Source organism: Carassius carassius, chromosome 49, assembly GCF_963082965.1.
Source record: "Carassius carassius chromosome 49, fCarCar2.1, whole genome shotgun sequence".
NCBI classification, from domain to species: domain Eukaryota; kingdom Metazoa; phylum Chordata; class Actinopteri; order Cypriniformes; family Cyprinidae; genus Carassius; species Carassius carassius.
Genome location: NC_081803.1, coordinates 5,569,889 through 5,714,067, shown reverse-complemented (window position 1 = coordinate 5,714,067; position 144,179 = coordinate 5,569,889). Strand labels below are relative to the sequence as shown.

Sequence of the window (144,179 nt, the reverse complement as noted above, 5' to 3'; positions counted from 1 at the left end):
GACCAAAATCTCTGAGGAATGTTTCCAACACCTTGTTGAATCTATGCCACAAAGAATTAAGACAGTTCTGAAGGCAAAAGGTGGTCCAACCGATACTAGCAAGGTGTACCTAATAAAGTGGCCAGTGAGTGTATATCTTAGCATCTAAAGCATGTTTAGGATTTTATGTTTGAGCAGTTTTAGAAATGTAGACATATATATGTAGACATAACCTGGCCTGGCGGCATGTGATGAGGCACACCTGACACAAATAGAGCCTCATCTCGAGAGACCGGTCTTCCCCGTGCATGCACACTGGTGTCCTCATGGGTCCAGGAAAGGTACATAGAGGTACTCCCGCGCCTCCTGAGACGTGAACTCTTGAACCTGCGGTCCGGATGAGAACTGCACCCGTTACACGTCCATCGGGCCAGGATGCCGGGCCATCTAGTCCCTTCAAGCGCTGCGGCCAACAAAATGGATGCAGCCGCTGGAAGAAGCCGCCGTCCCTCCCCCCTTTTTTCTGTTAATTAAAGCCTCTCCAAGGCCTGACAAAACCCCCATTGTGTCTGTCGTTTTCTCCTCCCGCCACACTTATGTAAATATACTGTGGCTTTAAACTTAAGTGATAGTGTGTAGTGTGTGGACGTGTGATTTCATGAGGCCTCAGCTTTTAAGACCTATTAGCAGACTGAGGATTACAAGGTTGCAACTTTCAGAAACGTACTAATAGAAATCTATAAACACAAAGGTAAATATGGGGAGGTTTTAGAGTTGGCTACTTTGTGATATGCGTTGCATGTCACTCTGTATGTTATTTTTATTGCCTCGCGCTCACACATAAGACTTGTGAAGTGTTGACAGTAAGTGTGCAAATATACACAGATGAGCAGGTGGTCACAGAGAAAATCATTTATGAAAGCAAATAATAGAGTGAAAAATAAAAAGTTTCCTAGTGCATTTACTGTATGTTTCATAAGCATCAATTTGGTCACAGATGATTCTCCCAGAATTCCTTATGAGAAATTAAAATGGAACCAAATAAGATGAAGAATTTGTTGTTTTATGATTTCATATTCATATTGATGAAAAGTTTTCACAGTAATATCATCTCAGAAACTTTGGAGATGTTTTCCTAGGTTCATCCTTTGGAGGCAGTGTTTTCCTCATTAATCTGATAGTCCACGATGTGGAAATAAACTCATTAAAGCCTGTGTTAATTCTATCCATGCCCTGTGGCACATAGCAAACACTTGCCAGAAAACTTCCCTTCTTATCAGACAATCATTTGCTTGCTAGTTGTAGTTGCAGTTTTTTTTTTTTCATTTTAGGAGCAATCATTCAGTATAACATGTTCCAAAAGTGTTTGCAGTGTTGATTGGGACTAATTTTGTATTGGGTCTTTTAGTCCATGCAGAAGCATGTGGTTAATTATAATGATTTATTATGCAGTAATCAGCAAAGGTTTTATGAGCTAGCTGCAGCTTTATCTCTATTTTTATTATTATTATACATTATATTCAAACCATCCTTTGCAACATTATCATTTGTTTGGTTGCTCTATGTTTGTATTATCTTCAATTAGACAACTAGTATCAATTATCTTCAACCACAAATGTGAATGTTCACTCCTTAAAGGCCTACAAAAAAAACGCTTCAATATACATACAACAAAAACTAACCCCCCGGAGCCTAAATTAATCCCTCCATTTGAAATGGAGAGGCTATTAGCAGCTTGAGGGGATTTAAATTGTGAGACGACTTAATGGTTGATTTATTTGTTGTACGCCTCAAACATCCCACCAGGGTTGTCATCCATTTTCAAAGACCCACCCTACCTCGCCATCCCATTCTGTGGGACCTTGCATTATATGACAAGCAGAAAAGTGTTACACTATCTGATTCTCATTAATTTAAGATGTTCCACCGGACAATCCCCTCCCTCCTCTCTCCTCTCGTCAAAGACCCATACTGCTTGCTAAATATAACAGAATTGAGTTTGTTCCGCTGTGGGAACCAACCATCAAATCCCCTTCTCACCATCCACACGGCGGAACTATCGGACAATAGCACTCTATTCAAGGGAGCTTGGGTAAATTAACACAAAAATGGTACCATTGCCATCATATTGATTCAACAAACCCAGAAAGCTGTTAAGATGGCAGACAGTGTTGAGGTGTTTGGGAAAGAAGATGCAGTTGAGGAAAGTTGTGGCCACTTTTCTGCTAAGAACGATGAGAGTGAGTAAGAGAGAGCATTAGTTAGCTGGGTTTTTCATAAAGCCCTTTTAATGAGTGGCATTATTAGCCATCATGTGGCAGCCCCCTTTGCTGCCACTCCAAGCGTCCATGCTAGCCGGTCACGCAGACGGAGAGTGGGCGGCTAATAACAAGAGGTGACAGAGAGGCTATGTGAAGTGCCTGCTAAAGCTGCGCCATTTACATTTTCAACGCTAACCACCCAATCCGCAGTGCTAACTTTGGAAAAACCTCCACCACCACATGGAATCTTACTAATAATTTGCTTCAGCCTACAAACTGAATGTGATGATAATTGCAGGAAAATGTTTGCTTTGAATGGTGCGATTTATGGGGGAGTCTGTGGAGGACCTGACCCCTAATTAACTCTTGAACTATCCTGAAGGAAGTTTTTTGTTTTTCTCATAAAAATAGGCACTTGTATATACATGTATATATTTCAAAGGTTTGTGATAAATGTGTTTTCATCTGTGGCTAATTAAACAGTAGCAAACAGTCATATGTACCTAAGGTAACTATAGCAACTAAAAAGTGCTGTTGTTCATTATAAAATAAGAAATATATTGAAAAAAAAAAACTTTTAAGATAATAGACAGGGGAATCTCAACAGATTGTAAATGTTGCAAATATTTACAAGTATGTAGCCTTTGTATTAATGTTTGTTAATATAGTTTTGAAAAACTTTTATACCATTTTAAATGGAAAAGTTTATCTTTGATTACATAAGAAAAAAAATTTATTTAAAAGGTAATATTTTCCTAACACCTTAAATAGTGTGCATTGTGCACATATTCAAAAATAATTTTTAACCTGTTTCTCAATTTTTTTTCTCAAATGTCAGCAATAAAAATGAATAATAGTACATTTTTAGTGAGTTGATCTATATAGTATTGTAAACCATGAATTAATCTAACAACCTGAATCAAATATTTTTAATATTAATAAGCAGTGAATGAGTTTTGTTAAAATCTTTTTCCCAAAGTATTTTTTACTCTCTCTCTCTCTCTCTCATCTTCAAGAACTTCTTCTGTTTAGCTCCTCAACTTCATGCACAGAAAAACTTGGATGAAGAGCTTCCTATAAGCAGCAAATGATAAGCCAGGCTTTATCTGCAAGTCTGTCCAACTCTGGCACAGAAAGGCTTAAGAGAGAAGATGTAGTCTCTGACTGCGTAACAAGATCAGGACAGAGTTTATGATCCTGTGGGACTACCCTCATTCCTGTCAATGCCGCGGAACGCTTGATCCCGTGGCATTAGATCTCCCTGTTTGAGTTAATACCCTGGGTAAAGCTGTTTTATTCTGGCCTTAGAGTATAATACTTCCACCAGTGTGTGTGTTTGAGTCATATAGGCCTGGGACTGCAGCTGGTCATCGAATCCGCCCTTTGTATCTGTTTTTTCATCAAATATATATCTATCAGTGTTTGTGAATCAGAATCAAAAGTACATCAAAAACAGTCATGGTTTTTAACGTATCATACACAGAGGGGTCCATCTGGCCTCTGGTTTGAATGGCAGGTGATCCCTGCATGCTAATGCCACAGATTTCCCCTCCCATATGGATGCGGTTGTAGCTCTTTGAGAGAGTTCACGTGAGGCTTTGGCTCTGTGACTTTGCTTTGGAGAGATCGGCACCTCTCGAGAACTCAGCTTGACAAGGTTGTTTTGTTTGCCATCAGAGAGAGCATTAATGAGATGGATGCCACAGAAAGGCTTGAGGCCAGATGAATTTTGTGGGTGGGAATTTACAGTATCACCCAAATGGATTGGGAATGTGTGCAATCCACGCTTGCTTTTGAATGAGAGAGAGCATTTGTGTGTGTGTGTGTGTGTGTGTGTGTGTGTGTGTGTGTGTGTGTGTGTGTGTGTGTGTGTGTGTGTGTGTGTGTGTGTGTTCAGTCTTAAAGGCCGGCCCATGAAGGCCTTTTTGCAGAGTCAGACCCCAGTCAATTCACCTCCAATTACTGACAGTCTTTGCAAGGAAATGTCACAGTATTGATTCAACATTGTTTCTCCCTTGTGGGTTGCACTTCTTTAATGGTCCCTCTCCCCTTTTAAAAGATACATAACATTTATTAAAGTTATGAAAGATAGATTAGCATGGGTATTCCAAATGGATATTTTTTATTTTTTATTTTTATTTTTTTTATAATACGCTTCCTGCGGTAACCGGTTACGATGCACAGAGCCCCACTGGTCATTAATAATAGTGTTATTTGGTCACAGCTGATGTGTGCATTGCTTAATGTAAGAGGACGTTCTAACACTACAACTGTATTAAAAAAAAATAGATTATTAAATTATCGTGATGCACATTCACTAGTATAAACCATTTTGCAAAATAAAAAATTCTACAGGGACGCAGCTTCATGTCTGACCCACACTATGTACTGTACTGTTGTTTCCATTGTCTCATTTCCCTCCCACTCCTTTCTCTCTCATAAAGAAATAGTTGATTTGACACTTTTGAGAGCCCCTTGAAAAAGATCACTGACAAAATAGTCCCGAAGCAAAATTAAATCTTTATTTTGGCAAAAATACGCTTCTTGTGTCAATGTCCATTAATAGAGAAAGATTATTTTTTAAATTAACCATGATTAATTTTGTGATTTTGAGCCTGGAGGTTTACAGAAGGCAAAAAAATATATATATTTTGGAAAAAAGGTAAATTTTAAAAGTAAAAATATGGCAAAAAAAATATCATAATTATGTAGTTAATTTATTGTTTCCTGTATATTTTTGAAGGTTTTCTTTTGTTTGTTTATTTGTTTGTGTAGCACTTTGAAAAAAAAAACCTCATGTTGACCAAAGTGCTTTCCAATAGAAAAACATATAAAGCAGAATAACCTGAACTAAGACAGCAAAAACATAAAAGCAACATGACAAACACTAAAATACACCACTAGCTCACACCAAATGCCCGGGCAAGTATACAAGTGCCCTCTTAAAAGTGCTTTAAAATGACCTATTGATTTACAACATCTCATTTCCAATGACAGGTTATTCCAGAGGTGGGGTGCCCTCAACCAAAAAGGCACGGTCTCCTTTGGACATTAAGCAGGATTTCTGAGATGATCTCAATGACCGTGTCATAGAATAAAACTAGATCATGTCCAAAATACATTCAGGTGCTAGACCATGCAAGGCTTTAAAAACATACAATAAAACCATAAATTGAACTCTAAAATTAACAGGCAGCCAATGCAGGCTAGCGCTGGGGAAACACTGACCTGTTTCTTGGACCTAGGTCAGCAGTCTGGTTGCTGCATTTTGTAATAGTTGAAGATGATTCAACAGAACAGCAGGAATCCCCAGATACAATGAATTACAATAATCAAATCTTGACATAAAAAAGCATACATAACATGCCTCAAGTCACCAAGTCACCAAACAACAAAAATAAAAAATAAATATTTTTGCGATATTTCTGAAATTATCCCGCCTTTACCACAAAATCTGCTTGCTTATCAAATTTAAGCTCAGAATGGAGGACCACTCACAGGTTTCTTACTTGCTTATGCAGATTTAATGCAGTAGGACCTAGACAGTCTAACATATGTGAAGATAGTGTAATAGAGACAAATATTAGCCATTCTATTTTAGCCTCATTTAATTGTAAAAAAATAAAAAAAGGCTATAGACTATTCTTATGATAAAAAGACATAAGATCACCTTATTAATTACCTGCTTTTAGTGGAAGATAAAGTTGTGCATCGAATGGAAGCATATATAAAGAAAATAAGATTGGCCCCGAAATTTATCCCTGGGAAACCCCACAAAAAGAAGCTGCAGAATCAGAAAAGTAATTGGCCAACTGAACTACAGAACTTCTGTCCTTTAAGTAAGAATAGAACCATTTAAGAGACCAGAATGCCAACCCATCGACTTTTGGGTTGAATTTGTTAAAAAAGTTGTTCAGTGTTGAGAGTGCTCATCTATTATTTTGAGGACTGCTTAAAATACATATATGGATATAATTATATGGAAAAAAAAAATGTACATAAAAAATGACATCACTATCACCCTTAGATGACATTTTTAAAGTAGTGGTTGTAAATTAATTGGCAGAGCACGTACAGTACACCAGCCCTCGGAAAATTTGTTGCCAGTTCTTTACCACTGTAAAGACTTTACCACTGTATAGTGTTTCACAGATAAGTGTACTGGTTTTGTGGTTTTTGGTACTGTCTGGCACCGTGTTTACACCGGACATAAACGGGACAATGTGATACAACTACAGACAACAAACAGAAGCCGGAATAATCTGTGATTCTGTCTACACTAGAAGGGGCATGAAGCAATGCGACACAACAAATCCCCAAAACTAAACAAATGCCTCATTCTATTTCTGACATACTTCAAACACCAGCACTACTTCTAACATAAAGGACAAATAGACTTCCATGGTTGCTTTGTTGCATCAAGTATCTTGAGTCAATTTCATTGTTTTACCAAGAAAATAATGGGTTGTCTCAACTGTAACTTTGAAAAGCTCCTGAAAAACCAAGGCAGAGCACCGTCTAACACCAGTTACCACACTTTTACTTTGTTTGGAATGCTCAAATTGAGATACGTCATTCTGACTTTGTTTAGCCGCGTGTCAATATGACGTTACGGTGCCGGTTCGGAGTTAAACAGTCTTCTGCCTTTGTTTTACTGTCCATTAAAGTCTGCCTCATTTTAATTACAGTGTAGACAAATGAATTAGATAGATCACGATCTACTAAACAGCTCCATATAACAAAGCACTGTAAAGAATAGATACATTGGCAGCAATATGTAATCTTAAATAACCTTTAAAGATTTTTTTTTTTTTCTTTTTGTAATGCAAATTATAGACTATAGACTATGTCCAGCATTTTTTTACGCTACCGAGCATAGCAAATAAATTGGTATCCACGGTATCCACTCATGTTTAACTACTAGTCTGCTTGTTATGGTCCCAAAAAAATGTATATAGTCACATTATTATATGCTATGGCTTATATGAAACAGCCCATGATCACTAGATTTTATACAGGTGTTACATTAACGATCTTGTAAATGGTGATCAGCAACCATATATTGATAATGTGGAAGTTACTGCCTTTTGCCTTGGTGTGACTCGTTTGAGCTCACATTTTTTAATGTAGATAATTTTCATTACTAAAACATCTAACTGTTAAATTTCCATTGTCCTACCTTTAATAAATTTGGCTGGACAAGTAAAAAAGTTTTCCACAGTTTCACACTCTAGCGAGTTAAGGTCTTTTGCCTTTGTAGGGCAGTGTTATAATGTGATCCGACACTACAGTCACATCCTTGTAGACACAGTGTGTCACTACAGGATGTGGACTTGTATCGTAGCACATTTAAAAATTAGACCGACTGACCTGAAGTTCTACCCAAAGTTGCAAAAGTTCACCAATCAATTGCACTTGTTCATCTTCACCCCAAGAATATTTATGACATTGGCTGCTTTCTCAGCTTATCACACTTTGTAGATTTTACTTGGCAACCGTCTAGAGTGATTATGTTTGCATGTTTGCACTGGAGCCAAACAAAACATTCTCCCTCATGATTCAGAGCTGTAAAAGTGTACAATTTACAAAAAATGCTTTACGCCACTTTGATCTTGTTAACATGCACCACCTATTTAGTCCAGTCACGGTACCAGCCTGATTAATTTGTCACTCTAAAAGGAGGGAGGGGCAATGTTGAGGGGTGGTGGGTGCAGAGGGGTTATCTTGCTGAAGATGTAACCCAAAATGAGGAGACAGTTCACCATTGCGCTAGTGATAGGTACGGTTAGCTTGGACAAATTGGGACGGACAGAGGAAGGTTGTCCTTCTGAAGATTCCTAAAAGACATGCTTTTAGTTACATAAATAGTATTCTTATATTTGAAGTAAACAGTAAAAACAGTTACTTTGAGTCATATACACTGAGTCTATTTTTATTTAGATATAAAGATAAAATGTATGTAATGTACGCGTGCGTGTGTGTATGTGTTTGTGTATATATATATATATATATATATATATATTTCATCAGCCTTTACTCCAGTCTTCAATGTCACATAATCCTTAAAAAATCATTCCAATATGTTGATTTACTATCAATGCTCAAAATGTCACAGGTTCCAAAAAAATATTAAGCAGCAAAACTGTTTCCAGCACTGGTAATAGAACAATATATTAGAATTATATTTTGAAGGATCTTAACTCTGGAGTAAAACTGGAGTAACAGCTGATGAAAATTCTGATTTCCATCAAGAAATAAATTATATTTTAAAGTATGTATTATATATGTATAAATAACCTCTGACACAGAGAAGAGAGAAAACTCCTACACGACCGCTAAGTTACCAAACATCTGAACTTAACGAACCAAATGCACATTGACGGATCTTCTTCTGTCTGCTCGCAGAAGTATATTTCTGCAAGCGTAAATATTGTGGAAATATCATAATTAATTGTGTCTAGGCATAGGGGGGTTGTCATGTGACATACAGCAGCCACAACAGCATATTGGCAAATTATTATTAAGCATTATTTATTTTTTTTTATTTTTTTCATTTTTATTAATAACATTCCCAGACGCATGAACTATATAATGAAATATCTTGATTTTCACATTTCATAGATTGTTAATAATGATAATATGCGATAGTCAAAGTAGCATAATTATGTAATTTATTATAAAAACCTGTCTGTTTACTTAAGTAACAGATATAGATGTCATGCTATAACATATTTTTAATACGACTGACTTTCTATTAAATGTGAATAACACTGAATGTTAATGTGATATAAAAACTGCTACTAATCTTTCATTGTTCAGAAAGAGAGCAAATAACATTTACATTATCAAAGATCATTTTCACTGACAGTCTAGAGTTCAATCATTCTCTGAAACTCCAATTAAAATCACTGAACCTGTTAACACTGTGAAATCAATATCTTACAGATTCTTACACACATCTGCACTTTTTTTGTTTCTGACGAGAGAATTCGCCAGAGAGAGGTATTCAGTCGGTCAGCGAGCAAGTGAAGGAAGCACCGGCATTTAGCGATGACTCATCTGAATGCCTCTGATTGGCCATTGCATTCATAAGCTCAACAGAATCGTCTGTGATTGGTTATAATGCGCAAAAACGCTGTAAAAACGCATCTGTCTCTGGTTTAGCACCAGCCAGCGAACGCAGATCTGAATTTAGCAGCTGATGATATGACTAGCTGAACATACTCACGCCGATGTGATTGTATTAAAAATTAATAAAATATTAATCGTCTATTTTTTGTCTTTTGGAAGCTGTATTCAACTTGGTTCCCCTCTGTTATAAGTTACACGTACAGTACAACAAACTAATGTCACAGTGGTATGGTGTACTGTAATCGAGTGTAGCCCAAGTTGAACCATAGACAGCGCACGTGGTGTTCATCCAATAAAGATCTTCATCGCTAGCAAATAATAGCCTTTGCAGATTTGCTTTCAATTCAGTGCAGTTCCATAGCCACGTTTTCAATGCTGCTGATGTTCTTAAACGTTATGACTCAGTGCGCGTGGCGGGAACTGAACGAATCATTCAAACTGATTCATGATCCAATTCACTCATTTGCCAACTGTTTTGATCAAGCCTTTGAACAGAATTGATTCAAAAGAATGAATCATTCGCGAATGGGCATCGCTCATTGCCCAGAGAAAAGTAGACGGCGCGTTTGGATCAAACTGAAGCATTTATAACATTTATTGCATTAAGAAAAAAGTAACTAGAGGAGCGTCGCCCACAGTAACGAAGTAAAAGTACAGATTTTTCCCAAAAAAATTACTAAAGTAAGAGTAAAAGTTCCCATCTTGAAATATACTCCAAAAATATTAGTTACCCAAAAAATGTACTCAAGTAAATGTAACAAAGTAAATGTAACTTGTTACTACCCACCTCTGACACGGACACATTGTTTTTGTTCAAATCAACGCGCAAACAACGTATAAAACGCGTGACGCTGCTGAAACAGAATAGAATACGCTGTTTATGTGGCTTTACAGTGGATCATCTCCAAAATGGCACCATTGTGATGCAGAGGAGACAAATTGTTAAATAAAGTCGTTGTTTTAGTTTTCTTTGCATATAAAAAGTATTATTGTAGCTTCGTTAAATTATGGTTGAACCTCTGATTAGAGGTCTTCATGGCTCCAAAAATTCATGCCCGAACTGACCCGGATCCGTCTAATATTTCAAAAGCTGGACCCGGACCCGTGTAGATCCGAGAAATGCCTACCCGGACCAGACCCGGACCCGTCTATTATTTGAAAGCTGGACCCGAACCCGTCGGGAAGACACAGACCCGACTGGACCCGATTGTCACATATTCCACCTTAAATTGCTATTACAAGTCAATAAACCTGTTGCGAAAAATACAGCTTTTTGTCTTACCTATTTTAAGGAGCCGTAGTCTCTCTACCTGACTGCCTGTGATTACAATCCTCCGACAAGAAAGTTATCCATGTTATTCCACTCGTTATTCCAAGTCCAAGCTGAATCCACTCATTATTTCAGCTTCAAAAGTCCTATTGATGTCACGGTGACAGATGACAAATGCAACTGTGCACATGTACATTCTGACTCGAGTTAACTCGCATAATAACCTCAACTGTTTGCCCTTTTGAACTATAATAACGATAGCTCGTGCAATGCCATGGCCGCTGACGTTATTTATTTGCTAACATCTCTGTGCTCTTTGCTCTGCGTCGAGTCTGAATCTGACCAATAAAACTTTAAGATTAAACGGTTCATTTATATTATTATAAAAATGGAAGAAAATGTAAAGCGCGGTGTGGCGGTCAAAGTGTCCCTCACTGGTTGCCATAGAAACAGGAAACGTGCTCGAGACTGCACATGCGTGCTAGCTGTATCAACCTAAAATATGCTTTAAAGCAATATGAGCATCATAGAAAACATTCATGTGACAGTTCACCTTAGATTGTGTTGCTGATTTGAAATATATTAAATATTAGTGTGTCAAGTCTGCAAGCATTATCACCATGCGTGCACTTGCATTAACTCTGAGTCTGCGCGCTCTGATTCTAAGGGCAGAGAGAAAGAGAGAGAGAGAGAGAGATTTTTTTTTGGCTCACTATTTTCTTTTCCTAATTTTACAAGTTGCAAGTTACAAAAAACACAAGCAGTGTTTGATCACGGCCGGGCGAGTCCGATGACTCCGATCGCACGGGTATTACACACAATGTTAAACAGACCCGGGACCCAAGGTAATAGACTCGAACCCGACCCGGACCCGGCTGATCATTTAAAATATAGACCCGAACCCATACGGGTCCCAGGTTGGGTCCCGGGTCGACGGGTCTCGGGTGCACTGTGAAGACCTCTACCCCTGATGTCACATGGATTATTTTACAGATCTCCTTGCCACGTTTCTGAACCTTGATCATTACATTGCTGTCTATGGGAGGGTCGGAGAGGTCTCAGAATTTATCGAAAATATCTTAATTTGTGTTCCGAAGATGAACAGAGGTCTTATGGGCTTAATACGACATGGTTATCGAGGTGATAAATTAATATCAGAATTTTTATTTTTGGGTGAACTAACCCTTTAATTACCACTCTTTTTGTCTTTTTCTGTCTTATGAAGTGTCCCGTTAATATTTCAGTGTGAGAAACCACTGCAAACTATTCAGTATGTCAGTAAATCCAAACTAATCAAAGTGAATTGTAAATAATTGCAAAACCTTTGGCAAACCATGATTAGTTCAAAAGAATTTGGCATTTCTGGTTCTAACTGGAAATTTCCACAGTCAGGCAACAATTTAACTATAATATTCTACTGGGGCATGCTAATATTTGAAATATTTAATATGAAAATATTTGTATATGTTATAGCTGATGTTTTTCCAATGATGGCATTCTTTTAGGGTTCTTGAAAGCAAAAATAGTAGAATTCAAATTATGTATTTTCTTACAACCACAGAAGGACAAAGAAGAAAGATGAGAAGACATTGTATATCCCGCATAACACTAACTCTAACCCTAACCCTGTTTTTTTCTGAATCCTGACATGGACTGTTAGGCTCTAGAAAGGAGAAAAAAAATAACTCTTCTATTTGAAGTATACTTTGAGGTCATCTATATGCTGCATGCTCCTAAACATTTTGCCTTTGACAGCTGAGGATAGTTGCTAGTGCAGGTTTTATGCATTGTTGTGTCATGTTCCTGTGGCTCAGTGGAAGAGCATTACGTTGGCAGTGCAAAAGGTGGGTCTGATTCCCAGTGAACACACATACTGATAATAAATAAATAATATATATATATATATATATATATATATATATATATATATATATATATATATATATATATATATATATATTAAATAAATAATATATATTAAATAAATAATATATATTTAATTTATATATATATGAATGCACTGTAAGTCGCTTTGGATAAAAAAATCTGCTAAATGCATAAATGTAAATGTCATCATCAGCCAATCAGCATTGTCATGACATCATCCTGCAGCTCTAAAATGATCAGTCAGTCGCATGGCATTTACAGGTGATTGGCTCAAATAAAATAGAATCTAGAATGAAATTCACTTGAGCAAAGTTGGTAGAATTCAGATTGCGTACTTCCTGATCTTCTTAGTAGCAGAACAAACTCGAGAAGGACAAGACAGCAAAGGACAGTTGTCCCACTGAATCCCGACAGACTTATGTTGCTAGCTTCTAGTTCTATGTAAAGTATACAGGTTTTTCGAGGTCGTGGCCTAACAGACAATGATTAATGACCCGGTGCGGTGTTCGTGAGAGGATTTTCAGTCAGTTCTACTCCTCTCTGTCTCTCTTGTGGCTCTCTTTCCATCAATCTGTCTGAGCTCTTTGGATGCACAGTCCGACTAAAACTTAGCTAAAGGTCTGAAAGAACAACACAGTGGCCTCGGTAACAGATCACACAGGTGACAGTTCCATAAAGATCATTTCCCACAATGCCTTTCTCGCCTCAATAAATGCAAGAGTGCTTAAAGTCAAAAAACATGTTTGTCTGCATAATCATTTGTCTGCATAATCATTTGTCATAATATAATTTGTAATTTCTAACAGCATTGGGGGGGGGGAGTACATATTTTTGAATACATGCATAAGAACAAAGAGTGTCAGCAAATTAGCATCTAAGCAATCTAACCATTTCCCATTTCACCATCAAAAAAGTACATCTTTTTTTACACACAAGTTCATATTGAATTTTAATAACTCACAAATCCTTCTTTGATGGACAGTTCTCACCACCTCCCGACAGTTTATAAAAGTGAGAGAAGGAAACTTCGCTCTTTTATGGGGTAAGTGGGAGTGATAACCTGAGCCTCAGCAGCTAACAGCGTCTCAGATGATCGTGAGGTGATATCTTACTCTTCGCATAGCACTCTTCTCTAGCACAAACAGCGCCTCAGAGATGATGTAGCCGAGTGATATAATCATAAAAAGGCCCTTCTGATAGCAATACTCAGTCCCACTAGATGCTGTGAGTCAGTCACAGTAGAATAAACTGTGCCAAGAGTGGACGAAACAGAACATATATTATAAGTATGTGATTGCTTATTTTATTCAAGAATATCAGAAACTCATTATAATCAACCCAATCTCCAAAGGTTTTTTTTTCTGTGTAACACAAAAAGAGGAACTATTATCAAGATGTTAAAGCTGCTCTTCTCCACAAAATGAAACTTTAAAATCCATCCAGTTTTTCTTAGTTTTTGTTTTCAAAGTGGGTAATATTTATTCTGAACTAGCAGTAAACTTGGACTACTGACACCTAGTGATGTGGATGCAGCAGCAAAAGTTTTCAGTTACTGATGCGTTTTGTTTTTAAATGTGCTTATTTTTTTTACATTGTCTTGTATCCTTTATCTCGCATAGGAAACTAAGGTCTGATTTCACAGACAGGGCTTAGGTTAAACCAGGATTAGGCCATAGTTCAATTAGGACATTTAAGTATCTTTTGTAAGTGTGCCTTATAAAAGAGCATTACTCGTGTACATCTTGAGACAAAATAATGGCATTGACATATATTTTAAAATCAGTCATTGCAAGTTTCTTTCAGTTAAAATGCATTTTTCAAACATGCATTTTATTCTGGGTTTAAGCCTTGTCTGTGAAACCGGGGGAAAGTGTGCCTCTGGTGCTCCTTCAAAAAACACTATAAAACACAATAATGGCTAATTTAAAAGAGCAAGGATTGCTTTTGTGGACCCGATAACTTTCTCTACACAAAAAAAAAAAAAATTAAACAAAAACCATAAAAGACATTCATTCACATTCACGCAGCAATCAGAAATGCAGAGAATGATAAGGAATTTCTGTTAAACCTGTTATTAAGGTCACAAAAAGTCTGCTTTGTATTTTGCCAGTGTGAGTGACTCATGTTTGCGAGGCGCCTTAAACGGGAAAATAAATAGCGCACCGTGAGAACACAGAGAAGTGAGCATGTATTTATTTCTTTTGGCTTATTGGTTTAGTCTGAAGAGGAAGAGCTCATCTTTCAATCATCCTTTTGAATTATAATGAAATGCGGTGGATTGGAGCGTGCAACCAATCGCCAAGAACTACTAAATGAGGGCAATCACTGAGTGATCGTGATCAAAGTAATACATTTAACCAGACGAGCACTTCTCGTTCTCCCTCACCCTTAATTCACCCAGCCAATACACTCACGTAAATGTATTTTCAGTACATGACTTCAATGAATGCTCTGCCATTTTGTCCCAAATCTTATCTGTATGCATAATAGGCCACAGTGTGCATGTAGTATGTAAAGAATCCTGCATTCATGGATACTCTCCCAGCAGTTTAGCGATTCAGCCCAGCTCCTGTGGGAATGGGTTAGCCTACAGCTTGCTATGCAAAAGACCGCTGCATCAGGCAGTAGGATCCCTTCACTAAGCACAAAGGATCTTTTATACGGATATACAATTTAGTGTAATCTGGTTTGAACAGATTCCGCTGCTCTGTTGACGTTTAGGTGCAATTTAACCTCTAGGTTCACATATGCATTCAATGTGGTGCCTGTTTTGTTTCATAAACTGATCTGAGCTGGATTGTTTCATTCATTGTGATAGCTAAGGCAAGCAATTCTATTCCAATTGTGCATACTTAGGCATTTGAACACGTCCCTGATTCTAAGTATTAAATTTTAATATGTAACTTGACCCATGGCAGATATGGCAGATGATATGCATGATGCAAAACCCTAATGGCAGTAAGTTTGGTGCCATTTAAAGGGATAGCTTACCCAAAAAATCATGTTGTTCCAAACCTGTATGACTTTTTTTTACGTATGGAACATAAAATAATATAATTTGAAGACTGTTGAAGTGTTCCACAAAGGAAAGAGAGTAAATGGTTCAATGTTCAATGTTTTGTTTTACATTTTCTCCTGAAAATGTTCCAGTGACGCTTCTCTCTCACTTGGCCCCATATGCATTTAATATTCTAACCTTTATTTTACCAGGAAAAGAAGCACACTGAGATTAAAATTCTCTTTTACAAGAGCGTCCTGGCCAAGATTGACAGCAACACAGCTCACGTGGGATTAAGATGCTGAACTTTGAAACTAGTGCCATGATTTGTTAGATGTTTAATTTCCATCAAGTAAATTTTGTAGCTTAATTAATCTCCCTTCCTCACACCCTGACACTTCCTCCTCCAACCAAACACAAATGTCTATTCGTTAAATCAATTATTCCTGCGAGGGAAATGAGGCATTTCACATACACATACAGTCAAGAAAGAGAAAAGGGACATGTTGTATGCAGGGCACTCAATTTAATGTGTTTATTTAGTTAATGGAACAGAACTCAGAGTTCTCAGTGTGTTTTTATCTTAAAGTGTCATACAAAAAAAATTTATAATAATAATATTAACTGGTGCTCATTGCGAGGGGTTTAAAAAAGTCACTGTTTAAATAAACAGTATAACATATAAAAAGCAGTATTTTTACTTTTAAAGCCACTTTATATCTATTTACTTCTCTTCCATAATAATGTTAAATTTGAGGCCTTTTCACTGCAAATATTGATATATAACTGCAAATAATTTCACTAAAATTGAGTAATAGTGTTAGTTATATGTCATGAGCAATGGGAGGCTTATTAAAGATCACGTTTTTCATGTTTTTTTGAAGCTTTTGATTGTTTCGCAGTATTTTTCACACAATTCACTTATCTGTATACCGCTGTTTTCACTGTCATAAAAACGGGCTGATGTCTTCCTTGCTCTATGAAGTCCCTCTTTCAGAAATACGTAGCGAGTTCTGATTGTGCCAGCGGTTCCTGTGTTGGGATTCGACAGCAGCTTAGCGCACGCGGCCCTCCTGGAAACGTGATTGGGCTAGTTTTTGACTAGTTTTGAGAAGCAAGTGGGCAGCATTTGTTTTGAAAACCTGGCACTCCTGATCTGAACGCACGTGCTGGAGATGTACTTCTATTCACAGAACACCTTTACCGACGAGATGCGCATGAAAATCACATTCGATTTTTTGCACAGCCCTACCATCTAGTTAACCAAGATAAACAGCGTTGCCCTTTGTGTAATAAGTTACAGAAACTGTTAAACGCACCAACTTAAATAATAAAATACACTTACCGGTTGTGGTCCATAAACAACGCCTTCTCCAGACAACGAGGGAACTGCTCCATCTTTCAAGAATAATCTTTGTGCGAATCCGGCGTTAAACTGATTGAGATTGAGGAAGCTAGCTGTCCTCAGCAAAATGTGCTGCACATAGTTTTACATGTGGATTATAATTTTCGGGAAGTTAAACATCAATTGTAATCATTAATCTCCCAGTACAGCGTCCCTGGGAAGCCCAAACAAAGATGATTGGACTCAGAGATAAAAATAAGAGCGTTTCTACGACATGTCATCTTGGCCTCTTCAAACGCAACTCTTCCTCTTCTCCGTGCGAGCGCAACAAGGCCACGCCCCCTTTTTGTGTATTCCCGTGGGCGGAGGTTAGTCAAAAAACGGTTTAAGTGACGTCATTACTGCAGGAAGTAGAGGGATGTAGTCCAAATGGGTCATTTTTTGTAGGCGAAACAGAGCCTCAGGCCCCCCAGGAGACCCTATCATCATAGAAGGAGGCACTAGGAGAAAGAAAGAAGTGAGGAGCAAAAGGTCCACCAATCGAGTCGAATCGAATCGAGGTTCAAGCAGAATAGTATCAGTAAACTCAACAACAAATTACTGAAAGAAATGTCCTGTTTCGTTTTTTTTTTTTTTTTTTTGTTATTGGTTTGGTTTTTACATTCTGTCAATGATAAAGACCAAGCAAAAAAATTTGTACCATGAGGATAATTACATTTAATCAGAACATAATGTTCATGAAAATATTTTGTGAATTTTTTTTAAGTATAAAAAAATTGCACTAACAATGCTTTTAGAAAAGAAAAGTGTAAAATTAATTAATTCAAATAATCCATTCATACTGTAGTACTGACCCACTTGAACTCAAAACCATAATAAATGTAGCTGCGCAAAATACTTAAAAACAAAAAATATAATCAATCTTACAAACCCCAAACTTTTAAACCGTTTGTGTGTGTGTGTGTGTGTGTGTGTGTGTGTGTGTGTGTGTGTGTGTGTGTGTGTGTGTGTGTGTGTGTGAGTGATTTTTTTAGATTTTTTTAGATTTTTTTAGTTATAATTGTTTAAATAATAATTGTATTATGATATAAATAATAAAATATTAATATTTCATTTAAAAGACAAAAGCTAGATCTAAAATACAGTATAAACAAGAAGGTAATTCTATAGAATTACTCTGATGGTGATTCTATAAAATCTAAATGTGCCCGATAGTGTACAAAATTAGCAGAATGTGTCCTATATGTGATCTGTGTGTCTGTGTGTGTGTGTGTGTGTGTGTGTGTGTTAGTGTAATTGTATGGGCAGGTCTTTTCTGTCCTAGCTGGCATTTTTAGACAGTCGTCCCTGGTGACCATGTTTCAGTGACACTTTTAATCATTAATTTATTCTTCTCCACACACTGTCATTTACACAGAGAACCTAATGAATGGCTCAGTTAAAAATTTGAAGACTTAATGAAAATGTATTTTTTGCATTTTTCTTATTTAATTTTTGCCCTGAAAACACATGATATGATAATGTTTCCCAGGCCCTGGGAACCAAATTTGATGATACTTGATGGCAGAGCATGTTTTCTGACCGGTGAATTGAAATATCAAAGCTCTTTTCATGAGTGCTAAGTGTGCGTTCTTGTTGTCTGTTGTTTTTTGTACTTATTAGAGAGTGTATTCAAACATCTAACAGCTTGTCAAACATGGAAAGCAATTTTCATTTACTTTATCTAAATATTATGCAGAATCAAGTACGGGATGTACTGTACACTCTGAAGTGGTGAAATAGACCAATTCTAGGCTCATTTGAGGTAGAGGAAGGCAAGCCTGGCTGGTTCGGTTTAAATCACTTTGCTCTATCTTCTCATGGGACACATTTCATTAAGCAGACCAGCTGGGGCAACGGCATGCGATGCATCCGCTGATCCGTCACACAAATACATTGCTCTTTTTCGCTCACTCGCTCGCTCTATTTCTCCCACTGACAGAGTGTGAGTGATCGGTGTCGATTCGTCTGATGAGATGACTGACTGCTAGGACATATTTATTTCCCTCTCACCCTCCTACTCGCACCCTGCACCTTCCTCAGCTCTGTTTATTTGTCAATCAGACTCACATGTTGCCATTTGAGAGCATAAGTCAAGCAAAGAAACACTGTCTTTTTTATTATTATTATTAACAGTGTTTTCTAAGGCAAACATCACAATTCTTACACTTGGCTTAGGTTTTTTGGAAAAAAACAAAAAACATTAACCTTATGATGCATAATATGATACTATTACTTTTCGAAGTGATTGGATATACTATTTTATTTTGCAAGACAATACAGATTACCATGGTCCAGCATTCCCAACTTGATGTCCATGTAGGACAGGTTCCTTCAATCCAGTTCCTGCTATTTTTCAGTAGTTTATCTATGAACATTTGTCAGACTGGTGTATTTGGTGTTTGCCGTGTCTTGCTGTTTATTTTTATCTTTCTCTGTTTAAGACACTGTGTCAAGTTCAAAGACAGTTCAACTGTGAACAGAGTGTCTCGAGCCCCCTGCATTCTGTTCCATTCGACTGCGCTCCATCTAACGGTTTCAGATGCAAGAGAGAGTCCTGTGAAAATGGCGGTTTAATAGATCAAAAAGCTATGGCTAAATACCAGACACATTACAGCTCATGTCACAAAGAAAGTCATTCTAGAGGCCAGAATATCAGGTGTGCGACATTCAGAATTTAATTGAAAAATGCCTTTAAAAATTTCAAATCAGTTACTGAATTTGAATTGAGGTGTAGCTAACAGAATTGCAGTTCAAATTTGAATGTAAGGAAATAGAATTCAAATAAATCTGTAAGAACGTTAGAAATTAAAAGGACTAACTTTAACCACAAAAGCAAAGTTTGTCCAAACAAATCTGGATAAGGTGGCTTAACAATGCCATTTTAAAAAGCCTCGAATTTTATGGTTTATAGGCCTTAAGAAGATTACAGATAGATGGAGGATGAATTTTAAGGCGATAGCTAAGAAAGGTTGCAAAGGGTGAGCTGACTGGTATGGGTATGAAAGTTTTATGGAGAGTAATTACAGGAGAAGTTCTGAAGCAAATTTTATCATGAGGCACTTCTTTCATCTAGCTTCATTGAGCAAATACACAACGAGGCCTTCCATTTAAAAAAGAATAAGCAATGATTTCCCTTAAGGAACCACCCCCTGTGCACATCCTTATGGAGAATGATATGCTAGGAGACATATGGGAGGGGGATGTAAACAGAGGAGAGAGAAAATATGAGTCGCTAGCTCACTAGAAGAGAATTCTGTCAGAAGGAGGGAAAGGGGAAATGTGAGAGGAGAGGTGAGGTGACATGAGGAGAAAATGAAATTGCAAGTAAATCCCTTGCCGGACTGACATGTCACAGGGCAACGGAAGAGGAAGGATGGGTGGGACAAAAATGTAGGGTGGGAGGGACGGATAGAAAGAGGAGGGGTGTGATTGAGAGATGGTGGCGAGTCTGTTCCCTGAGCCAGCTGCGGAGTTAATCCGTTTAGGGGCCAAGAGATCAGGGGAATTGCGTAGAGGTGTGTCTGGGTCAGAGAAAGGATTCTACGGCAGTCCAGCAGGTCTCTGGCATGCTCTGGTCTGACATCAACACTCTTGCAAATTGATGCCACATTGCCCGGACTCCAATCCGATCTGAAGACCTGGCAAACAGAGGTCTGTGTGTGTGTGCACTGCCCCTGACCCTCTTTAGTGGAGTATAATCCAGAAGCCTCAGTGGGTCGGCTCCTCGACAGCACCAGATGTGAGCCTGAAACCCGGCTGATACTCAACAGCCCACTAAACACTCATGTGTTAACTGACTCTTAGAGGACATTGAATCAAATGGCAACATCTATGTTGATTCTGCCTGTAGAGTATCTGTCAAAATAAGCTAGCTGCATCAGTGAGTCAGTGTTATGTGAAGTCCAAGTACACAGGCTGGTATTGACGCATTAAATGGATAGTTCACCCAAAAATGAATATTCCTTCATTGTTTACTTACCCTTACTGTATGTCTTTCCAAACCCATGTGACTTTCTTCTGCGAAACACAAAAGAAGATACTTCAAAGATTTTTATTTGTTTGGTTTTTACAACACAATAAAAGCTAATGTGGTCCACAAACCCCACCCCCCCCCCCCCCCCTCATTGACTTTTGATTGTAGGGACTCAACAATTGTTCAGTGGGTAGCACTGTCATCATGCAGAAAGAAGGAACCTCATTTAGGTCCAAGCTGAGCCAGAATGCCTTTCTGTGTCAAGTTTGCGAGTTGGCATGGGATTTCTTTCAGGTTCTCTGGTTTTCCCTGCCATCCAAATACAAAGCCTATGGCCTGAGACACAAGAACAGGCTCCAATATCCCATGCAGAGGCCCCCAAAACATAGGACAAATGGTTTGGAGGATAGATGGATGGATATACTGTATGTTAAATATACCAGACTACAGAAGTAAAATGGGTTACGAATAGCATTTCACATTGACTTTAGGAAAGCTCAGCCCTTACTGGTCTGGTGCTGTGGGGTTACGTTAAAATTTACAGCCTGAAATGTATTTACCATCGAACAGACAATCTTGGCCGCAGAGGACGTATGCTTAACATAAGAACTGGGGATGAAGCAAACACTTGGGGTAATTGAGAAAACATCTAAGGCCAGTGGTGCTTAATAGACATAGGCATGAAGACTAGCCTTGCTGATTTGCAAAATCTCTCTCTCTTCTCTGGTTTGCTGTTTACCCCCCAGGTGACACATCGCTCCCAACCTGGTTGTCTTAGTCTAGGGTAAACCCTATTAAAGGCATTCAGTGCCAGAGGGAATGCAGAGCTCCCTGTGCGCTAACACACAAACTCAAACACAGACACAGCCAGACAGCAGGCTAAATTTCTCGAACACCTCTGCACACCAGCCGGGCTGTAGCAACACAGCATCCTATTCAGTTGTTTTGACACACTGTCAACATATGTTAGTCCCCCTGTGAAACTTTGACAGTAAATATCATTGCGTGGGTAGCAGAGAGGTCCCGAAACCCATTCCCTATAATTAACATGTGCTTTGTATTGGTTAGCAACAGTAGTCCACAAAGAGTAGATTGTGTTAAAGGAACCAGTCAACACATATCACATATAAACTGCACAGAACTGCAGGGAGTGATGAAAGAATTATTCAGTAGGTGTGCTATTATACTGATAAAATTTGCTAAAAACAGCAGCAATAATAAATGATTACACAGGGGGTTTGGAGGTCTTTATTCCCAATGGGTTAAAGTAGGGCACCATAATAGACAAAAGGTTTGGACAATTCCGAGGGTCATGATCAGAGAGTGGGCCCTGTGGAGGCCCCCTGGAATAAGATTTTGAAAGGGGGTTGAACAATGAAGTGTTCAGGGGGCCCAGAAACCATAGCAATTTCCCTGGGCTAAAGAGAGATTTTTTCCCAAAAATAAAAATTTTCATAATTTAAAACTTTCATAATTTACTCACCCTTGTGTCACCCTTTCGTTCTTCTGTTTAACATAAGAGAAGATATTTTGATGAACGTTTTTAAAGAACCGTTTTTATACATGCAACAAAAGTCAAGGAAGTCCAATGCTGTTTTAAACCTTGCTCAAAAACCTGGGACACATCTGTTTCATTGTATGAAATAGAGCAGCATTAACATTTGGTGAAACCTCTTAAGCCGCTTGAGCTGAGTTCTTTCACACGTAAGAGGGACGAACTACAAATTTCAGTCTTTTTCTCAAAGGAAAATGGCTTGTGTGATTGGAAAGAAAACTCATCTCGGCTTGCCAACAGCCCTATGGTGGAAGGTTAGATCTCAGGCAAAGCAATCCCAAAGACTGCTTTTGGCTCATCATCTCGAAACACAATCCTCAAATAAGCAAGGTTCCACTGCCATTGCGGTTCATCTCAGCAATGACTAAAGTCATCATGATGGGGGGCAAGGGGAAAAAATTATTTACGAATCCAGTTACTCAAAGAATACTTTCTTTCAAGAGATGAGGGGTTGCAAAAGTGGCTTGTGGCAGAATTAAAGTGGACGATATTCATTCCAAGAGCAAATTGCAATTTCAAGTCAATAGATCTGTGCCAAAGACTGCTGTTTGCTAGGGTGAGCAATCATTTGGCATGCTTGTCCTGTGACTGATAGCTATAAATCATTGTCTTCAGCCTTTGGATTGTCAGTGCATTTGTCACACATAATGTCCACACCTAATTAGCCTGGGCTGCTATGCAACAACATAAGTCATAGCAAATGTATCTACAACCATTGAAAATATACAGTTTGCTTTAAAAACAGGTCTCTGCCTTATAGGGCTTTGTTACATAAAATTGCTAAATAGGGAAAAGTACATTATTAAAAAGGTTCACAAGGTACCTGGACTTTCTTTGTGTTTTGAATGACTGATAGCTCACAAAAGAGCTCTCTGACAGAAATAACAGCAAGTAGAGCACTTTCTTTCCTTCTCTTAATTCTATACTTTGACTCGCCTTTGAAGTCAGAGTATTTCGATGTGCTTTGAGGCATGATCAGGTGCTGCCTGTAACCTCTGTGATTGCCTGGATACAGTCGTGATTGGCATGTTAAGGACAACATGCCTCCTGTTGTTAGCTACATAGATCAGGTCTGGTTAACTTTGACAGGTTGCCAATTTTCAATATAAGTCTTAGGACTTCTTTAAATTAGCAGTCAGACAAACCAATTTCAGACTGAGCAGTAATCCTTTTATCTTGGTTGTTAAAGTCTAAGGGGTCTTGTTGCTGTTGTATGTATTATATGTGCAAGTTTAAAAATAACCAAATTAAAATTATATGAAATAAAGGTATTTATGAAAAGCACTCAGGATCCCTTAAAGAAGCTTTTTTAGGTTCGTGTCACTCTAAATGTGTTCTAAAAATTATTCTGATTGGTTTCAAATGTTAGTGATCTGCCAGAAGGCCACACATTTTAGAACATCGCATGCACTCCTGATATAAAATCTAAAATCTGGCATCTTGAGTGTTGCTGAATTTGAAGATGGCATCATTTAGAAGCTCCTGGCAACATGCAACAAGGGATAATATGAACTTCATGAGCAGTTGTCATATGTCATATATATTTCTTTATGTACTAGCAAACCATTTTCTTTGGAAAACTTACAGGTCCTCTGGCAAGGCCTCTGTTTTGGTCTTTAGCAAGCCTTGTGAAGCTCCTTTAGGAGACTCTTAATTGAGCAACAGCTCTGCTGTAGCAGTTTTCATTTAGATCACTTAGGGCCTGTTTCCTCCCTTGGCCCTTGAGTACCGCACAGCATAGCTCATCTCTCACTGTCTCCTGCCGCCTGACCTGACTGCCAAACTTTTGTAAATAGTAGGAAGCAGATCATATTTTTCTTCATTTGTCACATTCCTGCAGTAATGAGAACACCACTCCCAGAGAAGGGCTGGTCAGGCCTATCTAATGTGAGTAATTCAGTTCTACTGTAGCTACTCTACTGGTTCATATGTTCTGTTTTGTGAAATGGTTCACATCCAAAGAGCCAAGCACATTTGGAGGCCCCAGAAAACATAAAAGGGGCCACAAGATGACTTAAAATAAGTTTTTCTTTTTCTTTTTTAAACAATCTAGCTCAATACAAATGGGAAATGGCTCTTTCAGACCATTTAAATAATTTTCACAGCAGCATAAAGGTCTGTGCAAAAGGTCACTGTGTTTTTGACTGCTGTGAGCCTCAATTCAACACCTGCCCATTCCTACAAAGTGGTAGACATGGTCCCTGTTCACACTGAACCTGCTTATTTTCTCTGTCTTTCTTTTTATTTTTTTATTTATATATTTTTTATTTATATTTGGATAAACCAAACAAATTGTTAAGTGTACGCTAAGACTTTTCTTCTTTTCAATATAAAGTCAATATAAGGCTGGCACTGGGGCAGTACTATATTTATCCCTAAAGGGTGCACATTAGTATCTTAAATGTATGTATTAGTACTTAAATGGTACATCTTAGTATCTAAATGTTGCAATGTAGTACCTTTTGAAAGGGGTACCAACCCAGTGACACCATTTCTACCTTTTTTCTGAGCGTGTAGGTTCTTACAGTAATCTGTATTGGAAACTATACATTGATTTTAGTTTCCAAGCATCATTTTTAAAATGATGTGAGGCTAAATGTCTGGTCCCTTTAAAAAACATCAGGGGAAAAAAAATTGGAACACCTACAGTGTACAAAGTATGTCATTACAGAAGCCTCTTTCAAGTATTGTTGAAAGCCATTTTAAGGGGTTGCGCCCACTCATTGAAAATGAATTGTGTCCTAGACCCGCGGATAACTTGTTCTGAGCAGCTCCTTGTGCTATACTGTACCTCTCCTCTCACTTCTCCAGCTGTCTGTCTGCCCATGAGAAAAGTCTTCTCACCTGCTAGAAGTCAGAAGTGAAGGAGGAATGAATGTTAACGTGAATGTTAATGTGTAGAAGTGTACAGTAGTGGTCAGGTTAAATTGCAGAATAAAAACCAACCAATCGAGTTTATTTGTTGAAATAAAGTTATAAACACTAAATTAAATTAAGATTTTATTTAAATAATCATTTGTTAAATTGGTTTATATATTATTGTGTGTATGTGTGTGTGTGTGTGTGTGTGTGTGTGTGTGTGTGTGTGTGTGTGTGTGTGTGTGTGTGTCTAAAATTATAATTTAAAATTAAGAAAGTCATTTATATTCATTTGGATTTAATTGGATTTGGCAAAAAGAGTGATTTTTGTATACAGTATATCTTTTTTTATTTATTTACTTAAAGACTAGACCAACTAAATGCTGTTTTATTATATTAGAACATAATTTAAATGAGACCTCTGTATTTTTCTTTGAAATGAAGTGATCATTAATTGTAAATTACCGCATGGGAGTAGGGATGTTGGGCATATCTGACCTTGAGAGACTCTTAACCCCATATTGTTCATGCCCATATTACTTATGTGTGAAACGGTTTAAGAAGTCTTGTTTTTTAGCAGACCGTTGCTAATGAGTCACTGAAATGAGATACTGATCTAATGTGCTTAAAGAAACATGACCAGCACAGACGAACAGAACAGAATTCAATGCCAACATGCAGGAAAGACAAAAGCGCTTATACAGAATGACAGAATGATTGAAGCCTTTTTACAGAAAGAATAAAAATCGTAGTCACAACCAATTTCTTCTGTATACTTCTCTGCACTCAGCATTTTCAGTTTCAATATGAGTGCGGGAGACTCACAGCCCCTCCTGAGGTTCACCTGGACCTTTAGTCAGAAACTCTCGGCCGCGGTTTCATTCACAGCCCTTGAACACAACTCTCAGTTAGCACTCAATGGCAGTAACTCAACAGACACGAGGGAAGTGCCTTTAGAAAGAGCTTTCACTCTTTCCTCAGGAATATGGAAAGAACATCTGTTGCTTCTTGACTTTACCTTCACTTACCCTCAAGTTCACTGAGTGTCTCGGCATCCATTGTAAACACCAGACTCACAGCAGAAGCTGCCCTGTGTGCACAAATCCAAGTATCATACATTTACCAAAGTCCGATTAGCACATTTCTCACTTCATCAGCAGCCCATATGTTCTTATGTAAATGAATTTATCTATATTATCAGTCCAATAATGTTATAATGAAAATTTGCAAGTGGAGGTTTATACACAGGAAGCAGCTGGAAAACAACCCCTGAATGGTTCCTATCGGATTTTAAGCTCCCAATAAACACCCCTCTCATTTCTCAAGCCATTAAACGCGTCATCGTATAAAACCAACAGTTTCACTAATATCATTTAAAAATCAAGATGAAATTCTTGCTCCCTATGGTTCTGAGATTCGTTTTGAGATCGTCTCATTACCTGTTCATTTAAACCTGTAAAAAAACAAATTGTTTGAAAGCAAAAAAAGAAAGATATACCTCATAGGATGAAGCAGAGTCTGGAAGATGTCAGGCAATATTGCAAAAAAAACAAAAAAAAATGGTCTTCACTTGAGCGCTATTTGCTGAGGCGACTTACAGTACACATATTACAAGGATCATTCCCTTCAGAGCAGCTTCAGTGATTCATAGATCAACAGTTGCCGCATCTGATCCTGCAGCTCTTCTGTTAGATCATTAACCACTACGCTTTGCTAATTTCTTTGACTTTTCACTTGTTGGCATCCCTGCACTGCTAATATTGCACAAAAGGAGACCAGTCACGGTGATGTAAGATTGCCCTTCAAACAAAAGTGATCAAACAGCTGCCAAAGTTTACATAAAGAGAGAGTGCGCAAAATGAGCTGTGGTTTCCCAGAGTGCTCCGCTAACACGGTAAGGGCAAATTTCAAATGGCATTTCTTTTTGCATGCTTGAAAGCACTGTGCTTTTCAAACTCAAAGAGCAAACAATGGGAGCATTTCACAGAGGGCCCTTCGACAAGGCAGTATGGACATATTTGTTTTAAAGACTAGCTGAAAAGAGCAGTTGTCTTTCCTAAGTTGACATATTTTTAAAACAGTAAGTTGGGGCGGGACTTGTTGAAAGCTGTGTCACTTTTTTTTTTTTAAAAAAACAGTAGATTGATCATAACAGTGAATGTATTTTGCTACTTCTTTTCAGTTATTAGTAATAAAGGCGATATTAGTGGGAGGGGCATCATCACAGAAATCATTTAATTGGACAAAAATGTAAACACGCCCACAAGTGCAGCGTAACTAATCAATATTTTTTATCTGTTTTCAGGAAAAGAGAGACATTTTAAATGGCATAAAAAGTGCACGTCTCATCTTTAGGAAACAATCAGTCTAGATGACACAGCACAGCTGTGACCAAGGGAGACATGGGATTTTGTTTTACCATTTCATCAGGCTCAAATGTACCATGAATGGCTCCAGAAATCTTTAATGCCAAATTAATTAGGTTAAAGAAAACTGCTTTAACCAGCATCTTTTCAGACACTTTCAGTGTGTCAAGTTCATATGGTATGTAACTCACTTGGGAAAATGCCAGGCATCTGTTTGTAATGGCTTATTATTTTAATCCAATATATTATGAAATCTGATTCCAAGCATAAACTGTTCATCTGAGATACTAATCAGGCTTAAATACAACATAAGCTAAGCTGTGTTAAATTGAAAACGGCTAGCTGTAGCTTCCAAGACGGCAATAATGTCACATTCTTCAGGTTCTATCACATAGTGCTTATAATATCACAGCCGTGAACATCTAAATTCAGCTCATGATGTTTCTGTGAAGCACATCTGTGCTGAACCACAAAGATTTGATCCACGGGGAGCTGCAATCAATCAACTCATCCATCAGATATTTTCTCTAAAAATAAACTGTGTAACAGTTTTCCTCTTGTGAGACACTGTTTTGTACGCCCAGTTCTACAAGCCAGAAAAGAAACATAAACAAGCATATTTAAGTGTTGATTAAGATCGTGTAATTTAAAAGCAGTTGAAAGGCTACTGCAGTGCAGATTGAAATGGTGTCTGTACACTTGGGCATTGTCAGTGCTTTGCTGCCATCATGTGGTTCCACAGTGATTTGTTGGTTGTGAATAAATGTTTTCGGTTCATGCAATGAAGGTGTTGATGCCCCTTTGTTTAGATTTCTTTCTCAAAGTATCTGAGCACCGGTAACCTTCAAAACACAGAGACATTAAACTTAATGAAATTATCCCAAATCTGAGGATTTGCATGTGAACTGACACCCACTTAACACTAGCTGTCGCTATGATGCAAATAATAATGGTCTTTTTCTAAAGAGTATGGGTGCCCAATCCTGTTCCTAGAGATCTACCTACCTGCAAACCTGATCCAACACACCTGTCTGTAATTAACAAGCGCTCCTGAAGATCTTAATTAGCTGCTTCAGCTGTATTTGATCAGGGTGAAGCCTGTGTTATACTTTCCGCGTCCGCTAGGGACCGCTATGGTAGATTTTCCTAATTCCTTGAGTTCTCACACTATTGTTTTTCAGTTGTTTTTCTATATAGTTAGCATGACACTTGCTGTATGAGCAAATATCTAATTAGTTTTTCCCCTGAAAAAAGACAATAAAATAAACAAATTGTTAAATCCTGTTCCTCCCCTGCAGAATGTCTTGAGCACATGGTTTTCCATTTGTGCACCAAAATGAAATGTTCTTTCTCGTGTAGCCATGAATCTGGTTTGGTGCAAATGAGGCATGTATAAACAAAAATGCTGTATTACAAATTCTGATTCATTGATTAGTTTGGAAAATTAATCATTTTTGGGCATGGCACACACTGACTAAGTGGGCTGTGTTTATTTCTGAAAATCAATTTTGCAGCAATCAATCTTTTTGGACATTTTGAGGGCACACAACTCATTTTGTTGTGTGGCCTGAACTTTACCTATATTTAATTGAGACATTTTAAATTTACTATAGTTTTTTTTTTCTCCAGTGCACTCAGACCCTGGTAACTGTTATTGTGTTACTAATCAAAAAATGTTTACATAATCTGACCTACACCGCCTTCTTAGACAACCTGTTCTACATAATCATCCACATTCCAAATTCAGGCGTGATAAACCAAGAACTAGTTATTCAGTTATATAAATTAAGCTGCATAACAAGTCTTGTTGTACTGACATAGGCCTACCTTCGAAAAAGTTTACAAAAAGTAGTTTCAGATGAAGATTTTGCAGTGCAGGACATTATGGCACAATAATAATGTGACACTAATATATCTCTTATTTCAGTGGCTGAACAAGAACACAAGGAAAAGCATCAACCTTCCCATGTTCTTTCTCCAGTCTAACTGGGAGACTGAAACCGATCAAAGTGTGCACAAAGGTCCAGCATCTGCACAGATCAATGCTGAGATTAGTAGCGCAGTTGGACAGCAGAGATGGTGACATTTGCTTTGCCTGTGCTGCCTTTCCAATAAATGAGAATTCCCAGATAACAGTCTACCTGTTGAGGAGAATTGATCACCTGAGTTTGCTAAAGCAATCCTTATTGATTTTGTTCAATAAGTGTGCATGCAGTGCTTTTACAGACTAAGATGATAGATTCAGTGAAGTCCTAACAGCCAATTACCACTTCAATTTGATGTGTGTGTGTGTGTGTGTGTGTGTGTGTGTGTGTGTGTGTGTGTGTGTGTGTGTGTGTGTGTGTGTGTGTGTGTGTGCTATATTATTGTTAGAGAGAGCTGCAGGAAGCTTAAGGTACATACTGTATAGATGCCGACCTGTTATTAACTGATTTTCTGTAGTGGTGTGGATTACTTGTGGAATATTGTGATGTTTTTATTAACTGTTTGGACTCTCAATCTGACGCCACCTATTCACTGCAAAGGAAGTACTAGTGAGCAAGTGATGGAATCCTTAACTTTTTCAAATCTTAAAAAAAAAAAAAAAAATTCTACATCTTTGCCTTAGGGTTTTAGCAAATTTTCTTTTTGTGGTGTAGTGTACTATTAATTTAAACCAAACTTGTATTAACCACAATGTATTAAAGTCATGGAGCACAAAATATTAAACCAAGTACAGTGTAAAAAATTGCAAGTGGTTTCAACAAATTATTATTAAATAACAAGTTCCACAGAAATTTTACATTCAGTCAATTTCTGACTTCAAAGTGTTATCTGAATTGATGTTTTTTAGTTGACTCAACCTTTAGTGAACTAGTTTTATAGTCCATTAAACTAAAATGTTTTAATTGGTCAAACATTAAGAAGACTACAGCAATTTATGTCAATTAAAATTTAACCGTTTGCTGTGTGTTTTACATGTTACCTCAACGAAGATTTATTATTTGGGCATCATAAGAAATTGCTGGGGAACTACATAAACATATATTTTTATAGTTTAAAAAAATTATTATTAACTGGTGTTCATAAATCACTAAAAACAAACACTTTACAACACATAATGCACTTTATTTAATAACAACCTCCATTTATAAAAATTTTCATACAAACTAAACATACAGGAAATTAAGAAAAAAATGCACCTACATCTTGAATGGCCTAAGGGTCAGTAAATTAACAGCAACTTTTCATTTGTGGGCAAACTATCCCTATAAAGTTCCAGTTGACAAACATTACATCTGTAAAACAACTGCAAAATTCAGTTTAAACTTTGTTTAATGAACTAAGAAAAAACGAAAAAAGCTAAACAGATGTTAACAAAAAACATTTACAGATATTATTACTATTCACAATTACATCTTTAAAATGGTCATTTTTTCCCAGCTTAAGTTAGTCCATTGGTGATTCAGTGTTGACATCATCCAGTTTACTGTAGCTCTCTTCCAATTATGTTTAGTGCAATAAGCCAAGTGTCCGCAAATAAGCAAGCCAAAGGTGACAGCAGCAAGAACCCAAAACTATTGAGCAACTAGGCACAGTGGAGGGCAGTTCTCTTCTGGCCAGAAAACAGCATGGTGTGGTTTCATTCTAGGCTGCAACACAGGTCAGATTGAGCAGAGGACTTGTCTGGTTCTCGTGGTCTTGTCCCGATGGCCAGTGAGAGAGGATCTGTCTCTAGGGCTCATCTAGCTGACATGGTCTCCACTGACATTCAGGGCTGTCGAGGTCATATCTAGGTGCTGATCCACCATCAGGTCTGTACAGACTGGATCTGGATGGCTACATTCATCTCAGATTAAGAATGAAGCAGACTAATATTAGTGTAAGATGCCACTGATCCATATGGCAACATAATGTCAGTTGGAAATTTAAATTAAGCTGCATTCCAAAAGGGTTACAAAATGTCATTCCTCTGTGTGTAAAATGTGAAGGCTAATAAGATCATCTGGACAGAAATCATAAGGTGTGACTGAAACTTGTTGGATGAGACTTTGGAGCTCTTGGTTGCACAACCATATGCTTCACCTTCTTGTGATGCTATAAAACAAGAATGTACACATCCCTACTTAAGTTGCTGCTTTTGTTTTGTTGTGAAGGCTTGTCTCAAGACAAGTAATGTCAAACTGCTTTCAGATATTTTTATTAATTTAAAATCATGCAGTTGTGCATTTTAGTTGTGCAAACTATTTCTCCAACAGTTGTCAGTTTTGGATCTTAGATGTTCCTTATTTTTACAGGACCAGTTTCACATAAGATACCCCTTTGAAACCTTTACTACTAAAATAATTATTAATCTGTGTCAGGAAGAAAAGAAAATCGTAGGAATGAAGCATGAATTATTTGTCGAATTTTGTTTTTATATGTGACAGTGCATCTTGTTTCTGTCCTCTATTAATGCCACTCTTTTTGAATAAAAAGGTTTTGAATAAAATTCGGCAAGGATGCAATTGATCAGAAGTGACAGTAAAGTAAAGTTTAAATTTCATCTTCATCGACAATCCTGAGAAAAACAGTTTCCACAAAAATCTGTTCTTCAAAAAAAAAAAAAAAACTTTTCAGTTTTAATACTAAAAATTTATGCATGAATGCTTTTTGTAGAGGATATAGTTATGTTACAAAGGCAATTTCTCTTTTTAAACATAATATGGAAGTCTCTTTCTATGGAAGTGTTATTTTTTGTACTATATTTCAAAAGACAAATAATATTGTCTCTTCATTTTAACTGGATTGTAATTCAGTCATGTCTGACAACTTGACAAATGTTTTCTGAATTTAGGATATACAGTACATCTCACCCCTAAACCATCTCGATTGGGTTCAGGTCCGGTGACTGTGGAGGTCAGGTCATCTGGCGCAGCACCCCGTCACTCTCCTTCTTGGTCAAATAGCCCTTGATGCCTTCAGTGTGAATCTACAATTTTCATAGTCATGAAAATAAAGAAAACTCTTTGAATGAGAAGGTGTGTCCAAACTTTTGGTCTGTACTGTATATATATGAAGGTATTTTGGAGATCACAGATTTTTTTGAAAACTGATTAGATGATGGTTTAATACTTTATGAACTTTATGAAACTTTAAATGAAACTTTAAATTAATAAAACTTTATGAAACTATAATGAATGTTATGCATAGTTGATCTATTGAACCATTTACACAGATTTTCAACTATGTGATCTAAAAGAATTTGTTGTCTTGTGCCTTTCTCTGGTGGAAAACATAACTATAATGGCCTTCATCTCTCATTTCCATTGTTATAAATGACTGACATATTATAAATTGCTGCTAGCACCCAGAGCATCAGAAAGGTTTGCATGTTGGAGAAGGCAGAAATATGTAGGCTATTTGGACATATTAAAATATAGGTAACATTTAATGATATTTAAGTGTTTTGGAGATTAAATATTCTTTAAAAACTGATAAAGTCATTATTCTGAACCATTTACACTTATTTCAATTTATAAGCATTCAAGTGTCATTCAAATGGATATTAACAGTTGACCCCTTAGAAATTGCTGAAATGCTCAAAAAATTATTTGATACCTTCTAGTAGTATTGTCTATGTGAACCACAAGCATTAATTAATAAATTTAAATGTAAAGTCAAGGAAGACAAAAATATACCAAAGGATATGAAGCACAGTTTTGTTTTTTTATTTTTACCTCTGTAAAAAATATTTATGTGTTATTCAGACTGATGGAAACTGATAGAAAAATATATTTCTTATCCTGTGGTTCCCTCTAGTGGACAACATTAGTACAACGTGTTGTAGCCCGTTGGCCATTTTGAGTTGGCAAAACTTATTTTTCGATTTCCTCTTAAACCACTTGACTGATTCATCTCTTTTGCATGTATCATCTATAGACACTAATAAAGAAGTTAGCAAAATTATTTTAATTAGTAAAAACTGTTATGCACACTGAAGTTACTGTTCAAAGGTGCAAAAAAACGTTTAGAAAATTTTAAGTAAATAAATATTCTAAATGTGTATATAGCAGTGAAATAATTATTTCGCTTAATTTAAAACAATGACTGCTCTTGACTTTTCAGATACAAGATAGGCATGCAGTTTTACACAGTTCATGATTGCATAGCATTACATAATTTGGATTAGCACAAACTAAACAATTACTAAACATTAGATAGATCTCATTTTGATTAGATAATGAAATTCTGCTGTATGAGCTACTTTTGAGGTCACTGAGGTCACATTGAGATAAGCAGTTATTTGTGTTTTATAACATCAGTGTTGCCCTTTAAGAAAAACAGCAAGCCACTTGAGGTCCAAAGTAATGTGCTATCATTATCTAAGGAATGCTAAATTAATGCTATACTGTAGATCACAAGCTATATAAGACCTGTTAAATATCTCGAGTTTGGAATGAGATCATTTCAGTTTATACAATACATAGGCCTAGTTGAGGATGATTTGTGTCATGAAGTTACCTGCACAAGTAATATCCTAAAGTAGACACTAAATCTCCAAAAGCTCTAGAAAAAACCTCACCCATATAGACTATGAATGTAGTCTGATAGTCTAAACATTAATTACATTGACATTTTTCAGACGTCATTGCTAACAATTATATAATAATTGCTTTTTAATTTACATTTCATTGTACATTACAATTTACATTTCAAACATAAATTACCAGATACAATCAAACAACTGGCCCAGCTTGACTAAAATGTTATCACAGCCAGCATGTGAATTGTTATTGCAGAAGTGATTGACAAAAGCTCCACAGAAACATGATTAATGTAGGTGTTACTTCATATTTGTTAATATTATTACGGCATACATGAACTAAGTGAAATCATCTTGTGACATTTTATCAGTGAAATGGGAAAGGAAATCTGACACATTTCTTCAGTTGAATTGGGTGTGCTTGATAGTGAATGCAGAGAGACTGTATAAAACGTCCAGTGTTAAGGGTCCCAGACAACATCATATAGTGTTGGGCCAGATCCGGCCCACATCTGGCCCGCATCTATTCCACACAGGCCAGATGTGGGCCGGATCTGGGACAACACCATGATGCTGTCTGGGGTAGTACAGAACCCTAGTTGTAAAATCACTTTTTGTAGAACCCTCTTCTGATCTACGACTGTTTTCACAGAAGGCTTTTTGAATCAACATATTGTCCTTGCCACTGTCACAGGGGGGATGAATAAACTTATAAACCTGTTTGGAAAGAATATATTTATTGTGAAAATTGCTATAATTTGTATTTTTTTTAGGTTTCCACACTTCCATTTAAAAGTGTGGAGTCGGTCAGATTTTCTTATGTTGACCAACCAAGGCAGCATTTATTTGATTAAGAAACCCACAAATACTATTACAATTTAGATGTGATTACATTTTCTTTCTCTCTTTGAGGTCAAAGCTGTTTTCAGCTTCAGTTTTCAGTGTCACATGATTCTTCAGAAATCATTATTATGCTGATTTCATGCTCACGAAGCATTTATTATTAGGGGTCCAAGAAGTTGAACCCTACGGAAGTTCTAAGCGGCTATGTATTATAATTTTTTTCCTTTTTGTTTTCTCGTTATAACGACTTAATATTCTCGTTATCTCAACATAACGAAAGTCGTTTTCTCATTATAACGACTTAATTTTCTCTAAGAAGTTACAAAACTGCGCCAGCAGGTGGCACTATAGACCTGAATATAACTGATGGGGTGTTGTACACTATCCACTTTACTGTACGCGGAGCGGAGTCTTGTTCAAATAGCCCTTGATGCCTTCAGTGTGACTCTAAAATTTTCATAGTCATGAAAATAAAGAAAACTCTTTGAATGAGAAGGTGTGTCCAAACTTTTGGTCTGTGCTGTATAAATATGAAGGTATTTTGGAGATCACAGATTTTTTTGAAAACTGATTAGAGGATGGTTTAATACTTTATTAAACTTTATGAAACTATAATGAATGTTATGCATAGTTGATCTATTGAACCATTTACACAGATTTTCAACTATGTGATCTAAAAGAATTTGTTGTCTTGTGCCTTTCTCTGGTGGAAAACATAACTATAATGGCCTTCATCTCTCATTTCCATTGTTATAAATGACATATGACATATTATAAATTATTATAAATATTATAAATAAACACCCAGAGCATCAGAAAGGTTTGCATGTTGGAGAAGGCAGAAATATGTAGGCTACTGCAATTAAAAGATGTCATGTCATGCAACTTGACAACTGTTTTTTAATATAATTTGGACATATTAAAATATAGGTAACATTTAATGATATTTAAGTGTTTTGGAGATTAAATATTCTTTACAAACTGATAAAGTCATTATTCTGAACCATTTACACTTATTTCAATTTATAAGCATTCATGTGTCATTCACATGGATATTAACAGTTGACCCCTTAGAAATTGCTGAAATGCTCAAAAAATCTGCATACAATGTCAGTTATTTGATACCTTCTAGTAGTATTGTCTATGTGAACCACGAGCATTAATTAATAAATTTAAATGTAAAGTCAAGGAAGACAAAAATATACCAAAGGATATGAAGCACAGTTTTGTTTTTTGATTTTTACCACTGTAAAAAATATTTATGTGTTATTCAGACTGATGGAAACTGATAGAAAATATATTTCTTATCCTGTGGTTCCCTCTAGTGGACAACATTAGTACAACGTGTTGTAGCCCGTTGGCCATTTTGAGTTGAAAAAAAATTATTTTTCGATTTCCTCTTAAACCACTTGACTGATTCATCTCTTTTGCATGTATCATCTATAGACACTAATAAAGAAGTAAGCAAAATTATTTTAATTAGTAAAAACTGTTATGCACACTGAAGTTGCTGTTCAAAGGTGCAAAAAACGTATAGAAAATTTTAAGTAAATAAATATTCTAAATGTGTATATAGCAGTGAAATAATTATTTCGCTTAATTTAAAACAATGACTGCTCTTGACTTTTCAGATACAAGATAGGCATGCAGTTTTACACAGTTCATGATTGCATAGCATTACATAATTTGGATTAGCACAAACTAAACAATTACTAAACATTAGATAGATCTCATTTTGATTAGATAATGAAATTCTGCTGTATGAGCTACTTTTGAGGTCACTGAGGTCACATTGAGATAAGCAGTTATTTGTGTTTTATAACATCAGTGTTGCCCTTTAAGAAAAACAGCAAGCCACTTGAGGTCCAAAGTAATGTGCTATCATTATCTAAGGAATGCTAAATTAATGCTATACTGTAGATCACAAGCTATATAAGACCTGTTAAATATCTGGAGTTTGGAATGAGATCATTTCAGTTTATACAATACATAGGCCTAGTTGAGGATGATTTGTGTCATGAAGTTACCTGCACAAGTAATATCCTAAAGTAGACACTAAATCTCCAAAAGCTCTAGAAAAAACCTCACCCATATAGACTATGAATGTAGTCTGATAGTCTAAACATTAATTACATTGACATTTTTCAGACGTCATTGCTAACAATTACATAATAATTGCTTTTTAATTTACATTTCATTGTACATTACAATTTACATTTCAAACATAAATTACCAGATACAATCAAACAACTGGCCCAGCTTGACTAAAATGTTATCACAGCCAGCATGTGAATTGTTATTGCAGAAGTGATTGACAAAAGCTCCACAGAAACATGATTAATGTAGGTGTTACTTCATATTTGTTAATATTATTACGGCATACATGAACTAAGTGAAATCATCTTGTGACATTTTATCAGTGAAATGGGAAAGGAAATCTGACACATTTCTTCAGTTGAATTGGGTGTGCTTGATAGTGAATGCAGAGAGACTGTATAAAACGTCCAGTGTTAAGGGTCCCAGACAACATCATATAGTGTTGGGCCAGATCCGGCCCACATCTGGCCCGCATCTATTCCACACAGGCCAGATGTGGGCCGGATCTGGGACAACACTATGATGCTGTCTGGGGTAGTACAGAACCCTAGTTGTAAAATCACTTTTTGTAGAACCCTCTTCTGATCTACAATTTTGAATCAACATATTGTCCTTGCCACTGTCACAGGGGGGATGAATAAACTTATAAAACTGTTCGGAAAGAATATATTTATTGTGAAAATTGCTTAGGTTTCCACTTTAGGTTTCCACACTTCCATTTAAAATCTGGAGTCGGTCAGATTTTCTTATGTTGACCAACCAAGGCAGCATTTATTTGATTAAGAAACCCACAAATACTATTACAATTTAGATGTGATTACATTTTCTTTCTCTCTTTGAGGTCAAAGCTGTTTTCAGCTTCAGTTTTCAGTGTCACATGATTCTTCAGAAATCATTATTATGCTGATTTCATGCTCATGAAGCATTTATTATTAGGGGTCCAAGAAGTTGAACCCTACGGAAGTTCTAAGCGGCTATGTATTATAATTTTTTTCCTTTTTGTTTTCTCGTTATAACGACTTAGTTTTCTCGTTATCTCGACATAACGAAAGTCGTTTTCTCGTTATAACGACTTAATTTTCTCGTTATCTCGACATAACGAAAGTCGATTTTCTCGTTATAACGACTTAATTTTCTCTAAGAAGTTACAAAACTGTGCCAGCAGGTGGCACTATAGACCTGAATATAACTGATGGGGTGTTGTACACCGGAGCGTGTTGTATACGCAGAGCGGAGTCTTGTTCATTACTGACATTTAATTAATTCATGAATGTTAAATGCTTGAATCAGTATGATTATTTTGTGTATTAAGTTCTTGCTAGATGCATGAGTTTCACCAACGCGTTCTGGGTCATAAAATAACTGCTTATCAAAACCAAGGTTGACGTCACAGTATTCTGTTTGCACCAATATCTTTAATTGTGCTTTTTTTAGGCACATGATAAGGTAGTTAATAAGCGGAGATGTTCTGTTTATTAACCATATTGATGAGAAATGTGATGTATATGTAAAATGCATAGGCTAATTTAATTCAGTTTTGTTCTATAATGTTGTAATCATTTTTTGTCTACACACACATACACTACCGGTACACATGAATGCTCTTTTCAAACAGAAGCTTGTAACGCACATGATATCTGCCACAGCATAAAATGACTACAAAAAAAAATTAAAATTTATATATAATTTTATTTCAAATAAAGGGAAAATTAAAAGTGAGTTTTAATCCAAGCAGCTCTAAAAGATCTTAGACTAGTTCTGCATCCTTCTGAAGTGTTCGCTGTGTTGCCATTTAAACATGTTAATTACAAAAATAAAACGTTTGGTGTAACGTTACTGTCTCTGGAAAAAATCAACAGTGATTGATCAGCTTTTATTTATGTACAGTATTGTAGACGTTATTACCTAGGCGAAGCAAAATTTGCTGAGATATAGGCTACAGTAAGAGCGCCTGGATGGTTGTCCATCAGATGCCTGTCAAAGTTTTGTTTGTTTCTATAGCAACAGTAAAACGAGAAAACGACTTTCGTTATGTCGAGATAACGAGAAAATTAAGTCGTTATAACAAAAAAACCAAGAAGGAAAAAAATTATAATGCATGGCCGCTTAGAACTTCTGCAGGAATCCAGAACCCTATTTGTACTGATTTTCTTCGAATTATTATTCTGTCCTAAAAGTGTGTGAACAGCCAAAACCATAAAGCCTTGAAATACCAAATTTGGTGGTGCTATAATGACTTTTACGTTTTTCCTTAAAAGTCAAGCTAAACAAAATGTATATCTAGGATTTTTTTTTCTTTTTTTCTTTTTGTGCCATGCATAAAATTATTAAAACAATTCTTACATGTTCAAACTCCTTCTAGACCATTTGTCCAATTAACACTAGATTTTGTATTATCATCTAGAGACCATGATGACAAAAAGTTATGAAAAGAATTTGGATTCATCAAATGATTTAGAAAATAGCCTATAGTTCAATAAGTGCATGGAGAGTCATGGCTATCTGTTTTGTTTTATTTCTTATTCCCTGTTACACACTAAATGAAAAACGATCAGTCAGAACTAACGAATGAATTCATGTGATCGAGAAATATGCAGTACTTTCGTTGAGACTAACAATGGGCTGATCAATCAATAAAAGGACAGCTGTCCCTCGACAGTTGTGACGTCTGAAATAAGCCACGCCCCCTTGAGAGCGCTTTAAAGCCTCTAAGAATCAGCGCTGCACTATAACAACAACAGCACCCGCTTGAGAGAAGGTCAGCCGATGGCAAACAGTGATGTTTACTTCTCATAACTACTTCTGTTGTGCGTTATTTCTTTGACACTGACTGCTATTCTGCATTTAAAGTTCAAGGAAAATCTATTTCAGCGCATCTTTTTATTGACAGAGGTGAGTGAAGGACTTTTAATAATTCTGCATGTTTTAACATGATTTTTTTATGTACAGCACTTTTGTCTAAAAAAGTTGTTTTAAATGTGCTTTATAAATAAATGCAACATTGAATATTAACAATATTACTGCTAAACATCTGTCATTTGCAAACAGTTTGCTGACCTAACGCTTCTAGTGAATAGTTTTCAGTAAATATATTATCACAGATCTTAAGAATTTCTCTGACGCCATTTACTTAAACCCTTTTTTTCCCTTCATTTGTAGATATTTCTCCATCAACCATTATCTTCAGCTGACGTTCATCTCTCTAATCACAAATGAGCTGCACAAAGTAAGTTGAATAGCTTTCTGCACAAAATAATGCATGTGATATTACAGAAAGCTAACTTGCTGCTTTTAATGAAGTCACAGTGCGAGTTAAAATGTATTTTGGGATATTTGATTACAAAAAACTGTCACATTGCTCCACATTGTTTGAGACCACTAGTGAAAAATGATTTATTTTACATTGTATCATTGAAATTTTAAGGTTACTTTATTATTATTATTATAAATGCTATATTATTGCTTTTAGTGAAATTCAGAAATTAAATGGCATCCACTTGAAAAAAATGTTTTTCAAGATTATAAATTAGATTTTGAGTATATTTTTGGTGTGATCTGTCTTTTGGAGCCAAGCATGTCTCTATACTTTCCAAATCGTCTAATATAGCTTTTCCTCTGTGTTTTCACAGAACATTGGGATTCAGCAGTTACTCTTTACCTGATCGGGTGATGCCGGCGGATCTGGCCATGTATGCGCTGATTAGCATGCCTGCTATCAGGTGCTCCCCACCCATTGGGTCTTCACCAGAGCTTCAACGAGCCAGGCTTTCACCCCCTTCACCTACATCTTCACTATCTTCATCCAGCTCTGCCAGCTCCCTGTCCTCGTACTCTCCTAGCACTGGAATGCTACGCAAGAGGAAGCGAGTTGTGTTCGCTGATGCCAAAGGTCTCGCGCTCGCCTCCGTGCGCATCTTCACTGCTGACCCTTCGGAGTTGGAAACAGAAGATGCCCCGCAGCCCGAGGAGCATGTAAAGCCTAGAGCGCCCATGCAGAGCATGAGACTGCGACTTAAGTTTGGTTTTCCACAGCCTGTTCTAGACCGTCTAAGAATTAAGGAAACATTGGTGCAGTTGGAGAGCTGTAGCCTGAGCGAAAGGGTGTTGAGCGGGACTGTACGTGTCTGCAACGTTAAATTAGACAAGACTGTCTTCATCCGCATAACTTTTGACTCATGGCGAAGCCATAAAGACATTGCATGCACTTACGTGAGGGAACCAAATGCAACTTTAGAGACTGACTTGTTTTCTTTTAATGTGTCGCTACCGTCCGATCTGGACCCGAAGGAGCGCCTGGAGTTCGTAGTGGTGTTCCGACCCGGCAATAGCAAACTGCATTTCGTGGACAACAACAAAGGTAAAAACTACCACATTCTTGTGGAAAATGCGGTACCGGAACCTCAGCTGGTGACGACAAGCAGGAGAACCATCATTACACCAAGTCCTCAACATACTTTTGTTTGGCCTGGGGTCAAAGGTCATGAAATGCATAGAATGAGACACCTGGCATGCGAAGTCCCAGCCCACAAGGACCGTCTGATAAACAGGACCTGGGGAAGAATGCCAAATGTTACTCCGTTGTGCTAAGATGGGACTGAGACACTGGCGCGGTCCACATTTCTACTTGATTAAGTGCGAATTCAAAGAAGTACAGAAATGCACCCCCGTGAGGGGCATTATACTTGAATGGACACAGTGCTTGCTGGTTTGCACAAGCTGCTGAAGCAGTAAAATGTGAATTTTTACTATTATTGTACATCTAAATATATTTGAATTGGATTTAATTTGCACATTATACATTGCTTATACAGTTAAAATGTTTTATGGGAAACTGGCTTGCTTTCCCGATCATCTGCATTTGCTGTGCCTGAAAAGGTAAACTGATATGTAAAAGTGGTGTAAATGAACCCTCTGTATGTATGTATGTATGTATGTATGTATGATAATGTATTTATTTTGAGCTCTTTTATTAAAAGAACGTGCTTTCCATGAACGTTTTGTCTTCCTGTCAAGTGCTATTGAGCAACATTGTAGCAATAACAAGCAGTGGGTACAAGGTAGTACGTGCCTGAGGCTTTTTCATGCCTGAACTGGTCTCATAACTTAATGTATTATATCAAGACACTCTTCAAGTCTGTTATCTAACTGAAGCCACACCTAGCAACCAACAAAACAATTAGTGTGAAAGAATGTTCCAGATGTTCTCATAGAAAAGAACATTTCTTGCCTACAGTTCTAAAGCTTATGAGAATGTCAGCAACACACATTCCACCACAACATTTACACTTGACTTTATTTCCCTAATATGACAGCTAAACAATCTAAATTTTGTAATAATGCATTATTAAAACTAGTATATGTGAAAAATCATTACAATTTACAATAACAGTTTTCTATAAACGTACTTTATTGTATATTAGAAGCCATTAAGATGCGTAAAGATTGTAACACTGATTCAGACAGAGTGGCTTGTGGGTCTTTTGACAAATTGAATGCGGTTTAATAAAACACATTGCTGGAACAACATCTGTGTTGTATCAACAATTCTGACCACATGTGAATATTAAGTGATATGATGTTAATAAAAACATAAACATAAAAACACATAATAAAGTGGTGAAATGGAAGGCCGTATGTCCCTTCAATCCAGTATTACCCACCTAAACAAAAAATTGCATATTACTAATATACAACCCAACAATAATGTGATAAACATTAATAAAACACTAAACAATTAAAATAACAAAGCACCAAAATGTGAAAAACCCATAAATCAATTTAATTGCAAAAATAATTATACAAATGCATTAGAAATACTTAATTTAATGACATACTTTTTACTTACAAAACAAAAAACATATTTTACTGTAAAAGTACACATTCGTACTGTATTGTTTTGAATAATATATTACAGTTTTTACAAAACACAGCCTGCTCATGAGGCATCTTCTTCTTGCTCTACAGTGGATCCATAGACTGTATAAAAAACATTGCATCATGACATCCATGACATCACACATTGGTTTCCGAAGAGCGTTTTTGAAGCCAGATGTGGGTGGAAGCCATTGGCATCTTGGCAGCACGTCACCGAGCGTCATTATCGGTCCCGGATAACCGAAAATGGGCAAAAAGGCGGGAGCTTGTTGCTGAAACCACGCCCATCCAGGTCGACGGTGGTGACAGCAACGTCAATCCACCTGTCACTCAAGTGGCTGAGCCCTTAATTATGCAGAACCTTAAGGCTTAATATAATTTAAACGGATGAGTTATAAAAAAGTTTACCCCCCTTACAGTTGTCACTAAGGGCAAAATTTGCTATATAGACCAAAATAATTTGGGCAGTTTAACATGGGATTGACTCCCTTTTTATACAATCTCAATTAGGAGTGACAATGGTCCACTTGAGAGACAGATGCTGGTATTGCACTTATAAGTCGGAGGCGATCATACAGTTCAGTCAAAAAAAAAAAAAAAAAAAAAAAAACTTGTAATGTAAATACTGTTCATTTTTATGCACAGACCAATTGTTTTGTGTCTTTACACATCAATGTATCGTCATCAACTGCAGGGTTTAATTTGTGTATGTTTGTTTTTGTTTTTTTTATGTTTTAGCTGTGATTCCCATCCACTTGCATTACATGACTAACAGACTGCAACATTTTTTTTAAATCTCTGTTCAACTGAATAGACAAAGTCACCTACATCCTGGATGCCCTGTAGGTAAGCAGATAAACATCAAATTTACATTTTTGGGTGAACTATCCCTTTAAACTCTCAGTCATGCACATCTCCTTGCCATGAGTCACTTCTCTAAGGTTAGCATGAGCCTACATGTGGTCCTCTTAAGCAATGGATGCCCTGAGAATCAGTGTTGGGGAAAGATACTTTTAAAAGTTATAGGGTGGTGTAAGCGCAGTGGATAAGACGCATGCCTGTGGTGTGGGAGACCCGGGTTCGAATCCACTGTGAAACGCCAGTGTGTCCCTGAGCAAGACACTTAACCCCTAGTTGCTCCAGAGGCATGCGACCTCTGACATATATAGCAATTGTAAGTCGCTTTGGATAAAAGCGTCAGCTAAATGAATAAATGTAAAAGTAATGCATTACAATATTGTGTTTCTCCCTAAAAAAGTAACTGATTACGTTACTTAAGGAAAGTAATGCGTAACATTACTTTTGCATTACTTTCATGTTACTTTTTTAATATGAGCAGGGCTTGATTGTTTTTAATATAAGAAGTTCTATTTATACTGTAGCAAATATAAAAGTCCTTTCACACCAAAAAGTGTAATGAATAAACCTCAGGCTGAAGAAAAAGTCAATTGACGTCTGTAGAGTAGAATGCAGGAGAGGAAGGTTCAACACTCTTTAGCAATAAAATAACAATGAAGCACAATTCAAAAGTAATCTTTGCTTATTATTATGGTTGAACTGGATCATCAAAGGTCAGCAGCAAAGGCATTGGTTAATAAAATGGGATTAGATACATTTGTGTTATTTTACATTTTTAATTATTGCAGGTTTGTGTCATATTCTGAGTTTGCATTTCACTGTTTTATAAAATTTTCAGTTTGAGTTTGCGAGTGGGATGAATTAATGCACATTCAGATTTATTCTAGAACTAAAGTAACATCATGTTCACACAGCGCACACAACGCCTCTGTACTTCTGATTTCTCCCAATATGGGGACAGGAAACTTGTCAGTCAATAAATGTCAAAACAACGTAACTGGCACTAATTTTTTGAAAAAGTAACTCAGATATTTTCCTGTAAATTAAAAAGTAATGCATTACTTTACTAGTTACTTGATAAAAGTAATCTGATTATGTAACTCGCATTAATTGTAATGCGTTACCCCCAACACTGCTGAGAATACCTCTGCCATGAGTCTTCCCTCATTCACATGCCTTCCTCTCCTACATGTTCTGTGCTTAGGCAATGCTGAGAATCTAAATACCACAGGCACTGGAATTAGTTTCATGCACTGACCGACACGAGTGTAAGGAGGTGAACACCCCTCTCTGTTCTCCACCTGCTCCAGCCTTGATTTCGTGAGACTGTTTTTTTTTTTTTTTTGTCCAGCCCAGAGGAGTGAGATGAACACACTGGAACGCTGTAGGCGTTGCACATAAACCCAACCTGTACCTTTAGCTCAAAGTGTCTCTTATGAAAACCGGTTCACATTTTTAATGATGTAAGAAGCAAACTTGTTCTATCTGTGAATAACCTCATTTCACCCCTGAACACAAGTAGTAGACTCTTATACTGACAGCATAGATAATGGAGAGAAAGAAGGGAATATTTCAAGGCACTCATGAGTCTCTTGAAGGGAACAGTGTAATGAAAATGATAAATCTAATGAAATCCCTGCAAAAAGGGCCTGTCTTCAAGCCTTTTAGCACAGTGCACAGACACGGCCACTGATGAGGGGGGCAACTCAAGTTATATGATTTAATATTAACTTGGCATGATGTTATAATATTTAATATTTGATTTGTGTATGATTATTATTAATAATATTTATTTCAAATTAATATTATTAATTTCATTTAATTTCATTTCATATTATTAGTTTAATGTAAATTATAAATAAATACATATAATCTGATTCCAAAGCTAATTTAAAGATAGAAAGAAACATTAAAAAATAATAATAATAATAATTCAGCTCTTTTTAAAATAAAAAAAAGAGATTGTGCATAGTAATCGCTTATAAATCATTATATGATGTGACTAATTTTTTGAGAAATTATAGGTTTTACTCAGCTCCCGCTGCACTTCATGACCGGTGGCACAACTAGAATTTCTACCTACAACCAGTCACCTCTCATTAGACAACAGGCAGTGTACTGGGATTGTGTTTCAGCATGGGAGAAAATAAATGTTGGTCACCGTAGTTGCTCATTTATTTACCCACATATAGTGGAGAAACTGAAGATCCAATAGATCTAAATACAAAAAAGTGACTTATTGCACTTTATAAGAAAAAGGATAAAAAAAAAGGATACAGAAAATAAAAAACACCATCATGTCATTGTAAGCATGCATGTTATATGTGCTTCATGTAACAACGATCTGTAAAATATCTGCAGTATCCATATGGACCATCCAAGCAGAAACCAGCTGAAAATGGCTTTCACATGAGTCTTCTCTCTTTCCTGTCCTGCATGCTTAAATCACATGTGTAACAGACTGCAACGGTTTGTTTTAAAAAAATCTCTGTTTGTGTTCTACTGAAGAAACAAGGTCACCTACATCTCAGATGCCCTGGGGGTAAGCAGATAAACATCAAATTTTCATATTTGGATGAATCTTCCCTTTAAACTGTAAGTCATGCACATCTCCTTGCATATATCTGCCATGAGTCACTTCTGTAAGGGCAGCATGAGTCTGCATGTGGTCCTCTTAAGCAATGGATGTCCTGAGAATACCTCTGCCATGAGTCTTCCCTCATTCACATGCCTTCCTCTCCTACATGTTCTACAATGTTGAGAATCTCCTCTCTGTTCTCCACCTCAGCTCCAGCCTTGATTTCGTTGAGATTTAGTTATTTTTAGATTTGTCCTGCCCAGAGGAGTGAGACGAACACACTGGAACGCTGTAGGCGTGAGAGTCCGTCACACAAACCCAACCTGTCCCTTTAGCTCAGATTGTCTCTTATGAAAACCAGTTCACACCTTTAATGATGTAAGAAGCAAACTTGTTCTATCTGTGAATAACCTCATTTCCAGTGGTGTCAAAAGTATTGGCATTCATTACTCAAGTAGTAGTATAGATACTAGGGTTTAAAAAGACTTTTGTAGAAGTTGAAGTATCAACTCAAGCTTTTTACTCAAGTAAAAGTGTAAAAGTACTGGTTTAAAAAACTACTTAAAGTATAAAAGTAAAAGTAATGTAAGGGAAAAAAATGCCATTAAGAACAAAAGCTTAGGCCTCACCACAGGGGCCTATTGTGCACTACCCCACCTCCATAATGACTATAATGTTATATTAAAATGTTCATGTTGAAAAATTTGGGATGCACTAGGCTACCTGTTTCAGCCGCATATATGCCCATTGAAAATGAACACACTATAGTACAATGCAAATAGACTAGAGATATGATGACTAGTTGCCTATAAGTATTGTTATGGTGCAAAAAGTCAAACTTTAGAGGCATGTCATCAATAACCTTTAATGGAATGTAAATGTACATCCAAGCTTAGCTGTAGGAATCTGCAATGCAATAGTCAAGAAGATTGGTGTACCCAGGGCAGGCTTAGTAACAATAAGCCTTCTATCGTTGTCTATTTACAATAAACATTAGTGCTGTCAAAATGAATGATTAATCCAAGTGATTAATCAAAAATATTTAAATTAATAATAACTCATAATCCTGATACCTTCTCGATTGATAGCTTCCTGTATTCGGTACATACGTCTGCTATGTTCTGTGTTCGGGGGGTAAGGAGTTACAAAGTTGCTATAGCCTACTTATCACAACATTGTCAATCGTGTCATCAATCGCAAATGATCATTTATTAAAACGTCTCCCTACTGAACTACCTACAGTAGCTTAATTTGTGGAAGACGAAGAGAAAGCATCCATTTGGTAAATGAGCCAGTGAGAAATAATAACTTTTAAGTAGGGTCCAGTGCCTTTTCGATACTTTTAAAATGGTACCGGCGCCTAAACAGTGCCTGAACTGATACTTAAAAAAAAAAAAGAACCACAAAAAAACCTATGGATAACATTAAAGAACATTACAAATATTTAAAATAAATCCATAGCTTTCATCTTGATGCTTTCATTTCCCAAGTTGTGCTTCCCTTAATCTAAGGCTAATAAATGTATTTCACAATCTGGGTCATTATTTAATACAAAACCACACATAATGTTTCTACTGTATCTCTGTCAATCTCTCTGATATTTAGTTAAGATGAGTGCTGTCTGTCACTGTCTTTAATCAGTTCTATGAATTACTGTATGCTCATTCTTTATAAAGTAGTAACAATGTCGTTTTTTACTGTGCAAAAGTCTTAGGCACATTAGTATTTTAACCCCAAAAAAGGTTTTTAATCCAGTTATTTATATCTTTTGCTGTAGTGTGTCAGAAGGAAATATCAGTTTGCCATTAATTTGAATAATAATCTAGTGCGATTTTGAATGCACAAGCAGTCTGACAACGGCAAAATGAATGTTTGGAAATGTAAATTGATATTTTATACTGACACACTACAGCAAAATATATAAATAACTGGCCGAACACCATTCTTTTAAGTGAAAATACTAACGTGACTAAGACTTTTGCACAGTAGTGTATGTATAAAGTACTTATGGTTAAATTAAGCTTAAATAAGTGTAATTAAAGTATGTGTTCGTTCATATGTGTTAAGGGCTCGATTTACGCTGAGAAACCAACCAAGATGAGAAACCAACTGCTCCCTCGTGACCTTTTGTAAACTGTATTTATGACAAAGAACTGCACAGATACGATATTCTAACAATCTATCGATAAACACATACCTTGTGTCCTCTGTGTTTAAGTGCGCATGCGCTGCTCCGCTCGCGGTCTGCGGGTTGAAGAGCGCGCTGAAAGACGGAGAGGAGACCGGTCTGACGCCAGTTTCATATGAAACTTAAGGGGACTGACTCTGAGGCGTTCGGATACCGGTTCCATACCCAACCCTACTTTTAAGAAATATATTTTTTCATAAACGAACCCAAAACTGTCTATGTCCTTGCTGGAGTGTGATGTGATTTGTGTCATGTGCAGGTGCGATGGATCGCCTACAAACCAAATAGGATGTCGGAATGGTATATGTTTATACTTCTCATCCAACCACAATCAATCCGGATGGTGCGAATTATCTGGATAGGTTTTTTTTTTTAATGATGACAAGCCGGAATGAAAACAAGCCGAAAATGAAATGGCAGTAACGAAGCTATTTTTAAAATGTAAGGAGTAGAAAGTACAGATACTTGCGTGAAAATGTAAGGAGTAGAAGTAAAAAGTCGGCTGAAAAATAATTACTCAAGTAAAGTATAGATACCCCAAATTTCTACTTAAGTAAGGTAACGAAGTATTTGTACTTCGTTACTTGACACCTCTGCTCATTTCACCCCTGAACACAAGTAGTAGACTCTTATACTGACAGCATAGAAAATGGAGAGAAAGGAGGGAATATTTCTAGGCACTCATGAGTCTCTTGAAGGGAACAGTGTAATGAAAATGCTATATTTCCATTATAATTCATCATTATTTTCAAATCCTTAAGCTTAGAGTTACAATAACTTAGGAAATTAACTAAGTGACCTCCAAGGAATTGCCACTGAGGACCTTGTGATGACAAATTGCAAAATATGAGGACAGGGAGCTTTTTTGTAATAATGGCTTTTATCCGTTCACAAGTTGCCCTGAAATATTAATTTCACATTTTAATATTTCCAAAATTGATATGGGTGTGCTCTAACTCCCGCAGGCCCAATAAGAAGACTAACTATAGAGAACATATTATTAAAGTTTACTGTAAACAATAAATAAATACATCAAATCTGATTCAAATCTAATTTAATACTAGAAAGAAACAACATTTAAACATATTTGAAAAAAAATTTTTTGCACTATTAAAAATTAGGAGTGCATAGTAATCTCAATTGTAAATCATTATATGATGTGACTCATTCTTAGAGAAATTATAGGTTTTACTCAGCTCCCACTGTAATTCATGACCGGTGGCACAACTAGAATTTCTACCTACAACCAGTCACCTCTCATTATACGGTAGACAGTTCTTAGATCGGACAACACGCAATGTACTGGGATTGTGTTTCAGCATAGGAGAAAATAAATGTTGGTCACCATAGTTACCCATTTATTTACCCAAATATAATGGAGAAGAAACTGGAGATAAATATATATAATATATATTTTAAAAATCCCAAACGTTTATGTGACTTTTGCACTTTATAAGAAAAATAATCAAAATGTTTTTCATGACTTGTAAGCATGCATGTTATATGTGCTTCATGTAACTATCTGTAGAAACCAGAAAGCTGGAGATGGCTTTCGCATGAGTCTTCTCTCTTTCCTGTCCTGCATGCTTGAAAACAGGCTCAGAGGAATCATTGTGAGGGTGAACCCACCCGACTGAAGCTGTATTGCGTAAAATGATACCGCTGGCATTCGAGTGAAAAGTTTCATGCTTGAAAGGGGCGAATCAAGTTCCAGCGAGTATACGGCAGGGAACGCCTCTATCTTCTCCACCTCCCATGACTCTGTGTGATTGGTGAACACAATGGAATGTCCTTGTACAAATGACAGTTTGTCATTCATACCTCTCCCTTGTCATCTGAATTGACTGATGTATTTCTGAGGTGTCTCCCCCTTAATCAGTTTATGTTTGTAATGATGTCAGAAACGAGCCTGTTCTCCTCCCAAACCACCTGTACTGTATATACAACCGTCTCATTCTGCTCCCAAACTAAAGCATTTACATGGGTGTCTTCAGTAATGGGCACAAACACATTTTTTTTTTTTTTTTTTACCTCTATCCAGAAAAGGATGCATTCGCTTTTAAATAAATGCTGTTCTATTCTATTCATCAAAGAATCCTGAACATGTTTCTTGAACAGCAGATCAGTATATTATAATGCTTTCTGAAGGATCATGTGACACTGAGGACTGGAGTAATGATGCTGAAAATTCAGCTTTGCATCACAGGAATAAATTACATTTTAAGTAAAAAAACTGTTATTTGAAATTGTAATAATATTTCACAATATTATTATTTTTACTGTATTTTTGATCAAATTAATGCAGACTTGGCAATCATAAGAGACATTATATAACTTTACAGACTAATAGTAAGACTGCTAATCACTGAACAGTGAAATACTGAGATTTGTGGATTTTGGCGAGAATTTTAAACACCATCTGTTATTTCTCTCTGTGACGTCATGCTCTTTTGTTAAGTCTTTGAGTATGATATGATTCACATAATGATGTGTGAGCAGCAGCTGGCTTCATGACATCTCATCTGCTCTCGTCGTGTGTAACTGAGATCTTTGACAGGCGTCAGCCATCATCAGGCCTCATGATGAAATCATGATGACGTTTTCATGTTTTCCCACACCAGGGACTGCTGTATGGTGAAATGAAGCAAACAGATGAACTGTAGGAATGGGAAATATGTGTATACTATCTGTAAGAAAGGATCGCAAGGTACAACAGGCATGTCAGGGAAAGCCTCTCTCCATTCTCTGCCTTTTTGTGTTTTGGTGATTTATTCAGCATGCAGACTGGAATGTCCTTGTGTGAGAGTTTGTCATACAAACTGTTCCTCTCCCTTCTCATCTGAAGTGATTTATGTAATTCAAAGGTGACACCCCTCCAAAGCAGCTTGCATTTTTAATGTTCGGTCTGGGAGTAGACTGAATTAATTGCCTTGCTGATTATTATATGACTCATGATCATATGACTGTCTTTGCACCAGCTGCATGGTGCAGATTCTTACCTACAAACGTCTTGTCTCCTATATTTATGTGTAATTCCGTTCTTAGACAGTGTTTCGTTCTGACAGATTGATGTGTTACGTTATGTCTTCTAGAGAGATGACTCTGATCACGGGTACATGCTGGATGTTGATGTTCCCTAGGTTTAGCTGAACTCCCCAAAGGCTTCTGGGCCAGCGCCAGAGCTTTTGTTTGTGGCATACGTGATTCCCTGAATGAGGCCTCTCTGTGCTTTAGGAATTGCTATGAAAGAGACGCTCTCACGTTTTTGGTGCAGTAACTTGATAGCGCAGGGGAATTTGGGGCTTTGTTGTCATGGACGCAAACAGGAAAGAGAGGGGAAGGGGAAAGGAACAGTCAAAGCAAGTGGTTTTTGTTAGTATGTCCTGTATGCTGTATCCTGTACACGTTCTTTAATGCAGGAGTTAATGTATAATATGACCCTATAAAATAAAATGTGTCATGTTGAAAGAGCTAGAAGTTGAGGAATTATTGAAACGCCAATGACTGAACCAAGCAAACATTCAGGTAACAATGCATGCCAAAAATTATCAATGCGTTGCTTAAACACACCCTGCAATCTAACAAACAAATATATAATTTATTAGAAATTATAAATAATAATTATTTATTTTTTCAGTCTCCATATGATTAGCAATTTATTCAAGATTGTAAATTATTAATATATAAATTAAAATGATTTTAAATAAAAATTATGAAAAGTGTGATAGTATAATAATTTTTACCATATATGTAGTATTTTACACATAAAAATACTCATTTTAGAAGAACATTTAAAAAGGCACTTATATGTATATTTGTATATATATATATATATATATATATATATATATGCACACACACACAATTACTATTTTAACTATATATATATATATATATATATATATATATATATATATATATATATATATATATATATATATATGCATAGAGAGAAAGCAAGATAAAGATTAATCAAATTTGCAATATAATTACAATGTAGTAATTATAATTTATTATAATTTTTAATATTTAAGTATATGTACAGTGTATACATAAATACATTAACTTTCATAATTTTATTAAAATATATTTCATAATTTTAAATTATGAAATCAAAATGACAAAAAACATAATATTTTTTAAGTGTGTGTGTGTGTGTGTGTGTTTTTGTAGACTAATTACTATAGCTTTTTAGAAGAGAGAGAGAGAGATGGACAGATATGAATAAAAAAGCAATACAGTTACTATACATATATTGTAACTATCATTTTTTAGAACTTAAAAAAAATATGCATTAATGCATATGTACGCAGTGTATATATACATCTATTTTAGACAGAGAGATCAAAATTACTTAAAACATAATTTATAATACATTATTTTAAGGAATTATTGGAAATTAATTAATAATTTTATTCTGCTAGGATGCATTCAATTAGTCGATACATATCATATCATATATAAAAAGCAAGTACTTTGTCATACTTGCCCATGGCCAAACTCAACGAGAGTCACATGAGTCAGAGACAGTTGCTAGGGAACGCATTTTTCCTCTCTGATACAGTATATTTGCCTCACCTTCTCCTTTTGATATGGGATGGTATCAATTCTACTTTCTGTCTGTTCAACCTGCTTTGGAATGCCACTGAGGCAGTTAGAAAGGTCATTCATAAATTCTAATTCTTTTTAAGGTCAGGATATTTAATTCTGGACAGTATGCTAATGCACGCTTAATGGCATAAAACCGGGTTGACGTTAATATGCAAGCTTGCATATAATCAAACAAAGTTGAATATACCAACAGTATAATACAGTAAGACTCGTAATAATTATTTTCAAACTGAGAGGTTAAAGTATACATATTACTTTTTTTTTTAAGTGATCCTAACCTAATATCGATGTTTTTGCACCATCTTGCAATATTAAAAAAAGTATTAATTTCGTTTTTTTTTTGTTTTTTTTACTGTATGGTAATCAACTATAGCAATCATAAATCCTCAAACAAAAACATACCACAGTCTGTCTGCTCATTTAGAGATTTATGATTTTCCCCCTCCGGACAGAAGAATTCATATTGCTTTTCTAAGCGGATGTCTTATGGGAGAATAACTCCAAAGAAAGTTTAAATGAGTTCATGACATGTTACTGTCAACATGAACTCAAGCATACTCCAAATTCTCAAGAGTCTTCCCTCAATTACAAAAACAGCCTCAGCTGTATTTTCAATAATAATCAGAAATCAGACTGATAAACTGCTGCATTCTTCCACACAATTCAAATGTAAACATATTAGAATTAGTTTAGAATTGTGTTTAGTTTAAAAGTATATACAGTATATTTCTCATTTTTGTTTTTGCAAGTATAAACAATTAAATCAGACCTTTTTTCTTCAGTATAGGCCTAAATATTGCATCAGATTATAAACCATACCAAAGTCCTTTTATAAATTGTCTCTGACCTACTTAAAACATATGGATAAAGTTGTTTATAGCGTCTCCTAGTGGTGAACTTTTAAATTAGAATATTTATGAAGGAACCTGGTTAACCTTGTTCACAAAATAACTCAAAGTACACTAAATATATCTGAAGAAATTCCTTTAAAGACCGCTAAAAAGGTTTCTCCACTGACCTACTAACTTGATTTTAACTATTTAAAAAAAAATACCAACTTTAAATGACTCACAAAAGTCTATATGCAAGTACATTATGTCCTTGGCCAACACTTTTAGTTCTGCAAATTCAGCATTGTAAGAACCATAATTTAAAATGTCTAGAAACAAAAGGTTTGAAATTTCAGAAATACAAATATTCCTGCTGATCTTTGATATCTGCAGTTGCTGTTTTCTCTCTCTCTCTCTCTCTCTCTCTCTCTCTCTCTCTCTCTCTCTCTCTCTCTCTCTCTCTCTCTCTCTCTCTCTCTCTCTCTCTCTCTCGGGCCATTCAAGACAACACCTGCATGCCTTTGTTGCCTTAGAATGTGTCACAATAATGTGTGCAGATTAGCCGTTAACCCTCAAGCAGTCTGTATTGAATAATTAGGGCTGCAGTTTGTCTTTTGTCTTCAGTTCTTAGAAAATATAGGACAAGGACATTCAGGTTATTCTGTGCAGTGTTAAAGTTGACGGGAGGAAGCCTGGTGCACTGGTCCCAAAAATGCTGTTTATATATATAAACTATATATAGTGGTGAGGAACAATATTTTTGAACAATATTTGAAATATCCCAAAAGGAAGATTCATCATATAATTAAAGTGGAAGCATTCAACTAACAGATCGAATGTGGCATAGATTTTTTTATCTATTTTGAGCACAAAGTATTGATTGCTTGTCAAAGAAACATTTAACAGCATATGAATCAAAAATACATTATTTAGTGACACACTATCAGTCAAAAGTTTGGATACATTTGACTAAATGTATAAGGTATTTCTCATTATTTTAACAACGCTTGTATGCTTGAAGCTAAATATATGTTTTGGAGACAAATATTCTAGTATATATTTTGCAGCATACCCAAGATTTAAATTGCTTAATGTATTTCTTTATTGATTTATTGTATTAAATATTTAGTAACACAAGAATCATTACATATGAGCAATACATTTGTTAACAGACCTGATCTAACATGAACTAGCACTTAACAGTTGCACTTTTATTAACTTTCGTTGACAAAGATGAATAAATATTTAAAAATATTAATAGGTACAACTTTTGATTTTAATATCTAATGTTGATGTAAATATTTAAATTCAATTAACATGAATAAATGCATCAAATGTGTATTTCATTGTTGATTTAAATAATGTTAACAAATAGAAACTTACCAAATGTTTCATTTCATGTATTTATTTATTGTATTATTTATTTATTTGAATGTCTTACAAGATATACATTGTTGTTGTTTTTTTGTTGTTGTTGCTTTTTTTTGGGGGGGGGGGGGTTATCAGTCTATTTATTGACAACATGCAATTTATTATTAGTATTATAATTATTATTGCTATTAATATTATTATTAAGCCACTAACTCTTTTCAGTAATTAAGACATCAAACACAACTTAGAATGAATAATGAAACATTCACATGGCCCGGCTGAATGTTTTGCATTGGCACCATTGATCATAAAACCATCAGCCTGTTTTTTAAACTGTAATCTTCATTTCTGAAATACACCTGTATTGTAGACAGACCTGTCTTTACTGCACAATTTGCGTCATCAGTGACCTAAATTTTTTTTATTTCATATCCATCTCCTGTGCTAATACTCCAGAACACGTTATGGTTGTAATTTTCTTAAGCCTTCATAAGACGTGCAATTACTACTACTGAGTAATAACATAAATTGTTCAAATTTTTCCTGTAATCTAACAACGTGATATTAGAAGTAGGGCAAGACACGTTGGACCTACTGCACTTTCCTGGCTATTTCCTGTCCTGTATGTGTTGGACATGTTGTTCGGGTGGTCTTGGATCGACTAACATTTATGCGTTTCATAACAGTGATGAACTTGACAGATCAGCTCATCTGATGTAAACAATGAGTCCATGACATCCATTATATACCACACTATATAATTAATCAAGGGCCTGCACATAATATCCTGACGATTTCAAAATATCAAGATGTTTTTCCAATATTTTTTTGAAGGTCCCGAAATGTTACATATGCTGCTTACCCAGAATGTCCAAGGAACAAAACTAAAACTGGGTGAATCATTTATTCAGTGATATTTGATTTCAAAGAACATAACAGAGATTAATAGTTACATCAAGAGTTACATCAAGTCGTTTGCAATATTTATTTTGTTCTGCTCTCATGAAAATGCAGATGATTACAAATAAATTAAATAAAAACAATGGATTAAAATTATGAACTTTTTTCATGGAATTGAAAGGGTGGAATCAGTTTCTTGTGTAAAACAAAGTTTTTTAAACCCTGCAGTTTTTATATATTTGGCACAAAACAAAAAAATATCATTATGCTTAAATATCATTATGCTACCTAATAATATATTAATATTTATCTACACACACATTTAATAATTTAAACTAAATTAAACAAAGCTCTATTTACACTCATTTCTCACATTCAACAACACATCTCTTCCTACTATGTGTTTAAAAGTGTACCAACCTCAAAAAGAGTATATATGTGCTTAACTGTCCTGTAAATCTAAGCTATTTCTAGGTTTCTGATTATTATACCAAATAAAGTGGGATTCCCCTCTAAAGTGCATCTCTGTACCCTATTTACAGTAATACTTACTATATAAACCAGCCAGGCTAGACACTATATAAACCAGCCAAGCTAGACATGAGGTCATGTAAGTTGTGCTGAAATGGTCATGTTTCTCAGATTGGCTTGTACAGCAGGGTTGTGACATATTTCTTCTTATACCGATGTGTGCCACTCAGAACCATTACCCCATCCTGTCAGAGAGCCAGAGGAGACACAGTCATCCGAACAGACTTGAAAATCAATAGCAGTTGATCTCACAGAGCTCTTTAAGTTGGTTTCTTACCTTAATGGACAGAGCGTACAGGTGATTAAGCAGGACGTGATTGGGCTCAGGGAGCAAAGCTGGATCACACTGTTAGGAAACAAGAGCATCTCTCCATTAGCCTGAACTCATTTCGATTGACAGAGTCTATTTTGGGCCTTACAATGTAATTATGCAAAGTAATAGATTGTAAAAAAAACTTAAACTTAAAACAATTATTCTATTTAGATTCGGGCTCCCAATCTTGGTGGCTCTGCCCCCAAAAGGGGTCATGCAGACAGATTTATTTTATAGATTTTAATTTATGCTCATATAAAATGGTAGTTTATCTGCATTATATGTCATGTAAAAAAAAAAAAAGTTAATATAGGCGGCATATTCACCAATACCGATATATCGGCGACAGGATCATATCGGGCCGATAATATCTGCAAAACTATATATCGGTCTGGCTCAAAAAAAAAAATTGTTTAAATTACTTTTCAATCAATTTTCCAATGAAATACAACTATTAAATATTTCCCCCTAAATTCCTTTTTATTGGAATTTCTTCAGATCTTTGTTGTCTGTTTTGATTTTTCTAGATTCGGTAATATTAAATGATAATTGATTTAAAAAAAACTTGATACATCTATTTAATAATCTGTAGTACAACTGCACTTTTGCACGTAAACTGGGTTTAAAAAAAAAAAAAATTTGAAAGTGATATATTTCATAAAAGTTATTATTTTTATTATTATTATTACTATTATTTTACTACACAATAGTAATATATTTCTCATCATTATTTTTAAGTTAAACCAAACTTTTGTAGTTGTAGAACTTAATCTGGAATGTCCTCATATAAGAGATTTTTTGATTCATTGTACAGCCTTACTTTTATATATAAATTCTGAGACACTGCAATTCCATCTGCATTTTCCACTTTGGGAAATTGATATGGTACTGTATGGAATCAAATCATTTCATAAAATCAATCATTTCATATGATGAAATCAAACCTGTCATAATAACAGCCTTAATGCGATGTCTTTTGTAAATACTCACAGAGATGCCGGTGTCCTTATTGAGGATGACCTGTAGGAGATGAGGGGGCAGAATGGGTGGAGATTTTAACTTCTCCTGTTTGGGCACATAAGCGTCCTGATGGTACGGCCCAGGAGGAGAGCTGGACAGGTCTATAATCAATCAAAACAATGCGTCACAACAACCCATGACACTGACTGTTTTTAAAACCACTTTTGTGTAATCTAAATTATGTAGCAGATCATTTTCAGCTTTTTATAATTAAATGGCGGTAAAAAAAGATGAGAAGACGGTGTGTTGCGTTAACCTGACATGTCAGAGCATTTCTGTGAATCCACCATGAGTGCATCGAACACCTCAAAGTCTGTCTTCTTCACCTGGATGATGTTGTTGACTGTGCCGAGCTGGTTGGTCACCACCGGCTAAAGAGGCGAAAAATTCAGTGTTGTGTTGGTTTCAAAGTACTAATGGAGGCTGATGATGATTGATGTCTCCATTACCTCTGCTGGGTCATGTGTCCACTGTCCATCCACAAAGAATTTATACTGGTGCTCACCCTCAGGCAAATCCACAATCGCCACAAAGTTGTTTTGACTGTTGAAGAAACAAGTCAAAATGTATGTTAAATGACCTGGATTTGAGCATTATCTTAAAGATATCAGTAGAATAACTTTAGCAGAAGTCTTATGTACCAGTGCTACATTTATGTACTATTATATTTGATCAATATTTCGAGTGAACTTTTATTTTATATAGGGCTGTGCAAAAAATCGAATGCGATTTTCATGCGCATAGTAAAGGCACTCCTGTGATTAGTAGTACATCTCCAGCACGTGCGTTCAGATCAGGGTTGCCAGGTTTTCACAACAAAGGCTGCCCAGTTGCTTCCAAAACTAGCCCAAACGAGTTTCCAGGGGGTTCCCCGATAAAAATTGTGTCCCGGTGATAAAATACATGTTTTATGACAGGGTTGTCTTGGTAAATTCACATTTTAGGGACTAAATATCACAATATTGTGATTGGGGTCGCTTCAACATGTGTAAATGAAAAACTTGGCAACACTGGTTCAGATGGAGCAGCATTTACTACACAGAGCCGTAGTTCACTGACAAGCTACACAAAATCATTTTCAGAATCGGCAATGAATCGCCTGCGATTTTAAAAATGATTTTGTGTAGCTTATCAGTGAACTACACCTCTGTGCAGTAAAGGCCAACCAGTGTTGCCAAGTCTGCGGTTGTTTTTCATGTCTGCAGGTCGTAGCGACCCCAATCCCAATAACGTGATATTTAGCCCCTAAAATGCGAATTTTACCAAGGGTTCCCCGCCAAAATCATGTATTTTATCGCTCAGAATAAAACGCGACTAGGCTAGTTTTGAGAAGCAATTGGAAAGGTTTTGTTTTGAAAACCTGGCAACCCTGATCTGAACGCACGTGCTGGAGATATACTACTTATCACAGGAGCGCCTTTACTGATGAGATGTCCATGAAAATCGCATTCGATTTTTTGCACAGCCCTAATTTTATATGATCGGTTTAACATATTAATAAAATGCGATTAATTATGGAAATAATGATGCATTAAAACGATTAACATATTTAAAGTACCCGATGCTTTTCTCATTTAACACAATAATTCAAATTAAGAAAAATGTGAATAAGTTAAGTTAAAATAGTTTAAGTTAATGTTAACTCTTACATACCTCCTTATCAAAGGGATCTTATTGGTCCAATTATTAAAAGAGCCAGAAATATAGACTTCCCTTCCAGCTCCTGTCCACTGAAATACAGTGGGTCGATCTAGAATTAGAACCTCATCATTGGTCTCCAGGTCTGGTCTCCAGTCGATGAATTGCTCTTTTTCTAACGGTGCCTAAAAGACAAGACAGAACACATTATCATCATATTCTTCATAAATGAACAGATAATGCAAGCCAACACACACACTTTGATGTCCTCTCCATGAAAAATATCAGCATCCTCTGGGCTGTCCATCAGGATTTTAGGACGGTCTCCATCCTTGGTTCCTCGACTATCCCTTCTGTGGGCCTTTTCCTGGCCCATGCCGGCCCTTTCACTGCTTGTGTTCCCCATAGTGCTCCTAACAAGCCTTTCCAGAGGTCACACAGGGTGTGCAGCCAGCTGGCTGGGCTTAAAATTATCTGTAACACAAAACAAAATGATTGGATTGCATGGATTTCCAAGTGGAGTTCACTTCACTGACTCTACAGTTGTGAAAGTTCAGCATGCTTTTGAACTCACTCTTTATACAAGCTTTATACAAGCTTTCTTTGGCCTTTTATTGTGGCCAGCCTAAAGCACACCTGTGCAATAATCATGCTGTCTAATCAGCATCTTGATATGCCACACCTGTGAGGTGGATGAATTATCTCGGCAAAGGAGAAGTGCTCACTAACACAGATTTAGACAGATTTGTGAACAATATTGGAGAGAAATGGGCCTTTTGTGTACATAGAAAAAGTCTTAGATCTTTGAGATCAGCTCATGAAAAACGGGGGCAAAAACAAAAGTGTTGCATTTATAATTTTGTTCAGTATAGATAAGGTTTGTCCAAGAAGTCAATAGATTTGTCGCTCGGCTTTTTTGTTAAACATCACTAAGTGGGTCTGAAAAGTTACAAAATCTAGCAAGAAGTTACTAAATTGGAAACACTGCTTATTAACGTTAGTCAGTTGCAGACTGTAAATTTGGAACAGGAACATTCTCATTCTATTGGATAGTTTTATTTTACAAATATTTTTTATATGCTTATGAATTCATTATTTGCATTAAGTCATTAATGCAAGAAGAAATAATTAATTTGTGGTTGGGTCATAAGGTGTGCAATGTTGTTTTTTTTATTACTTAAGAAAAGAAAGATTTACAAAAAAATTAAATCGAAGTTGATTTATTAATAGTTAAATTAATAGTTAGAATCGCTGGCCGTCAGGTTATTGAAATATGCATACTAATAGTCTCTCAAAACTGGTAGTTCCTAGTCCAAACTGGTATACAGTAAAAGCATTTAAGTCATTTATCTTCAAGCACTGGCATTTCTTTCAAAATATGCAAGTCAAATTTAAGCTTAAGTTACTCAATAAAATAATATTTTGAAAGCGTTGACAGCTCCATTTATTTAACTCGTTTCATTTCTAAAGCCTGAGACCTCATAACCTCAAGGCACAGTAGAAAATCTTACTTGCAATTTCACTTGATCTCAAAGGACGTCTGACATAAAAAGATAAGGACAGCCATTAACAGTTTAAAGTCTCGTTCTGATATTTAATGCGAAACGATCTGTTGGTTTTTATAGTGGCAGCAGACGTCATCCCAGTTTTAATAAACATCTTCACACTAATGTGAAAATGTTGCAATCACCTTAACTGTGCACCGTTATTAATATTACAAACAAACTCATGCTATCGCACACTGTAGGTACTGCTTTATATTGAGCCGCATCTGGCGTTCTTCACATTTTTTCATGTTTGAAACAATGGAATTCGGTCTTAATGTGAAAAGACTTACATGGTCTTCTGCGCAATACGGTATGAATTCGAGACCGCTATTTGTCCTTGATCACAGTTATTTCATCATCGGCATCATCGTTTTTTTTTCACTCACCAGCTTATCACAAACTCAGCATCCACTCCGCCTACCACGGAATGCATCTCCTCTGCGCATGCGCGTCTTCACTCTTCACCCACGCCTGCTAGCGGCAGTCTGTCTGCGCATGCGCGTGTCGTACAACAAACAAACGCTAGATGGACACCACTAATTATTTATCTAGTTTCAAGTAGGGCTCGCTGCAGCCTGCGGTGGACATCCAACCCCGCCTACATCCAAGCGTGACGTCAGATACCCCGCCCACATCCAAAGACGTCACATATCCAACCCTGCCCACCCGGATGTGCCATCATAAACCGCGCCTATATCCGTCTACGTCACGTTCTCATTAAATTTCAAACAGGAAGAAGCGTCGAGAAGACTGAACTGAAGAAGTTTGTGATGTTTTTAATCGGTAAAAGAAGGAAATATTGTTTTGCGATCGCCAGAAAGAAGAAGAAGTTGTTGTTATCTGTATTTGCCAGTTGCCCAGAAGAGGAAGAAGTTATCTGCCATGGCTGTAAGTAAAGAAAAATTCGGTTTTTAGCCCAAAAGTGTTTGTCACACTCACTGTATGTCTCTGCTTAACGTTAATAGTTAAAATGGTAAAATGTACACATTAAATTATCAATGAATATTTTGTTAGACATGAAGTGAAACGATAGCACACAGGCACGTTATAAGGCTACCAACACTGCTGTGTTTACTTTCATAATGTCTATAATGCTCCTAACTGTATCCTGATAAAATGTATGTGCATTGATTCATCCTTCATGTTTTTTTTTTTATATCCCTGACACATAATACTGATCTCTCTCACACACACACACACACTCACACTTCACCTCTCTCACATACATGTACTCCCCTGGCCCCATGCAAAACACATGGAATATATTTAATGATATACACTGACAACTCTTGCACAATAACTTGTTTGAGCAACCACACAATTCACTATGTCTTACTATGTCTCTGTTCGTGGCAAATCTTTGTATCCTTCTATATACACATAATATTTATCATGTTTTACAGGATCCTACACCTCTGCAGTCCAAACCTGATCCAGAACAGTTCTGCCGTGATGGGGGGGTTTGAATGTCCCTGCTGCAGTTTCACCACTGAAGAGAAGTTATCTTTTACACTTCACCTTCTAGAGAACCACATAAGTCATGCAGTGGACCATGGAGGTATGGTGAGAGCATGTCTTTAGATAATGATTGGTTTTTGTGTTTTTAAATCATATATGCATGTATATGTATGTTGTATAATCTAAATATGTATGTGAATCTCAAAGAACAACAAGATGAACTGTAGTTTCTTGGGAACCACTAAAGTGATGAGAATATTGTTGTTATTTATCTATGTGTGTTTTGTAACTTGCTGTGTACACTCTACACTTTTGTTAATTTTTTTTTCTACAGGTTACTTCATCTTAAAATGAATGGCCCGTGGAAGATCATTATAACCAAGGTACGAGAATGCAATCATCAGTTTTTTTTTTCAGTCCTTGTTCTGTAGTTTTATGTATAAAAAAAAAAAATAATTATACATTTAAATATTTGATAGAATATTCCAACCCAGAGAGAGGGACTGGATTGTGGTCTGTTCATGCTGATGGTAAGCAGTGAATTACAGATTCTGAGCAGTTATGGGGATGGCAGAAGTTTAGTTTAGTTTACATGCAGTATTTAGATGAATACGGTCTAGTGTTATCTGTACGTTACAGTAAATTGGTGTCAGTTAATTTCAATATTTGAATTTTCTCAATGGTATTTGTTGTCTGTTTCAGTATGCACTCTATATGGCCCTGGACTGGACATTTGACTTTAGCCAGGTGATGACCTCAAATTTTCTTTTGGAAGGTTTTCCTTTTTTATTTATTTATTTTTTCCAGAAGTTTTTTCAAATGCATTCTCAGTTTTTTATTTTGGGTTTTATCTGTTAGGATGACATCCCTCAGCTCCGAAGGTGGTGGTGTAGTTTGCTCTTGCAAAACATGTCCCATCCAAGGTACACACAACTGGTTAATGAAATGAAATTGATTCTTCTGCATTCAAACTACCCAGACACACTAAATGTTTCCTCCTAGAATGTTAGGCACTGCAGTAGCAAAACTTTGGAGAGGCCACAATGTTGAATGTTTAGAAATGTGTTGAATGCTTTGAGTGGTTGGAAATACTAAAAAGATGCTCTACAAATGGTCCATTTACCTAACCTTTGAGTCTGTCTTTAGGTTGTCAGAGTCCACCATCACCAAACAGCCAGCTAGTACGGAAACTGTGATGGGTCAAGATGACAGTGATGAGGTAAAAACATTTTTTTTTTTGTGAAAATAATTATAGTAATTTTAGATTTACCCCACAAACACAGTTTATTTTTTACTTTCAACAGAAGATCGAAGAGGAACTGAAGAGGAAGTTCATAAGGGACATTGGTGTAGCATGGTGCTGGGTTCAGAGCCACTGTGAGCTGTTCCATGGAGAGGTGACAGAGCCTGAATTTCTCCAGATGGACGAAGAAAAACAGTCTAATATAATCAAAGACTACCTGAAAAGAGAGACTGAGAAAGCAAGGGATGCCTGTGTGTTTGTCTTTGACAATCGCGAGGATATGGAAACGTTCTTATTAAAATGTGTTGATGAACAGGGGCTGAAAGTCAATAAAATGTTTCTGGGAGTTATTTAATTTATAATAATTTATTTACTCTACATTGTTGAATATTATTGTTTTGTGAAATAAATATAACAATACCCAAGGGATGTCTTTTTATTGATCTTTATGCATCCGTAGGACTTGGACACATTTTTATATATATTTGTGTTGATGGAAAAAGGCCCAAAAGTCAATGCCATGTTACTTACATAATCTATCAAAGCAACCAATGACTTAAGCCTATGTATGTGTAGCTTAGTCTATATAGAGAACCGTCAATCCTATCATGCAAATGTAGTTGCTCTTTTTTGCGAGGTGATACATTTTTTTTTTCCATGCTATAAAAAATATTAGTGTGTAGATCATAATTGTTCTTGTATATAATTAAAAGGAAAACAAAAATACTTAAAACCAAATGAAGTATATAAATTTGCCAATTTCAGCAACATTTTTTTTTTATTTAAAACGAAAGAAATTTGAAAAATAAACACATTTAAAAAAAAAGCAAAGAGGGGAGGATTCCAGTTATTGCATAACACCCATATTTATCCTTATAATAGTGATATGGTCACTAACATTCCTACCTTATAAGTGAAACATATTTTTAGAGAATTAGATAAATAAAAATGCCTTAAACAAAATTGTCTACTTAACTTTCATATTGTCTAAGGTATGTTACAATCGATCATAAAATATGTGAATTTGTCATTTACATAATCGAACAGCGGAAGGTATAAATATTATATTAATTTACCTAAGTATAATCAACCAATGCAGGCGTTTTACCGGCTGTTTGGATGAATTTACTTCCATACATTAGAGATGTGGCCTAGGTTTAATTTGTACTATTTAAATTTATTTAATACAAGTTATTTAACCTGTATTAGTAAAACGAAAGATAACATTATTTAATTTGATCCCCGAAACAATATACTTCCGATAAAATTGATTCAATTTTGTTTACGTCTTAAAATTGTACTTTGACAAAATGTTAATAAAAAAAAAAAAAAAAAAAAAAAAAAACATACTTCCGCCATTTTTGCACATGCGCACAACACATGAGTTGTCACCTGGCATCACCCGATGACGTATTTTTACGTATGGCATAGGCGTGGCGTCTGACTTGTCACACTTGGATGTGGGCGGGGTTGGATGTCCACCGCAAGCTGCAGCGAGACGCTCCTCTCTAGTTTGGAAGCTAAATCATCATAAAATGATGTCAGGTAGTAATAGAACACTCAGTATGGTGGATTCATAAGACTGCAGCAGTTAACACATATTTCTTTCTTCCAATGTGGTCATTTCACAGCGTTTGACACAAATTGTGCCGACGGAAATATGTGCAGTGTCTGTTAACCGCCACTGGATGGAAACATTTAGCTTTCACTCCACCACTTTTCCAAAAGAAATCTTAGAGGACACGGTGGCCTCGGGAATTAAATGGACCCCCGTGCTGTATTGAGATGTATGTCATTTTATTTAAGATCCCTTTGCTGTGTTTGTAGTTTTATTAACAATCTTTTTTAAGTGGAGCGTGCAGGTTTTGTGCACGTACCAGAGTTTTTCGCTGTTAATGTTTTTCCTCAGTCACAGTGTCATCAGATTCATTGTGCCATGCAAAGTGCAATTACTCCCCCACTGAGTTCCCTTCTGTCATAGTGCTGCAGACCAATCACCTCAAACACACATTCATTCCTTCTCCTCTTTTTCACCCGCCCGCTTAAATATTCAGCGATAAAAAAAAAATTTGAGTGCATTAAAGGAACACCGCAGTCCCAAAACAAGAGTGTATAAGATCCTTTTGCTTTGCAACACTCCTGTTGTGCTTGTCTGAGTTGAGCAGCGCCTCAAAATCATTAAGTTCAAGTTCATAATATTAGACAACACATTTTGAGAAGGGTCTGGCTGCAGACTTGCACTTGCACTCTCAGACTTGCATTCTCAGACTTGTACCATAGACCAGTGGCGAGGTCAGAAATTTTAAACTGAGTGGACCTTGGTGGAATAGGGTGGACCTTAATGACTACTCTCAAATTACACAAATTTTACAATATGGGATAAAATCACTATACAAGTTAAATGTGATTGATTGTTAGCCAACAAATTCATGAATATACAACAAAATACATTTATAACAAGCAGGTACAATGCCTATTGCAAGGAAGACAAATATAGATATTGTACTGCTATACGACCACTGTAGCAAGATTACAATATAATATAAAACATTACAATATAACATTTCTGTAATCTATATAGCCTACCAGTCAACAGTTTTTGAAAAGTTAGATTTTTAATGTTTTTATAGAAGTCTCATCTGCTCACCAAGCCTGCATTTATTTGATCCAAAGTACAGCTAAAAAAAAGGTAATATTGTGAAATATTTTTACTATTTAAAATAGTGCCTTTTCTATTCGAATATATTTTTAAATTTTTCCTGTGATCAAAGGTGAATTTTCAGCATCATTACTCCAGTTTTCAGTGACACATCCTTCAGAAATCATTCTAATATGCTGATTATCAATATTTAAAACAGCTGATTAAATTTTTTTCAGGGTTCTTTGATGAATAGAAGGATCAAAAGATCAGCATTTATGTGGAATAAAAAGACTTTGCAACATTATACACTATATCATTCAAAATCTTAGAGTCAGCATAATTTATATTTTTTGGAAAAGAATACTATATTATAAATGAATACTTTTATTTAGGAAGGATTCTTTTAATTGATCAAAAGTAATGATAAAGACATAATTTTACAAAAGTATTATATTTCAGATAAATGCTGTTCTTCTGAACTTTCTATTCATCAAAGAAACCTGAAAGAAATTCTACTCCGCTGTTTTCAACATTATCATAATTATTTTTATTTTATTTATTTTTTTTGAGTAGCAAATCAGAATATCAGAATTATTTCTGAAGGATCGTGTTACTGGAGTAATGATGCTAAAAAATCAGCTTTAAAATCTCAATAAATTACATTTTGAAATGTTATTTAAAATATTTCACAATTTTACTGTTTTGGTGTACTTTTGATCAAATAAATACAAGCTTGGTGAACAGAAGAGACTTGACAGGTGGATATGCAACTTTAATTTTTCTCTAATTTCTAGCTTTTAATTGGCTTAGAAATCTAGAACTACTGGACAATAACAAATAATAATGATTTTTTTATTTTCACATAAGTTATAATAGTTTCTATACTGTAATAAATGCTATGTCAATTAGCACTGCATTGTTCATATACTTTATTTATCACCTGCTGCTGCTGGAGATTAGTTGAAAAACCATATTGTTGCAATCGTATGTTAAATGACTTCGTGTTTCCAAAAGTGTCTGTTTTCTGTCAAAACAACTGTTTTCACACAGCATAGCTGGACGCTTTTGTCCATATTAGAAGTTTCCTGTTATGACTTTCAGCGCGAGAGCGCACTCCGGCTTCGGGTATGAATGAAACACACACAGCAGGAGAGTTTAGCTCTCCGTGATGTTCATCTCGTCTACTGGGTCCGAAAAAAACATCAGGTCATGCGCAGACTATCCTGTCTCTTTGAGTTTAAATCTATATTTATGCATACCAGCTCTTGAAAACCTCTATGCGAACACATTTGACTGAAAAGGTGCGGGGGACGAATTTCTATGATATTAAAAGTGTGGGGGACACGCCCCCCCAGTCTATGGTCCCCCCGCGTAATCTACGCCCCTGCTTACGTTACTCATTTGGTGCCGCTCACAAGCCTGCGTGACGTGTTTCCAATCACGGTACAAATCCTCAAACATAGTGTCATTAAAATGACGGCATCGTCTTTTATAACTCTAGAAATGGGAACTTTGTGTACCACTTAGCAGCAAAATGTCTAGACTTGCCGTTTATTTTGCGCGAAAACTGGCGTAAATGCAATATTACTCCGTAATGGGGCAGAGCAGGTGGTTCATCAAGTGTGGATAAATCAGCTGGTGTGTTGCTTTTCTCGACGATTAGCCCGGGTTGGTGTTGATGTTTCAGGTTCTATTCTTGTTTTTTTTATATGTATATATATTTAATTAAATATGTCTGTTTAGACATGCTCATCTTGTGTCGTGCGTGTTAAAAGTTTACTTCACTAGCAGACGTAAACTCATCTTCCCACCCCCATACAATACGCGATTGGCTAAACAGTACTGGCTGTTGCAGTAAAGCAATTATATGAAAAGGTTTTCGCTCTACAGTAGTTTTTTATTTTTTATGAAACGGTGTTTAAGTGATCAGTATGTCACATATGCATTTTTTTTGTTGTCTGTTCAGACTGGGTGGGCCAGCCGTCAGTTTGAGTGGGTCAGTGCCACCCTGGCCCTTACGTAGCCTCGCCCCTGCCATAGACAGAAAAAAAGAAATGGACACAGCGACCCCATTGGAACTCAATTGAGACAAGTGAAGCCCATTTTTAGCGATTTTTAGCACTTCCGTTTCTGACGCGCAGACTCAAACTAAGCTTGATGACGTCAGCAACCTGTCTGACTGATGTAAATCTTCTAGTAGCTGTGCGTGAAAACTGCCATCGTTAATCTTGCAGAGACGGCGAGCTTGAGCGGGGAGTTCTTTGGCGTGAGTGAGCAGGAGTAAGTATCCTGATTAATTATTTTGTATAGTATTTTAAAATGGGCTTCTCTCTTGACATCTCCCCGATTGCCTGCGAGCTTCTGCTCCTGTCTGTACGGTAATTTCTCTATTGTGCTACAGAGAGTCGAGTGGTTATGACGCAATCGTTAGCCTATTTGTTTCTATGGGGCCATAATGTAACATAGAAGGTAATGGAGACCTTTATACATTGTCGTGTATCTTTAGAAATAAATAATGGACAAATGGAGTCTTTAAATGCCTCAGATGTAAAATTATTCGCTGTCAAAGTGACGCCAAAATGAACGGGAGTCAACGGGATCCTAACGCAAGTGAAGTTCTGCTACAAGATGGCGGCACGCGGCCGACTTCAACTGCCGGTCGACTTCCTTCCTGCCTGACTTGTACTCTCAGACAATTGTGCTTCCGCTAGTGACGTCACTTGCAGTCTTTATTTTTTATTTTGTTGAATTGTTATTATTACTTTTTGTTTGAATCTCTCAACATTTTACAACAGTAGCCAGGTGGTGAAGACAAGAAAAAAAGAAACTAAATTACAATGTCACTTGCAATCGCTACTTGCACTCTCCGCTACCTGTGACGTCACTTGCAATCAATACAAATTGTGCGATTTGCCAATGGAGACAAGACGCTGTGGTGGTGAATAAACGATTAAAACTAATTTAGTACTATAACGTACAGGGTCCTGCAAGAAAAAGACAAACCCGGACCGTGGCCACAGAACAGCAGAATATGAACACAATGCACAAAGTCTTTCGTTAAGCGTTTTCCCCCTGTAGAAAAAACAAACACTTAATATGGCATAATGTATTAAGATACATTAAGTTCAATTAAAAGACCAAATTCGATATATAGTTATTATTTAAAATACTACAAGGTAAGCAGATGGCTATGAACACAATGCACAAACTTTGTCCTCCCATACAACAAAACGCTTAATGTGGCCTAATAACAGACTAAGATGATAAAGACAATAGCCTATATGTCTTGTTGACTCAACGTATATACAGACCAGCAAATATGAACGTGCATTATGAAATGCATTAAGTGATTTTAAAAGGAGAGGCGAGAGACGTTTGCAAAAACGCAAAGCAAACGTTCATATTCTGGTGTTCTGGCCACGGATTTGCCGGTCTTGTCTTTTTCTTGCAGGACCCTGTACGTTTTATTTAAATTAGTTTTAATCATTTAATCACCACCACAGCGTCTTGTCTCCATTGGCAACACGCACGATTTTATGTTGATTGCAAGTGACGTCACAGGTAGCGGAGAGTGCAAGTAGCGATTGCAAGTGACATTGTAATTTAGTTTCTTTTTTATTGTCTTCGCCACCTGGCTACAGTTATACAATGTTGGGAAATTCAAACAAAAAGTAATAAAAAAATTAAACAAAAAATACAGACTGCAAGTGATGTCACTAGCGGAAGTGCAAGTGTCTGAAAGTGCAAGTCTGAGAGTGCAAGTGCAAGTCTGCAGCCAGACCCTCTTGGCACATTTTTGCTCATACCGTACACACACACCAGAAAATACTGGAGAAAAGAGGGGGAGACAGGTAGATATGTGTGATCAAACCCACAGGACTTTTCAGTTTTTCTCAGTCGCTTTGGTGCATTTCTCAGATCAGAAATGAAATTCTCGAAACTACTTGTTCAACCTCCACATCATCTAGTCACTTGTGCACACCATAAAAGCAGTTTCTCATTCTTTTGAACAAGTTGCGATTGCTTTGGAACATTGATGCAATTGATATGTGGCTTCCAGCATTATCAGTTGCTAATGTCATGTTGCTCAAAATGTATTATATAGTTATCTGTGCAATAGTCTTACCCCTCAAAACATCTAGGCATTAGTTCATCTTATAAGTCATTAAATGTAAAATGGTTGATCTAGATGTCATAAACTGTCAAAGCATATTTTATACGCATTTCTATTAGACTTTTTGTAAATTTGGAGGTCAATCTTGACTTTCTAATGAAGAGAAATGTAGATCATGCCAATTATAAACCAGTTCTCTGAAATTGCTCAAAGGTGCTTCTCATGAACCTTCGAATGGAAAGCATATAGACAGAGAACAAAACAAGAATTACAAATTCTGACATTTGATGAACCTCCAGGAAATGTTCAGGATCAACAACTAAGAGGAGGAATAGGAGTAAGGATGCAAGGGTGCAAAGGCAAAACAAAGGAAAAGACAGAAGAGGCCAAGGATATAGGCGCATATCAGATGAAATAAGAGCCACTGTGAATCATATTGTCAATCATGGCAAATACAATGGCTGAGGTGGGTTTCCTCTGTTTGCCTTTGTAACACCGTTGTCACACCATTAACAACTCCTGCAACCCGCCCTGAACACATCTCCAATCAAGCGCTCTCAGCATTCACACCTCCTGCATCCCCACTCTCCCCAACACCTGCAATTCAGATCAGCGAGGATGTGGTGCGCCAGGTCTTCCGGAAGCAGAAAAGGAAAAAAGCACCAAGCCCAGATTGTGTTACACCAGCCTGTCTGAAATCCTGTGCTGACCAACTGGCCCCAATCTTCACACAGATCTTCAACAGATCGCTGGAGCTGTGCGAGGTCCCTTCATGCTTCAAACGCTCCACCATCATCCCCATCCCAAAGAAATCCAAAATTACTGGACTAAATGAATACAGGCCTGTGGCTCTAACGTCTGTGGTCATGAACTGCTAGATCCGATTACTTTTCTTCTCTTTTAGAAGAAAACAAACATAACCCCAGGTATTTATTCAATACAGTGGCTAAATTAACGAAAACTAAAGCCTCAACAAGTGTTGACATTTCCCAACACCATAGCAGTAATGACTTTATGATCTACTTTACTTCTAAAATCGATACTATTAGAGATAAAATTGCAACCATTCAGCCGTCAGCTACAGTATCACATCAGACAGTGCACTATAGACCCCCTGAGGAACAGTTCCACTCATTCTCTACCATAGGAGAGGAAGAATTGTATAAACTTGTTAAATCATCTAAACCAACAACATGTATGTTAGACCCTATACCATCTAAGCTCCTAAAAGAGGTGCTTCCAGAAGTCATAGATCCTCTTCTGACTATTATTAATTCCTCATTGTCATTAGGATATGTCCCCAAAACCTTCAAACTGGCTGTTATTAAGCCTCTCATCAAAAAACCACAACTTGACCCCAAAGAACTAGTTAATTATAGACCAATCTCGAATTTCCCTTTTCTGTCCAAGATACTAGAAAAGGTGGTATCCACACAATTATATTCCTTCTTAGAGAAAAATGGTATATGTGAGGATTTCCAGTCAGGATTTAGACCGTATCATAGTACTGAGACTGCTCTCCTTAGAGTTACAAATGATCTGCTCTTATCATCTGATCGTGGGTGTATCTCTCTATTAGTTTTACTTGATCTTAGTGCTGCGTTTGACACAATTGACCACAACATTCTTTTACATAGACTTGAACACTTTGTTGGCATCAGTGGAAGTGCATTAGCATGGTTCAAAAAGTACTTATATGACCGCCATCAGTTCGTAGCAGTGAATGAAGATGTGTCCTATCGATCACAAGTGCAGTATGGAGTACCTCAAGGCTCAGTACTAGGGCCGCTACTCTTCACGCTTTATATGTTACCCTTGGGAGATATCATCAGGAAACATGGTGTTAGCTTTCACTGTTATGCTGATGATACTCAGCTCTATATTTCTTCGCAGCCCGGTGAAACACACCAATTTGAAAAACTAATGGATTGCATAGTCGATATATAAAAAACTGGATGACGAGTAATTTCTTACTGATAAATTCTGAAAAAACAGAGGTGTGTTAATTATAGGACCTAAAAACTCTGCTTGTAATAACCTAGAACACTGTCTAAGACTTGATGGTTGCTCTGTCAATTCTTCGTCATCAGTTAGGAACCTAGGTGTGCTATTTGATCGCTATCTTATAGTACGGATCCAGACCAGATGCTGGATCAGCACCTAGAAAGGACCTCTACATCCCTGAAAGACAGTGGAGACCAGGACAACTAGAGCCCCAGATACAGATACCTTGTCTCAGAGGAGCACCAGAACAAGACCACAGGAAACAGATGATTCTTCTGCACAATCTGACTTTGCTGCAGCCTGGAATTGAACTACTGGTTTCGTCTGGTCAGAGGAGAACTGGCCCCCCAACTGAGCCTGGTTTCTCCCAAGGTTTTTTTCTCCATTCTGTCACCGATGGAGTTTCGGTTTCTTGCCGCTGTCGCCTCTGGCTTGCTTAGTTGGGGACACTTCATCTACAGCGATATCGTTGACTTGACTCCAAATAAATGCACAGACACTATTTAACTGAACAGAGATGACATAACTGAATCCAATGATGAACTGCCTTTAACTATCATTTTTGCATTATTGACACTGTTTTCCTAATGAATGTTGTTCAGTTGCTTTGACGCAATGTATTTTGTTTAAAGCGCTATATAAATAAAGGTGACATTGACATTGACATGAAGTCATTTGAAAAACTGGTGCTGGCCCACCTGAAAGACATCACAGGACCCTTGCTGGATCCTCTTCAGTTTGCCTACAGAGCAAACAGGTCTCTGGATGATGCAGTAAACATTGGACTGCATTATGTTCTGCAACACCTAGACAGACCGGGGACTTATGGGAGGATCCTGTTTGTGCACTTCAGCTCGGCCTTTAACACGATCATCCCAAACTTCCTCCTGCCCAAACTAACTCAGCTCTCTATGCCCACCTCCGTCTGTCAGTGGATCAACAGCTTCCTGACAGACAGGCAGCAGCTAGTGAATCTGCACCCGTACAATCAGCACCGGAGCTCCCCAGGGCTGTGTTCTCTCCCCACTGCTCTTCTCCCTGTACACCAACGATTGCACATCTAAGGACCCATCTGTCAAGCTCCTGAAGTTTGCAGACGACACCACACTCATCGGCCTCATTCAGGACGGTGACGAGTCTGCTTACAGACAGGAGGTTAAAGAGCTGGCTGTCTGGTGCACTCTCAACAACCTGGAGCTTAACACCCTCAAAACAGTGGAGATGATCTAGGACTTCAGGTGAAACCCCCCTGCACTCCCCCCACTCACCATCATGATCAGCACTGTGACTGCAGTGGCGTCATTCAGGTTCCTGGGCACCACTATCTCTCAGGAACTGAAGTGGGACATTCACATTAACTCCATTGTGAAAAAGGCCCAGCAGAGGCTGTACTTCCTTCGCAGAACGACCAGACATAGGAACAGTTTCTTCCCTCAGGCAATCTATCTCATGAACACTTGATAATAACTGTGGAACACACTACACTACTTATATTTATATATACATACAATTATTTATCTAACACACATACTTAGTGTACACTTAAATTTTTTGCACATAATATACCTGTACATACATAACGCTCATTGTAATATACCTGCCATACATTGTCAATTTGTATATTTTCGTTCCTTACCTACCTATTAGTATTTTTTTAAATTTTTTATTCCATTTTGTGTTTTTTGTTCTGTCGCTGTCATTATGTTGCCCTGCGGAGCTTCTGTCATGAAAACAAATTCCTCGTATGTGTGAACATACCTGGCAATAAAGCTCATTCTGATTCTGATTCTAAATTTGTATTTTCATTTTTCAAGGTTTTTTTACAATTATCAACGTGATCTCATGAGAATACGTGTGTATTTTTACTTTAAGTGTGGTTCATGCACATAAAAACGTACAAAATTGACGTATTTATAGCAGTAAAACGTACAAATACGTATTAGCAGCTAAAAAAACGTAAATAATCGAACGTAAAGTGTGAATGTATATGAATTCCCATGTATTAATATTAAAATCGTGGCTTTAATTATTTAAATATGTAGTCATATCAACACATGTTTTTAGTTGAATTTATTCAAAGCAGTTTACTCATCTACATAATAGGAAATAACAAATTATTATTATTTATTTATTTTACTAGTTAGTTTTTGTCATGATAAACCAATTCTCTGAAATTGCTCAAAAGGAGCATCTCATGAACCTTCAATTGGAAAGCAAAGACAGAGGACAATACAAGAGTTACAAATTCTGACAATCGATATTTCCTCTCTGTTTGCCTGGTAAGTTGAAGACAGCCTCATTCACTTATATGAAGTTGTAAGATGGTTCACTTGACTGCAATTCCATGAAGATATTCGTTGTGATGTAGACAAGAATCTGTGGGCCGACAGACTGGCATATCAGGAGGTGCAGTTCAATTCCTCATACAGTGTTGTGCTCAAAAGCACAGTTCTGTCTAAGGGGTGTTTCCTGTGTTTGCCTTAATTTTGTATTTTTGCCTTTGTGCCCTTATTTCTTTTCTATATCACAATGGCATTGTAAGGTGTTTTTTTTTCAGACCACTAGCAAAATGTAACTGTGAATCCTATCCAGTTTCTTTCAATCAATATCCCACATACAGTAATGTGCAAATTTGTACTTTTGAAATGGATATGTGGAATACATAAGAAGTGCAGGTTTCTGCATTTCAATAAAGTAACTTTCATCCAAACTGTTGCCATAGTTTACATCAGGTAATACTAACCGAGTGCACTGTAATATTGACAACATGGCTAAGCATTTTGAGAAATGCACATACTTCTTTGCAAATACCAAAGCGACTGAGAAAAACTGTAAAAGTAAAAAAAGCTAGCATTATTAGGGTAAAAATGTTGCCGTTCAACTAGAATTAAATTTCATATTAATCTTCAATGATGATACCCATAAGCCTCAACAACTTTTGCCTAATAGCAAAAGCAGATTGTTGCAATTGAAATTGCAGACTCTCTATTTCTGTGTCTGACTTCCTTTTAGACATGGACCACTGAATCTAGCCTATCATTTATATTAGGCTATTTATGATGTTAACCTAGGTTTACCTCTGTATATACCAATTACTTCTCTTTGTTTTGGACATACAATAGCAAAACAGATTTTAATGAACTTGACCAGTGAGATGGTTTTGGATGACAAAAGATCTATGCAACTCTTAAGGTAAAATTTAAATGTGAAGGTAAAACAAATACAAAAGAGGTGTTGAATACTTCTGTCTAAAGAATTAAATTAAAGACAGAACCCTGTGGCACAGAATTCAGGATCAGCATGTGAGGGTGAGGAGTTTTTTTGAGGTTGCATTTTGCATTACTGTGTTTTGTCTACTGCATATGCAAAAGGAGGTCACAGGAGTGCATTCTAGCTGAAATGCTAAAAGAATTGGATGAATATTTCATGAAAAATGGGTTTAAAAATAGAGACAAAGATGTGAGGCTAGAATACAAAGACTCCATCAACTGTATCTCCTGCTCTGTCTCGTGAAATTAAATTAGTGTGTGTGTGTGTGTGTTCTTATTTTGCATTTCAGTAATAAAAAAAATATGGGTGAAATTAGCTTAATTGTCATGAAAACAATACAAAATATCTAAATTGACAAATTAAGCCTAACTTAGAAATTATATGAAAAATATGTGTTTCTGTTGATTTACTCAGATGTGTGTGTGTGTGTGTGTTTTAGGCTACTTTAAATGAACCCTTTTGGTCTTTTGTAGCTGATGTTTTTATGTTGAAAGTTCATGCTTTATTTATATCTTCACAAGAATCCTTAGAAAATAAGCATGAGAAGTGTACAGCTGCTTACATTTCTCTTCTCTTTACTAGGATTTACTGTAACATCAAATTGGCTTCTGCTCTTGAATCTAATTCACACACTGACATTCCAAGCTGGCTTATGAGAGCGTCAGATGAGTGCGACCTTACAGAGTGTTGAGGCTAAGCATCCTGCCAGACTCTCCTCCTTCCCATCATCTGAGTGATGCCATCCACCATGCTGATACGTCTTGACCTCAATGGATCACCGCTTGTGACACAACCTCCCTCAGCATCACAGGAAGGTGCAGTCAGGTGCCAGATTCCAGACTGACATCAGCATGAGCACGAGTGTACAATACTTAATGTGAAAAATCCAGAATATCCAGACATAATATTGTGCTCCATTCGACCTGAGTTTGAGCTCAGGCTCATCTGAATTATTATAATTTCCAGTCTCGCACTAGTTTGACCATAGGACCTTAATGGGATGGTTCACCCAAAAATGAAAATCATGTCATTTACTTACCCTCAAGTTGTTTAACCCTGTATATGTTTATTTCTTCTGCTGAACACAAAATAAAATATTTTGAAAACGAAAAAATTTCCCTATTGACTTAAATGTTCGGTTAAACATATTCTTAAAATATCTTCTTTTGTGTTCAACAGAAACAAAGAAACTCATACAGATTTGGAATGACATGAATGTGAGCAATTAATGCAGAATTTTTAATTTTGGGTGAACTATCCCTTTAAGGCTCGGTACAGGGTTATGCATTTAAAAACTTTTTAGGCACCGTAAGCTCAAGTTTTCACTTGATATTCTTCAACATACCATTCCAAATGGCAGCGTGATATTCCAAGAGATTGTCAGATGCGGTACAGGTCCCAAGGGACCGTGCGGAGACAGTGACGCTGTGCATTCACAGATGTGTAAAAAGCTCCCTGCCAGGGTCCATGTCTCTCACACCTGCTACTGCAACTCCTCTTTCTGCTCTGAGCTGAACTTTTATTAGGGCCATCACCATCTTCAGCTGTTCCATTACAACAAATACTCTGCACATCATCATCGAGGGACGTCATCACACATTACAGTTTTTAATGGCATGTCACATGATCCAAATTGTGAATGTGTTTTGAGTTCACTGTAGTAAAGAGCATACAGATGGAAGTGAAAATAGTAATATAATAAGTCATTTGTGTGCCAATCGTTCAGTCAAAGGTGTGAGATTGTTTAGGGTGCTATGAGTGGTTTCATAAACATTCTGTAATAGATAGACTGCCACAGAGACAGAGAGAAAGCTACAGTAGACAGACAGACAGACACACAGACAGAGAGACAGACAGACACACAGACAGACAGATAGACAGAGAGACAGACACACACACAGACAGATAGACAGACACACAAACAGAGAGACAGACACACAGATAGACAGACACACAGACAGACAGATAGACAGACACACAGACAGAGATATAGACAGACAGACAGACAGACAGAGAGAGAGACAGACACACAGACAGACAGAGAGACGGAAATACAGACACACAAACAGAGAGACAGACACACAGAAAGGCAGACAGACAGAGAGGCAGACAGACAGACAGAGAGACAGACAGATAGATACAAAGACAGACAGACACACACACAGACAGAGAGACAGACAGCTAGCAGACACACAGACAGAGATACAGACAGAAAGACACACAGAGAGACAGACAGACAGACAGACAGATAGATAGATAGATAGACAGACAGACAGACAGACACACAGACAGACAGACAGAGAGACAGACACACAGACAGAGATACAGACAGACAGACAGAGATACAGACAGACAGATAGATAGACAGACACACAGACAGATATACAGACAGACAGACAGACACACATACAGACTGAGAGACAGACAGACAGACAGACAGACATAGATACAGACAGACAGACACACAGACAGACAGACAAACAGAGAGACAGACAGCTAGCAGACAGACACACAGACAGAGACAGACAGACAGACAGACACACAGACAGAGACAGATAGACAGACACACAGACAGAGATACAGACAGAAAGACACACAGACAGAGAGACAGACAGACACACAGACAGAGATACAGACAGACAGACAGAGAGACAGACAGAGAGACAGACAGACAGACAGACACACAGACAGAGAGACAGACAGACAGAAAGACAGACACACACACAGACAGAGAGACAGACAGACAGAGATACAGACACACAGAGACAGAGAGACAGACAGACAGACAGACAGACAGACAGACAGACAGACAGATAGATAGATAGATAGATAGATAGATAGATAGATAGATAGATAGATAGATAGATAGATAGATAGATAGATAGATAGATCTTTAAACTCAGATGAGATTGTGTTCTCAGTAAATGACTCAGATCCCACACAACTCGACTGTAATTTTTGAAGTTAATGTCATGCATTTATTTCCAGCACTACCAGCAAAACTCAGAGTATTGCACAGTCCCTTCAAATAATTGCTTTGAGCAATCCAGCACAAACTTACTTTAGCCTTAGCAAATACAGTGAATATGACCGTATAAACAATATGTTTCATACCTCTCATACAGTTTGATAAATGAGTGTAAAACCAGATGCCATTTTACAGGAGTGTGCATCATTTACACCAACTAATAAAAAAGCTTTATATATTAGAAAGTGTTTTCATCTGCACCAGATCTAAGAACAAATTCAACATGAATAAACAAGGAAGGAAAATCTGTGAGATTTTTTGTTTTTAGGTTCTAAACCTGGTTATCAACATTTTGATGGCTCTTGCCTATAAATTAGCATTTCAATGAGTGTTTGGTAGATTGCATGTTTGCATCAGCTGTTTTAGCGAAACACTGAGTTACGTCACTTCTATAGGTGTCATATTTTTACAGATCCAGTAAAATACAACTGAAACTAGTGAGTTAAAAGAAACATCAAATCAAAAATAAAACAAGTCATGACACAGGTGTGCAAGAAAGGATTCTGAACCTCACAGGCCCTGCTTTGTTATCTTATATAGGGATTCAAATATTTATATAAATGTTATCTTATATATTGTAATTGTGGTTTTACATTCCACAGTTGCTATTTAAAATTGAAACTTAATATCAGCCTAGTGAGTTGCTTTGTTTTAAGACAGAAGCCTGATGTGAAACCTTAAAAGTGACCAGTCTGAATTGATTTTCATCGAAACTATGATTACTATAGTTACACATGACACATGAGGATACACATGACTCACAATTGATTTCAACAGAGTCTGGCATTAGCAGGATGCTAAGCTAACAACAGTATACTCAAACAGGTATAAAAATATATAACAAATATTTGGGTAAAACAGATCAGAGATCTCTAATTATAATTATTTTATTATTTTTCAGATTATATCACCACTGAAATAATCTTACTTAAAAGTCAAACGAGGTATCTTGCAGAAACTTGACTCAAAACTGATTAAAACACAAACATATTGAGTAAACAATTTATTTTAATTAGATATTAGATTATTTTTTTTTACATTTTTATATTATTTTAGTATTGTAAATCAATGCTAATGGTAAAATAGTCAATGGAATATCTTAAAAAGTGTCATAATTATGACTTGACTCAATTAATTTCAGTTGTTGGGAATTAGCATGTTCCTAACCTAAAAATGTATTAGGGTAAAATAATCAATTTTAATAAATTTTGTGTTTTTAGTTCTGAATCATAACTATTAAAAAGTGACAATGTTCTTAGAATATATCATAATTATAAGACCTAACTGAATTAATTTCAATAGCGTTTGCAATTTTTTTATTATGGTAAGCTAACAAATCAATTTCCTAAAATAAACATAAATATAACAAATATTGGGTAAAATCATCCTTTTTTTATTTTATTTTTTTATTTTTTATAAAATGTTCACTGTTGATTTGCTCATTTATGCTGCATGTACATTTTAGAACAGATTTTGTTTCGGTAACATGCCTATGGTGCCATAAAATACTGCCTAAGTTGTTATCTCACAAGCTTTTAGAATTGAATATCCTTTTTCACAATCCAATCATGTCCTCAGAGATCAAATTAAATTCCACCCTACTTTTTTTTACATATCATGTTTCACTCATAAATACAATATGATAATAAAAAAGGAATACACCTTCTCATAATTCTGACTTGCAAATGCAATTTGTCATGTGGATGAAAATTTAATTGTATGCCCATCTTCTTACTTCAGAATCTTAATTACAGGTAGAATTTGTCTGTCAGTTACAATTATTCCTTTGTTTTCACATCTTGTAGCTATAGGCCTCTGGCAGTCTGGAAGCTCCTTGCCATAATCCATCCCTGAAGATGTGGGAATAAATACACATTCAATATTTCACATAAAATATATATATATATATAGCATCTCACTTCGATTCCTGTGTGGCACTGTTGTTGCCCACTATATCATATTCATATTTTGTGGTGAATGAAATAAGATCAGATTTGATTTAACCGCTGCTCTCATAACGATCCATCGATCTCAACTCATCCGGCTAAGAGCCGCAACTCAACAATGATACAACACGTTAACATAAAAAACACTAAGCAAACACTGAGGTGCTGTAAATTTGCTAATGTGTAACGGTTTCTCACAGCAGGTTTTCTAATCGAAACAGAGTGACAAAAATCAAAATCATACAAGCTAGAAGTGGTGACAGATGTGCTATTGTTTAGTAGCATTGAATTTGTCAGTGTGACGCTAGATTGTGTCGAATCCATTGGAAGAATCCATCGATGGCTTGTACAGTCTTAGTGTGTGGTGGCATACTCGTTTGCGTTTGACTCTGGTCTGACTCGGTTTAGTCCTCAGCACCACTCTCTTGTAAACCCGGACCCGGTAAGCCCCTCTGGAAGTCTCAGGCCATGTGGCCGTGGTTAGAGTGGCAAACGGATGTGCATGGCTGAGCTGTTGGGCCTGGCGGCCAGGATGTAGATAGCACTCTCCATCAGGAAGTTGTCCCAGGTAACCGGTCTGGAAAAAATGTAACAGTAAAATAGAGTTAACTCAGACAGTTAAAACCACTATTAAACAACAAATTAAAAGCCAAATCTTGACATTTGTAATAAATATTGACCTATATGCATTCATGCCATGTCGTGATTGCCATAATTTCAAGATGACAACACGAGAAGTTATACTTTGAGCTGTTACACATTTTTATGGCAACATTATCAACATGACATTCTTGTAGAACTCAACAAGTTGTAAGCTGGGAATCTTCTAAGGGCTCTGACTCATACCAAAGTCCCTTTAAGGCAAGTTATTTCACTCAATCTTATAAAAAGCATATTTTTCAGGCTAGACCAGCCAGTGTGGAGGCACAGTAAGGTGCTCATTTCTCAGAACGCTGATTGTTTCTTTAGCAACCAGCAGCTTCTAACGGCGGCTGCAGTGACTCACTGACTTTACAGATTAGCGATTGGTTCTTTTTTTCAGAAGGCAGGGCTTCGTTCAATAGAGCGGCCATATTGAGGGTTGCATTTTTCCCATTCAAAACTATGTGAGTGACATGTCGTGGGTATTCTATAATCTTAGCTTATGCCACCTGACCGCTGCAGATTCATCACATGAAAGTTGCATGCTGTTATTTCAAAATTACAATAATTATGACATGCCGTAAATGCAGCAAATTTCAAATTTTTCATTTTTATAAAAAATTCTAGAATTTTCCAAATTATTGTGTAGCTTGTCAGTGATCTATGGCTCTGTTTATTAAATGCCGATCCATTTAAAAGCAGGTGATGGCGATTTACTGCTAATCATGGAATCAGATTTACTGACTAGATGCGCATGATCATATCGTTAGATATATCGCCCATCCCTAACTGATAGGTGATTACATTGAGTTGATTGGGTGGTTGAGGTGGTTTCTATGCAGTTGCTAGGGCATTTCTAGGTGGTGCCTTGGGTGTTGTAGTGGTGGCATTGATAGGTGGTTTCTAGGGCATTCTAGGTGGTTTATCTGTTGATGCTAGGCAGTTGCTAAGCAGTTTCTATGGTGTTTTTGATGGTTTCTCGGATTTATCTATGTGGTGCCTAATATTTTCCAAGTCGTTGCTAGTGTATCTGTGTTGGTAGGGTGTTACGTGTTACGCCTATGTTGTGCCTAAATAGCTCAGATCCCTCCTTTATTGTAAGCCTATGTAATTTTTTTTCCACCATCTGAAAATCATAATAATTGGAGTTGATCATAATGTAATCCTTTTAGTATGGCTCTGCCACACACTTGTAGTTTATAAGCGAACACACACACACACACCAACCTGTTGTCATTCTCCATGGCTTTATCTCTGCTTCTCTCGCTGCTGGAACTGGCAGGGCTGCTCTCGGATATTGGACCAACATGGCTGATACTGCAGATGAAGAAAGCAAGCTGAAACACACGCTGTTTCATTCAGTCTCTTTCACACAGACACACACTCTGCCATACAGCTCACAGCAGGCAGCATTTCTATAGTCTCTGGGTTTTCACACTCTAATTGTGTGTTCCCCTGACACCTCAAAGCCCTTAGAGATGATACCCAACCACTGGCAAGACAAAGCTAATTCACTCATGAGTAGAAACATGCATTCAGGACTTGAAGTGGAATTCAAAATGCATTCTTAGTTCAATTCTGAATGGCCTACAGCCCATGTATATACATTCTCAGCAACTCAAACATCTCTTCCAGAACTGGGACCACTCGGAGTCAAGACTGTCTGCTTTGATCTCAAGCCTTCGGTTAATTTTAATGAGTGTAAATTAGGATGCAAACTTAGTCATGCCATAAATGTGCCAAACATACACACAAACACCCACAACCCCATGCACCCGTGCACTCAGGTGCTCATTTAACCTGCTGTGCGCCTTAAAACTGATGAAAAATATCCTTAAATGCTCCTCCGAGAGGAACAAAAGCCCCTCTTTTTGATCTTGACAACAGGAGGGCAAGATCTCATTTAATACAGCCACAGCTGCAGAGAGAACAGCCATTAAAGTCAAAACCTACCCAATCTAGCTTTGATATTATTAGCCACTGATTCCTTGGCCTCCATTACAGAATATTTAATAATTGAGGTGATTATAATGATTATAATGAGTATAATGACAATGATGGCCGGGAACGGTGTAAGATGTTTCCAGGGAAGGCCCATGCAGATCGAATGACTTACCCCATACTGAACAAAGGGGAACACAATCCCATGAGTCTGCAGGGCAAATGGACATTTAACAGTGGTGAAACGAATGGAATGATTGGTGGAAAAAAAAAACAATAACATGGAGGATGACAAAAAAAAACTGTTCAAATATTCCAAATATGTTGATAAATCAATCAAAATCTATGCAAAATATGTTGTATAAAAATATATACTGTATACCAGGGTCATCCACAGGGGGGTGGCCCTGCTTCTAGATCGACTGCCCCTCTGCCCTCATTGGCTGAGGTGTCCCTCTTGAACCCCCCAGCAGCACATATTTTTTTAATACACATTATATTTACTAAACATATAGTACAAAATGTTAAAGACATAAAGACATATAAAATATGAAAAATTAACTAATATACTAATACATATATATATATATATATATATATACCCCCAAAAGACTTATATTTCAAAAATATAAATTATAAATATATATATATAAATTATATTTCTAATAAATATATTTCTTTTAAACTTTCTATACATCAAGCAATTCAGAATAAAATTGTACCATGGTTTCCACAAAAATATTAAGCAGTCCAAATTATTAGAGCATATTAGGGTGTTCAAATAATGATGCTGAAAATTGAGTTTTCCATCACAGGAATGAATTACATTTCAAAATATATTTGAAATAATACTGTCACAGTAATAATATTTCAGAATATTACTGTTCTTTATTGTATTTTTGCTAAAACAGTTTTTACATCTTGATGAGCATGAGAAATGTATTTCTAAAACTTTTTAATTTATCAGTATATTTACCAGAAGTTGTTATTTATAGCTCATGAATTTAAAAGAAACATATATGAGAATTTCATAAATGTCAACTTTATCTCAGATGTTTCTCCTAAAATGCAAGAAAATCGACACAAATGAGACTTTTGTTGACATACTGTACTAGTATATAGTATATAGTATATACAGATGATAGTATATTTTATGTATATTAATTAATACACACACGTACATGTATGTGTTTAAGAAATATAATATTTATATATAATATAAATCATATTTATATATAATATAAATCATACATATACTGTATGTATATATATATATATATATATATATATATATATATATATATATATATATATATATATATATATATATATATATATACTGCATGTGTAAATATTTCTTAAATATACTTGTTGTGTATGTATTTATATATACATATAAATATACACTGTACACACACATATATTATGTAAACAGAGTTTTTTTGATACAATCAATCACGATTAATTTATTTTTACAGCACTTATTGTGAATGAAAGATTTCATTTAACTTCCCCATTTAACATCATTGCTAAGTCACATTTGTGATATTTCTTTCTGGGTGATGGTACTTGAGGAATGAAGGATTCAGTAAGACAAATGATCCATTCGAAGTACCTGGCTCCATTTTACCCTACAAATCACTGCGAAAATGCATCATTCTGACTTTTGGGCTCTCCGAGCGAGGTCTGAATTATGATATGACTGGCAATGAGTGCTCTGTCAAAGTCAGTCCTTGTCCCTGATTTTAGCCTATCATTGAGAAACTTTCCTGTTCCCTTCCACAGATGACTTACCCCACTTATTATTTCATCTAATTTACGTTATGCATTAATCCCAGAGTCAGAACTGTCAGCAAATGCAGTGCTTAAATGATTCATATTCCCTCGGCAGAGTCCCTGAATGCAAAGTTAGCCCGTAATTCATAAGAAGAGATGGGGCATATATGCTAATAAAGTGATGGCAGCTTGACATGTCTATAAAAACTGCCAAGCTTGATCCGATTTGTTGCTCCCAGAGGCCAGGCAAATTTAACGAGTCCGTGAAATGATTTTCAAGTGTTTGAAGTCTCTGAAGTTTATTGTTGATTATGCAAGTGGTGATTAAGAATCATTCTTAAATGTCCTGCTAACTATGATTAGCCTTAATGGCTCTCATATGTTTGGCTCACCTGACACTGCAGGACTGCGATTCTTTATTAATCTTGTGGAACCAGGAGGTTTGGGCTTTTCTGGCTTCTCCGGCAGTAATGATCCCATCTTTGTCCTGGTCTATACTCTGAAATACGGCCCGTGTTCGATCCCTCTCCTTCGCTGTGAGGATTCTCACCAGAGAATTCTGAATTGAGGACAAACAGAATAATTTTCACAATACTTTAGTTTGAATGGTCAATAGTTCATTATAATTTAGCATTTGGAGCAAGAAAAAAATATATATTTTCCACAATGCTTTTAGCTGAATGGTTATAATTTATAATTTATTATCATTATAATTTAACATTTTAAAGTGTTTCTGTATTTTTGGCAAACATAAACAACCAATCAGCCAGTTAGGATAATGAGCTAGATTATTCCATTGAAAGAATTGTGTACTCATACTATTCATAAATGTGAAGGGCAAAAAATGGTTAAACAAAGAAACAAAGAAATTACTTTTATTTCGCAAAAACACATACAGTTGATCAAAAGTGTGCGTTACAAAAGATTTCTATTTCAGTCTCATCAGAGGACCGTTTCCATCCAACAAGTCAAAGATAACAAAATCGTCACTTGTAACGCCACTGAATATAAATATTTTCACATGTAATAAATTACTTGCATTTTAGAGAGATAAATGTGGTCATTGCTTTTAGAGGTGCATGCCTTCTGTTTGGGAACGCCGTCATGTAAGACAGTAATTATACATAAATACTTTGATGGCAGACTTTCCTCAGGCATTTCAGAACTACCAAAACAACATACTGTATAGATGCTGTGAACGACATCAGTTCACTGATTAGTAAAGTTATCCCGTCTAAGTGCAAAGTCACATGACTTTTTAAATGAACATGGTGGAATTTATTCGGTTAATGTGTTTCTATCATAGTTTATGGAATTTTTTTCTTATTGGATAAAAAGTTTATCCTTCCCAATTTATGCGCATGTTGGCATTTCCATCCAGCAGTTTTTTTATGCGATAATCCAAAATGAGCATAAAAATAGGTGGATAGAGACCTAGCTAGTGACAGCTTTAAAACAGAAAATGCACCTTTTCCAATAATACAAACATGCAAAATTTGTCAATTTCCCATGTTACCTCGGTCCGGAATTTCTGTAGCACTGAAAGTGACTCATGGTAGAGGAAGTCCAACCACTCAATCTGACCCTTCTTGTCTGGATCCAGCGCTGCAAACTGTGCCAGAACCTCCTCTTCCTCCTCATCGGTCAAATCTCTTTCAAAGAGCTGCTTGGTCACAAAGTGCCTGTACTGCAGGAGTTCATCTGACACCAGGCACGTCTCTGAGCAGAAAGTAGGTGAGAGGGGAGTTACTGCATCACCAATCAATTAAACAGTTCAGGCTTAATTACAGTACTGAGGTGATAAATTAGTAAACCTTTAATTATCTTCCTTAATTTACTGCACAAAGGCACATATTTAAACCAGAATCTAGAAGAGGCTGTTAAAATGGGACTGAGAGAGACACCTGGGATGATCTTGCACTGTTTGAAGGTTTCCATGAGGCTGTACATCTCTTCTTCAGTAAGCAGCAGGTTCACATTATCCTGAGGGAGGAAGAGGAAGAGTCTTTCAGTTCTGGTAGTGCAGACACTTCACTTTAAAGAGAATATTCGATTACATTGCTTCCTTGCTTGTGGATTAACCATTGAAACAACTGTATCAACAGGAAATTCATTTTCAATACTAGTACTAATACAGTAAGCATTTTGCATTTGCTACTCAAATGTAAGATATTTAGAAATTAGTTTAGCATGAACATGATGATGATACATAATCCACTGTATTATTAAAAGGAATTAAGGGAATCATTTTCTAATTTAAGGATCACACAGAATTGAAAATCATGAAAAGGTAAGTTGTACAGATGTAATAAATCACAGAAATGTTGATGTTTGATTAAAGTAGAGTTGTCAGCCTATTAAAGTTTTCAGTCCTTTTTCAAACTCACAATATTTACTAATTAATAATCCCAGTCACACACAGAGAAAAGCCCCCAATCATCATTAAAAACATTATGTGGCAGATTAATAAATCATGGAATGGATTTTACAAAAAGTAGTTTATTTGTTGATCATTATTCTAAATGAACACATTAAGCTGACAACCCTAGTAAAAAGATGTAAGGGGAATAAAAGGCTTAATGAGAAAAACATCCTGCATAAAGCCTCAGGGCCCTTCAGACTGAGCCTTAAAAACACTGTTACATTAATTATCTTCAGCAGCAGGTGTTTCAGTCCCCCCCCCCCCCCTCCTTTTTATCTTTCTAAAAAGGCTAACAATCTCTGAACCAAAGGTGAAATGAATGACATGACTAACTCAGCTTTTAAGGAAACCTAATGAGTTTGAGATGTAAGAGGTGCAAGAAGAAGCTCTCATGGATCAAATGTCAGCTTGTCCTTTCATATCAAATTCAGAGCGAGATTTCTTTCCTGGCTCAAGCTCTGCCGTCAGAGCCCAGCAGTGCTGAGAGGAGCTGTATTTTCAGTCAGCTTTCATCAGCCTGATGAGGACTCATCTGAGCAATGGCACTAGAGCAGATGGTAAGGGTACATCTCAGAGGTACCTCCATTTCCTGTCAGGGGTGACAATAGGAAACACTCCCCTTTTGAGGATCATCATTGAAATGAGATTGGACTTCATGTCCGTTGTGTTATCCACAACCGATTCTCAACAGACATCAGTCCGAGACCCCAAAATGAGGTACAAATGATATAAACAATGCTTAGCAAGAGGTGGGATTCATTGTGGTCTCTGAGGCTACAAACATACTGGTCTCATGGTCTCAATGGTAGTTTCTCTGATCCCCTGGAAAGATGTGATTTGAAGTGTGCTATCTTTGCTCACGAATGCACAGTTATGGGCACTTTTTGGAGCCAGTAAACACCATATGGCTATATAGCCTAAGGAAAATTGCATCATGTCAATACAGATTGGCTAATGGCACCACAACATGTCCAGTCCCAAGTTATGAAATGAAAATGAAACATTTCAGATTCACATGTTGCTTGTAATAATTCCAGTACACGGCTACATTTGAATGAATGATCAAAGATGTAGAAACAGTTTTTTCCCCCAAAATGGTGTAGTTTTAGTATCCACCAGCAGGGGCAAACTGACAATGCTAAATAGCAAAACCTTGACCTATTCCTTGATTTATTGACATTAAAATACATTATACAACCATTTTTTCACCTCAATACATTGTTCAAATGTTGTATTTCAAGACATTTGTCTGTTTTTGTCCATAAAACACGTTTGTGTTTAGGATTAATTTCTTATGCATCTCATCCCAAGCCTCCACTGCTAATTCCAAAACGTCATTGTAGTCCTAGTAATGGAGGCTTGAGCCGTTGATGGCAGACTAATCCAGTTATTAATGAAGTTATTAGAGAGAGAGAGAGAGAGAGAGAGAGAGAGAGAGAGAGAGAGAGAGATTAAGCATGTGTGATTTAACTGAGTAATTCACTGGCTTACTGGTTGAAATATTAACATTAAATCAGATGTTGACAGTTGGGATGTGTAAATACGTGCTGGTAAATACGTGCTGAAAGTGGCTGAAATCGCGGGACTGCCCAGTTTCGATCTGCTAAATAGTGAGGTGTGGCCAGCTGACTTCAATCACAGGTAATCAGGCAAATACAAAAGCGGTAGGTTTCACCGCGGCAGCCCTCGTGTGAATCCTCCTCACGTGAAGACCGACGAGTGTAAAGACCATCGACTCTACCTGTGCGACTCCACCGAGCAAGGACACCGACAGGGCACTTGAGTATTGCTTTTCTCCTTTTTCTTCACTTTTTGTATAACTTGTTCTCAAATATTTCTTACACTTGTAGTCACTATGTGCTTTCAGATCTCTACTATCACTACTAACACTCGGAGAGCACGCTACATACATCGCAGGAAGGCCTGTCTGACAAACCTACGGCCTGTCCCTCTGACCTCTACTACTACGCTCTCTATTCCAGTTGGTCTCTGGAACTGCCAGTCTGCAGTTAACTAAGCAGACTTCATTTCTTCTATTGCTACTCAGTCCGGTCTCAACCTCATGGCATTGACTGAGACTTGGATCAAACCTGAAGATACTGCCACCCCCTGCAGCCCTCTCCACTAATTTCACTTGTTCCCACACTCCTCGTACCACTGGGAGGGGTGGAGGTACAGGTCTCCTTATATCAAAAGAATGGAAATTTGATCTTCAGCCATCACCTACAGGTAATGGTTCATTTGAATCACATGCCATTACTGTAACCCACCCTGTTAAAATCCTCTTTGTGGTCATTTATCGTCCCCCAGGTCAATTGGGAAACTTCTTGGAAGAGTTGGATGTGCTGCTATCAAACTTTCCTGAAGATGGTACTCCTCTGGTACTGCTTGGTGACTTCAACATCCACCTAGATAAACCCCAGGCTGCTGACTTCAAAACTCTGCTCGCCTCATTTGATCTCAAGCTAGTGTCTACTACAGCGACTCACAAATCAGGCAACCAACTGGACCTCATCTACAAACGCTGTTGCTCTGTGGACAACTCTTCAGTTGCTCAACTGCACACCTCAGACCACTTCCTCATTACTGCTAACCTAGCACTTACTCCTGAAGCGCCTCACACTCCAACGCAGGTCACCTTTCAACGGAACCCACGCTCACTCTCTCCATCTCACCTATCTTCTGTGGTTTCATCCTCACTTCCTGCACTCTCTCAGTTTTCAGCTCTGGACACGAGCAGTGCTACGGACACTCTTTGCTCCACTTTAACATCTTGCTTGGACAACTTTTGCCCACTGTTGTCTAGACCAGCACGCACCGCCCCATCTGACCCCTGGCTGTCCGAGGTTCTACGTGAACATCGCTCTAAACTCAGGGCTGCAGAGAGGAAATGGCAGAAAACAAGAAACTATACCGACCTCAGTGTGTATCAGTCTCTCCTCTCTTCCTTCCCTTCAAATGTCTTCACGGCTAAAACATCCTACTACCACAACAAAATTAACAGCTGTTGTGACGCTCGGACACTCTTCAAGACTTTCTCTTCTCTTCTTAATCCACTGCCACCACCTCCTCCATCAACTCTTATAGCGGACGACTTTGCAGTTTTCTCCACAAATAAGACAAGAACCATCAGTGACCAATTCTCCCCACAACAGACTGAGGACAACTTCACAATGACCGACGCACACTCTTTCTCCTCCTTTTCCCCACTCTCAGAGATGGATGTCTCCAAACTTCTCCTGTCCAATCATCCTACTATTTGTCCACTTGATCCGACCCCCACTCACCTCCTTCAAGCGATCTCCTCTTCAGTCATACCTTCGCTTACTCACATTATCAACTCCTCTCTTCACTCTGGAACATTTCCCTCAGCATTTAAGCAGGCTCGGGTAAGCCCACTGCTCAAGAAACCATCTCTATATCCAGCGCTTCTTGAAAACTACAGACCGGTATCCCTTCTTCCATTCATTGCAAAGACACTTGAGCGAGCTGTGTTCAACCAGCTTTCTATGTTCCTTGTACAGAACAACCTCCTGGACAGCAACCAATCTGGCTTCAAAAGTGGCCACTCAACTGAAACTGCTCTGCTCTCGGTTACTGAAGCCCTGCGACTAGCAAGAGCAGCTTCAAAATCCTCAGTACTCATCTTACTGGACCTGTCTGCTGCTTTTGACACTGTTAATCACCAGATTCTCCTGTCCACCCTCAGAAAGATGGGCATCTCTGGAACTGCACTCCTGTGGGTTAAGTCCTACCTCTCTGACAGATCCTTCAGTGTGTCTTGGAGGGGTGATGTTTCTAAGTCACAACACCTTGCTACTGGGGTTCCTCAAGGCTCAGTACTTGGACCACTTCTCTTCTCCATCTACATGACGTCATTAGGATCTGTCATTCAGAAGCATGGCTTTTCTTATCACTGCTACACTGATGACACCCAACTCCACTTCTCATTCCAGCCAGATGACCCGACGGTAGCTGCTCGCATTTCAGCCTGTCTGAGTGACATTTCTAGCTGGATGAATGACCATCACCTTCAGCTTAACCTTACGAAGACAGAACTCCTGGTGATTCCAGCTAACCCATTGCTTCATCACAACTTCTCTATACAGCTGGGTTCATCAACCATTACTCCTTCGAGGACAGCCAGAAACCTAGGAGTTGTGATGGATCATCAGTTAAGCTTCACAGACCACATTGCTACAACGACCCGCTCCTGCAGGTTTGCCTTATACAACATTAGGAAGATTAGACCCTTCCTATCAGAGCAAGCCACCCATCTTCTTGTCCAAGCTCTTGTTCTCTCCAGACTGGACTATTGTAATGCTCTCCTGGCGGGCCTTCCTGCATGTACTGTCAAGCCTCTACAATTGATCCAGAATGCAGCAGCGAGGGTTGTCTTCAATGAGCCAAAAAAAGCTCATATCACTCCTCTCCTCATCAGGTTACACTGGCTACCAGTAGCCGCTCGCATCAAATTCAAGGTACTGATGCTTGCCTACAAGACGACCACTGGCACGGCACCAAGATACCTAAACCCAGTGGTTAAATCTTATGTGCCCTCCAGAAGTTTGCGCTCTACAAGTGAACGACGCCTTGTGGTACCATCCCAAAGAAGTTCAAAATCACTCTCACGGACCTTTTCCTGGACTGTGGCCAGCTGGTGGAATGACCTCCCAATCTCAATTCGTACAGCTGAGTATTTACTCATTTTCAAGAAACATCTAAAGACTCATCTTTTTCGCATGCACTTAACCAACTAATACTAGCACTTTTTCCTTTTCTTGTCTTTTCATTTATAAAAAAAAAAAAAGAAAAAAAAGCAGCTATGCGTTCTATACTAGACTAACTGAGACTTGTCATGGCACTTGTATACTGTTGTTGTTCTCTTGTTGATCTGACTGCTTCTATTGTTCTCATTTGTAAGTCGCTTTGGATAAAAGCGTCTGCTAAATGATTAAATGTAAATGTGTACTTTCAGTGGGGGGAAAATCTCTATTGACTATTGCCACTAGTGTAGCAATAAGCAAACCAATGTGAAATATTTTACTTTCAAACAGAAATCCCAATCACTCAAATTACTATTTGAGTATCCAGATTTAAGATCGTTCCAAGCTGACATGAAAAAGCAACTAGCTCCACATTTTTTCATTTTTAAACCCTTGTGGTGGAAATCAAGTTTTTAAAAATTGTTTACATGTCTGTCTAGTGACTCCTTCGAGGAACTAGGGTTACATTCGTAACCTATGCCGCGTTTCCACCGAAATTACCTGGAACATTTGTACCAGGAACTTTTTCCCCCCAGACCTGTTGCTTTCTGCGTTTCCACCGCGGTGTAAAGTACCGGGAAGATTAGGCAAATAGACTGGTGACGTAGGTCTGCGCGCGTTTCTCAATACAAAGTACACTGATTTTGGCCGTGCATCCTCCTTGGTAGTTCAGACTTTGTGCATTTTTCTCGGGAGTGTGATGTCCGCGACGAGCAAGTCCGGTAAATCTGTAAACATAAGCGTACTTTAACTATATAACTTCAGTCAGCTGACCATGGCTACTGCAATTTTCCTCTCTGTATATTTACAATAAAAAGAAATAGGATATCAAATACCACTGCCTCCTTTCGTTTTCATTTTAACATAAGAACAGCTGCAGAAATGTACTTAGTTCAGGGATATGTGTGTATATATATATATATATATATATATATATATATATATATATATATATATATATATATATATATAGGCTATAAACAGCCATTACAATGAAACGAAATATTATATAAATTTGCCTTTTTTATTTTCATTTTAACATATAGATAAATTGAATACAGACCAAAGAAAACCTGTTAGATTTACCCCGCAGCTTAATTATATTTTATGTTTAACCACTAAAGAGAAATCAGAGCCAGCGGCACACATCAGAAGGTCTAGCCGAGGTTAGGCTGCTTCTCGTTGGATAGATGATCACTGAGCTCCCGCTGATTGCGTGGAGCTGACCGTCTCTGAGATCGGCGAAAATAGGCGCTGTCTTTATAAATAAACCACAGATTTGAGTTTTAAACAACTACATTCTCGCCTGAAATACTTTTAAAATTACATTTCATGACACAATAACACTAATATTTTGAAAATGATCCGAATAAATGCTGCTTGAACTCAGCTGACCATGGCTACTGGAATTTTCCTCTCAGTATATTTACAATAAAACGAAATCGGATATCAAATACCACTGCCTCCTTTCGTTTTCATTTAAACATAATAATAGCTGCAGAAATGTACTTAGTTCAGGGATATGTATACAGCCATTACAATGAAACGAAATATTATATAGATTCACCTTTTTTATTTTAATTTTAACATATAGATAAATTTAATACAGACCAAAGATAACCTGTTAGATTTACCCAAAACGAATTATATTTTATGTTTAACCACTAAAGAGACATCAGAGCCAGCGGCACATATCAGAAGGTCTAGCCGAGGTGAGGCTGCTTCTCGGCGGATACATGAGGACTGTGCTCCCGCTGATCGCGTGGAGCTCACCGTCTCTGAGATCGGCGAAACACATTTTTAAATAGGCGCTGTCTTTATAAATAAACCACAGATTTGAGTTTTAAACAACTACATTCTCGCCTCAAATACTTTTAAAATTACATTTCATGACACAATAACAGTAATATTTTGAAAATGTTGATCCGAATAAATGGTGGTTGAACTCAACCAATGCTGCGTGAACTCAACCAATCAGGATGTTTAACGCCCAAACCCTGCCCCCGAAAGTTCCGGAACTTTGAAAAAGTACCACCTCGCCAGCAAGGACTTTCTGAGGGGCATTTTTTTACCCGGAACTTTATTTAGTTCCTGGTTCCTGCGGTGGAAACACACCGAGTACCAGGCCAAAGTCCCTAGTTCCTGGGTAAAGTTCCTGCAGTGGAAATGGGGCACTAGAGACATTCCTCCTCGAGCTGCGTCAAGCGCTTTGGGGAACGATGTGCCAACGCTGCCAGACTACCAATCCCCTGCCTTGTGTGTTTTCGAAGAGCACAGCTAAGGCAAGAGGACAGAAGAGCCAGGAGCGGCCCGCATATCGAGATTGTAAAATCTGGCAAATGTAGAGGGCGTGGACCATCCCACAGCGTAGCAGATGTCCAAGAGGGACACACATGCTAGAAAGGCCTTAGAGGCAGCCCAACCCGAGTAAAGTGAGCCTTGGCTCCCAAAGGAAGGGGAAGACTCATAGGAGACTCATAGGAGACGTTGATAGCCTCGACTATCCAACGACTAAGGGTCTTCTTAGAGGCAGGGGAACCCTTTTTAGGCGGACCGTAGCAAACAAGCAATTTGGTCAGATTTTCTCCACAGGGCAGCTCTGTGGATGTATGCTCACATTGGACACATTCAATTTAGCTTCTCCTGGTCTGGCTCCCGAAAGGGAGGAGGGCAGAAGGCCTGCAGTACTATATGCTGTGGCGTAACAGAGGGAACTTTAGGAACATAACCCGCTCGAGGGTATAAGAATGCTTTGGCCATACCAGGGGCAAAGTCATAGCCAGTAACACAGCAGTCTTAAGGGTCAGATATCTATCTAATATATCTTGTATTGGCTCGAATGGAGCTTTACAGAGAGCCTCTAACACCACAACCAAGTCCCACAGGGGAGTACGGGACCGTAATGGAGGTCTCAGCCTCAGTGCACCATGGAGGAAACGTGTAACTAGGGGGTGTCTACCCATTGACTGACCATTGAAAGGGACGTGGTAAGCAGCTATGGCCGCCACGTACACCTTTAAGGTAGAGTGAGTTAACCCTGCAGAGAGCCTAGCTTGTAGAAACTCCAGAAATGTACCAACTGGGCAGTTAACAGGGTCAAGCTGGCGGTCTCTGCACCATGAGGAGAAGAGTTTCAACCTCAGGGCGTACAGTTTCCTCGTAGAGGGAGCACTGGATTGGAGGAGGGTCTCAACAACCTCGGTTGAGAGACCGGAAGCTATGAGCTGTGCCCCCTCAGGGGCCACACCCACAACTTCCACAACTCCGGGCGAGGCTGAATTATTTAGAGAGAAACACAGGGGACATTGCGATTTCTCTTGAGTCGCAAAGAGGTCTCCAAACTCTCCATATCTACTTCACCACCTCGGGGTGAAGCCCCCCAGGCCTCGGCCCCTGTCTCAACAGTATGTCTGCTCCTACAGTCAATCTCCCAAGAATATACACTGCTCTGAACGAGAGGAGTTTTTCCTGGGACCACAGAAATATCTGGTGTGCCAGCTTGTAGAAGGGGCGCGAATGCAGATCTCTCTGGTGACTCATATAAGAGATCGCCAATGTGTTGTCGGTGCGCACCAACACATGGTGACCTCTCAGGTCTGGGAGAAAATATTTCAATGCTTGATGCACAGCTAGCATCTCTAGACAACTGGTATGTCATGTCAGATGGCGACCGCTCCACAGACCACGGGCAGGGTGGCCACTCATGACCGCACCCCAACCGGTGAGGGATGCGTCTGTCGCTAGCGTTACACGGCGACCAAGAGCTCCCAGCACCAGGCCCTGATTCAAGAACCAAGGTTTCTTCCACATGTCTAAGGCACGAAGGCATCGCCGCGTGACCTTGATAGTTCGTAATGGATTCCCCCTCGGGAAAATCCCATGGTCTCGAGCCACCACTGTAGGGGTCTCATGTGCAGGAGGACAAAAGGTATCACATTGGACACAGCTGCCATAAGCCCTAACAGTCTCTGAAACTGCTTGACAGTGAGTGACTGGCCTTCTCTGACTCTCTTGAGTGAGGTAAGGATTGACTCGATCCGAGCAGGAGACATACGTGCCTGTATCGTGGTCGAATCTCACACTACGCCTAGATAGGTGGTTCTCTGAACTGGAGAAAGTACACTCTTCTTGGCATTCAGTCTCAAACCCAGCTCCCCCATATGTGCGAGAACGACATCTCGATGTCGAACCGCCATCTGCTCTGATTGAGTTAAAATCAACCAATCGTCGATATAGTTCAGAATGCGGATGCCCTGCATACGGAGGGGAACCAGAGCCGCATCTACACATGTCATGAACGTACGGGGTGAGAGTACAAGGCCGAAGGGAAGTACTCGATATTGGTGGGCTTTGCCCCCGAAAGCGAACCTCAGAAACTTCCTGTGTTGTGGAAGGATGGATATATGGAAGTATGCGTTTTTGAGATCTATTGTGACTAACCAGTCCTCGGATCTGATTTGAGCTACAACCTGTTTGACAGTGAGCATTTTGAACTTCAGTGACATTACTGAGAGGTTAGATGATGTAAGTCTAAGATCGGACGCAACCCCCCATCCTTCTTTGGAACTATGAAATGCTGGCTGTAAAACCCGGACTCCCTGTCTAGAGGAGGGACCACCTCGATGGCCGCCTTCCTTAATAGGGTATTCACATCTTGTTCCATCACCAGAGCCTGCTGGGGGCCGACTACTGTCGGTGTAACCCCATTGAATGTCGGCGGTGGATGGCCGACGATAGCCTCTTTCTATTGTGTGCCTTGGTGAAAGCGGGACCGGTATCGCGAAGAACGCTGGCGAAGGCTCTCTCTTTGAAGAGAGCCCTCCGGGATCAAAGCGTCCGCATCGGCCGGACAGGCTCTCTCCCTCGAGAGCCGACTCAGCGTGCTTCGATCCCAGGCAAACCACGCATAGACTGTGTGTATCCCCACCCGTGATGTAGCGTGGGCAGGGAGGAACACACAATCTATAGCGCGATCTGGAATCGCCCTTCAAATGTCGTGTCTTTGCTTTGCTCTTTGGCATTATGTTGTTTATTGGGACAGACAATGAAAAATAAGACTCACAAGACAGACTTTAGACATGCACACAGAGAGCTTGCTGAAAGACGTGAAGCTGAAGTCAGCTGCGTGGCAGGTGCCTTTATAGCTTCCTGGTCGCTACGTCACCGCCCGTGACGTTACGCGCTTCCATTGAACAGATTGCACACAATATTCAGAGTTGATCCTGCCAAAGGCGTTTCCCCAAAGCGCTTGACGCAGCTCGAGTTCCTGAATAGAAACTCCTGTTTCTTTAGAGAGGTAAAAATGGTACAATTATTTTTTTTTCATAAAAAAAAAAGATTTAATGTAAATGCAATCTAAAAATAGTTTAATCCAAAACTATTACACTATTAAACTATTATTCTATACAAACTATTACACTATTACTATATACATATGCAAAACTGTATTGCACACGTGCTACTGTAGTACATTTATTCATTGTACAGACCGATTTTTTTTTTTTTGCACTGTACAGCCCTGACCAAATCAGTTTGTAAAGTCATACTGGTTTGGAATAGCACGAGGATGACTAAATGATGACAGAAGCTTCATTTTTGCATGGACTATCCCTGTAAGCCTTCATGTTTGCTGAAACTTCAAGAGATTTGAATTTCACAGGAAATCCAAAAGATGAAACCAGCATAAAGAACACAAGCACACCAGAGAAAACAACTCCACAGTTTCAGCACAATGCACCACTGCTGGGTGACATTTTCAAACCATAAACCTTGAAAGATGTCAGAACAAGAGGGAATAATCAACTAATTATGTTCACACAAATAGTAGATAGCTGGCTAGCTAACAAAACAACAAAGCTTATCCCTATTGGCCGTGTCTATATTGCTTCAGCTCACAGTTATCATTGTTGACGTTCCCCATCATCCGTGGCATCACTTTATGAGCGTATCTCCACACCAGGTGCATGTCATATCAGTTTGAGCTCTTTCATTGTCGTTAATTACAGTGCTTATTCTATTGAATGGCAAAGCCCGCAAATCAGTTTGACAACCTGGCCTGTACTCTTAATTAATTTTCCACCACGGTCTTCTCGCTAACACTTACTGTTGTTGATTTTCATGCTTGGAGTTCTCCATGCCGCTATCATTTCCCATTAAGCCTCAGTTTGTCCCAGTGCACTGAAATACACTTGAAAATAATGAATGGTATTACATGAAACAAAACATCAGTGTCCCTTGAAAGCAATATTCAACAGTGTAATCCCCAGTCTGAACATCTCAAGTCCTCGACATGCTCACGCTTATGCACACATGTGGATTGGGTTTTAGCAAGGGCAAAGTGAGAAAATCAGACACATAAGCTGTGAATTAACCCTCTAAGGAAATAGCAACAACCCGGCAATGCAGCATGTTTGCAATGCGGCATGGGATGCAATCCATTTGAGGGTGTGAGTCTAGCTGGAGACCAGTGAGCGCGTCTGGTGTGCATGTAGCAGCAGCCTTGAAAATGTCTTACACTCTCAACAAATGAATTAAGCATCAGCGGCCTGCATGACTGAGATAAGCGCTCTACTTCACTTTGAAGGACGCTTGTACGCTTTGACAGCCCGCTCTGTAATTTTAGTGCCAGAGTACTCTGACGCCGAGAGAAAGAGCACTTTGAACAGATCCCAGACTCTCTAGAATAACACAATCATCTTGACATGTTCATCTTCACGCTGACCTTTGGGAGAAGCTTTACAGGGTAGGGATCTGTGGAAATAAACTAGCTAAGAGGTGGTCTATGTATCTGATCACACTATCAGCACTTTTTGCTGGATAAGGATATTAAAGGAGCTATGTTGAGGTTTTTACTTAAAAAAAATCTTTAAGATAGAGTTTTCATTTGTACATGTATGAGCCAACCATGATGTAAAAAAAAGAATGACACCTCAACTGTCCACCACGGTTGCCTCTATCAGCCTGTAGGCTCAATTGTGTGTGGAGGAGTCGGGCCCGAATTGGCGCGAAAATTCACAAAATGTGATGTCATGCGCGTTCTCGTCTACTTTGGCTTACAACCGTATGGCACGCCAGCCATTATAGTAAGCAGCGGCAATAGTGTTTTCAAATGGACTCTGCGGATGGAAAGAAGCGACCAGCCTCCAGCACAATTCAGACACTCACGGACACTCCTTGTAAGTAAAAAAAAAAAAAAAAGAGCGTGCGCATTGAGAACGAGCATGAGACTGGCTGCAGTTCCTCTAACGGCCACTGGTGTCAGTAATGGTTAGAAATTTCAGAACCTACGCAATGCTCCTTTAAAAGAAGAGCAAAACTTGAACATATTTACTTCACACATGTTCCTGGTCTTATTGATTCTGAAATAACTCATTGGTGGGGTCAGATATACCATGTTTGGTGAATTTTTATGTGCAAAATCCATTAATTTTAACAGGAATTCACAGCCATTTTTCCACACTCAGGATGAATGGTTAAGGAACGGTTCCAGTTGGTTTTCCATGTGAGTTTGGTTTGGCATGGCATGATTGTATAATTCTTGGCCTGGAATCAGCCAAACATAATCTATCTAAAAGGAGCATGACATTTCCCGAACAGGCGCCGAGTGTTGTCAATCACAACACACACTGGCCCAGCTAACCAATCACAGCACATTTTGTTTTTCAGAAGGTAGGTCTTCATTTCATACATGAACTATTCAAGAGGTTCATAATAATATAAAATATGAGAGCCTTTTCCAGTACACTCCCAGAACAAAATCAAGACTTTATAAAAGACCCCTTTAAGAAACGAGAACATTTTGGTCCAATGGTGGGAAAGCAGTTTATGTGAATGGAAATTTTGCACGAGGCATAAACATTAGTTAACTAGAACTACATTAGTTATTATGAACTAACAATAAGAAATACTTTAGCAGTAGTACTTTATTTATTTTTTTCCTGATAACCTGTGTAACCTGTAGTAACCTGTGTGTGTATAGCTTCAAGATAGCAAACATATACTTGTGCTGTGTTTTACTTTCTTTTATATACATTCATTCATTAAATCATTTATTCTTCATTCATTTACTAATGCATTTATAATCACTTATCATTTAATCATTTTATTATTCCATTTTATAATATAATCATTTAAGCAATTTATACTATTTTTTTTATTTATTCATTGATTAGTCATTTAAATCATATTATTATATGATTTTCTATACGTTTTCTATTATCCTATGATGTGTGGTTTCAAGGGATGTTCACGAGAAAGATATAAGAGAATGTCTCCATTGCAAGATTTTTAATGTCACGGGACATTGTTGTGAAGCAGAAATTTTCCATTGCTATGGCTTAACATTTGTTGGATTTGTGTCCATCAGATTAAGTCTGTTCACTGAAACATATGCAACTAAAATTATTCAATAAACTCTGCTCATTTATTATCATTAATTCTCTGTCTCCTGCTTCTGCTCTTCACTGGCTTTGCTCTGTCAACTTCTAGGCTGATAAGAGTCTGTTAATATAGTTTTGAGTATCAGACAAAAACCTAGTTATGGGAACCAGACACGACTTGTTGTTAATTGCTGCTATTAGACAATTCTGCTGACTTATTGCTCTGTTACCAGTCAAAATGGACATTTTCTGACATCCCAACTCTTTCACATACAATGACAGTTCATAGTGACTACATCCATGCCACAATCAGGTCATTGTCATTTCTTCAAGACACAGAAAAATATAAATATGCTGCTCATTCCTGCAGAACAGATCCTTGTTACTGACTGAAAGACATTTCCTGTGCAGTAATAACTAAAGGAAACAACTACACACAGCCAGTGACTGGAAATGTGCTTGTAAAGATGTCTGCATATGATTGTGTGTATGTATTCATGAAAGAGGCTTGAGAGAACTCACGCAGTAATAGCAGCTCCAGCCGCTGGTGGTGTGGGCCGTCTCTCTCATCTCCTGCAGGGCTTCAGTGCTCAGGTAACCCATCTCCCGCAGACAGCCATCGTGGAAGACCCGCGTGCACGTCCGGCAGGGGAACAGATCGTCTGCCGTCCAGACCTCACACACCTCGCATATCTCATCGTTGATGGGCTGAATGCAAAACAGATAAATCATTCCTTACTTAGCAGCCGGACTCTTACTGATTCACTGAAAGAAAGACCATACTGCCCATTGAAAACGCATAATTACACATGACAGGAAGTGTGGAGACTCTGCGATAAGCTAACACCTCTACAATCAAACTTCTATACCTCCCTCCATTACATGCTTTTCACTAAAGGTCACCAAGTATAGAATTAATCTCACTTGACATTCCCTGCTCATTTAAAGTCTCCTATGGTGGAGCTGAATCTGCATGTGGTTCACTTTCATGTCATAATATGTGGAAGTCATGCTGGTTTGATGAATGCAGCAGATGAAAATGTTTTACTGATCCCAGGGGTGAAATTTATTTACATTTTTATGAATTCTAAACTGATATAATGTAAATCTATTGTATGTACATATAGATAGATTGATTGATTGATTGATTGATTGATTGATTGATTGATTGATTGATTGATTGATTGATTCATTCATTCATTCATTCATTCATTCATTCATTCATTCATTTCTTTAATTACTCTTTTGACGCATTAGAAACAAGCTACTAAAAAAAGATAAATTACATTGAAGCAACTTAATGGGAAATATATATTTTGTAATATACGTATAACTATATAATTCTAATAAAGGATATTTTAGAGTAAAAAAGTAAGTAAAAAAAAGTAAAGCAAGTAAAAAAGAGGGTTTATGAATGAATAACCTATTTCATTTAGTGTGGCAGTAACATTACATTTAAAATTAATGTACAGAAGAAATAAATAAAAAAAATACTCTATGATTTATACATCTGGGAAAATATTAATGTACAACAGTAATTTGACCAAACATCGCATTACTATAAAAAAGACTCGATCGCTTGATTTTATTTTTTTATTATTATTATTTATCATTGTTTTTAAAAATCAATCCATTTGGTTTCATGAACCATCGAAATTATCAAATTACTAATGAATAATATATAATAAATAATAACTAAAACCAAAACATATATATTTTTTAAATGAATTACTTTAAAGATTAAATAAAATATAAAAATGAAATAAAACAATTAAAATATTTTAATTAAATTAAAAATTTTGCTGAAATACTGAAATAAAAATAAGTTTCTTGATTTGAACATCTGAAGAACTAAAATTGCTCAAATCAAAGCCTGAAATAAATAAAAATGTATTGTATTTTTGTAAATTCACAAAATGTAATTTTTAAAAACAAAAAATTATCAAATCACTTCCAAAGATTACTAAAACATAAAGTAAAATTCAAATTAAAACTGAAAATGTTAAAAATAAAAGCTAAATTAAATAAAAACAAATAATAAATACTATAGCAGTATTTAAATAATACAAAAATAACATTGTTGCTACGTTATAATTAGTTACCTTCCAAGTAATGCAAGTGGTAAAGCACTGATAGAATCAACTATCTAACAAATTGCGTTTTACATCATCTTATTTCATGCTGCTCTTCCTCTCTATCTATTCCGCCCATCTAGAGACAGCCTGTGGAGACTGGACAGAACTATTGACAACCTGTCACATTAACGCAGCTCAGGGTCAGACATTTTAAAGCCTTGGAAACGTGCGGAGACAAAACTGTAGTTCAAACTGTAGTTCAAAGTTTATATCATTTTCAAGGACTTCTGGTGCAGATCCAAGAGTCTCCACAGGAGTTGGGATGGTTTGAGAGCTGATGACTCACGGCCTGGTTACAGCGTGCTGCTGCTAGTTCTGCTGTATGACACAAACATACAATCAGAGCTAAATATTACAATGTGAAAAGAGAGCTGCAGGGGAAAGACGTGGAACGTGGAAACCAAGCATTAAAATTAGCTTTTCCTCCAGAACCACTGCTTCCTAATCAACTCATGTAATTAGTTCATTTGGTTATAACACACCTTTTTATGTATCGCTGCACTAGGGAACCAGGGATCAAATTCTCCCTACTGTGGCAGAGGCACCAGACCCACTCAGTCTTTGCTCTTCAGACTGTGACATGTGTCTCTGAGGAGGGTGAGGATTGTGATATGAGCGCGGGGGAGAGAGGTGCTGTATTTAGAAGCGGGACGATCAGAAGAGCCAAAGGACGTCACCTTGCCACTGAGCCTCTGAAGCTGAATCTGACTCAAGCTCTGCATCAGTACTCTCACTATCATTCTATACTCTATACACTGTGTGACAAAAAAAAAACAAATCCTCATTTTTATTTCTCTTAAGGACAGAGTTTATTCTCCTTTGCCAAAGTAAAGCAAAGGGTTTCATTCCCACAATTATATTCACCAGCTGTATTTTTCATTCATTTCACTACTGCCTTTTTGTTTATCCATTTTCCTGAACCATATTTGAACATCGGCAAATGCATCTAGACATAACTCACAAAGATGAGCCAAATTTCATCTCATTCTGCCTGCTCTTATGTCTTTTATATCTGCTGAGAGAGAGAGACTGCAGATAAACAAAAGCGTTCTGTTGAGTGGAGTTGTGTGGAGTGACTCTTCTCCGGCTGGTTATGAGGCCTGGCCCCATCACCGCAAGCTTCAGTGACCCCAATTCATTTCAGACTGATCCCAGACACCAGCGCAGCTCACACAGCCAGGTTTTTCCAGCACAACAAGTGCTTGAAGTGTTCGGCCAATAACAATGCACTGGGTCAGTTGGCCAATCAGAGCAGACTGCGCTTGTCAGAAGGAGGAACTTTGTAGAAAACAACACGTTTGAGAGAGGCAGAGCACAGAGGACCTACAATAATGTACAGTATTTGAAAAATAATGTTTTTTTGAACATTAAAGCATTTCAACATATTCTGTTACACCAAATACACAAAATAATGATATTCAAAAAAGCATCATATTTACCCCTTAAAAAAATGATATATTAATGATATATATGATATAGCCCAAAATTCTAATATATGTAACTATTTATTTTTTACTTTAATATGCACAAAAAGATGTGCATAAGTAAAAGAGAAATACTTCTACAGTAAACATAATTCTGATAACAGATGAGCAGGAATATAGATTTTATTTTAAAAATATTATTTTACAAAATATTTATTTTATTTTATTTTAGCCATATTACCTGCTCTCTTTGCCCAAGTGGCACATCTACCGGTTGGTCGTCGTTGACCTCTCTCTTTGGCCGCACAAACGCAGGAGGAATGAGCTGATGTGCCTTCTTCAGATCCTCAGGCTCCACCCCCTTCCCATCACGGAGCCGCCCCCAAGCCTCCTGATTGGCCTTATGCTCCTCACTGGGCAGAGCTGAGGCCTGCTGATTTGGTAATGACCCTGGTTTGCTGTCTTTGTCTTTCTGTTCAGTGTGCTCTTTGTTAGTCTGGTGGGATCCATCAGCAGATCCATCTCCGTTCTCGGCTATGACCTCTTCAGTCTGAGCCACAGCCGCTGGAGCCGGCCGGTCCTTCAGACTGTCTTTAAATGCAGACACCACCGCGCTACACTTCTGCACCTTCTCCACCTGCTGCTTCTTGGACATCAGCACACCCATGGCTGCAATACAATAACACAGCAGAAGCTATTTTCAACATGAGACATCATTATATTATATCAGGCAATGCAATCACCTATGGTGGTTATTTCAGCAGTTTAACCTTTAATATCCACATTATATTAATCAAGTAAAGAGAGACGGTTCTCATTCTTGCTGCGTCAGTGTTAGCACCCTGTTGCGTAACAAATAATAAGGTTGAAAACAAGACATGCTCTATCGACTTTGTCTCTAAATCATTGCTCTGGCAAAATACGCCCACATGCTGGATTAAGCAGATTTTGTGAACCACAGCAAATGTGCTGCAAATCACCTCACTAGAGCTTTCTTAACACAGATCTCTCATATTATTGATCATTGGGAGGCTTGGTGTATCTCGTATTGGTCTGCTGCCATCACAGATCATCATTCACAATAGTCCCAATCCCTAAATACTGTTGCGGATTACAACACACGACTCCAACAATAAAGTTAGAAGCTGTGTAGAAAGAATTTCTCACCGCAGGTCACTAATGCACGTCTGCTCAACTAATATGAATACAAAACACAGATGTGAACTAAGAACATCGACATACAAGAGAACTGTAGCTACAGCCTGTCCACACACAAAACCTCTCTCCTGCATCAATGCATACCAATTATGCATACAACTGCAAATTATAGGCAAACTGAATGGGTGAACACACACAAATTCACAGGCACGTCAATATATAATACAATATATTTATATGGTTAATATAAATATATAGTCTCTCAATGTTAGGGGGTTGAATTCTCCCATTAAACCTACACGGGTTTTAGATCTTTTGCACAGAAAGAAAATCGATGTAGCGTTTCTTCAAGAAACACATCTTACTAAAATAGACACCCAAAGAATGCAAAACAGGCGTTATATTCCCATAATATCATCAAATTGTCATTCTAAAAAGTAAGGGGTGACAATTCTTTTTAAACGTAATTCTAATTTTATTATTGAACACAAAGGCTTCGATGACGATGGCTGAGTCGCTAATTGCTGTGCCTTAATTGAAGGAAATAGGTATGCATTTGTTAATATATATGCCCCAAACTCATATGATGTCTTCTTTTTTCCACAAGTTTTGAAAACACTTTTATCTCTTCATGGTTATTCAATCGTCATATAATCATTGTACATAATCCTACAGCTAAGGAATACACCTATTTTTCCCCATGTCACAAATCATTCTCAATAATTGATTATATTTTACTTTCGTCTACGCTACTTTCAGATCAAATACACATTGAATTCCAACCACAAAGTGTTTCTGACCATAATGCTGTATTAGCACATCTCCAGATCAAGACATCCTGTAAACCGTCCTGATGGAGATTTAACACTCTGCTTCTACAAAACGAGGACTTCCTATCTCAACTGAGAGCAGAACTGACTGAATTTATTAGATTAAATCAAAACTCAGTCTCCAATTATGATATGCTATGGGCATCTATCAGAGGCTTTTTAAGGAGCAAAGCCATTTCATTTTCTGCTAGACTTAAAAAGAAATATTTTGAACAAATATCAGTATTAGAAAAAAGATGTGGGGACTTAAATGTTGAAAGGGCTGCACTCAATGATTTGCTATGCAGAAGAGCAGAATATCTAATGCATATTACAAAACATAAATACCATATAGATGGAAGCAGACCAAGCCGACTCCTTGCACTTACTCTGAAAAAACATGAGCAACGTTTTAATATACGGGCGATTAAAAATTCAAAAAATGTTCTCAATTCACATCCCAAAGATATTAACAAAATATTCACATCATTCTTTGGAAAATGATATACTTCAGAAACGCAACCCAGTACCGGTCAGTTAAAATAATTTTTTGACCAATTGAATTTAAATAAACTTTCAAAAGAGGAAATGGACAACCTTGACTCTGATATAACTTTAGAAGAACTACATAATGCAGTAATCTGTTCAAATAAAGGAAAGTCTCCCGGAATTGACGGCCTTCTAACAGAGTTATACCTGGTGCTATGGGATTTATTAGGTCATATTTGATTATGGACTATAAATGAGGCCATATCCAAAGGCCATTTTCACAGTGACCTCAATACAGCTTTAATCTCTGTTCAACCTAAACCAAAGATCACTCAGACTGTTCTAACTATAGGCCCATCTCCTTGATTAATGAGGATGTCAAAATCTATGCTAAAGTTATTGCCAGACGCCTACAAGTAGTAATACATAAACTAATTGATCCAGATCAATCAGGTTTCATTCCTGGTCGCCTAGCTTCTGACAATGTCCGCCGTGTGTTACATGTCATCGCAGGATCAGCGAAATTGAAATCGCCTAGCGGCCTTCTATTTATTGATGCTAAAAAAGCCTTTGAACTGCTTGAATGGGGCTATCTATGGTATACTTTAAAGAAGTTCAGGATTTAAAATTAATCTTTCAAAAACTATTTTGATGCCTCTTAATTCTGGTGGTCTAAATTTTTCTATTCCAAACAATATCTTATTATCAACACAAGTTAAATATTTAGGGATCGAACTCAGACCTACTTTACCCTTAATCTCAAAAATAAACTATATGTCAATCTATGGGAAAATTGAGTCTGACATTCAACGATGGATGTATCTGCCCTCATCACCTTCAGCCCGAATGTCAGTAATAAAAATGAATATTCTGCCTCGCATCAATTTTATTAGTTCCTTGCTTCCTCTCCCCCCACCTACAAATTATTGGAAAAAACTAGATTCTTTACCAATAAAATATATTTGGAACGGAAAACGTCCCCGCGTTAAGTGGTCTACACTTCAAAGAATTAAAATGAAAGGCGGATGGGGTTGCCCAAATTTTAAATTGTATCATTGGTCTTTTATTCTGCTCTCGGTTAAGAAATGGTTTGATCCTTGTTCACGGTCTTCGTGGAAAGTAATAGAGCAAGAACTTATTTGACCAATTCGATTGCAAGATTTTTTATTTTCTGGTCTTACATATAGGAAGTGCTCATTACATTATGGACCTATACTTTCACATGCTCTCCAAATATTTAAAAAGATTGAATCCCTTTTTCCTTCTAAAACTATATGGCATACCCATACTCCCATATGGCACAATCGGAATGTGCTTTCTTAATACGGTTAATACATTTCATGCGTCCTCAAACTCTAATCACAAATTCATTCACTTTAAAATTGTTCACAGAGCATATTTAACCACACGTATACATTATGCTATGGGTATTTCACCCCATCCATATTGTATATTTTGTGGACCAGGTTGCCTTGACACTTTAAGACACATGTTATGGGATTGTCCAGGTGTACAAAAATTTTGGGACATTGTGCTTGATGTTTTATACAAGGTTATCAAGATTCGTTTTCCCAAGGATCCTGTTATTTTATTGTTGAATGATAATTCTCAATTTTCTGTAAGTGTGAAAGAACGGAAATTTTCGCTAGCAGCTATGACTGTGGCAAAGAAATTACTAGTTCAACGCTGGAAAACCCCTCATGATCTTTCTGCTCAACACTTGATTCATTCCTTATTGGAAATACTATACCTGGAACTGTCTTCTGCACGGACTAACCACGCAAAGCCTGCTACTCTTTCTATGTGGAAGAACGGGATTTCCATAATATCGAAGATTTTGGTTATTTAGTCTAAAATGTCATTCTGTTGTTAATATTATTACCAATTCTGTTTGTATATTATTTTATTTTTATTTTATTTTATTTATTTATTTATTTATTTTTGAGTATATTTATTTGATCACATATTATCTTACTTTTGTATTTATTTGGGTCCTGGGGTGCGATGGGATAGGTGTGGGTTGGGGGGAGGTTCTGGGAGGGCAGTGGTTTAACTTGGTTTTCCTTTCTTTGTTGTGATGTGTTTTTGTGTGTTCTATTAAAATAAAAACAGTGAATTACAAAAAAATGTTATTTGACTAATTTATTTTTTAACACATAGATTGCCTTAAAATAATTATCACAACACTTGTAAGGCTCATTCAGATTTTCTCATTCTCTGAATTATCATTATAAAAATAAAAACAATTCAGAAATGAATTAAAATATAAATATATTTTAAAAGCAAATATTTTTTCTACAATAGCAACAATGTTTACAACAGCAAGACCACTTTAGCCTGTAAATAGCCTCAATAATATCTCTCTGGAAATAAATGTACAAATATTAATGTCAATACAAAATGCATAATATACCTGACATCAAAGTGCAGTGTGAAGGATATGAATAACAAATGTAGTCTGTCATTTGTTTACAGTGCTCAGCATAAATGAGTACAACCCACAACATTTGTCAGAAAACCTCTAGTTTCCTTTCAGAATCAACATTTTCTATGAGATACTATACTACAAAATACTCCCACAAATGTGGGCCATTGATTGCAAACAAGATTTGTTAATTTGCACACACAAAAAAAGTTATTTTCCTAACAAATTCATTCAAGCCCATGTTGCAAAAATGAGTACACCCCAATTATAGTCTTAGGAGAAAAGCTACACTTAAGACTACAAAATTCTAATTAACAGGCATTCAACCACAGGTGAGTCTAATGATTCATTTAAGAGGTGTCCAGCAGACAGGTGACTATAAAAGGGCATTACTTAAAGAAAAGCCCTTCCCATTTCATGCTGTCAGCAATGGCTCCCCATGGAAGAGAAATGTCAGAAATGACGGAAATAATTTCTTTACACAAAAAAGGTGAGGGCTACAAGAAGATCAGCAAAGTTTTACAAATCAGTCAAAATACTGTAGCAAAAGTGATCCAAAATTTTAAGAAAGACAGCCTGGACGTCTCTGTAAGATGGTTGCACGTCCCCAACCATCTTACAGAGACGTCCAGGCTGTCCACGGAAGTTAACATCTCGACAGGAGCGTCTTCTGATGAAAAGGGTTGAAGAAAATCACCATGCAAATTCACTGCAGTTAGCTAAAGCAGTGCAAAGCCAAACTGGAGTAACCGTTTCCCGTGACACCATACGACGCATACTGCAGAGGAATTGCATGCATGGGTATCGTCCACGAAGGAAGCCTTACCTAAAGCCCATGCACAAAAAAGCACGCCTAGAATTTGCTAGGGCCCATGCTGAAAAAGATGAAGACTACTGGGACTCTATACTCTGGAGTGATGAGACAAAGATCACTGTTTTTGGAACTAATGGTTTAAAAACTGTGTGGCGTCGTAAAGGTGAGGATTTCAAAGAAAAATGCATGGTGCCTACAGTGAAACATGATGGTGGCAGTGTCCTTATGTGGGGCTGCATGAGTGCTGCTAGTGTTGGGGAGCTGCATTTCATTGATGGTATCATGAACTCAACAATGTACTGCTCTATACTGAAGGAGAAGATGCTGCCATCACTCCATGCACTTGGTCGTTGTGCACTTTTCCAACACGACAATGATCCAAAACACACATCTAAAGCTACTGGTTGCATTTCTGAAGAAGAACCGGGTGAATGGCCAAGTATGTCTCCTGATCTGAACCCAATCGAACATCTGTGGGGAATTCTGAAGGAATAAGATGAGAATCACTCTCCATCCAGCATCCAGGCTCTAAAAGAGGGTATTCTTGAAGAATGGAAAAAGATAGTTGATGCAATATGTCGCCAACTTGTTCGTTCCATGCCTAGAAGACTTGGTGCTCTCCTTAATCACGGTGCTCATACAAAATACTAGATTTAGTAGTTTTTGTTGTGGGGTGCATTCATTTTTGCTTCAACTAATTTGAGTAAAACTGAAGATTTTGTGATCCAAGTTAGATTATTAACCTTTAATTTCATGTTATGGAGTTTAAGTGTTCAATAAAACTCAGCCTTGTGAAAAGTTCGGAAATTGTTCTTTTGTTCATTGAGCTACTGATTGAATTTGTACTTTTTAAAGGGGGTGTACTCATTTATGCTGAGTACTGTACGTACATTGCAAAGGTGTTCAGTTTTGGACCACTACAACAGTAATACTAATATTAATCACTATATTCCAGTGTATCAGTTGTTAATGTTTTGTATCAATATTTAAGGTCTTATTGATTAGGTGCAAGAGTAGTAGTGATGGTTAAAACAATACATTAATGCTGAAATAGTAAATTGAGCCTTGTTCCTAGATGGACAGAGAGTGGAAAGTAATAGATCAAATGAGGAGATGGAGATAGAGGAAGAAAAAGAGTGAAATATAGAGGCACAAGTGACAGAAAGAGAGCAGGGAACAGCAAGCCAGGAGACAGAGGCTGGTGAGAAAGAGGAAAATGTAGAGGCACAAGTGTTTTCTATAGTTTTTACTATAACGCTGTTCTTAATAGTTCTGTAGAACAGATAAGAAAAAGCCATTAGGTTGGGACAATTTAAGATTCATATTTTCATATTCATACTCAATTTATTTCAGATTCTAATCCCAGAGCTATTATTATTTTAAACTTAAAATTATCTTCTCTATTGTTTCTTTTTCAAAACTGCATCAAAGCATGTGCTGCTGTATCAATACATAACCATCCATATCGATACGCGAATCAGCAAGGAATGCATCACAATATATTGCTGTATTGATATTTTGAACAGTGCCATTTAAAGCCTTGTTCCATGTGCCCCTTTTATACTTGAGCACCTGCTCCTCCAAATTCTTAATTCCTCTGACCTGTCACGTTCTTCTCTGTACTCACCTAAACAAGCCACTCTGTTTGTGCTTTTTGTGCCATTTGTTCCTACAGGCAGCATATGAAAATGCACTTTAATTATGAGGGAAATCAAGGAGGCAGTGCTGAGTCTGTTCTCATCAAAGCTCTGGGAGTGACAGGGGTTTTTGCAGTAATTACCCCCGGCAGTATGACGTATTTTACCCTGCTACAGCTCAGCGTGTTCTGATAGATGTCACATCAGCTGGCTGAGGGAGGTTTAATGTCTTGTCACCAAACTAATGAATGTGTATCTTTTAGGCACAATCTCAAAGCTGGCAGCAAACTGCATATATTACAGTCTGGGAATAACATTACTTCTCTCTTAACTCAATAAGCTACTTTAAAACTGTAGCTTGTTTCTAAATTACAGCCAGGCAACCATTCAGAAAACAACCAGGATTGCCAGTTAGGGTGACCGAATTAATCAATTTTTAAACATATTTATTTACATCAATACCACTAATAAAGCTATCAAAGGTGATTTAGCTGGAATTTGACTCATTTTAAAATTGTTTTGTAAAACAAAGAAAATGTAATGAATTAGTGCCAAAACCTGACAGAATCTGTGATTTTTTTTAATGTATTAATTAAAACCTTTGAAACGGCTTTCCTTTTTGACTTCTCTGCCACAGACAATTAATTGCAACTTCTTTTCTCACAATTCTACGTTTGTTGTTGTTGTTTTTCAAAGAAAGTCCATTAAAGTTAGATAATAAAGTCATTTTCAACTTTTCTTGCAATTGTGAATTCATCTTACAATTCAGACTATTCTTCTCAGAATTTTGTGTTTATGTTTATGATCATATATTTCACTACTTTTTTTTCGCAGAATTGCAAATCTGAGTTTATATCTCACAATTATAAGTTTATATCGCGCAATTGTCTGTCACGAATCCAGTTTACGACTTTCCGTTCACTCACCACCAGAGGTCAGCCGCTCACAAAATGTTCACACAAAAAGGTGTAACTTTGATTTTCACTGTAGTATTTTTGCCACCGCCATGTAGTGAAGATATGATCATATCATGCATTCCCATTTGGAAGCACTCATTGCATCAGCCTGGGAATGTGTAAATGCAAATTTGTTTCCCGACAGACCTGCACTCCCGATGAGTGGAAATTGCATAGAAGCCAGACAATCAGTTCATAGAGCTGGTGATTTCAGCAGGCAATATGCATCAGAACATATGCGTGCATAAACACTCTGATGCTAGAACTAGAACTGTGACACAGACGTAAAACTGTGACTATGCAGTGATGGATGAAGAGTCCTCAGAGACAGGAGGCAGAGGAAGACAGAGGTCATCGCAGGTCTCCTCGAGGAGAATAAAATACGAGAATCTCTTGGGCTACAGAGCCCCTGTAATAATGTCTGAGCCAGTCCCTTCGTGAAACCTTTATGAAAATGACTTCTGGCTAGAAATCCTACTGCATCCCAACTCTCAGCACAGATTATAACATGTTCATTCTAGTGACGGCCGGGAAAGCAATAACTGCCAAACAGAGAAATTACTCAATGGCAATAACTGCCTAGACTGAGTACTAGACTTTTTATCATTTATTAATTTTTTTTATTTTTCATTTATTATTTATTTTTATGTTCATGATTTTAAAATGGATTTTTAAGTTTTTTGCTCTCTCTTTATAATGCTAATGTAAAGCACTTTCATTTATTATTGTGTATGCTATAAAAATACAGTTGCCGTGCCTACGGATTAAAAGAAATGATTCTGAACATTAAATTGATGTATTATGACTGACAAAAATACATCAGATTACAAAAATTGTTTGGGATGCAAAATGCTCAATAAACAATCAGATTCTGACTGTTTTCTTAAAGTGCCAATATTATGTCATTTTGACTATTGCCTTGTAAGCAGTGTTATGTAGCTGTATGTGAATGTAAACGAACTGCAAAGCTGTAAAGTCGGAAGTCCACGATAAGTAGTTATTGTCTCACAAAAGAAATAATCAACTTTTAACAGCCTAAATGAGTCATCAGTAAATCGAATCCCACAATACGGGGTAATACATTTGCATAATGCCCGCCTTTGTACTATAACTTGATCTGCTCTCTCAAACACTGTGGTTTATTCATTATCATGTCAAGAAGGTAGGGATATAACAATGCACCGCGAGCTGGTTGAAAATTGATAAAAATATGTGATGATTCAAGTCGGTTGTTAAACAAATAATGATACATTTGGTTTGGGGTTTATATGAACTTATCTCTGAGAAGAACTGTCTTTAGAAAAGTTTAGATGGTATTTTCTTTTCATCTTGCCTCTGTTTAATGCATAATATTTAAAAGTGCAGGACTTCTTTGTTTACAGCTGGAACCAAGGAAATGCTGTACCTGCTGTTCCATAAGCGCCACCTGCTGTCAGAGAGTAACTCTGCATCTCATTCAGCCTGTCTGCTGTGTTGGTTTCATTCAGATATGTTTATCGCATATAGCATAATTTCACTAAACTAAAGTCAGACCATTATGTTTTTTGTTTCAAATTTTGAATTTATCAATACAATCTAATTTAAATAAAAAATGCTTCTGGTTTGAGATTAAAATGCATTTTAAATAGAGCACAGGCAAAGCCTTAGTTTGAGATTTCAGAGAGATTACTTTCATTTGAATTATTTATTTGATTTGAGATTTGTTTTAAATTTTCTATTTAGTTTTGAAATTTGCTATGCTTCAATTTTATAATTGAATAATTACTTTATAAATTGTCTTAAATCTCATTTTGTAAAAAAAAAAATGTGATAAAATCGTATTGTGAAATCAGTATCGTGAATCGTATCACATTGTGAGTTGAGCGAATCGTTGCATCCCTAGTAATTACATTTTTATTTTCACTTCCGAATTATGAGGTTGCAAAGAATCAGTGGTTAATTCGTGGGGGAAGTCGTGGCCTAATGGTTAGAGAGTCGGACTCCCAATCGAAAGGTTGTGAGTTCGAGTCCCGGGCCGGCAGGAATTGTGGGTGGGGGGAGTGCATGTACAGTTCTCTCTCCACCTTCAATAACATGACTTAGGTGCCCTTGAGCAAGGCATCGAACCCCAACTGCTCCCCGGGCGCCGCAGCATAAATGGCTGCCCACTGCTCCGGGTGTGTGCTCACAGTGTGTGTGTGTGTGTGCACTGCTCTGTGTGTGTGCATTTCGGATGGGTTAAATGCAGAGCACAAATTCCGAGTATGGGTCACCATACTTGGCTGAATGTCACTTCACTGAATGTCACTTCACTAATTTTTTTTTCTCAATGTACCACTGCCAATCAGAGCACAATATGCTCACGGAGAGGAGGGTTTTAGAGAGACTCTAAACTTAGAACTGCTTCGAATTAATCTTTTGAGTATCGTTGAAAAATGGGGTGATATTAAATGCATATTTTGATACAATGAAAGTGTTTTTTGACCTTGCATGCATGTAAACCTATTTTAGGACACTCCCAAAACAATATTAGGAACCTTAAAAAGGGCATAATGGGACACATTAAATCTCTGCAAGGATGTTGCCTCTGGAAATAGAAAGAACAGCATTTGTATTCTGGGCCACACTTGTGAATTTTAAATGAAAGATTTGCTAATATTCTATTTTGTGGTGAGTTTGACACAAGAGCTGTAACCACTTTGCCAGGATTGTAATAATTAGAGAATCAAATATTGGTCGACTGATCATTTGAATATGGAGATGGAGGTCTATGGTGATTGACACCTGAGAAAGTGCTTTTTCGGTAACCGATGGGCTTCCCAAGGTATGTGATTCAGCAAATGGATTTTATTTTTTTAAAAAAAACCTGAATGTTGTCCTATATCCAGTAGTAAAGATTTGAAATTTATCTTCGGAATATTAAGATGCTTTACTAATTAAAAGAAGGCATTACTATAGGTGATGTACTAGGCTGATTATTAAACTGGAACAGGTAATATGTGACACTTCAAGGAAAGCATGAAATAAATTATCCATTATTAAAACCCCTGCGCAAGCAAATACAATACTTAATTCATACACAAGACAATTATCATTATTTTGTATTATTACACAGGGGAAATTCAAAGTCCCTGAGAGTGTTTAGATTTTAAGTTTTGCAGTAAAGGGTCAGCAATCTCACAGATATAAAAGAGAGCTCAAAGGATTCAGTGTATTTTTGGGCAACAGCTGTCTCACCACCACAGCTCACTAACAGGCCAGCTATACTTCCCTGAAGAATTTAGATGACTCTCCTGAAAAAGAAATGAAGTTGGGGGCGGTGGAGAGTCATGTACAAAATCTCACAGCCATATGTACACAGCTCTGCTGTCTCTGTTTCTCTCTACTTGACATTTGACTCAGACTCTCAGATTATATGTATATATATATATAGTGCTTTCATTTTATATATATTTATATTTTATATACAGTAATGTGTCAGAACAGAAATGTGTTAGTTTTACTTTTTATATGGACAGACAGATAGACAGATTTGTGGACCTCAGAGAACAGTACAGTATAATAAAAAAGGCAGTTCATGACCCCTTTAAATCACATTCATCCTTTGAAGCACTGGTTATTATGGTTATTAAGTGTTCATTATCTTTATACCAAACAAGGTTGATGAAAAAAGAAAGAGAAACAAAAAAGAAAGAATAGCTCCAATACCTTTTATTCGTATCTTGTAAGCTAAATATTTTGTCAAAAGGCAGCAAGAGATGCAGAGAATGAATCATTTGTGAATCTGACTAATCTGAACATATGAATGAATTCAGGAAATGATCCAGTACTCAAACAATTGAAAAATAACATATATTTGGGAAAAAATACTGTACATTCTTGAAAATACCTCCTTTGTTGAAGAAAGAAATTCCTGCGGAAATACAAAGGTAACTACATGTACATAGACCTTTGGATGAACTGTCCCTTTAAATTCAGAGTAACTTGTAGCATGGTGAGTTACAGTTTCAATAATTGAATCATTACAGAAGTTATACTTATTTACTACAGCAAAACACAAATGTTATGCATTGCACCTACATGTGCACCAGCCTTTGTTTTTCCCTCTAGTATTATTTTAATACCATGTTTCACAAATCCGCTTCGCACTGCCAAGCTGTTGCTGACTTGAATCCCAACAAACCCTGCCTGTGTGAATAGGATGGTGACAAAGCATTATTTTTTCCATAGGAATGTTTCCCATTGAAGTGAATATCCCATCCCAAAAGGCCTGGAACTAATCACACTAACAAGTTCACGAAGGCCACCTTCTGCCAGTGATTGGAATCACAAACACCCACCAATAAAAAATAAACAGCCAAACTTCAAAAATGAAATCGCCAACACTCTCTGTAAATAAAGTGATAAAACATATAATCTTTGCAATGTGGGCTTGTGCCACTTTGGGAACATTTATGAACGCATATATGCCATCGCGTCCCATAATGCCTGACATTTGACAATCAGCGGCCTAAAAGCAAAGTATGCTGGACAAATTATGAGCACAGGGAGTTGAGATTCCTCTCGCACACAGGCCTATGGGCACGGAGGCGTCGCAATCTGGAGGAATTTGAATCTTAAAGCATCTAGAGAGAGGAGCCCCCACGTTGGCATTCAGTCCGTGCCAGGCACTCTTCTGAGAGGAGGTGACAATGAGAACTGTGAGAGAGATGAGGGAACCTAGAGTGTCTTGCTAAGGAAATTAATGAAAATAATGCAAAAATAATAATAATAACAATATAGTTATAATTGTTTCTGTTGTTGTTGATAGTATAGTAGAACTAGTAAAAGTATTGTGTAATTTATTATTATTATTATTATTATTATTATTATTATTATGCAGGTAGTAATATTGTAATATTTATATAGCTCCTTAAATCTGAAATAATATTACTTACAATATTTATTAAACAATGTTACATTTAGTCATATTAAATATTTTCAATCAGATTATCAATTATTAATAATAATGGTGATTATTGTTGTTGATGATGATGTTGATGATGATGATGATGATGATGATGTTATTATTATTTATTAATATGCAGGTTGCAATACCATAATAATGCTCTTCAATTCTGAAATAATATTGCTTACAATAATTAAATGTACATTTCGTAATAACAATAAAATTATTTATTATTAATATTAATGATTAAAATATTGCTATCTAAAACAAACAAATAAATAATCAGTTAAAATAAAAAATACAAGGCTATCAGTTTAAATTCTATAAAATCTATAGAAAAGTATCTAAATGATTCTCTGAATGCAAGCAGCTCACTTCATCTCCTCAATGACTACATGACATCCTGCTGACTCCTGGACTGTGACGTCAGAAGTGATGCACAAAGGTCTCACAAAGAGACCGCAACTGATCCAGAAAAACTTACCTCTGCAGTGCTGCTCACGGGAGCGAGTACACCACGCGCAAGTTGGCGTGTGAAACGTTTCACATTACATCCAAATACGTAACGTGCAACATTCAGTGTCAGCGTAAGAAAAGTTATTACGTAAAGTCTGGCAGCTGACTATCAAACAGCCTCGTTACACCTCACTGTAGAACATGATGCAATATAATGCATGGTTCTCATCCCTACCCTTCAAACAGTACTGACCTAGATTGGGATATTTTTCTACACCCACACAAAACTGATGCATGAATGATTCGTCTCGTGAAATTTGCGTCCATGCACAGTAAGTTGCCTGCGTTTATGAACATCAATTTGAATGCATGTTGCACACAATGCGCGTCCTAGATATTCTAATCGAGGTTGAATGTGGACTGTAAAAATCACAACTGACTTGATTTAGTTAGTATTAGTAAAGAACTAAGACTAACCTGAAGGAAATGGGATGGTGCTCCGGTACTAGGGACTCGATTTACTTCTGCTCCTCTCACGCGGTGCCAGCAGTCATTTCAAGGTGTTTGCTTTTCGTCAGTGAAGGCTATGCGTGTGTAATCGCGGCGGTCACTGTACAGTGTGTAACCCCGTCAAACAAATTTTCCGCAGCCGTGCAAACAGCGTTGTTTGTGAGGCGTGGAGACTGGACAGCTCCGGTGCTGAATTCTGCTCAACTTTGCTGTGGACACTGTACAGTTCGAGTAAATAAAAACAAGCCTAGTAAAAGTTGTGTCTGCTGCTGCTTCTGACTAGCCCACTAGATTCGAGAGGGTCCAGTGTTCTTCCAGCCTCTTCAGGGAACTAGTTTTCAGCCTGCGAAAGGAGACGTTTCATTGGTCTGTTCAAATGACGTTGGCACTGGAGATGAGATGAGCCAATCCATGGAGTATGGAACCAAGACATGCACATACATCGCCTTGTTGATTTGAGGGTTGTAGATTAAACTACTATATTTCCTAAAACCAATGCTGGATATCTAGACAACATGATGTGCACGTACAGTCTTGGCTAACTATATACAATTAATTAAACTCACCTATGCTCCAAAACGGGCATAATGTAGTCACATTATATGTTGTCTTAAACAGACCTTAAATAGCAGGTCATATGGTATTTTAAAATTTCCTAATATTGTGTTGGAGTCTCCTACAACAGGTTTAAATGCATCTAAGATCAGAAAACATTGTAATTTTCTCAGAATATGCATTTATTATTAGAGTAATTTGCCAATGATTCCAAAATGATTAGTTCCTAGCAAGTTCGGAGCATACATCACATTAGCACAAAAACTGTGCTAATGGGCACAGGACACAGGACCCATGACAGATCTAGATATGCAGATAGAAATTCATTGTCCATTCTCAATGAAAAAGTGCCCAAGAAACATTGCTCAAAAAAGCTGCCCAGTGTATCATCACCTTTATTCAGGTGAGCACCATATTTAATCTTTGACAGGAACGAAAGTGAGCATCACTGACTGACGTACAGTCCATTCGTTGGATTTTACTGTTATTAAACAACATCCCAACGAAAACAATAGTTGTGAGTTGTTAAATGATGTGATTTAGGACCTTTATACAGTGTTTGTCATTGTAAAAACTGTAAGTTTATTCTTCAGAGCCTTGTTTTCATCCATGTTAAATTCAATACGGCGCCCAATTAAGGTCGATAGGCTATTTTCTACACAATTTAAACAATAAAACAATGATGAAAAACAGAATTCATGAATAAAAACAAAAAGGCAATACAAACAGAAATATCATATCATTGTTATGGCAAATATATATTGCAAATAATGAGTTATATAAAATTATGTAAAATATAAAATATGTGACAACTTGCCTCAGTCTTATGAATATTAAACATATCCTTGTCTGTCCAATGATAAAAATTCAGTTCATGCACTAAACTTAAGTTCTCAGAATTTCTCAAATGACCAACCAGAATCAAGTAGAGCTCAAACTTAACCACATTAGCCTTTATTTTACAAAATACTTATACTTATAATTATCCAAACACCCCATAATTTGTTACATTTTGTTCTTGTTTCTATAGGTAATAATTATGACCACCAAACGTTTATGGAATTCTTTCTGAACATATACACTTTCATCAAGATCTCAAAGACTCATGGACATTTAATCCTGCGTAGTTATGTTCAACACTTCCCAGTATGAGGTCCCAATGCATGCTGGGTCAAATGGAGACACATGCATAATTCATTCTGAGGTAAATGCACATTGAACGATGGATCTCATGGGGACCACTACACCTTACTGTCAAAAAGGAAATGAGAGAGAACACTGTGTGCTTGTAAATTAGACCCTGTAGCAAGCCCAAACTCATGTTCAAGTGAATATTACTTTATTGATATCACAGGCAAAATGGAGAGGCTAATAATGCTTATGAGACTTTGTTTGGGTAATTTTAGCTGATAATTAATAAGACTCTTGTTACTTTTTTGTCACTATTGAAAAAATTAAACAAAAGAGTCAGGGTATAGCATATGTCAGTGTGTTCAATGGACTGTACTGTTGTCTAACAAGGTTAGCGGGGTTATGAGGCACTTAGAATGAAAATTAATGGGGGGCCCATTTTTGGAGGATTTATAAGCACTAACATTAATTCTTCTCATAAAATGTGTCTTTTTTAAGAGGTTATTCTTGTCATTTTTATGGTTGTTTTAATGATTTTAGGAGGTATGTTGTCATGGCAATGGAAATGAACATTTGAATAGTAAGCATGTGTTCACACTAACGTCATATTAATATATTATTCACATATTATTTACTTCATGTGGAAATGCAATTTAAATAGTATTTTAATGTTTAAAAATAGAGTGGTGCAGGTATGACATCATAACCTGAAACACTAATTTGCTGCTGGTTCCTTTGAAAATTTCCTATGGGGAGGAACTGCACACACCCATACCGTAAATGCTCATTTTGAAGCTGTTACGATTATTTTTGAAAATATGTACTGTATTTCTAGATAAGACAGTTTGGGGTGTGATTTTGTGCAGTTTATGTGATTGTCAAGTTATGTTTACCACAGGCTTTATTTTACTCAGGTTTTTTTAAATAAGAGAAGGGAAAAATAGAATTAAAGGTTTATTCAGTGTTGTCAATCAAGCTTAAAACTTGCACTGAACCCAGAATATTTCTTTAAAATGATAATCACCATCTATGATAGCTACACAAAAGTGTTTGGTTGGAACATTTTAGTGAAAAGTCACTATTTGTTGTAATTTTAAGTGTCTAAATTTGGTTATTTTGTATTTGTATTTGCTGCATTTAGAATATGACACATGATCAATAGCTGGTTATAGTTTGGCTCATTTTTTTTGTGTTGTCTGCTGCCAAAAAGCTACATCTTTGTCAAGTTCATATTGCATGGAAAGATGTCATAAACACTTCAAGGGCAGCCAAACTTCAGTCTTTCAACAAGTGCTTCATGAACACTTTAATGTAGACAAATGTTCCTGACAAGAGCAGAGGCACAGCGGAGCCAGACTCTGTGCTTTCACATTGAATAGCAGAGAAGACAGCCGTTGCACTTGCTCCATCACCATTAGCAGCCCATCCACAGCGTGATCTCTTGGCCATTAGTGTTCATTTGGCAGGACTCTGGGGAGGAGCTCGCCATCAGCCTCTCTGCTAACAAGCAGATGAATGAGAACGCAGTGCTGAAAGATGTAGTAATGGAGACTTCTGTTTGGTGGGCATTTGTTGTCGACTGTTTATGCAATGGTTGGACCCAAAGGATGAAAAGGACACACTGAGATGTTCTTGTCACTGTTTTAAACATTAATCTGCAGCACTGTAATAATATGGCTCTAAAAGCATGTTTTATTTTCATTAATAGAGGTTTAATAAGGTTTTCAATATTAATCAGAATCAGAATTAGCTTCGTTTTTCTTCTTTTTTTTGCAGTGTGTGCAGACACACAAGGAATTTGTTGCGGTATTTTTAGGAGCTTTTGGTACATACATGCATACATACTACATACAGTACATGCATACATGACATGAGAACAGAAAGAACAATTAAATAATACAAAAAAAAACTTAAATAATAATGTGGTAAAAATTGAAAGAAGATCTATGTACAGATTTGTGCATTATTTACTGTAAAGTTGTATAAATAGAAATAGTCATATGTATTTACATAATACTTGAAAGACAGGTACTTGCTGGAGGTGTAGGAATGAATTACAGAAAACAGGTAATCATTTCTGTGTTAGCTGTTTAAGATGGAGTTGGCATGGAGGAAAACAAATTTTTATGCCCAAATCCCTGGTTTTTGATGGCTGTGTTGTGACACAGTTAGATTGGGTATGGGGTGTGAGACCAGGCTTTTCAAACCTGCAGTAGAACTCGTTCAGGTCTTTAGACATTTGTTGATTGGCCTCAGTGCTGGGGGATGGGGTCTCGTAGCTGGTGATGGCTTTCAGGCCCTTCTACACTGAAGCATGGTCGTTGCTTGAAAAATGTATTTTTTTTTTCAGCTTTTCAGAGTAGCTTCTCTTAGCTACTCTTATCTATAGTGTGTATTTGGCCTGTTCATACAAGGCTTTGTCCCCACTCCTGTATGCGTCCTCTTTGGCCTGCTGAAGCTGTTTGAGTTTTGCGCTGAACCAAGGTTTGTCATTGTTAAATGTTAAATAGGTCCTGGTGGAAACACACATGTCCTCAGAAACTTATGTAGGATGTCACTGTATCAGTGAGCTCATCCAGATCAGCGGCTTTAGCCTCAGAAACACTCCAATCAGTGCAGTTGCCACGCTCACACGCATTTCAGGAGGAATGTACGCACTCAATAAATGAGGAAAACTCCTGAGGTGAATAAAAAGAAAACAAAAAAATATATTTTAGAGATTCGAAGTGAGCTACCTCTTGGAGTTTTGTGATGTAAGGTCTTGATTTGTATCGTATGAGATTTTGAATGTGAATATCATTATATACAGCTCTAAATATTGCAATAGTAATCAAGCAATAGTACCATAAATAATCAATAAGCAGACATTCAGTCTTCACTGTATGGCAAATCTACATTCACAATTAAGATATCAATGTTTCATATTACTCTACAAAATACCACAAAACATCAATAAGATTTTCAGGCAAAATATCACATCATGCATTCATTTACTTGTACAGTATATTTGTGCAATTACCAGTTCTCAGTCTGTATGACATATGTGTGCACTACAAGTCTAGCCCAACCTAAAATCCTATAATTACTACACAAGGGAATTGATTCACAGTGTTTTGAAAATTAACTTCTTACAGTGAGTGAATGGGTCAAAGGCTATTTCACTCTATTGTTTACTGCACTCCACAAAAAATGAATTAATTTAGATCTGGCACACTGTGAGGCACTGCTGCAGAAAAACTAAATTTTGATGCCAAGTTTGTTGCCTAGCAACTCTCTCTCTCTCTCTCTCTCTCTCTCTCTCTCATTCTGCCTGGTTTACTTCTGTCCCATTTGTGAAAATAAAATAGAAAAAAACAAAGTTTCACAGAGAACTCCCCTTTTCATTTGCTGTAATATCCCATTTTAGGTAAACCTAAGTTACTGGTTTCTAGCTAGTCATTAGTTGGTTGACAAGCCCCTGTCTTTCCAAAACCATCCTGACTAACTCACATTGTTACGAAAAGCTGGAAGCTTGTTTGAGTTGGTTTGTGAGCTGCTAGAAACCAGTCACCATCAGGATTTAATGTCACACATTTATATTCAGCTCACTGCATCCTCATTGTTTGGCCTCTACCAATAAAAGTCCAATTAAAAATGCTCCAAATGTTATTTTTTTTTCCAGCACTTCATTCAGTGCTTAATATGCAGTGCAGTTCACTGCATTTTCAGAAGCAGGATATGCTTCCCTATTTCACATCATCAAATGGCATCGTAATTGTATTACGGCAGCAATGCTGAAATTTGATAGAGACCATGTCCTCATTTTCCTTAATTTTCCTCTGATTCCTGCCACAGCAGTCCAGTAGTACAAAAACTCCTGTGTGCTTTGGTCAGGTCACAAATTGTTTTGCTAACGTCATCAAAGACATTAAGACAGTAATCAGATGAATATTAGATATGTCCACTATGCAGGGCAAGAGACCATTTGTGTTAATAAGCACATATCTGTACCAAAAACCCTTAATGAATGTGATTTAGAATTTGAATATGATAATAATATCACTTAGCAACAAATGTTACTGTCTCAGCAAACTTTGCCGTCACTCTCCACCAATATTTTGGTCTCTAATATCATACATTATACTATCATGTTTCTCAGAGAAGTTTTCCAACAGTTCATTCAAAGATCGTTTTGGGAACGAAAAACCAAAGTTGTTCTGTGAGTGGGCATTTGTCAGTGACTCATTCAACAGATAACAACCAGAAAACTTAATTATTTATTTAAACATGCTGTTGACTTTGTGTTTATGAGGTATTGTGTGGCACATTATTTTCCTTTAGAATAATTGGGGGCAGATGCTTACAACGGTTATGAGTCTAGTCTCTAATTAAGAGCTTTCCATGCAGTTTATAATTATTTAGACGAGACAAACTATTGATTTATTCAAAAAGGTGTAAATGGCAACAAATATCAACATTTATCATTTTCCTTGAGCAGCTAGACTACCACATGTGTGTCCCAACAGTTCAATCTGGTAAAGTGTTTTATTTGCAGCTCCAAACCCAAACCCAATGGATCTGTCTGCACTGATTTGATTGGAATGGTGACATAAGCTGGATTTGGGAAGTACGACCTTGACTGAATTTAATGCAGAGCTTAAATGCAAGACAGTTTGGCAAGATGACCTGACATTCAGCCGGTGCGGAGCAAAGATATCCATTATAGGTGTTAGAAAGAATGACAGGATGAGTTTCTGACAGCAGCTCCAGTCAGTTTTTTTTTTATTAAATGCCTGTCTAGGCCTTATAGTCTTATAGTGCTAGAACGCATTGCATTTTTAAGCTGCAATCAGAAATAAACATAAACCATGCATAAAGGTAAGGGTAAAATGTCTGTTTATCTATCTATGTATCTATCTATCTGTCTATCTACACACAACCTTATACAATATATAGCAGTATATAGCCAATTTCAGGGATCTCTGCAAATTGATTCTAATCATTAACGACAGCAAATATGAAAGCAGAGAGAAGATCAGAAGGATGTAATTGGTTGAAAGATGTGGGTTTGATTTATAGTTAAATGCATGTTATACTGCATGTACATCTGCTATATGACACAAATATAATGAATGCTCCACATAACAAACATGTCTTGTGTGTCTCCACATTTTCACAGAGGATGGTCATGCTGGTGTTGGAGGTGTATCAAAGCATTTCTGCAGGATTTTAGATTAATGCCTCGGGTTCAGACTACATCAAACATAGTCATGCTCTGGATGTTTTCACCATCCTTACTTAGAGGCAGATATGTGGTTTTCACCTCATATATAAATGCATGGGCTTTTAAATATATTTTTGGTGTCACTCACTACCACTGAAATCAGATAAGGGAGAGTGGGCAGTGGGGTAAGATGTGCCAACTGTGTGAAATATAGCAACCAGCATTATTTTTGTCATATAACCATATATTCAGAAAGGGCCCATCATATGCAGCTGCCTGTGACTGAGAGATTCACATGAGTGATAAGCATTTCTATGCTAAAAACTTTATCCAGAGCTGTATCCGAATATACCTACTTCCATACTTTGCAAAAAAAACAATATGTGAACAGAGTTGTATTCCTTTGACCAAATTCACAGTATTTGAAAAACAGTCGACCCAGATGGCCTACTACTTCCTCTACTACTTGCGCATTCAATGGATACTATCCAGTGAGGGCACAGGAAAGTAGTTGTGAATGGAAGTTAAGTAATGCAAATGACACCGGCAGATCATGTGATAGTAACAACATGGCTGACGTAGTCCATCTGTATTTCATTCATATTACCTATATTCATACTATAGAACGCAAAGTGAGTTTCAAATAAAATGTAGTACCTACTTGACAGTATGTGACTTTGGATGCAACTCAGGCCTAAAGATATATAATATATATTAAACTGCCAATGTATGAAGCCTTGGGAATTATATTGCTAAACATTAGCATGTGCAGTAAATTGTGTCAGATGAGGATACACTGTGTCATTGGCTTAACTAATCAGTTTAAGCAAAAATGAACATTAATTAAAATCAAATATCTAATCTTTGAAAGAATTAGGACTTTTTTATATTTTATATTTATTTTCATGGGGCAAGTTGTGTCACTGTTATTTCAACCAGTGTGTCAAACAAGGTGACTCTCAGCAGCACAGGGTGAGGAGACAGACGTTGTCCTAACCTACTTGTGCAGCCTAGGCCTCTGAAGACCTACATGAACTGATTAATTAGAAATTAACTGACAAGGAAGATGCATCCGTGTAGGCCTGAGGAAGGGCTCTCGCTGAATGGAATCGCTCTATTAGCGTTTTAATCTCAGGAAAATATGAAATGTAAAACACTCCTCAATAATGCTAAACTGCCTTTCTCATCCTTTTAGGTATTTTGCATAAAAACTATGCTGTCTTCATCTCTAATTTAACATGACAGTGCTTTACGAAGGTTACAGTTTTAAATTAGGAGAAACATTTAAAAACTTTAAGTGCATAATGGAGAGTGAGGGTGGGAGAGCTCAGTGAGAAGGGCAAAAGAAATGAGGAGAAACATCAACAATCATAAGTTGATGTCAATACCTCAGACAGTTTACTGTAAGACACACCCCTGTCATAGTTTGGCTAAAAGCATATCTGTAATACTCATACTAAGAGCTTTCTTTTAACCCTATTAGACTACTTAACTAATACAGCGCGAGGACCACCACTACCCAGCTATACTTAGACGTTAATGACTGATGCCTTTGTATACACCTACAGACATCACTGTACTAATGATGTGATATTATATATCATAAACACTATTTTAAATCAGGTTCACTGAAAAAACTTCCTCTGTTTTCCATTTAAAAGTGGAAAAATACCTGACAGCACTACTGGCCCAAACGAGTGGAAAATACACAATTAAGCTGATCTCATTACCACCTCCGCACATCCTCGACAATTGGGCTACAAAATCTGATGTCACCGGAGATGACTCGACGCTAGTGCAGTCATCATATACTTCACTGTGGCAAACTGATGGGAAGCTGGAAAAACACTGAGCGGATTGAGGTTTTACGGCATATTATAACAGTGCTGGGTGCAATAAGTTGTGATGGAGGTAATCAGACACGCTTAGTGCATGAGACTTGCTGAAACAACAGATATAATAAATGGTGAGACATCAACTAGAAACCAGAGGACTGCGGTGCACTTAGTTGGAATGACTGAATGTATAATTCATTAGTGTTTTCATGAATGAGACTTGGATGTGCTGCTACTGAGTTTATAAAAGTTTAAAGGAGGAAATAAATGGCAGCCAGTTAAGACCACTAATAGGTTTCTCTCCCAACAAACATTAAAAAAAATATAATGGGAAAGTATAAAGTATAATGGGAATCACTTTGAGGACTTGAAGTATTTAGTTTTCCTCAAATAGCTAAACTGAACATGGAAGACTACATTTGGTGGGACGGTTTTTCGATATGTTCATCTCTGGGAGAGTTCACACTTGGCAGGTTTGGTTCAGTTAAAATGAACAAAAGTGCGATTGCTCTGTTGGTGCGGTTCACTTACTTGAATGAGTGTGTACGCTGCCATCCGTACCATGGTGCGCTCCAAACAAGTGAACCAAGACCCACCTTTTTAGAGGATCTGTTTCCAAACAAACTAAAATAGGGAGTGATGTCTAAAGATGTGACCCTAAAGAGCCATACCTGGTTTTTCTGGTTAAGTATGTTGCCCATTACAGTTCAGTTCAGGCATCAGAACCCGTCTCCTTATACAGCAGGTCTCTGTGTGCAACGAAGGAATTCCTGGTGCTGTTTTGATTCCTTTACATATTTTATAAGCCCTTTGTGAGTAATTTTCACAAGTTTTTAGATTTCTAAGCATACGTGTCTTAATTTATATTTAATGATTTTTGCACCTTTTATACCATTTTGAGTATTGGAATAAAATAGTGTAATGCTAATGCATTTCTAGTTAGCTGAAATGCTATTGAAATGTTCTTGAAGCACATTAAAATGAAGTATTAAAAGTAGTTTTAAATAAATTGTAAATAAATAGTGTTACGTGCCTAGATTTTTTAAATATTAAAAAACATTAAAATATATTGCAAATAGCACAATGTTAATTAAATCACAACCATGAATCCTGATTTGTAATTTGGTAATGTCACAGGCAGGTGATATTAGGGGACGGTATGTTGTTATTCTATAGTGCATTTGATTGGACAAAAAAAAATTGTAAATGTAATATGAGTCATTAATATATTTGGTCCATTATACGATGTCTGTCAATCTTAAATGGGTATATCCACTGATGTTAATTTTCTTAATTTGTAAGAGTACACCAGCATATAGATGACCTAATCTAACACACACAGATTATAAACCACAAAACATTAATATCATGATGTAAAGATCAAATCATACTTCAATCACTTTAAAAGCATACACAATATATATAAGTGTCCACACACTACAGTTTAAGCAATAGTTGAATTGAGAATCATATAGGCTTGTGCCATATCCAAAAACTACTTGTTAGGACATTACAAATATTTCTGATCTCAAGATCTGGAGTCCCTCTTTGGTTATGGAAATTCCCAAACGAGATGGGAAATAATTCTCTCGTTTTTTCCAGGGTGAAATGATATCATTTTTTTTCTGGCTGTTTCCAGTTTCTTTGCAACAGAAAACTGAAACTTAAGCAGGAAACCACTTCCCAGATAGCACTGTAAATGAGATTTCTTGATTTACCAACAAAAGGTATTCACTCGCACTTATAAAACACTAATACATTATATACGTTTTAGAACATTGTCAATAATTTTCAAGGGGGAAAAAAGAAATATGGGGTCTGCTATTACAGTCCAGGTACATATGTCTACTTATAAAGGTTTAAAAATAAATAAATAATTACAATTTAAAATAAAAAATAATAGATATTTCCTAAATACATGCACAAAAAATAGGAGATAAGCACACATACACACAATATTAGATGCAGTAATAGCTTGGTTGGGATCACTGGCACAATGTTTGACAAGAGCAGATAAAACTGAGCATTGAAGAGCATTCCTAGAGGTACAGACAAAAGAAAACGGCCCCCTCAAGCCATTATCCAACAAGAGTCAATGCCCCAGATGTCATTTAAAGCGTGCATGCACACTGTGCAAAAACAGAGCCAGATTGTGCCCAGTGAATGCCACAGCTCACCCTAAGGATATGCCTAAAATAAAACAAACATCCCCAACTCTATAAATACTCTACCAGAATAAAACTTTCATAACGGTTTTCTTGCTACATTGCTTTTAAATGGAGGTAAAACTACTGCCTGTTTGCTCCTGGTCAGCAGGGATCATTGCATGGGCATTGTGGGCATATTTGTGAAACTTTCTAAGCTAACTTTGAGGTAATTGAGGGAAACATGCATATAACTGCTCAACGACTCGATGCATATTTTAGGTCTGCGGTGTAATATTAGTTATTTTATAAGAAAACGTACATCAGAATGAGAGTCCAAACAGATGATAAAAGCATCACAATAATCCACAAATAATCGCCACCATTCCAGTCCATCAATTAACATCTTGTGAAGTGAAAAACTGTGTGTTTCTAAGATACAAATTCATCATCAGGTGTTTTTACTTTAAACCATTGCTTCTGGCCAAAATAAGACCATAATGCTTCCTCCAGTGTTTATGTCCATTCCCAGTTGTCCTTGCACATCAAAGTCCACAGACAAATTTATTTAGAACTGTTCTGGACTGGTTTCACTTGTAAACAGCGCTTAAAATGTGCATATTTCTCCCCAGATTCAGGTGAGATGTCTTTGTCACTGGACAAAAGCAATATTATGGATAATGGACTATCCATAATAAGGACTATTTTAGCCAGACACAACAGTTTGAAGTTAAAAACATTGTAATGATGGATTTGTTTCTTACAAACACACAGCTTTGTGGAGTGGTGAGACTTCTTGTGGGTTATTGTGATTTTTTTTATCAGCTCTTTGGACTCTCAATCTGACGGCACCCATTCACCGTTTTGATGGTCTTAAATTTCCCCTGTAGAAGTTTACCCTTCTAAGTTTACTTCAGCATTTTAACCCCATAGATGTTAAAGATAGTGCTCTTATATTTAATTTAATTTAATTCATTTCAGGCAAAAAGGAGACTAAATAATAGTTTACTTTACTCAACCTCCTTTCTGCTCAACTGCAGCACTTGAAAAATAATGTGAACATAACTATTCACTGTGCACATCTTTAAGATGACTGCAAGCCAAACCAGGTCACTGTGCTATTTGCACCAGAAAAGTCCTTGCTTTGACTGTCCTAGTGCTGCAGCCACAGGCACAGTCAATAAATATGAAGGTAAACAGGTCACAGTGTAAATCTTAACTGCAAAATAACCTGTCTATAACATGTTTTCACATCATAATTTCAATACCAATTATCATAAAGAAACTGGGACAAAAACACCATATGGTCAGACACTTCAGATTAAATGTCACTCTTTGTCAGTGGAAAGGTCTCAGGATGGCTTGACAGCTGTTGTATTAGCACATGGTTTATTGATTTAGATCTCAACAATGCCTGATATCTTGCCTGAAGACCCCTATCTTTCAGACAAAATCTGAGAGAAAGCTAAACGCAAAGCTTCTTCTGAGTTTAAAGAGAGTTATGTCACCTTTTTCCACAGGGGTGTGCAAAATCATCTTGTCACACTGTGTCCTGACCTGACACTATCCACCATGATGTAATTTGTCTAAATGAAATCAAAAATGCTGTGTGATGCAATACAGTGGGAGGAGCTACCGAAGTCTGACGTGACAGAAATAACATCCTGTCTCTCAATTTTTTTGTTTTGAACATTGATAATAATGCTAAATGTTTCTTGAGCATCAAATCAGCATATTAGAATGATTTCTGAAGGATCATGTGACACTGAAAACTGGAGGAATGATGCTGAAAATTTAACCTTGCATCATAAATTACATTTGAAAATATATTAGAATACAAAATAGTTTTTTTTCACAGCATATTTTTGATCAAATAAATGCAGCCTAAAGGATTTCTTTCAGCATAAAGGACTTCTGCCATTATTGATCTCTTTTATTTTACAGGAAGTACAGTAGGGCATGAAAAAAGCCTCTAGCTATTTCTCAAGCTTAGTCGCCACAACTTTGAGTATTTTGTGTGATGGTACCTGACAGATTAAGAGTTTTAGGAACCACTTTCACAACCTGTTCTGTCTTCCGCTCCACCATCAATAAGAACAGAAACACTCTTGTTAATTCTACCATCATCACTTTGCTGTTTCCAGGACTGACGTTCAGCAGTGCAACATTGTATATGTACATCTTCATGGCACTTATGGGAATTGCAGGACAGGTAGGGCCAATTAGAGGATCCATTTTACTGTCACGGGACTGCAGAGTTTCCGTCAATAAAACTGCATCAATTAGACAGGAACCTTAAAGGAACAGCTCACTTTAATAAACTCAACTTCATGTCATTTCAAACCTGAATTAATTTCTTTGTGACTCAAACAACTATATCCCCAAGTCTTCTGAACGCATACAGTGGCTTTATGTGAGGAACGGACCAAAATTTAAGTTGTCATTCACAGAAAAAAAAAGAGAAATAACAATGTCTGATTTGTTCTCTACCAGTGTCAGTTTTTGTTGCTTTACTGCCTTTCACAAATCCTCTCCTGTGGCCTCATGGGATAGTAAAGTATCCACCAGATGTTCACTTCTGAATCTCACCGAAAGTAGTAAGTCATCCAGGAACTTTTCACGTACTGTTTTATGAGTACTCTGAATTCAAACATACTACATTTTGACATTTTGGTGCAGAAAAAAACTCAAATTCAAAATTGACGTAGAAATCCAAGCAAATAAAAACAGAATCATAAAATGCTAAGCTAAAGCTTGGCTAAATCTTGTGATCCAACTCACATAATATCCTTTTGATAAATAATGACGTGTCCCAGATTAAAAGTGAAGTGACATTCAGCCAAGTATGGTGACCCATACTCAGAATTTGTGCTCTGCATTTAACCCATCCAAAATGCACACACACAGAGCAGTGAACACACACACACACACTGTGAACACACACCCAGAGCAGTGGCCAGCCATTTATGCTGCGGCGCCCGGGGAGCAGTTGGGGGTTCGATGCCTTGCTCAAGGGCACCTAAGTCGTGGTATTGAGGGTGGAGAGAGAACTGTACATGCACTCCCCCCACCTACAATTCCTGCCGGCCCGAGACTCAAACTCACAACCTTTCGATTGGGAGTCCGACTCTCTAACCATTAGGCCACGACTTCCCACGACTAAAGGACATGAAGAACTGCAGAAGAACCTAAGACAAAAGCTGCCATAGCAGACTTCAACTCACTGACTCAAATTTCAGTCAGACAAAGACTTGGAATATAGAGCATAAGTCACATGGCCCAGTTTTATGATACTTTATGTCATTATGGAGCTTGACAGACCAAGTCTTCATGCACTTCAATGGCCAGGGTATTCTCAAAAATGACACCTTTTGAAAGTCACACAGGTTTGAAATGACATGAGGGAAAGTAAATTATGACTAAAATTCATTTTTGGGAGTGCTGTTCCTTTGAAAACCCTTTGAGAGCTCAGCATGATGTGCCATTTGGAGATATGAGCAGAATTCTCTTTCCACATCGACTATTATCATAATTACAGAGAGAATATCAGAGACCGCACAGTACTCTTTTAGTATGGCTGTTCAGCTTGCATCCAATGAGCAGAATTGCTACATGGTGTGCAAATGCGGGGGAGGAAGGTTGTAATTGGCCTGTGAATAGATTTGTCATTAAAAGGCTCAGTAGGGGAGACCCTACTCATGGTCTTCCTGTGACACATCTGCCTGATTAAAGAGGTCAAGGAGCCAGAACTACAATTTTTTTTACTGTCCTCACCCCTTTCTGCAGTGTTACATAATAAGGGTTAAAAATTTTGTTCTTTGTTAAGACCAGTTTGTTACGACCATTATAAATCTAATTATATTGTTGGGATAGTGTAAATTGATAGGCCATGTAAAAGAAAAATCAACATTTATGGCATGTCTGTTGGTTTTATGTAACGCATTCTCAAGGGAAATTTGAACTTTTACCACTGAGGTCTGATATGTATCTATTAGAATATCAATTCTGGTTCTGTTGAGATTGTCCTACAACCCGAATTCCGGAAAAGTTGGGACGTTTTTTAAATTTTAATAAAAATTAAAACTAAAGGAATTTCAAATCACATGAGCCAATATTTTATTCACAATAGAACATAGATAACGTAGCAAATGTTTAAACTGAGAAATTTTACACTTTTATCCACTTAATTAGCTCATTCAAAATTTAATGCCTGCTACAGGTCTCAAAAAAGTTGGCACGGGGGCAACAAATGGCTAAAAAAGCAAGCAGTTTTGAAAAGATTCAGCTGGGAGAACATCTAGTGATTAATTAAGTTAATTGATATCAGGTCTGTAACATGATTAGCTATAAAAGCTTTGTCTTAGAGAAGCAGAGTCTCTCAGAAGTAAAGATGGGCAGAGGCTCTCCAATCTGTGAAAGACTGCGTAAAAAAATCAACGTCAAATTGCAAAGGCTTTGCAAATCTCATCATCTACAGTGCATAACATCATCAAAAGATTCAGAGAAACTGGAGAAATCTCTGTGCGTAAGGGACAAGGCCGGAGACCTTTATTGGATGCCCGTGGTCTTCGGGCTCTCAGACGACACTGCATCACTCATCGGCATGATTGTGTCAATGACATTACTAAATGGGCCCAGGAATACTTTCAGATACCACTGTCGGTAAACACAATCCGCCGTGCCATCAGCAGATGCCAACTAAAGCTCTATCATGCAAAAAGGAAGCCATATGTGAACATGGTCCAGAAGCGCCGTCGTGTCCTGTGGGCCAAGGCTCATTTATGTGAAGTGAAAAAAAAAAAAAAAAAAAAATTGTGATGTGAAAAAAAAATGTGAAGTGACATTCAGCCAAGTATGGTGACCCATACTCAGAATTTGTGCTCTGCATTTAACCCATCCGAAGTGCACACACACACTGTGAGCACACACCCGGAGCAGTGGGCAGCCATTTTTATGCTGCGGCGCCCGGGGAGCAGTTGGGGGTTCGATGCCTTGCTCAAGGGCACCTAAGTCGTGGTATTGAAGGTGGAGAGAGCACTGTACATGCCGGCCCGGGACTCGAACTCACAACCTTTCGATTGGCAGTCCGACTCTCTAACCATTAGGCCACGACTCCCCTACAAAAATGGACTATTTCAAAGTGGAATAGTGTTTTATGGTCAGACGAGTCCAAATTTGACATTCTTGTTGGAAATCACGGACGCCGTGTCCTCCGGGCTAAAGAGGAGGGAGACCTTCCAGCATGTTATCAGTGTTCAGTTCAAAAGCCAGCATCTCTGATGGTATGGGGGTGCATAAGTGCATACGGTATGGGCAGCTTGCATGTTTTGGAAGGCTCTGTGAATGCTGAAAGGTATATAAAGGTTTTAGAGCAACATATGCTTCCCTCCAAACAACGTCTATTTCAGGGAAGGCCTTGTTTATTTCAGCAGGACAATGCAAAACCATATACTGCAGCTATAACAACAGCATGGCTTCGTCGTAGAAGAGTCCAGGTGCTAACCTGGCCTGCCTGCAGTCCAGATCTTTCACCTATAGAGAACATTTGGCGCATCATTAAACGAAAAATACGTCAAAGACGACCACGAACTCTTCAGCAGCTGGAAATCTATATAAGGCAAGAATGGGACCAAATTCCAACAGCAAAACTCCAGCAACTCATAGCCTCAATGCCCAGACGTCTTCAAACTGTTTTGAAAAGAAAAGGAGATGCTACACCATGGTAAACATGCCCCGTCCCAACTATTTTGAGACCTGTAGCAGAAATCAAAATTGAAATGAGCTCATTTTGTGCATAAAATTGTAAACTTTCTCAGTTTAAACATTAGCTATGTTATCTATGTTCTATTGTGAATAAAATATTGGCTCATGTGATTTGAAAGTCTTTTAGTTTTCATTTTATTAAAATTTAAAAAACGTCCCAACTTTTCCGCAATTCGGGTTGTATATGGGTCCCATGCAGCGACCTCAGTAATGCATGCAAACAGTAATTCACTTTTTTTTTTTTTTTAATTCCTATCATGTGAATTAGCCATTGCATTTATTCATAGATAGATAGATGTGTTGGATTAAAGATTTTTTGGAACATTTCTCTTCTTCTTTGTACATTTGTACACAGCGTACTGTGACAGTAGACCGGACCAAGAAATGGATTACGCTGCTAAATTTGCTGTCATTGCTCAAATAAGCCACAATTTATTGGATTATTTTAAAGGATTTTTGTGTCTCACTGTCAATGCACCATTTTACGACAAGACACTGAGATAGCTGCTCTGGATCGGGGCAAATTACCATCATTCCGTAGACCTCCCAGACACCACAGGACTGTTTTTTTGTTTTGTTTTGTTTTGTTTTGTTTTGTTTTATTTAAAGAAACAGGGAGAGCGTACAATAAACATTAACCTCAAAGGGAGAGATGCATAGTACAGGGTTTAAGCTCAAGAGCTAATTTTCACCCGTAGTCCCTGGGCAGGCTGATGTTAAGCTACAACCCGAATTCCGGAAAAGTTGGGACGTTTTTTAAATTTTAAGAAAATGAAAACTAAAAGACTTTCAAATCACATGAGCCAATATTTTATTCACAATAGAACATAGATAACATAGCAAATGTTTAAACTGAGAAAGTTTACAATTTTATGCACAAAATGAGCTCATTTCAATTTTGATTTCTGCTACAGGTCTCAAAATAGTTGGGACGGGGCATGTTTACCATGGTGTAGCATCTCCTTTTCTTTTCAAAACAGTTTGAAGACGTCTGGGCATTGAGGCTATGAGTTGCTGGAGTTTTGCTGTTGGAATTTGGTCCCATTCTTGCCTTATATAGATTTCCAGCTGCTGAAGAGTTCGTGGTCGTCTTTGACGTATTTTTCGTTTAATGATGCGCCAAATGTTCTCTATAGGTGAAAGATCTGGACTGCAGGCAGGCCAGGTTAGCACCCGGACTCTTCTACGACGAAGCCATGCTGTTGTTATAGCTGCAGTATGTGGTTTTGCATTGTCCTGCTGAAATAAACAAGGCCTTCCCTGAAATAGACGTTGTTTGGAGGGAAGCATATGTTGCTCTAAAACCTTTATATACCTTTCAGCATTCACAGAGCCTTCCAAAACATGCAAGCTGCCCATACCGTATGCACTTATGCACCCCCATACCATCAGAGATGCTGGCTTTTGAACTGAACGCTGATAACATGCTGGAAGGTCTCCCTCCTCTTTAGCCCGGAGGACACGGCGTCCGTGATGTCCAACAAGAATGTCAAATTTGGACTCGTCTGACCATAAAACACTATTCCACTTTGAAATAGTCCATTTTAAATGAGCCTTGGCCCACAGGACACGACGGCGCTTCTGGACCATGTTCACATATGGCTTCCTTTTTGCATGATAGAGCTTTAGTTGGCATCTGCTGATGGCACGGCGGATTGTGTTTACCGACAGTGGTATCTGAAAGTATTCCTGGGCCCATTTAGTAATGTCATTGACACAATCATGCCGATGAGTGATGCAGTGTCGTCTGAGAGCCCGAAGACCACGGGCATCCAATAAAGGTCTCCGGCCTTGTCCCTTACGCACAGAGATTTCTCCAGTTTCTCTGAATCTTTTGATGATGTTATGCACTGTAGATGATGAGATTTGCAAAGCCTTTGCAATTTGACGTTGAGGAACATTGTTTTTAAAGTTTTCCACAATTTTTTTACGCAGTCTTTCACAGATCGGAGAGCCTCTGCCCATCTTTACTTCTGAGAGACTCTGCTTCTCTAAGACAAAGCTTTTATAGCTAATCATGTTACAGACCTGATATCAATTAACTTAATTAATCACTAGATATTCTCCAAGCTGAATCTTTTCAAAACTGCTTGCTTTTTTAGCCATTTGTTGCCCCCGTGCCAACTTTTTTGAGACCTGTAGCAGGCATTACATTTTAAATGAGCTAATTAAGCGGATAAAAGTGTAAAATTTCTCAGTTTAAACATTTGCTACGTTATCTATGTTCTATTGTGAATAAAATATTGGCTCATGTGATTTGAAATTCCTTTAGTTTTCATTTTATTAAAATTTAAAAAACGTCCCAACTTTTCCGGAATTCGGGTTGTATATATAGTTAAGCTAAATAAGATTTACACTTCCCCAAATAAAAAAAAAAAAAAAGTACAAAAGTTCATGTTCACACCTTTCATATACTTAGACCTTAGAACACACACTTACACACACACATACATATATCTGACTATACCTTCTAGTCACATACTTGAATAGAAGGAGGGCATCATGGAGAGCGTCTTTCCCCAATCAAGAGCACCGCCAAACCCAAAGCCCAGTTGGCCATCACCCTGTTGTACGGGGCATCTGACTGAGCCCACCACAGATGGAGAGCCAGCATGATAAGAAGCGACTGCGTCTCACATTGCCCTAGAGCCTGAGCCGATTGGCGCGTCTGACCAGACGTGTTGTCTGTCCACACTCCTGCCACTGAGGGTGAGCTGTGACTGGTCTCTGCAAAAGTTTTGGATATTTATAATATGGATACATTTCTGTATAGCCCTGCACCATCCTGGAGCCTTGGCTTGCCTTAAGTTTTCCAGTCTTCAGCTCTGCCTTGGCATGAGGATCCCCTGTCTCCATCTCCAGCCTCCGCGTCCTGAAATCCACCTCAGCCCTTCAACCTATTGGCTCCGCCTTGGCTCCTAGCTCCTAACTCCGCCTTGGCCCTCTGGACCCACGGTGTCACCCTGGCTCTTCTTCTGCTCTCTGTCTCCACCTTGGGCCCCTCCTCCATCGGCCTCATCTCTGTCAGTATCGTCAGCCTTTCCTCCAGCATGGCTCCTCGCTCCGTCAACTCTGCTGTGGGCTTCAATCTTGGTTGGACTTTGGAGTACCACCTGGCTCTTCCTGCTATGGGCTTCTCCCGGCTCCTCCCACCATCTACACCACATTGGTTGTTCCGGTCATCACCTCTCCAGGGTTTCCTGTGATCCACCTTCCTTACAGACTCCTCAGACTCCTCTCTTGTTGGGACTGTTGGTGCAAGGTCGCACCTTTCTGGGAGGGAGTATACTGTCACAGTTAGGTTCAGTTCGAGTTTGTGCTGCATGATAAATCGCATGGATATTTAATGCGCATCTTGTTAGTAATGCCAGTTCTGTAATCAGCTGTAAATCTCCATCATCTGCGCTGTTTCACATGGAGCAGCATTAATAACACAGAGCAATTGTTCACTGACAAGCTGCAAAAAATATGATCGTGGTTTTGCGCAGCTTGTCAGTAAACAACGGCTCTGTGTAGTTAATGCAGCCCCAGTTTGAGTCTTTGCTTTCTCCCTGTTTGTCAATTTCATTATTTGTTACATTGGTTACTTATTTAATTAGTCACTTATTTGATTAGTCATTCCATTCAGCTGTGTCCTTATTAGTTCGCTTTGTTCCATGTATTTAAGTGCTTGTGTTTTTAATGTGAGTTTGTTCAGTCTCGTTAATGCTACCTTGTGTTTGTATAACCTACGTGTTGGATTAAAGACTTTTTGGAACCTTCCTCTTCATCTTTGTGCATTTGTACACAGCGTACCATGATATGTAGAATAAAATGATAAAAGGATAGATCGAATATAGAATGACAGAATGATAGGTAGAAAGAACAATTGACAGAACGATAGATTGATTTTGGAGTGATCTGTTCCTTTAAGATCTGTAAGGAATGACTTTCCTGCATTTTAAACAGCCCCTGTATTCAGTTTTTCTTTGGGTCGAGTCAAGGCTCCGTAAACATCCTCTCAGAATCACTTTTTTGTTTTTGACTTTTTTCTTTGTCCCACTCTTTCAGTCTTCCAGGCTCAGCATTGCTCAGTGACCAGCAGACCAGGGAGAGAATAAAAGAATGGGTCCCTGCTTTCTCTTTTTCTGTATCCTGGAGGATAAATCTAACAGAGCAAGGGAATGACCGAAAAGAGAGATGGGGGCTGTTGGGGTGGGGGTGGGGGTTAACAGGGGGTTAACAGCGAAGCACATTAGAGCTAATGGATGAAGTATGTGGGGTCAGATCATTCAGTACAGCTCCTGGACCCCTGTACATGTGTGCTAATGCAGCACAGTGATCCAGAGACCTGGGCTGAATCCCAGTCTGCTTACTTATACTAAGCACTACAAGTATGCCCTTGTGAAAAAGAAGTACACTTTAGCATACTTTTCAAAAGAGTACTTATTACAGGAATAATATACTTTAAAATATAAATTCTTATGTGCAGACTGCAAATGATGGTTTCAACAGTTTTAGCTTAGCATTTATTTAATGTAGAACAGTTTCTGTTTTTCTTTGCTTAGATTTCTGTGTCAGTGTTGAATTCATCCACCTTTGAGTTTGATCTAATGTCTTCTCAGAGCAATACCTGACATGTTTCAAGCCAAATAAAAGACTCAATCCAGATAACCTTATGTCAGTGTTTTCACTTACTACACAGCCCACCAGATGACTGATCTTGCTGCTCCTGAAAAGAAGTTTAAAATGAGAAGCTAAATTGTGTTCCAGAGGTGAGCCACCTGTGCAAACAACATGTTAATATTTCATAGATAGCCCTGGTGGATGGATTCCTTCATAGGAAATAGCAAAGAAAAAGGAGAAAGAATACAAAGTAGGAGATACTGTGGCAGACACATTCTGTTCGGAGTTATTTTAGTGCTTGCAAACATCAGTTTACCATTACATGACCAATTCTAATGTTTCAAAATGATTGTACACAAAAATATCTGTCTGAGTCTTATTTCACATGAATGGCCTTCTCCAGATTGCTGAGATTTTTCACTTTAGTGATCAGAGCATTCTATGCTGGAGGGTTTGTGGGTTTTTGGGTATTTTGATTCACATTTGTATATGTGTTTGTGTGTCCAGTACCAATGCATGGGGTAAAACGTTTTAATAATCCTTCAGAAAACTGGAATCAACTGCAGATTCGTTTCACAGTTGAGAGCAAGGTCAGGATTTTGGCCAAACTGATGGGGTGACAATGATGACTACAGAGAGATTATAGATACACCAAACAGGCTTGAATAGCGCTTCGTTATAGTCTAGAGGTTGAATGCTTCCGGCTACACAAATAACCATTGTAAAGGTCACTTGGGCAGCTTCAGCTCTCCTATATTGTGTATGCTGAGTGAGTGTTAATTTGGATGCAGTGGATGTGTAAAAGTCAAGACTCTTTACAGTCTCTGCTGCAACAATACTTTTTTTAAATGAAACAAAAAATGCATATAGACATTTTGATTTGAGAATGATTTGTTTGTTTGTATAATTTGTTAATTTTTAGATGAATTTTTAGATTTCTGTAACTAAAAAAAAAAAACGCACGCAAATATCATATTTAAAATGTAAAATCTTTTATTTATATTCCAAAATAGAAAGTGGAAATATAGAAAAATATTTTCATTCAGTGGCTCAGGAAACACAGTTACTTTATACAATGTAGACAGAATACAAACTCAGAAAGTGATGGAAATTAGGAATTATTTAGCTTCAAATCTCTTCAAGAAGACCATGTAGTGGAAGGGTTCACATTTCAAAGATTGTATATATCTTGTAAAGCTTATTCATAGGACAGTAGATTTACACTTGACCTGCTCCACTAGAGTACACATGTAGTAAACATGAGAATGAGTATTTACTATTAAGAAGTTAAGTAATATCAGCTATCTGTTCCAGGATCAGTATCATTCGTGCATGTAGTGTGAGAGCAGGCTGAATCTGTAATGGTGTCATTACTGTTGTCTCTGCTTCTTTCCTGTTAGAAAAAAGAGAAAATGTTATGTTATGTTATGTTATGTTATGTTATGTTATGTTATGTTATGTTATGTTATGTTATGTTATGTTATGTTATGTTATGTTATGTTATGTTATGTTATGCTATGCTATGCTATGCTATGCTATGTTATGTTATGTTAGGTTGTTTTTATGCCATGTCAAGATGTTATTTTTTATGTTATGTTTTATATTTGTGGGGGATTTTTTTTATGATGTTCTTAATGTTGTTAAATTGTTCTAACTGTCATGTTCAGAATGTTATTCTGTTTTCTAAATGTAAAATTTATGTTGTGGTTTATACTATGGCATTGTGCTGTCGTTGCATTACATTGTCTTATAAATGTTATATTCTAAATGTAATGTTTTTTAAGTGTTTAATTATGTTTCTGTGTTGTGTTGTAAATGTTTTTTAATTATGTTTTATGTAATGTTATGCTATACTAAATGTTGTTGATACATTGTTATGACTTCTAAATTTTATGTTGTGTTCTAAATACTATATTATTTTTATTGGTATATTATGTTATGTTGTAAATGTTATATAACATTATGTTCTAAATGTTGGGTTGTGTTTTAAGTGTTAAATTAGATTGTTGTGCGTTGTGTTTTAAATGTTAAATTATGTGTTGAGTTGAGTTGAGTTGAGTTGAGTTGAGTTGAGTTGTTATGTTATGTTATGTTATGTTATGTTATGTTATGTTATGTTATGTTATGTTATGTTATGTTATGTTATGGTGTTGTTCTAAATTCTATGTTGTATCTATAATGTTATATTATTTTTGTTGTGTTATATTATCTGGAAAATGTTGTGACATTATCTCTTCTAAATGTTATGTTGTGTTTAAATGATGTTGCTAGGCGGTCCTAAATGCTATATAATGTTATCTTATGTTATGCAAACAGTGCTTAAAAACAAGCATGTACATTTAAATTATTTAAGTACTAAGACTTGATGATGAAATACTCACAAATACGTACCTCTATGTTTTTTGGGGGGTTTTACAGGTCCTGCTAGTATGTAGTCGATCAGTTTGCTAACCCAGTCATTGTCACCTGGAAATGGTGCGCAGAGCTTCAAGCCCTTCTTTGTGACAAATCTGTGGAAATTCATTCATATTAAATATGCAAAATCAAAGTCTGTAGAGTCATTTTAAAATGCATGTAATGTGACTTACATAGTGGCAGGAATTTTGCAGGCTCCATCACCGGTCTGAAGGGTGAAGGACTTCACCACCTTCTGCGGGATGTGTCGGTTGCTGGTGGTTAAACAACAATCTGCTGCCGCATCGTTCTGAGCTATGATAGTTAAACAGTGCACAGAATGTTAACTATTAGCAACATCAACAGTCTCACCCACAAAAAAAAAAGAAAAACAAAAACAAGAAAAATAGGCAGATTATCTACCGAAAGTTTCGAATTGTAAAAGGTGTTATTTAAGTCTGTTGTAAATGGGAATTAAAAAACTGATTAATTTACATATCTTGCAGAACGATATTGTTAAAAAAAAAAAACCTTTTTGACTCACCTGTTGCACAGCTCTGTAGACTGACGCTCAATATAAGCAGAGCACCTGGCCATAATGTCAGAGAGTTCATTTTGTCCCTCTATGTGTGTCGTTCAGCTGTGCTCAGTAGATATATGCCACACCGCTGCTTGCACAACCTTTATATGCTTGTTCATAACTTTCACTTTCTTTATGCTTTAAGGCAACCCATTCCTGTAAATCCATCCTCATTAAAAGAGCCCTATCACCTTCTTTTGTTAACTGGAAATGGTAGCACCTCCCAAGAGATCCTTCATCTTTTCATTTCAACATGTTTTCTGGGATTTTGAAAAGTGCTTATCAGTGTCACTGCCTCATGAGAAACAAATGCTGTGAAAGTGAAGACATATTAGCAGATGTCATTCATAGCTGGAGGGAACAGGTTGCACAGAAGTGGTTTTGGGACAAATTAGATGTTGTTTAAACTCCACTGTGAATAATCAGAAGTTTTTGATCTTATTCAAGTACTTGTGTATAAAGTACAATAAAATAAAGTGAATGCAGCTTTGCATTGCATTCATAATTGCAAAGTGTCCACACTGATTTGTCAGTGCAAATACTTAAAAATTCAATTAACTTATAAAATAAAATAAAACATTTTCAGCACTGAGGTTTCCAACTGCTCTTATCTGCATATACATAATCTGACCAACTAATATCTGCAATGGTTATGAAAATGATAATTTCATGACTCTTTTATCTAATATCTTAACTCTTATGAACCTATTTAACATATTTAAACATCAAAACTGCCAAATTCTCGGCAAACCACATGTTGTTTGATTGACAGCACTACTAATATGTGGGTTCATGTGTTTTTGGGTGTAAACCTGAATGAACGTGTACCTGCTGTAGCCAACAGGTAAGCAATGAATGCTACTGGAAGATTATTATGTAACTCGCTTAGTATTTTTTAATAGCATTGCTGACTACCTGTATTTTTTATGATACTGTCTGAATAACCATTCATTGACAGATTTTTATTCTATATTTCTCTGCTGTAAAGCTGTTTTATACCAGTAATAAATAAATACTTACATATTTTCTGTAAATGTATAACCGGTTCAGTGCATCTGAAGTGTGCAGAGAAATGGGCTGTGTTTTGGCAATACTGGTAGTGTTATTTTTCAGGCATGCATCTACATGTGGATGCTAAATATATGCATGGAATACAGCCAGCAACGTGTGTGAAGGCCTCAGACATGTGTTAATTAAGCAGAAAAAGAAGAAAAATAAAACGGCCCATAT

The 144,179-nt window shown here is 37.2% G+C and overlaps 4 protein-coding genes across 6 annotated transcripts; 1 reads left to right on the top strand and 3 right to left on the bottom strand.

The window, feature by feature from the left end:
- The first annotated feature begins 39,847 nt into the window (after nucleotides 1-39,847).
- On the top strand, nucleotides 39,848-42,104 carry LOC132132643 (protein phosphatase 1 regulatory subunit 3C-B-like). Its single transcript, XM_059545087.1, has 3 exons — nucleotides 39,848-40,003; nucleotides 40,271-40,337; nucleotides 40,741-42,104. Exons 2-3 carry the CDS (start codon nucleotides 40,324-40,326, stop codon nucleotides 41,696-41,698), a joined length of 972 nt encoding a protein of 323 aa, XP_059401070.1. The 5' UTR covers nucleotides 39,848-40,003; nucleotides 40,271-40,323; the 3' UTR covers nucleotides 41,699-42,104.
- A 14,491-nt stretch (nucleotides 42,105-56,595) lies between these two features.
- On the bottom strand, nucleotides 56,596-61,792 carry LOC132132709 (5'-AMP-activated protein kinase subunit beta-1-like). Of its 2 annotated transcripts, XM_059545198.1 has the most exons (8): nucleotides 61,661-61,792; nucleotides 60,083-60,297; nucleotides 59,839-60,008; nucleotides 58,635-58,728; nucleotides 58,442-58,556; nucleotides 58,156-58,286; nucleotides 57,130-57,198; nucleotides 56,596-57,037 (listed from the first exon to the last, which is right to left on the bottom strand). In XM_059545198.1, exons 2-8 carry the CDS (start codon nucleotides 60,227-60,229, stop codon nucleotides 56,960-56,962), a joined length of 804 nt encoding a protein of 267 aa, XP_059401181.1. In that variant the 5' UTR covers nucleotides 60,230-60,297; nucleotides 61,661-61,792; the 3' UTR covers nucleotides 56,596-56,959. The 2 variants fall into 2 exon arrangements, with proteins under 2 accessions (XP_059401181.1, XP_059401182.1); XM_059545199.1 differs by lacking the exon at nucleotides 61,661-61,792 and having other exon boundaries at nucleotides 58,635-58,730; nucleotides 59,901-60,008; nucleotides 60,083-60,421.
- A 17,258-nt stretch (nucleotides 61,793-79,050) lies between these two features.
- On the bottom strand, nucleotides 79,051-119,074 carry LOC132132538 (PHD finger protein 24-like). Of its 2 annotated transcripts, XM_059544947.1 has the most exons (9): nucleotides 118,707-119,074; nucleotides 104,800-105,227; nucleotides 101,522-101,707; nucleotides 87,338-87,416; nucleotides 86,950-87,152; nucleotides 85,826-85,992; nucleotides 83,833-83,868; nucleotides 82,944-83,033; nucleotides 79,051-81,651 (listed from the first exon to the last, which is right to left on the bottom strand). In XM_059544947.1, exons 2-9 carry the CDS (start codon nucleotides 105,223-105,225, stop codon nucleotides 81,555-81,557), a joined length of 1,284 nt encoding a protein of 427 aa, XP_059400930.1. In that variant the 5' UTR covers nucleotides 105,226-105,227; nucleotides 118,707-119,074; the 3' UTR covers nucleotides 79,051-81,554. The 2 variants fall into 2 exon arrangements, with proteins under 2 accessions (XP_059400930.1, XP_059400932.1); XM_059544949.1 differs by lacking the exon at nucleotides 83,833-83,868.
- Nucleotides 119,075-140,950: 21,876 nt separating this feature from the next.
- LOC132132485 (C-C motif chemokine 19-like) lies at nucleotides 140,951-143,069 on the bottom strand. The gene is made up of 4 exons (XM_059544877.1): nucleotides 142,914-143,069; nucleotides 142,564-142,684; nucleotides 142,367-142,485; nucleotides 140,951-141,368 (listed from the first exon to the last, which is right to left on the bottom strand). The coding sequence occupies exons 1-4, from the start codon at nucleotides 142,981-142,983 to the stop codon at nucleotides 141,346-141,348; spliced, it is 333 nt and encodes a 110-aa protein (XP_059400860.1). The 5' UTR covers nucleotides 142,984-143,069; the 3' UTR covers nucleotides 140,951-141,345.
- Nucleotides 143,070-144,179: the final 1,110 nt, after the last annotated feature.

Excerpts from the sequence above, each read along its gene's own strand:
- LOC132132709 (XM_059545198.1), bottom strand. The coding sequence starts at position 60,229 with ATGGGGAACACAAGCAGTGAAAGGGCCGGCATGGGCCAGGAAAAGGCC. Across the intron at positions 60,009-60,082 it reads TTCATGGAGAGGACATCAAA|GCACCGTTAGAAAAAGAGCA; the intron begins GTGTGTGTGTTG and ends CTTGTCTTTTAG. Across the intron at positions 58,287-58,441 it reads GAAATGCTCTGACATGTCAG|ACCTGTCCAGCTCTCCTCCT; the intron begins GTTAACGCAACA and ends GATTGATTATAG.
- LOC132132538 (XM_059544947.1), bottom strand. The coding sequence starts at position 105,225 with ATGGGTGTGCTGATGTCCAAGAAGCAGCAGGTGGAGAAGGTGCAGAAG. Across the intron at positions 87,153-87,337 it reads ACAGTGCAAGATCATCCCAG|AGACGTGCCTGGTGTCAGAT; the intron begins GTGTCTCTCTCA and ends CTTTCTGCTCAG. Across the intron at positions 81,652-82,943 it reads GCCATGGAGAATGACAACAG|ACCGGTTACCTGGGACAACT; the intron begins GTTGGTGTGTGT and ends CATTTTTTCCAG.
- LOC132132485 (XM_059544877.1), bottom strand. The coding sequence starts at position 142,983 with ATGAACTCTCTGACATTATGGCCAGGTGCTCTGCTTATATTGAGCGTC. Across the intron at positions 142,486-142,563 it reads TGCAAAATTCCTGCCACTAT|ATTTGTCACAAAGAAGGGCT; the intron begins GTAAGTCACATT and ends GAATTTCCACAG. Across the intron at positions 141,369-142,366 it reads ACCCCCCAAAAAACATAGAG|GAAAGAAGCAGAGACAACAG; the intron begins GTACGTATTTGT and ends TTTTTCTAACAG.